We start from the raw sequence: 144,179 nt of genomic DNA, 5'->3' as shown, positions 1-144,179 counted from the left end.
CTGGTTTCCTGGAACTCATTTTGCAGACCAGGCTGGCCTCAAACTCACAGAGATCTGTCTGCTTCTGCCTCCTGGGTGTTGGGATTAAAGGTGTGCGCCACCACTGCCTGGCTGTTTGAAAGTGGGTGATAATGAATTCACTAGACTCAAGATAAAGGATAAATGGGTGTTTTATTGGGGAACAACTTACACAGGTAAGAGTAAAGAATCATCGCAGCATTTCTCTGCCCTTCTGATCTGATCCAAGATGTGTGTGAGAGAGAGAGAGACAGAAAGAGAGAGACAGAGAGAGACAGGGGGGAGTCAGAGAGAGAGCCCCACCTCATTCCAGTTCCATTTGCACGGGAAGTGAGACCCAAAGGGGTGTGGCCACTAATACAAATACACTGACAAGGGTAGATGCAGCTATTTTGGCAATTGTTTCTCCTGAGACTACTTATAACAATCATTTATAATGTTCTACCTCCGATTTATTGAATGAAACTTCTACAGGGCAGTTACTTCACATGAGTGTTGACAAACCTCCTTTCATAATTTACATGAACAGGAAATTCTGATGAAGGAACGCTTAACTATTATTTTATCCTTTGCTGGGTGATAAGATATAAGATGCAATTCTTGTCCTCAATAAGCTCAGAGGAGAGGAGATCAGATGAAAACCTGGGAGATGAGCTGTGACACAGTATTGATTTCCTGATGTAAACAAGACATGTGCTGAGTTCTTTCCATGCGAACCACATCTGGGAAACATCATAATAACCTTGTAAAACAGATCTTTTGAATTGAGTCTGGCTGCACTAAAGGAAATAAAGATAATTCATTAAGATGGGATGAATTCTGAGAGGTAAGTGATGGAAACAGTCCTGGAAGAGTTTGCTCACATCCTCAGCAGCTGCAATTGTGAAAAACGTGCATTCCCTGGACTCTCCCTCCCTGAAGGAGGGAAGAGTTCATCACAGCAAGCTTTTAGGGTGTGATTAGGTATTTCATTGAAAAGGAAGGAATGGTGACAATTCCTACAAGGAAATGACACTAAAAACTGTAGGAAGATGAGCCCAACCAAGTTTTCTGACTTCTACTTTGAGCCCCCAAATGAAATAACAGTTCTATGGGTATACTGATCCTCATTTGCAGAGGTTTCTGGGTCTCATTCTCCACAAAAGACAAGTGAGGGACCCTCCCATTGATTGTCCTTTCATATCACCCTGTTTGAACTGACTTCCAACATGGGCTACCCGTGTCTTAGCACTTACCTGCACCACAGTATCTGCATTCCATGACCTTTCCCATTGTACCAAAACCTTCTTTAAAAAACTAATGTGTGTGTGTCTGTGTATGAGTGTGTGTCCAAGAGTCCAATATCCTTCAGCTCTCTGCCTCCAGCTCCCTGTAATGTATGTCTAAAAGCACAGCCACTACTAAGTGTTTAGTAGACAAACTCAGGCCTTATCTCAGCTCAAAAACATTTAGTAATCTCACATTTCACTCAAGTTTAGGCCAAAGTCTTGGAGATGACATACAAGGTCCAAATAATCTGCTGACTCATTAGTCTCTGCCCCACAATGATCCCTTTCTAACTTCATCTTTAACTTCTCACTGCTGTCTCTGGTCCAGCCATGACCAGCCTGACTACTACTACAAAGTCAGGGCCTTTGTAGCAGCTTTTCTTGCTGCATGGATTTCCCGGGATGTGACTGTGATTCACCTTCTTCCTCCCTTTTTTTCAGGCAGCATCTCTTGAGGATGTATCAGTGGATCTTCTCAGTCTACGTCACTTAAAATTGTGGCCTGTCCCATCACAGCCTCCCCTCCTCTGTTACTTCTCTTTTACAGCAATAGTTACTGTGTGTTTGTCTCAGTTTATACATCTGCGGCCTTAGTCCTCCATAAAAACCTCACCTAGATGATGGCCGATTCTGAGACTCTCCTTTGGTGAAATCTCCCAGGTTCAATTTTGTAGAATGTCATGTTATTGCATTTGGTACTGATGCTTGCTTGCTTTGAGCTTAATCAACAATGTTTGTTACCTATTATTCTTCTGTTTTTCCTTGCTGTTGTTGCTTCATTGCTGATAAATCTATACACTCCCCGAAGCAAGAGTTGTCTTTTATATTTTTTGATTGGTTGATTTTTGAAGCAGGGTCTCACTGTGCAACCACACTGGCCTTGAACTCACAGAAACCTATCAATTTCTGCCTGGGATTAAAGGTATACATCAACACACCAGACCCAAAGCAATAGTTGTGTTGGATAATTTTTCTCAGTTCCAAAGACAAAACACGTTTTTATTTTAATAAACAGTTTAAGGGCTAAACAATAGTAGTAATCACCCAGAGAGAAGAATGGTTAACAAGGGCCAGGGCAACAAGCATGTAGACAGTACGGTATCATCACCATCCTACAAATGAGATTGGGGAGGGCACACATGATCCGAAGCCTGTCTCAGATGGATAACAAGAATGCAGACAAGTCTGATAGACTCTACAGTCCATAACCTAGCCCTCTATTACTGTCTCAAACTAATTACTTGCATTCATTAAGTGCCTACTATGAGCCATTCATTAAGTACCTAGTATGAGCCATTCATTGTCTCCTATGGGCCTATCTCAGGTACTTCCCAGGTTATTTCACACTCAGGACAATACTGGCAAGTAGTATGATGGGAAATGTCATTCTGTAAATATGTTTCTCATATGGTTAATGCATAAAGCACTGTTGGCCAATAGGAAAGGAAGATAAGAGGGACTAGGAGACAAGGAAGAAAGAGGAAGGAGTAAGGAGGAGTCAAGATGGAGAGACTGGGGAGACAAGATGCCTGCCCCACTCCCTGGTAGGTGAAACCATGTGGAAATACATAGAAATGGGTTAATACTTAAGACAGAGCTAGCCGATAAGAAACAAGTAACTGGCCAACAGCATTATATCATATACAGAGTCTCTGTGTGTTAATTGGGGCTGGCGCGGTGGTGGGACAAGACCGGCAGCGGGTGGAAAAGCCTTACTCTTTACAGTAGTATGCTAATTTTGCTTTGTACATGAGAAAACCACAGCTCTGGGGGTTCCACCACCTACTAAGAACTTACACCCAGCAATGAAACAGTGACTTCTCAACACAAGTGGACTCACTGTGTGCACACTGCCTGACAGCTCAGAGACCTGCTTAAAGGATGTTAGGCTCTGGGGTGTCTGGGCTTTTGCCACAGGTCACATAGTCCTTCAGTGAACTTGTAATCTTGAATGCTGCTTCATTGGGAGTCAACACCTCCCTTTTTGCCTCCTTTCATGGACGCTACCTATGAATATAACCAAATCTACTCCCCACACCCTCCAAATCCCACCAGTATTCCATATCACATCTCACGCCTGGCTTCATGTCCTCTTTTTATAACTTTTTAGTCACTACATCCAGTTATTGCTGCCCATACGTGTAAGGGTGTAGGATTATCCACTGGGGCCTGGGGTTTATCAGTGGCCACAGTCCAATAGAAAAGTGATCATCTTGGAAAGTGAGCACTCCCAGTCTGTTGTATTTAGCACTTTGAATGGTAACGCATGTCTGCATTAATCACTACCCACTGTGGTAAGAAGCTTCTCTGTCCAAGGATGGTCAAGCACAATCTATGGCTGTAACATAAATATTTAGAAGGCAGTATGACAAAACAACTTAGAAAAACAACAATAGTATGTCTGCTGGAACCTCTGAGTCCCCTAGCCACGGATTTGGGCAAGTTTAAAGTACAAAGCATGCATTCCTCCCTGTGGAGTAGGCCTCAAGTCAATTCAAGATCGTGGTTGGTTACTCCCATAAACAGTCTTGCCACTATAACACCAGTGGAGGTATATTGCCTGGCAGGTTAGTATTGTAACATACAGGGTCTGTAAATGGATGGGACCATTGTCATGGTTTGTCCTCCAACAGCCTACACAGGACTCCTAGCCTGTGAATGTTAACCAGTAGAGAGAGTTTCCCAGTCAGTTCAAGACTGGTTTCTCTGTGTTCTGCAACTAAAGTTTTTTAGTGTCTTCAGGAATGGGTCTTATCATCCCATTATGATAGGCAACCAAGAGCAATGGCAATAGCCTGACTTGCTTTGGGTTCCACTTGGGTATTTCTGACAATAGCTCATAGGAAGTTAACGTGTGCCAGACAGTGAAAATTTTCGTTCAAATAGACTATGTTTTCTGGGGGCAGATTTGTAAGAGTTGTTATTTGTCTAAACCCCCTTTGATTATATATGTGTGTGTGTGTATAATTATACACATATATATACATGTATATATACATGTGTATATACAGTGTATGTATGTATACCTATGTATATGTATATATATCAAAACATGTTATTTGGTAGTGTGTATGTGTGCATGTGCATGTGCGTGTACGTGCGTGCGTGTGTGCGTGCGTGCGTGCGTGTGTGTGTGTGTGTGTGTGTGTGTTAAATTAGCTTACCACTAGTAAGGTTTCATTAGCCCTCTTCATATAGTCTTAGTTTATATGCTTTGTGTCCTTGGTGGATCAGGAAACAAAATTCAAATTCTACACTTCAGAATCCACAACCCAGTCTTCAAAGGCAGAAGACTTTGGAAATAGAATAAATAGATTAATAATAAACAAGGAGGATTTATTGAGGAGAATGATGACTCCAGGGAGAATGAATAGCCTGCATCTTGCTCTCCAGAACAGGCCTGGCTGGAGCTGCCAGTCAAGCCCTTGGCTCCCCTGTCAGGGATTTCCAAGCAGCCAGTTCCTTCACCTTCTGTGCCTGCATCTGGCTGGGCTTGGCTTCCACACTTGCTTTGTTTGTCTGGATGTCTGGGTGGGTGGGTTTTCTTTTGTTTTATTTTGTTTCAAAGAAAAACTCCCATTCAGCACCTTGATCAATATCGAGCCAATATCATAATATCAGAGAGACAGAATATGCCTTACCAATGTACACAGAACCCTAAGGTTTCCAGTATGTTCTGTCTGACTCCTAAGCCCCCTGCAGCCACTCCGCCCCAGCTGGCCTCTCAACCTGCCAGCATGTGAGAGCCTAAGTCTTCCTGAGCCTTGCTATCTTCTGAATCTTGATCCCCACAGCCTAAGCAAAGCAGGGATGAAAAAAAAAAAGAAGAAGAAAGAAAAAGAAAAAAAAAACCCTCTTGAACTGGAGAAAATACTTCATGCATTTTTAGTATCTACAGTAATTCTTGTGCCTGATTTTCATATACTACATAATACTACAGAAGCAGGTAGGGCCTTTTCAAAATTACATCTGTAAACACAAGGCCAGCGGGGGGCATAGGGGAAAGAGTGAGGAAATGGGCATGTAATAAGGAGGAAAGGGAGGAGGAGGGGAGAATAAGAACCAGGAGGTTTTTAGTTGCTCTTCCTCTCCCGCTGCGGGAGGCCTGTTTACTTTTGCTGTTCACTCCTGCCATCTAGTGGTTACTACACAGTAATGCCTAAATCAGACAGGTCCAATCTTAAAAAACTTTTTCAGAACTATTTTTTTGACAATTTCAGACATACTAACATGTATTTTTATCATATTCTCCCCTCTTCCCTCTCCTGCACCCCCCAGGACCCTCCCTTCCCAGAACTTCTAACTGAGTCGTCTCCTGATTTTATTTGTGATTTTTATAGCCCATCAAGTCCAATTGGTGTTCTCCACTGTTTGTCTTTGCAGTAAATCCTGGGCCATTCTGTCTGGGCATGTTCCAGGTGTGTCATTGTCAACAGCAAGCAAAGCCGCATCTTGAAGATAAGGATGAATTTGAAGAACTCACATGTTTCTTTCATCCAGCAGCACGCTCTGGGGAAATCCTCTCTCACAAAAGTTGTATTTTGAAACTCCAGTGGGTCAAGCAATCCCTTTTTCTAAATATTGAACAATATTTAATAACTGCTCGTTGAAGGTATCCTCAAGTGAAACAACTGAACAAAGAAACAAAATTGTAGTCTCTGAATTTTAACTCCACAATCAAAAAGCAAACCCTGACTTATCCAGAGGTTATGTATAGAGAAACTTACACACACTTTACATGACCACATGCTAATTTTTTGTTTCTTCTGAAAGAACAACTTTTAAAATTGACAAAACTTTTCAAAGGAGGTTACACTTGTTTGATACATGATTGACTGGGAAATAACAGACAATAAGACACAGGTAGAGACGTTTGCAGGGTCAGAGATCTTCAGGCAGACCTTCCTATATTGCACAGACTGCCTTTGAACTTGCACTCTTACTGCCTCTAACCCCATGAGTTCCAGGATCACAGGAATGTACCACAATGCCTACAGAACTTCAAACCCTCTGTCCCCTCCCCCCCCCACATCCCCTTCCTTGCAAAGATAGGCCTCCATGATCGTCGGCAGGGTGTTATGTTCCAGGGTGCAGAGTTGCAGTGTGCTGTATTGCAGGGTGCAGTGTTTGTTGCAGGCTGTAGTGTTGCCATATGTAATGCTGCAGGGTGCCGTGTTGCATGCTTCTATGTTGCACAGTGCTGTTTCTGGGTGCAATCTTATAGAGTGCTGTGTTTCAGGGTGCGCTGTTGCAGGGTGCCCTGTTGCATGGTCCTGTATTGCAGGATGCAGTGTTTCAGGGTGCAGTGTTGCAAGGTGTACTGTTGGAGGGTCCTATGTTGCAGGGTGTAGTGTTGGAGGTTCAGTGTTGTGTTTCAAGGTGCTGTGTTGCAGGGTGTACTGTTGCAGGGTCCTATGTTTCCAGGTGATGTGCTGAAGGGTGTGGGCAGGGTCCCGTGTTTCAGGGTGCTGTGTTTCAGGGCCCTGTGTTTCAGGGTGCTGTGTTGCCAACTCCAGCTTACATTGACATCACCGAAGTAGCCATGGATCAGGAACAAGGGTGTCTGTGAGATAAGGAAGTTTACACAAGGTGTTCACCTACCTGCAATGAAAGTCCTGAACTTTAAAACCTGAGACAACGCTTCCTTATATTATAAGGGAGGAGGAAAACAAGGGATGTGAAATAAATACTATGCTTTGTTAAACCTGAAAATGGCAAAGAGAAGGACAAAACCTACATTGATACTAAATATTGGCTAGGAAGATGGACACTGACCAGCTTCATGCCCAGAATTCCCAGAGAAGGGTTCTGAATTAGGTTAGTCAGATGCTCCTAAAGGCAAAACCCACAAAGCTATGGTACTTTCCACCTTCATCCAATTAGTAACAAGAATACATCCTGATGCACTTCCTGCCTCCATACTTCCCGCCTACATATGGTCAAGCACATCTTGTACAGCTGGGGCAACCATGCTTGTTTACTGAAGTGAAAACGTGGCTTGTTATCTTACACAAGCAACATCCCCCAGCATTCCAGGAAGTTATCTGTCCTTGGGCAAGTGGCCCATCCAGTTTAACTCTAGCCCTTACACTACTAGCATGGCTGGCTTTCTGGAAAAGTTTTGCAATAGTATTAAAGAGACCTAGGCTTAGACATAAGGGCAACAAGCCCAGAGAAAAAAAAGGTGGCAAGCGGCAACAGAGAAATCTGGGTATGTTTTGAAAACTAGAAAGGGAACGGACAAGTATTGACCTCGATCTTCAAATTTCACAATGGAACGTCCTTTTAGAATGTAAGTCACTGAAACAAAGACACCTAGAATGAAAGAAACGGTTATTGATCTGTGTCTTCCCGGAGTCTTCAGGTAGGTGAGACAGGGAAAGCAAAGTATGTAACAACGTCATCTGTGTACACATTGACCTCCAAGCAGAGCTCTCCAAGGACTGCTCCCCAGTGCTGGGCTGAGCATCAGGACCCTGGTCCCTCCTGTTTTCCTTCCATGCAGTTGTGTCCAACCACTCCAACCTTTTCTATAGTGCATGTTCTTTCATATTCCTACCCGCCTATTTTGCTCTGTTTTGTTTTCTTCTGTTTGTTGCATGAAGCAGTTATACTTACCCAAGTATAAAGTGAACCCCAAATGGTTACGTTATACAAGTTCTGTAACTTTAAACTTGTGATATGGGCCAGAAAGGAAAATTCTACATGTTGACAGGAAATCCTCGCTTAGGTTTAAAGAGTCATCAGTACTTTAAGCCCAAGAGCCTTCAGTTGAATGTCCCTGATCCAACAGGAGCTGGTATATGCACATGAGCCAGGCACCCTGAAGCCAAATATCTTCTCCATAGCCCAGAGGCACAATTGCAGTACCACTGTAAGCAAATTTCTTCTCAAATGCCTTCACTCTTTTCTTTTTTATCATAAGCACCAATAATTGCTTGGACAGTAGTTAGGGTCTTCTTGCCATGTATGTATCTAATGTCATATCTCACACCCAACAATCTAGTTTTGTTCCATCCAATAAACTATTTTTATAAAGACGATTTCACAATTATTTTTTACATATTTGTTCATTCATTGTTTTCTTCTAGAATAAAAATGTGTTAACATTAAGTTATCTGAAAGCATGTTTATTGTCTAAATTAGTCAGAGCCACTGCCATCCCCACAGAAGCAGATGAGACTCTAACTGAAGGAAGCTTAATAAAGAACTATTGATGGAGTGACTATCACGTGGCCTCTGATTTGCAGGGATAATGTAATGTTCAGGGGAGATTAGCTAGGGAGGACTGTTGTCGCTCTCAGACCCGAAGGTTGAGATGAAAACACAACTAGAAACCATGGATCAGATGTCCTAAGTGAAGCAGATCCAGGTAGCAGGGACAGGGACCTGCAGTGGAGGCATCTTTCCCTTTGCCCTCCCTTCATGACAATCTGTGTGTTCACCTCCCTCTCTTCCATAACTCAGATGTCCTGCTGAGGCTGCCTGAGGCCAAACCCCAAAGGAAAGCAAGCAGCTTCTCCAGCTCAGCCTTGGGACCACAGAGTAGGAAACCGTTAAAAGTAGATCTGCAGGGCCACTGAGAATACACCCAGGGGTGTCCATACTCGGTATTGGGTGGTGGGCCCTCCCCCCACCAAAGAGTAACAAGTGAAAACAACCAACTACAACACATTCTATCATCCAAGTCTTAGCATCTCACAGCACATAGAAGGAATCCTTTACAAACTAAATTCACGTAGGCCAAATTAAGGGCCCTCTCTGAGGGCATACTGCTTACAGGGAGAGACGCATATTCAGATGTGGAGAAATGGAAAAGAAACTTGCAAGGTAGAGGGAATCAGCTAAGAATGCAAACACCAGGCTGATGAAGTTTGGGCTACACTGACCAAGATGCCTACTCTGCCCTGATAGCTGTCTACTTGGTAGGAAGGAGTCTTTGAACTATCTGTCTTAGTAAGGAAAATAAAAATGAAATAAACACAGATGCCATAAAGGAGAAAGTCAAAATCTATCTAATCTGTCTGAATAATTCAAGACCTGAGGAGATGACACCTAAGTAATTTTTTAAAAGCCTTCAAAATGTTTGTTCTTCTTCGTCCTCCCTGGATTGTGGCCCAGGAATTGGAAGGAAGATACGAAAAGATGCATTTCCAAGTAACAGCACTTCTGAAATACTAAGAAACTGGCTTTAACGTCTTAAATATCAAATCTGTCCAGATGGTAGAGAACTGAACTACCAGGGCTGGGCCATGGAACTAGAAAGTGACTTTTAACTATTGGTGTTCACTCACTGACCTTGAAATCTGTCTCCCTAACCAACACCTGACCGTAGCATGAAAACAACACCACTGTCACGTGACTTGCAGACCAGAAGGTGTCCGTTCTCCCATGCCTCCTGTCTCCTTCTTCACAGACCCACTGGAGCCTAGACACAGGCTGCCTTGGCAAGTCTCAGTAAGACAGGAAATGAAGCTGTGACTTCAGGGCTGATGAGATGGCTTAGCAGGGAAAGGTACTTGGCAGCAAGCCTGATGACATAAGTTCAATTCCTGGTCTCCATGGTAGAGAACTGATCCTGGTAAACTGTGTTCTGACCTCCACACATGTGTCTTGGCATGTATATATACACATGCCTGCATGTACACACACACACACACTAAACAAATAAGTAAATAAACATTTTAAAGATGACACTTCATTGCATATCTGGTGATTCTGGAGAGATGTGAAGAAGAAATGGCACTCATCTTTGTCCTCAGCCACAGTGTAAACATGGTCTTCAGGGTAGCCACCGTCATCCTGGACTTCCTGCAATAGCCTTCCTGGCTACATTCAAATTATCACACCAAGCATGGTTGCCCAAGACTCCCAATGACTTTCCACCAATATAAACACTTTATATGGACCATATGTAACAAAAAAGACACTTCTAGAATAGGGATTTAAAAAAAACTCTTAGAAACATGTGGAGATGTACCCTCCTCAAGATCACTTAGAGTCAGCTATGGAAAGGATTCAATGGCAGTGTCCCCTGTGGTGACATAGACACAGCTCTGCATTTCCCGACAAGTTTCACTGCAATTAATCTGAAATCACTGCTCCTTGCTCTCTTTTTAAGATGAACAGCATGGAATAAAACAACTGGAAAATGAAGCGTCCTGCTTGATTATCCACAAGCTGTGCTTCACAGCTGACAGTCATAGACAAGTTTGTTCTGAGACCAAAGGCAATTAAGTGGACAGGAAGTTAGTTCTCACGTCTTGGTAGCAGAATTAAATATTCTACCTCACAAATGAGCACATTCATATCACCTTCTGTCTTTTAAGATACGGGCCAAACCTTTTGCTACTCAACTAATGAATGAAAGTCATTACAACATCGTATGGTAAGACTCACTGGAATTAGCTGGAACCAGACCCTGCTTTGTGGGTATAGCTACACACACACACACACACACACACACACACACACACACACACACACACACACACGGTATAGGGTGACTCATCTATCAGGTAAGGGGCTGTGGAAATGGAGTTTGTATTTAAATTAGATTGGGGTGGTTTGGAAGACTATCCTTTGTTCTCAGACTTTAATTTCTTCATCTGTGAAAGGAGAATAGTTGTGCCTAGTTGAGGGGATGGCTAGGATGAGGGAAAGGGAGAATATATGTGGACCACATGGTTCAGAGCCACACCGTGGAACATGTGAGCCACAAGTCTCTCCCATCAGAAGCAAATCTCACTTTTCCTCACCTGGTCCTCTCCACCATAAAGCAAACATTCCCATAATTCCCTTGCCTAGTGTGACCTCCTCTTTTCTTCACTGTCTTTTCCCCAGATCATCACTCATGTCCTGTTTCATCCCCAGGGTTGGAAATGCCAGGATGACCTTAGCACCTGCAAGGCTCACCTTCTCCACCCAGGTATCCTTTTAAATTCTACAGGGAAGGAAAGAGAGACAGAGACAGAGACAGAGAGAGGCCCTGTGGTGAGGAAGGGGGAAGAAGTCTGTGCTCCACAAACACAGAAATCGCTGAGCCTGGTTGAGTACCAAGCTGTTTATTTCCTGGAGCATTCCTTGATTGTCCTTCAAATATGTAGCATTGCTTTGTCATTGTGGTTGAGTCCATTAGACAGGCATGCTCCTTTTAAATTTATGTTTGCCCTTCCATTCTCATTAAGTTATAAATACTTGGTAAGGCAATGTACACTACCACTCCCCATTAAAAAAGAAAAAGTCTAGGATAGTTAACATTTCTGTTATGTTCTGCCAAATGAATTTTCACATCCGCTATTATACTAATCACCACCTTTATGTTTTTTGCATGCTCTTCCCAACCCCATTCCTCTGGCACAGCTAACCTACATCTACTTCTCGAGCAACTCTTACTGCATCTTCTCTCTCCTCTTTATCTACAGCTAAGTCCCATCAGTCACTTGAAGGACTGATGCTGTGGACTGATACTCTCTTGTTCCTCCTTCTTCCTCTCTCCTTGCCTTTCCTCTCCAGCACACTAAAGTTTCACAGAGAAGAAACCTGCTGCTAATTAAAAGTGGGACTTGGAGCTCCCCAGATTCAGGTACCACTCCCCCATCATCACAGAGGGTTCACAGATGGCCCTGCTGCCGTATCTCTCACATAACACCCCTGCACCATGACCCCCAAATTGATGTGTGCACTTCCAAATTCCTGGTTTTCATTCAGGATATTGATACAGCAGTCATCCTGCTATCCTAAGGAAAACTCCAGCTCTGTCTTTATAGGCACAGAATATTTACTGCTAGTCAAAAGGGTCATCTAATGGCGCAGGAAACCTTATCCAGACATCATATAAGGCTAGATTTCCCAAGGGTAATTTCTACAGCCCAGTTCTTTATAGAAAAAGATAATATGTACCTTTAGGACCAACTACTATTCATTTCCTCTGTAAGTAACAGTGTGTGTGTGGACAGAGTGTGTGTGTGGACCCATCTGTCTGCTCTATAAGGACGAGTTCAGCCCTTGTAGCAAAAGGTTGCTCAGTATGCTAGTTGCCTTTGAAAACAAAAGGAGTCATGACCTCAGCTTCTCTCTGCTGTTGAGAAAATAAGCCACGGGTCTTATCATGTTTCTCCACTACTCTTCCCAAACCCAAACCAAATTGCCTCTCTGATGCAATGATCACATCACCTTGATAATATGTAATTATAGAAAAGATGCACTTTGTAATTAGTCTGAAAAGACATCGTTTTCCCTGTTCCCTAGCACAGGACATAATTGTCTAATGGGGATGACAGCATGTGTTGTGTAGAATTCAGGAAACAGGCAGTTAGCCCGAACCCCAGTGACCCCTGAAGCTGACCCAGTGAGGCAGTGATCTGGAGTGATGGAGCCAGGCTAAGTGGGTCACATTCCGGAGCATCCTTTTATGTCTATGTGATCATGTCGAGCTTCTCTGGTCCTCTGCTTCCTGGTTTATCAGTGGATTTATAAGTAGGAATTCTTCACATGGTTGTAGAGAGGCAGTGAGGAATAAACCTATATAGCTCACTATAGATAGGAAATGATTAGGGCTTAGCCCTTCAGTCACTGCTGTGAATGAGGACCAAGTCAAGCTTTTGGTTTTAGTTCCAAAAGCACAAGGCTGCATCTTTTTGAGATGCACCATTTCAAGTGATTTTAAGTTGGTCGTAGCACCGTAGCAATAATGCTCATGCTTTATTATCACCATCTCTAGTTTACAGATGACAAAAAATGACAAATCTGAGACTTAAGTGACTTGCCCAAGACCACCCACAGGACCAAACCCTAAACCCCACAAGTCAGACCTGTGGGAGCACCTCTCTGCCAACACACCTCAAGTCTGTGTCTCTGTGCTGATCCAGAGTGCCTCCTGGATCTCTTCCCATCCAATGCTGGCCACAGTTCTTGAAGAGACTCATGGAAAGAGGTTTCACATGGAGTTGAAAGGCTAAAGAAAGGGAGAGTTGGGTTACAGCTTCTACATGAATTTGCTGGTTTGTTGTTTTGGTGTTGTTATTGTTTTTCCCTTGGGAAAGTCCTGAATCTAGATCTCCACATTTGAAACATAAGTAAACTAGGCAATCTTTACTGGTTCTTCTGGTTTTACCAAAAGAGAGAAAGAGAGAGAGAGAACTCAGTTTCAACTTTGTATTTTCACCCTTTTAAAAGATTTAACTTCATTTAACTTCATCACCCGTTCAAGAAAATGCTTATTCTTAAGTAAAACCACAAATTCCTGAATCCACTAGACAAAATTTACCTCCTTGGCATGAATCTATCCCAAAATTATTTTTCAGTCAATGTTTTGGACTGTACAACCAAAACATCACTAAATTTGTTCAACTAATACTAGTGTTTGAAAACAAATTTAAAAAGTGTTCCACTCTCCTCCATATATCTGTGAAATCATAATTAGTTAATGTATAGTAAGACACCAATAAAAGGAAATAAATGAACCCTTGGTAAATGTCTGTCCTGAAATTCTAAACTTCACCACAAGAGGGCAGGGTTGATTCAGCTCTGGAGTTCACGGTTTTCAGAGCCCTGGGATACACAGATGGAGAACAGATGGGGGTATAAATTAGTTAAAAAGAAAAAAAAATCTTCCCAAAAATAGCATAGGCTCTTTTGCAAGAATAATAATGCTTAGTGAAGCACACCTTGATTGTATTCAGCTTTGGTAAAGCCTGAGCCCTAAATGAATTTACAAGAAATAATCCTTACAACACTCAAAAATATCTTCTGAAATTTTAATGTTACCAATTTAAAGAAATAAACAAATTGGCTGGGTAGCAATCAGCTAAACAGGACATAGTAATCAAAATGGCAAAGAATGTAGTATTTTATTTATTGTGGATTGAAAGTATGCAAAAATCCTAATTATGGATTCTGCACATCCAGAAAGAAGTGAACAAAACGAAAACAGATTTTCAGAAAGGTAGACTTTTCAGTGATTTCATTTCAGTATCATTATGAAATTTATTTGCATCATGCAACAAATGCGTGTTAAATATTGCATCTATATGACCTTCTCCAATAAAGTCAGCTGCATCTTTAACACTCTAAACCAATTGGAGCATAATCCATGCATGCAGGTGGGCACTGCTGAAAAGCACAGGGGGCAAGGGCATGCACTTGCTCTTCAATAAGCAGGCACAGAGGACTTACATGTCATAGGCACAGTGTTGGGGACTGAGACTCAAAAGACACAGAAAACACAGAGCTTGTCTATGGACAGTTCATGCTTCATGGGACCACAACCACAGGAGAATGCAATAGTGTCAGAAACTTTAATAAAAGAATTTCCAAAGGACTTGTGTTCACTAGCTTTCCATAATTGTAAAAAAAAAAAAATAGCTGACATGAATAACTTACATAGAGTTAGGTTGTTTGGGAGCAAAATTTGGGAGACTTAATTCTGCCATTTGGTTTAGTTTGGTTGCAAAGCGGAACACTGTAGCAGGAGCATGTGGCAGAGCAAATTCCAACAACAACATAGTTAGGAAGAAAAAGGCAGACTAGAGAGGACCTACAGTCCCCTTTAATGGCATGTCCCTGTGACCTAAAGACCAGTCATTGGTTCATACTCACCCTCTTTTTAGATTGTGGCCCCTTCATCACACTCTCCAGAAGCTGGTTAAGATATTTTATGTGTGTTGTAGTATGAATGTTATAGGTTCCTCCTGCTGGATTGTAGGTTTAAATATTCCCTCTCTAGTTCCCCACACTGTTTGGGGAAGTTGCAGATGCTTTAGGAGATCCAGTCTAATTGGAAAATATAAATAAAACTTGGGGAGTGGGGCTTAATGTGGTGCCCACTTCTAGTTCCCATCCTAGATCTCAGCCTCCGGAAGCTTCAAGACATGAACATGTCCGGTTGTAAGCTCCCAGCATGCTAGGCTTTCCATGGCATGATAGGCTAGAGCCGCTGAGTTTTGAGCCAGCATTAACCCTTCCTCCAATAAGTTGTTTCTGCCAGGTATTTGGTCACACAAAAGGTAACTGAACCATGTGCTCTGCTCCAGCTCTCTCAACTCATGAGACTGCATTTATTCTTCATGCTTTTCTGCCTGTGTTCCAGAAGAGCTTGGGGAGTGAGCAGGGGTGGCTACTATGTATTCACCTATATTTGGTCCACAAGCAAAGATCAGATCTATCCTGCAGCAACTGAGCCTGCCAAGGAATATTAACAAGGATAACGAGGGATGTGTCTCTGACTTAGTTTGGGGTTGGGGGCGGGGGACATAAAACTAATTATCTTCAAAGCACTGAGATTCTCACTCACTCATCAGTTCAGTAAATATGAGCTGTGATCCATTGAAGGTCAGGAAGACAATGCATGCTCTGTGGAAACAAGAGCCTAATGCTCACCACAGTCAAGGGACCATACAGTGGCAGTGAGTGTGTAAGAGTTCCAAGGAAGTCTCTGGAACATTTGAGAGTGAAGCAGATCTTGTGTTCATTTTGAAAAGAAGAATAGAAGATTTTTTTTAATGGGGCACATGGGAGACTTTGGATTCTTAACTATATCAGGTGATGCATAAGAGCATGAGCCAAGGTTGACAGCAAGTGGAAACTAAGGTCAATCAAATGCCATGATAAGATGCTTAAGTGGCCCTAATGGTGATCAAATGACAATGACACATTTCAAGTCGGGAAATAATGTAATCAAACTCTTACTTTAAAGTGATTGCTCAAATCTTATTTTGGAGAATGGACTGAAGAAATGGATAAGGTGGCATTTGATCATTACATTAACATTGTTGTGGAGACACCTACAGGCATCGGTGATGCAGGGCTAACACTTTTGTAAAATTATCAGTGCATCTCCCTAAGGTATTATGTATGAAGAGGGTGCACTAACATGTTGAAGGGAGGGGGAGCAGCCATGCAGTAATAGAAGGAGTATATAAACCTCATTTTGTTTTGTTGTTATGCCAGTTATACCAAGTTTTGACTGGAACTTGTCTTAACGAAGAGGAAACTGAGGGTAAAGAAGTTGCATCATTTACTAAAGCCTCAGAGCCAGTAAAGTGAGAGAATCTAAAATCTGAGCTAAATTACTCTGGCTTTCAAATCAAGAGACCCTGAACACCTCTGTATGTTGCCCACTTTCTCTGAACCACTTAGTATCTGGCTTTCTACTGAAAAGAGACGAGGTGAAAGCCAGAAATGTGAGTATAAATACCATCTAAAAGTCCAACTCTCTATGAGTCCATCATTTTTCCACCAGCCTGTGGACCAGAGCTAATCCACAGCACGACTGACAGCAGGAGGCAAAGGAAGTGATGTGGGCATGCAGGTCTCTGAGATTGCTTGATTTCCATTCCCATTAACTGGCAGCCTGAGCCACTTTATTTGGAATAATTAACTATGCGTCCCTAAGGAATCTGTCTGTTCCTCCTCTCTTGCCTTTTCTGATAGAAGAATGAGTCTAGGAGAAAGGACAAAAATATCTCCATGGAAATGAACTTCCTGTCTCATTTCCTACAACCAGGCCATCTTTAATTTTTTCTCCCTTACCCTCCTACCCCTTGATAATGTCATCGTTTTAATGTGATTTCTGAGGATAAGGAGCTCAGAGGAACTTGTATTAAGCAATTACCCCAGGGATCAGCAAGTACAAGCCTGTGATATTTACTTAAAATTCTCAATTTGGTGGATATGTCAAGGTCTTCATAAACAATACTGACTTTTTCCAGGTTAGCAAATTAGTACCGTGTCCAGAATAATCATGCCTACAAGGAGAATGGCATGTCCTCATAGTCCATTTTCTTCATTGGTGACAAGTGCCATTTCAAGCAATTTGTGAAATAAATTCTGAAGACTGTATGGGAATAATGGTGAGGTTGCTTAGCCATGAGGAAAGAAAGGAAGAAAGAAAGGATTGCATGATGTGGAAATTGAAAAGAAAGGCTCTGTTCTAAAGATCAGAAGAATTACAGGAATAGTTTTCTATCTTTTTCTAATTAGTGGACTCTTGATGAATTTTTGAAAAATTGTGCATCCTCTCTCTGGGGAAAGCAGTATGGAGGAAACATAACACTTACTGTTGTGGGAAATTTTCAGGCTGAAGTCCCTCACTGATTTGGAGATCAGTCATGTGGCAAGATTCAACACCATGGCAGCCTTACAGCAGAGCAATTAAGGTAGGTTTGGCCAATTTATCCCTTAGACTCCTGCCTTTGAACACGTGGTTCCCAGCTCCAAAGCCGTTTGGTGGGAAGGTCTGTAGAATCTTTCTGCCTTGAGCAGGGGCATGCAAATTTTAGAAGCATGGCTATAAGCGCAGAAATAAAAGGCTATAGCCCACTCCAGTTCTAGGCCAAGCTCTGCTGCCTGGACCATCAAGAAGAGAGAAGTCCTCATCACACGTTCCTGCTGCCAAGAACTTCCCCACACCAGGGTAGATTTGCACCATCTCAGACCAAGAGCCAAAATACACCCTCTTCCCTTAAGTTGTTGCTGTTATATACTTTATCATAGAGGCTAGAAGCATAATTACTAGATTGATTAAGGAAGAGGAATTCTCACTGACATGTGGAGTTCAAGTTTAGCTGAAGTCCTTGCAAAACACACAAACAACAGCAACAAAAATATCACAGGTGGAATAACAGAACAAAGGGACACCTTATTACAAAAGCACATGCATGAGGTCTGAGCTTTGCTAGCCTGGGTACCTAGCTCACACCCCACATCAGGCACGGGGAACAGTAATAATATGAGTGGAAACGATAAGGCATCAGGTTCCGTGGCTAATCTCATTGCCATGCAGTCCTGCTAATAAGCTATTGCATTCATCTTCAGAGCTATTTTGAGACTTGCCTGCACACAGCTGTCTTTTTTACCCCAAGGAAAACTTAATAACATCCTTTCAGTGTGAAGACAGGCTTCTTTATTTTTTTATTTTTGTATCCGATTATAATTTGAAAAGGAACAACTAAAATTATACATGTTGAAATACTATAGGAAATAAACTCCCCTTTATTGCTGGTTACAAAGTTCTATTTTTATACAACAATTTAGTGTGGAGTATTTTCTCTGGGTTTCTATGATGAGTAGCATTTTATGAAGTTAGGACAAATTGGTACTTTGTAATCCTGGTTTTAAAATTTTAAGAAAGTTGAAATATTTTAAATAATAATTTTTTCTTTTTCTGACTTTCAATGCATTAAATATCTGACAGGAATATTGGCATATTCTTAGTAAACTGAACTATGAAACATGAACACCAACTATTTCCACTGTTCCTTTATTTAGTATACAAATAGCAACTACAGATGTATACAATAGAAGATAATGAGAAGTAATTTGAACTGCACATTTGAACTTTTCCAATAAAAGTCCTTAAAGAGTTTTATGACCACATAGTACCACAAAATCAAGTGGTATGTATAATTAAGTCCAGCCTGGGCACTTGAGCATTTCTAACTCTAAACATGATATTGTGTTTTATTCTCAGTTCATGTTCATTCTACCACATAATCTAACAAATCTAGCCTGACAGTTGAATTGTCCGTGACAACATCCGCCACCAGAGACATGGCATCCACTCTCATCGCCCTGCTGATCCCACCATCATTTATCTGTATTTGATACTTTCCTTCCTCAGTAAAACCAATGCCACAGGAATGATGGCTAAGGAGCACTTCAGCTCTCTGTAATGCAACCAGCAACCATTGCAGAACCAACTTGCACCAGTGGCACAAGGTTTAAGACTAATGCCATTTACAAAAAAAAAAAAAATAAGTGTGATTATCAAAAGATAACATTTAATTTTTCATAAATTTACCTTTTTATAAATATGATTATATAATATCTGTAAATATCTGCCAAAAATTCTCTCTCTAGTGTGTATTTCCAGGGATCTGATCAATGATGCTGATGGCTGGTGTTGTAAAAATAGAAACATGTCTCTGTTGTTATGTAAGATTATATAAAAAGTGATGGGTGTGGTAGAGTTTTATATGATGGTTTTTATTTTGATGGGTTTCTCTTATCTATTGCAAGTCACGCTGAATTTTCCATTTAGTGCAGAAATACAAAAATTCCTTTCAAAGTAGTATTGTTAAACTAATAATCATCTATAAAGTTAGTGGGTGCTATTTAGTAAATAAGATGGAAGGTGCATTGATATAGCAAACTATGAAAATGATGGAAAAATGAATATTTGTTCTGTAGTTTTGCAAGGAACTAATACATGACTATGTCTGAATCTGGAAGAATATCTAAGAAGACAAAGGAAACAGAAAGTCAACCCAAACAGAGGGCCCCATCCCAGGCACCATCATTAAGATGGTTAGAACACTGAATAAGGGAAAACGAGGAACCAGGTCACAAGTGACCTTTACTAGACTAAACTCATCATCAACAAATGAAAGACTGTGATAAGCTATCAGAATGTTATAAGCCAGAAGCAAGGGACTGACTGGGGGGAGGGGGGGGACACTGAGAAAGGACAAGGAGACTATGAGACTAATTAAAAGATCAGGAGATGGTACTTCATTTAAATGTTTAAAAGTAAATTATTAAAAACAAACATAAAGCATCACAGAAGACAAGATATATATATATATATTATAGCTCATCATACTAAAACGCTCCTCTAATTCAACAGAATGGCACCTCCTAGTAGAACAGTGCAAATGAACAGACTTTCATATAAAGTTCGTGAAAGGATACCCTGATGTGCAGAATATGTCATCGTCTGGGGTTGAGGCTTGTCTTTGAACTAATGAATTTGAACACATTTTATTGACAAAAGCTGTCTGAGAGAACGGGAAAACAGAGCTGTAGGTTTGGTGGTTGACTCTGCCTAATTACAAGCTAACAACACGTCTATCAAATAAACCACTCTTTTCATATCCTCAATATAAAACAATAACTAAACTGAATCCCTGAATGAATGGGAAACAGACAAGGGATTGGATATGTGTGTGTATTATTAAATATGTGTACATATTTATTAAATATATATTTACCTAATACTGTGTGTACATATGTTATGAAATAATTGGCACAATTTTTTGAAAAAAAAAAAGTGTGTAGCATGAATAAAGGCAACCCACCAAGGAAAAGCTTTCCAATCACCAGCATGCCAATTTGAGGAAGAGGGAGGACACACACACCAGGGAGGATCTCCTGGACCACACCCACACTTAAACAAAGAACACTGTCCTTCCCTCAACCAGCTGGCCTGGGTACCCATGCCTGGTCTCTGTCGCAGCTGTGGCCAGGAGAGATCTCACTCTTCTTACAGGACACACACCACTACTGGAAACAAGTACCAGGTCAGGTGAGCCACCACATCTCTTTGTCCTTGTTAGAGAGTGTGTCCTCATTTCCAAAGGGACAGCACACATACGGAAAGGTAACTCCTAGTGGCCATCTGGGTTCTTAGCCCAGAAATCATGCTCTCCAGATTCATGCTAAGAAATTATCAGGAGGCCCCCTCTCTTTTCTCATGTATTATTGAAGAATCTATGCCCTTCTGCATACGCACAAAAATAATCATATTAGTCCAATTGGATTAGTTCAATGCATATCATTTGTAATGCCCTTGGGGGGGAAATGGGGAATACTTGCCTTTGTTTTCAGAAAATCTGATTGAAGCAGATCATACATATGTTTGCAAAGGATAAAGAACCAGATTAATTTAAATAGGGAAAGCTACAGGGAGCATTAGTCATGGGCATTATTTTGCTAACAAAGGCTACCAGGAAAAATTAAAATAAAAAAAAAATCATTGATGGGTAGCTATGATGCATTAAAATATAACCTAATTGACAGTCCTTACATAATAAATCCTAAAGTAAATTTATTTATAAAATCAAATTCCATTCTAGCATCTACTGATACTAAATCCCATAGTAAATTTGGTTATAAAATTAAGCTCTAATGTGAGAAAACTATAAAGAAGAATGAAACGAAGGGTAAAATTAGTACAATGAAATTATATAATGTAATCTGACTATCCCCTTATCCTGGTATTTCTTTTGTTTGTAAAAAAAAAAAAATTTAAAAATCAAATCCTATGTTTTGTATTTGCTATTAAGTTAACCTCTAAAAAGAAAATATTATTATCAGGGTTGTGGAAGAATGACAGCAATATTCACTTGCTGAGTCATGGGCCAAATCTAACCTTTCTTGCTACACAGGGATGATTGTTGTAATACTTTTATTGTATATTCACTTCACACTCATTTCAAAACTTCATGAAAAATAAAAAGTATTCTTTATCAAGTCCCACATCCCATTATAGGTCATTTTCCCCCAGAACACAGACAAAGGATATTTTTCACCCTTCTTAACCAGGAAATACAATATTGTTAATTCTGGAGAGCAGAAGACAATGGATTCCCATCTAGGCTGAATGACATTTTAAAAGTCACCGTTGACTGCGCCTTCCAAATAAACGTTGCTCACCACATGAAAGAAAGGGGTCGGGGAGCAATGAAGACTGAAGGAAGAAAATTGAAGTAGGGTGACAGGCTCATTAGAATGTGCAGAAAGCCTCTCCAACTCCCTCTAGATGCTGCCATGCTGCAATAATTGCTGATGAACACGGGAGGAGTGGACTCCCGTGGGGGCCTCATATTGCACCCAAGAACTTGGCGATTATATCCTGGAAATGTGACCCTACGAAAGGCCAGCTTCTTTGTGGCTTTAATAGAGTTCACAGAAAATGCTTGTCTCTAAAATGAGATTTCTCCAGGATTCACTGTGCAGCATGGAAGCCTTGACAGGATGAGCAGGGGGCCATTTCTCCTAATCAAGGGGAGAACGTGAACCCCTGGGGGTGAAAGATTGCAAGCAATCAAGATCAACAGTTACAAAAGAGTCATTGCCTTCTGCTCCATTGTCAAGTGGGCATAAAGGAAGGGGAGAAAGAAGCTGCTAGAATTTGGTAGAAATAAGGGATAATAGGTCAGATGGACCCATTTGTCTTAGTAATTATCCCATTTTGGTCTCCAAGGATTGGGGAAATATTCCCTCAATGCCTGGATAGCCTATTTGGTAGCATGTTTAACTCTTAATTAAAATCTCCATTTTCTCATCATTAGTTCAAAAATTACATGAACGCTTTCGTATGAAGACACAAACAAGGCTCTCTAAACTGTGTGGAATACAGTGTCTTACCTCTTGGTGCAGCTGAACAATAGGAAAGACAATGTGGGTGGAGCTGGCCAGGCCAAGACCAGGCTCAATGAAGGCCTTTGGAAAAATATCTCTAATACAGTTTCTAGATGGGGATATAATCTTAAGCCTCATGGTCTCTGGCTTAAATGCAGTTTGCTCATATGGCTACTACTCTAAAATAATTGAAAATCAGACTTGTAGTTTCTTTAATTTTTGGTAAACTGTATATTTGAATTGTTTATATATATGGTGTCATAATATACATATATATGTACACACATATGTACATATATATAACATTACAACGATTAGAAAATTACTTCAGTATTAATACTGGCTAAATTTATAACAGAGTCAGTAAGAGTAGAATTTGATGGGGGGTTGAAGCGAGACCATTTCTTTATTTGAATATTTTCAAAAACAATTGTACTCATCAGAACCCAGATAAATAATAGAGCATTTGCCTTCCATTTATGAGGCCCTAAGTTCAATTCCAAGTGGTGTGTGTATGTAAACAATATATACATATGTGCATTCATTTATTACCTAGGTAAGCAAACTCATCTTTAAAATATGTTTTAATTGTGGTTACTCCATGGCTAGATTTGGCTAAAGGTGTAGATTAAGGCTAAATCTCAAACAAGTTAAATAAAGAGGATTCAGACATACCCAGAGCTTCTCTAAAACTGGGCCTCACATGCAGGAAGTCTGTCTGGAATTCTGTTCATTAAAGTAATCAATGTTTACCCTGTGTCATAGTTTGAACGTGAAAGTCCATGTGCTAACAGCTCAGTCTCTGGATTAGTGGTATCTGGAAGGTGGTGGAAATCTGTAAGAAGTGAGGTTCAGGTGTTCCTCTCTCAAGGAACACATATGGGTGTGTCTTACTTTCTTTTAATGGCCTTGTTTTCTCCAAATCCTCACATTTAAGCCTATATTAAAACAAACTCACTAATATCTCCAACATCTCTTCACAGTAAAGAGAAGTCGTTGCCTAGTGGGCAAGCCTGGATCATGAGAGGCATGACCTCGAAAGTAATTATGGGGCCCCTGATCATTCCTCTTCTTTGCATTCCCAGCCACCATGAAGGGAGCTCTGGCCTGGGCTCCTGCTGTGAGTGTCACCTTACCAAGGCACAATGCTTCCAAACCATTTCATGTTATCCCTCAGATATTTTATTACAGTAATGAAAAACCGACCAACACACCTTTGTTAAGTGTTCACTAAATGTCCCTTAACTCTACTTATAATGTAGTACTCTTCTCAAGGTGTAAAACTCAGGACCCAATCTTATCATAAAGATACTTCTACAATTGGTATGATTTCTCTACTGTACCCATCAAAGCATGCCTATTTATAAGATTTAAGGGCAAAACACTATGTTTCTTAGAGCAGACTTCCACAATCTTAGCTTTGAAGACAATATGCTAAATGGTTCAGAAAGTAAGAACCAGGGCACAACTCATTTACTAACCACACTAGTTACTTCTGTTGTTCTAATAGAATACCATGACAAAAAGCAATTTGGGTGGGGGGAAGATTTCTTTGGCTATAGTTCCAGAGGCATACCGTCCATTATGGTAGGGAAGGCAGGTTAGCAGGTACATGAGGCTGGCCTGGTAAATGAGCAACTAGCTGATCATATTTTACCCACACCCAAGAGGCAGCGAAAGAACAGGAAGGGGGCTAATCTGTCAAACCTCATTGCTTTCTACTTCCTAAAGGTTCTGCAAGCTTTCCAAACAACACTGCCAACCAGAGACAATGTGTTCAAATACATGAGCCTATGGGGGACAATTTTCATTCAAATTGCAACACTGGCATAAGACTGAAGTGTAGACCCAACAAAACTCATACAACTCTTTCAGAAAAGACTATGAAGCTAAGTAAAACTACTCTCACCTCGGTGGGTATTGATTCTGTTTTGTTTTATCTGAAAATCAAACTCTAGACTTTGTGAATCATCCAATTCAGTAACTTTCTGCAGGTGCTAGTCATATGTTGGAGGTAGGATTTCCCTAGCTGCCATACCCTCACACAAGAATGTTGTGAGGGGCTGACAGGCCAGAAAATTTTGTAACTTAAAGCCTGGAATCTGGGTACTGACCCTGTCCTCTCGCCATTCAAGAAGCAAGTTCATCCCGTGCCATATGCTGCCTACAAAAGGCCAAATCACCCCAAATGTCTAAAATCCTTTTAGCTGAATCCATTATACTCATATCTGACAATTATGACATGAGTCTCACTTAGCATGCTCGATGTCCTCACTTAAAGGTAATAATTACTACAAAGAGTGAGTTGTATAAACCTGTTTCCCAGCATGTTGGTTGATATGACACCCCACTGGTTCTAATGCAACCATCAGGCAGGGCCTTTTATAGTTAACGTTGAACAAATTATCCTTTGTGAAAGGCAGGCTGAGTAGTCTGGCTGTCAATCTTCTTTTCCATACTACTACATTTCCATTTTGTAGAACATCCTGAAAATTCAAGCTGACGGAGGTAAGGGTCCGTAAAATCAGAAAGAGTGAGAAGAAATCCAAATGGAAAGCAGGGACTATCAATAGCTTAAGCCAATGGCAGGAAAGTCCCCTTTATGTCAGCCTTCCCTCAAACGGTGTGACCTCTGAAACACAAATGTGGGATTTTCTGTGCCCAGGTCAAGAATCTCAAGAGAAATAAGGTTAGGAGGGCCTCACAAATAAGGGAAGAAGTATGCCTGCCATATATGGAATGCTTTACATTGCAAGGCAGAGTCGAAGTAAAGCAGGGAGAGACTGAGACAGGTTGTATCTGGTGACCCACCATAGAAACTTCTATCCGGGCGGGAATTTCAGCTCCATGTGTTTACCTCTAATATTGAGCCCTGCAGCCTTCTGAAGTAAAACCGATGTCCCGCAGCTTTCTTCCCATTTCTTCTTAATAAAGAGCCACAACCAGTGATCTTTTAATTTCACCCCCATTTGACCCTCAGAGCAATATATTCCAACTGATTATGAACAATAAACCTGTTCCATGAAAATGTTGAATTCCATTACCTGCTTTTACAATGCTTTGAAGCATGCTATCACTTCAGGAAGAATAACATAGAGTAATAATCTTTTCACTTTATGTGAGGCTAGTATTAAACATCCCACCAGAAAGTAAATTTCTTTATTTTTTACTTATTTATTTTTATTTTTATTCACTATATGTCTGAGCTGGATTTCTGATTTACTTGCCTTCTCCTAAGCGCTGGGATCACAGGCTACATCATGCTTGGTTTATGGGGAGTTGTAATTCAACCCAGGGGCTGTTTTTTGCATTAGACACTCAACTGAGCTATATCCTTGGCTCAGCAGAATGTTTGTTATAATTATAAACACACAGTAAACCTATAAAGATGAGTTTTTATTTCTCCCCATTTATTAATTTCTATTATGGTTTTCAGGAAGGTGCTTTAAATGTATAGTATATGAAGAAGTGAATCTTGAACTAAACATTTAAAAACAATCTGTTTCAATATTAAGAAAATGACAGCATGGTACCGAAGATGAAATAATAGGTAATATCTACAGCCAGTTTCCATCTCCAGTTCAGCTAATCCGGAGTGATGCTGTAGCACAGGATTCTGTCATACACCAGTCCTGTACCACCAATGGCAGGTGCATGCGCTTTAACCTTAAAAATCTGTTCACAAAGACAGCTTGCATGGTGCCTCTACCCTACAAGGGCCTCTATCAGAATGCTGCTACAGAATACATACGCATAACACAGTGTAAACTATGAACGGAACTTCACAAGAGCATACATCCAAATAGGAAATAGGTCCTCACTGTTGCTAGTCATCATAGGAATGCATAGAACAGTGTCCTATTATTCCACAACACACCACAGTGAAACCAAGTATCTCCAATAAAGAGGAGCTGAACCTTCAGGTGCTGCTGGTGGGGATGAGATCAGTGATGGCAGTACTAGCTAACTCACGTACTTGGGCTTTGCTGAAACTCCATTCCTAGGTGTCTATGCATATAATCACCAAAAGACTGGTGAAGATGAACGTTATGAAAGTTATCCATTGTATTATTAATAACACCCTCAAATTAAAGGGAAAAAAGCCTTAATGTCCCTCTACAGTAGAAAGGATATATGAATTACAGTACACTTATATGACAAAGTACTACATAGCAAGGTCTGTGGATAAATGGCCACGCCCTTTTCACATGAATTGACTCCACATAACTTAGACAGCAGACACTGAAATAGAAGGGCTAGACTTTTAATGGTTCCATTTCATGAAACAGAGACACAAATTTCTAACGTTAGAACTCAAGGCAGCAGTTATTTTTGGAGAAAAGTTACTGGGAGCAGGCAAACAGAAGGCCTCTGACTGCTGGTAAGATTTCAACTTGGGAGCTAGCTGCATGAGTTTATTCATCTTCTAAAATCTTACAAATTTCTGAAATTAGTCATACTTCAAAAATAGCAACACATGTAGCAGCAAAACAACACCTTATGATCAGAATGCCTTTTTATAATTGAAGCTGTCTTCATGTAAGTTGCCCTGCTTCTATGATTCACTAGATTGCCCACTATAAAGTTTAGCATGTCTCATCTGTATGAAGGAGTATGCTGGGTGCTGTAAGACACAAAGAACATAATCTCTAAGCACCCACAAGCAACACAGTTGTACTAGTAACTCCAATTCATCCTGTCATGTGCACCAAACATGGCAGCTCACCACATTCTCTCACACTTACTCAAGGAAATAAGATTTTTTTTCGTGGTCTGTTTGTTTTCTTCTTAGCACATTATGCCTCATATAAGAGAAAATATAATGACATTTGTGGAGGAAAAACGTAATCAAAATTCTGTTCCTGAAACTAAACATAACAGAAGACTGTGAAGGAAGCATGACAACCCAATCCTCAGCAATTTCATTGATCACTTCAAGAATAAATAAATCGATAAATTAAATTGGCAAATGTGAAAATGGGCATACCAGTGTTAATCCAATGTGTGTTTTAAATCAATTATTTCATGCATTAACACCCAATAGGGCCATGTGCTAATTTAAATTTATTCCTAAAGCTCAAGAAATTTTAACTTTTAAAATAAATGTCAATCTGAAAAGATATGAGAGGATCTATAAATAACTGTGAAGGTTAAAGTGTTTCTCAAAAAAAGGTTATGCTTCCATGTATTAAAATATGGGTTCTCTATGTGTATTTTTATCCTTTGAACTAATGTCTAATAATACATGTGACCATTTACATCAGTGGTTCAGCTTTTTATGTGACATTTCAAAAGCATACGAATATATTTTATATGACTATTATAAACAATATATTTTATAAACCTTCATAACCTGCAGGGTTTTTACCGATTCCCAATGCAGTAATTTTTGCTTGACATTTAGGCATTTCTTTCTGCTTGTCCTGTGGGGGTGACCTTGCATTGATTTTACCAGGCAGCCTGGAAATGCAGGGCTTTGGAAGAGCACTCTTTGGGCTTGTGAGGGAAAAGCACTCTTAACTTTAAAGGTTATAAGAACAAGTGAGATGATGCTCTGGCCTCAGGAAGGTTTAGACATCAGACAATATACAGTAACGTGGCGTGTGTGTGTGTGTGTGTGTGTGTGTGTGTGTGTGTGTGTGTGTGTGTGTGTGTTTCTTGTGGCCTTCCTTGTCTGTTTAATTCTGCTTTGTTTGTTGCTTGCTAAAGAAAGAGTGAAAGAAGTCATACAGTTTGGTGGGTGGGGAAGATGTGGGGGAAGCAGCTGGGGAAGGGGGAACTATGATCAGATTATACTGTATGAAAAATACTTTGAATAAAAAAGAACTTACAAGAATATGGCTCTATGTATGTATATCATCTCAGGTATGAACTGAATGTTTTGGGTAGAGAGAACTTAGTCCTCTACATGAAACACAACAGAAGTGTTACCAGGAAACAACGCATGAGCTGATAGTGAAATCAAGCAACGGTAGACTGAATAGGAAACGTGCAGGAAGTCATCTACTCCCTTCCAAGCACAAGCCAGAGATTCGTTACTGCTTGTCCACTCCACCCTGCAGGCAGCCAGCTTACAGGATGCCGAGCCATCTCAATAGCAGCCTCCACCCAAGTGCCCGCTTCCCACAGTTTGCTGTAACATTATTGCAAGATCTCAGTGCCAGGGCTGAGGGCCACCAGAGCTCATGTTCCTTCATGTGTTACACCTATGCCTGGGTGGTAAGCTCAGGGTCACAGACAGTGGATCCAAGCCCCTGCTGCAACCTAACTTACAATGAAGTTCATCTATGGAGCCATGGCTATCAATGACCCTTTTTCAGTGGATACAATCTGGGAGGGAGACTTAGTGTCGTCCACCAGTGACTGCCAAATGTTAATGCAAAAACAAGCTATTGATTCAGCTTGCTGCCTGTGGTGGTTTGAATAGGAATGACTCCCACAGGGTCATATATTTGAATGCTTAGTCACTAGGGAAATGCCACTATTTGAAAGTATTAGAAGGATTAGGAAGTGTGGCCTTATTGTAGGTATGAATTTGTTGGAGGAAGTGTGTCACTGGAGGTGGCCTCTGAGGTTTTCAAAGCCCAAGGCAGATCCAGTGTTCTCTCTCTCTCTCTCTCTCTCTCTCTCTCTCTCTCTCTCTCTCTCTCTCTCTCTCTCTCCCTCTACCTCTCTCCCTAGAAACCAGGATGACAGAATAAAGCCATGTATACCTCTGTGCTCCCTGACATGATGATGATGGACTTAAGTCTCTGAAACTGTAAGTAAATCCCACATTAAATGTTTTCTTTCGTAAGTGTCTCTTCACAGCAACAGAACAGTGACCAAGACACTGCCCCACAAATGGTGGGAAATCCAGCTTGGCGGTAGAGGAGATAAAGAGGGGCACAGAACTGCAAAGGCAGATATCAGACAAATTCTGATTCTATACTATTCTATACTATAGTATTCTATACTATAGTATACTATTCTATACTATTACAAGGAAAATTTACTCTCTTATAGGTAATTAAAAAACTATAAGAATCCTCAAACAGAGGCTGGGAATTGGTGGCACACACCTTTAATCCAAGCACATGGGAGACAGAGGTAGGTGGATCTCTGTGAGTTCAAAGCCAGCCTGGTCTACAGAAAAAAGAAAGAAAGAAAGAAAGAAAGAAAGAAAGAAAGAAAGAACGAAATAAAGAAAAGAATCCTCAAACAGGGCAATTAGATATATTAACCCTATTAGTAACATTACATGTTGAGAGTTATTATACATTATGTATTTTGATATATGATTATTGGGGTATTGATGTGTCCCATGGCACTATATATATATGACTTAGATTTAAATTCCTGTTGTGCAATGAACTATCAGCTTTAGGGTAATTTAACCTCTTTCTAATTAAGTCAAATTTGTCCTCTTTATGTATAGTAAATGGCTGGTATTGACTTAGTGGTTAATTAAGTGAGAAACTAGATGTAGCGGGCTTACCATTTAGTATACAGATAGCAATGGCTGCTAGCATTTTTTTAATGAGAGGCTCATTATAATGTACAATATTTCAGATAATCAGTGACTTAAGAGCACTCATTTGCACTGCAGGTTTTACCTCAAGATGAATAAAAAAAATACATATGCCAAGACCCCATTTTAAGATTTTAATTCTGCATCTCTGTAACAAGTCCCAGTGTCTGTATTTAGTTCAGGTTCCGGGATAATTGAGAGGAGACACAATCACACTCAACATGTCATTAAACACTGCCTTTAGATTCACTGGGGTAAGTTTTGCTTAAAAAGCATAAAGCAGATGAGCTGGAGTTTGTTACCTCTGCCCCTCAGCTTCCACCATCATGAGAGAGTAGGAATAGTGTCCTGTTCAAATGAAATGATATGGCAAGATCTGGCTCACAGCCGGAGGCGATAATACACAAGGCAAATCCTGATGGAGGGAACCAGGCAAAGTGATCAAAAGTAAGGATGTTACATAGCCCACACTGCAATCACACAAAGGGATCAAAGGTCACAATGTTGCCAACAGTCAGAAACCAGGAAAAAGAGGAAAAACAATATGTATGTATCAGTGACTACAAGAACGTTCAGAGCAAACAGCTGATGAGTGAGAGGGATGGCAGAGATAACCTGGAGGTTTCCAGAGCTGGGAGGCAAGGCAGATGGTCAGAAGCTGAATTAGGGCAGCAGCCGCCACTCGATCTGCAAGAAAGGTGAGCAGAATACCAGGTACAGGGTACCAGTAAAAGGGAGTCCTTGATTCCAAGGCAATCATCAGTCCCTGGCTGGATGCTTCTTACAGACGTCCTGCTATAGCCGGAACCAGTCTAGGCCTATAGATGGAAACAAGAAAATCCATGAAAATGGAGGTGAAGCTAATGAGAGCAGGGATAGATAACACAAGCTCTCTGGTGGAAATATAGACACCCACCGAGACACAAAGCCACCAAGAAACCATACTACTCAACTGAAACCTACACGCAAGAAATTATGGCACATGCCGAAAGTATGTTAGCATAATATATTGTTTAGAAGAAAATGGAAACTACTTTCAATCATGGATTCATTTAATCATTTTGGTAAAATGGCAATAACTCAGTTCCTTTGATTGTCAAGACCCATGACAGAATCCCTAATGACCGTTATTATCTAATAGAGAGCAACAAGAAGACACAACCCGGTATATTGTAGGACGTCTTAAGATAGATATAGTCAATACTAAGGTTACCAGGAACACTTCTCATTGGAAGTGAAGCATTAAATAGCCCACCAGAGATAACGAGGATACAAGATGATCCACTGCGAATAAATAGCATGCACAAAGACAGAATGATGGGGTCGGAATGAATTCCTGTGGAGAAGTGTTGGTGTAAGGATTCAGGCATTATCCTGGTCTGCCCTGTCACTTGGCAGAATGCACTCAGGCAGTACTCTGGTCAGCCCACAGTTCCATGAATACTAATCTGCAGACAAGTGTAAAGGACTCCTTTAAAAGACAGACCCTGCCCACTTAGACTCTCTTTGCTCTTTTTCCTTGCTCGCTCTCTCTCTCTCTCTCTCTCTCTCTCTCTCTCTCTCTCTCTCTCTCTCTCTCTCTCTCTCTCTCTCTCTCTCTCCTCTCTCCTCTCTTTCTCTTCTCTTCCTGGTGTCTCTATGTCTCCTTACCTTCCCCCTCATCTCCCTTCTAAATAAACTTCTCAATCTCTGCCTGCCTGGTGTGTTTTTCCCTCTGCCTCAGACGCCCTCACCTGCTATGGAACCTGCTATGCTCTCTTACGTGGTCCCTTACCTTGGGACCCCCATGCGGGACAACCCCCCTTCTCCAGCTTTATCTTAGAACTGTAATAAAAGAACAACAGTTGGGCCTAAAAAGGCCAAGACTCTAGGCCTAGTGGAACTTCCTGAGCACGGCTAAAATTTGGCAACCTGCCTTTGCCCTGTAACCTCCACGTGGGAGTGACTCAGCAAGGCATGATCTAAGACTGCCCCTTGCCTAGCTAACCACTAGCTTGGTGGAATATTATTGGCCTTTTCTCCTCATGTCGCCTTACCCCATCCTAAGATCCCTAACCCCTACCTCAACCCTATATAAGTCCCTACTTGACACAACAAAACAAGATCCTGCTTTGACAGCCTCCAGTCTCAGTGTGTGTTTTTTCCCTGGTAAGTAGGAGTCAGTCGGGAGGTCGACACCCACATCCCGCTTAGCCCTGGGAGGAGACAGCTGGACTGGCACTTCCCCAGCCCTACCTGCTGGAGGATCCAGCAGAGAAGGAATTCAGTGTGACTACTATATATATTGCATGGTGAAGAAGACTGGGAAGTTCATACTACTGACAAAGAACCATAAATGGCAGGCCTCATTAAAATACAGATTATTAAGAAAAGGTGAGGGATGTGAATTCAGGTGGAAAGGTGGCAGGAAGGATTCTGGGAGGAGTAAGCAGGAGAGGGGGACCGACAGTGACCAAAACACAGTGTAAATTGTCAAGGAATAAATAAAATTCTACAATGAGAAGTAACATTTTAAAAATATATAGATGCTAAGTAGCACACATAAATTCAAACGTACACATATCATGCAAGTTAGAGTGAAGTTTTAGTTCAAAATAAGCTGGTTTGAGCACTTCAGAGCATAAGCTATTGATGACAAACTTCTGAGTCAAACCCCAGGAGCACAGGAAGTAAGTTCAATACTGGTAAGTAGAATTACATGAAAGTATAAAGCTTAGGTGCAGCAAAAGAAACTATGAACAGAATAAACAGCCTGTAGAATGAGAAGAAAATTGGTCAGTTATACTTCAGACAGGAGGTTCATATTTACACACCAAAAAGAAATGCCAAAATGAAAAATCAAACAAACAAAACTTCCAAACAATAAAGGGACCAATGAGCACTTTGAAAGGTGTTCAATAAAACTTATTTACTTATTTATTTATTGGTTTTTCGAGACAGGGTTCCTCTGTTGCTTTGGAGCCTGTCTTGGCACTCACTCTGTAGACCAGGCTGGAATCAAACTCACAGAGATCTGCCTGCCTCTGTCTCCCAAGTACTGGGATCAAAGGTGTTTGCCAGCAACGCTGGCAAATTAAGACTATTTTAAGATCCAATCTCATCCAATCAGAATGAGCATGACAACAAGTGAAGATAAGGGTATGGGAAAAGAGGGACCCTCATTCTCTGTGGGTAGGTATGTAAACTTTGAAGCCCCTGTGCAACTAATGTGGCAGTGGGTGGGTGGGGTTCTGAAATGTAAAATTATAACTACCATATGATAGAGTTCTTGCACTCCTGGGCACATACCCAAAGGGTTGTATGTCCTATCACAGAGACACTTGTATAACCATGTGCATTGCTACTCTTTCATAGTAGCAGGAGATGAAATCAGACTAGATGCCTAACAAGGAATAGATAATGAAAATGTGGTATATGCAGAATTTTATTTAGACATAAAAATGAACCGTCTATGAAAATGAGTAGAACTAGAAAATACTGTGCTAATCAATGTAACCAGGGCCCAGAAAGACAAATAGCATATTTTTTTTCTCTTATATGTGGATTCTAGCCCCTAACTGTAAAGTGTGCTTATCTAGGTAAAAACAAATATAGGAAACAGTCAGGAATCTAGAGAAGGACCCACGCGACTCAGAAAAATGATGAAGCATCAAGGAAGGAAGAGAAGACAGTGTAACAATTAGAAGGAGGAATACTGGTGGTTAAAGGACACCTCAGGAAAAGGAGAGGGGTTTGATAAAGGGGAACTGGGAATGGAGTAAGCAAAATGAGTATGTTTAGAAACCCATTACTTGCAAAGTGTTTCTGCTTAATCTTGATGGTATGACTTTTCACTTGTACTTGTTGATCTACAATAGTTGTTTTTGGTTAGTATTTCTATTCTTCTTTTAACTTCCTGTTAAACAAAATGGTAGTACATTAATGAGTTCTAATTACAGTTTTCCTGCTACTAATAAAACCCAGTCTCTTCCATTGGTTTAGACCAATGTTGAAATACAAGGAAGTATTTCTGTCATCACTGACATCACCACCTGCCCTGACTCCAATCCTCTCGCCATCACCTCGGCTACCTGCATCTTCATTGCCTCCCACCATCTCCAAGACCACCACCACTACCAATATGCTTTCAACTCCTACCATCACTTCCATCAGCTTTACTACCATCATCATAGCTACGGTAGAAGAAGAATTGGAGTCAGGACAAGGTAGTGGTGTAAGTAACAACATGGAGCTTGTCAAGAAGAATATGGTCATGGCTGTGGTGGTGATAACAACAATGGGAATGCGAGTGTTAGGGCTGGAGAGATGGCTCAGCAGTTAAGAGCACTGGCTACTCTTTCAGAGGACCAGGGTTCAATTCCCAGCAGCCACATGGCAGCTCACAGTTGTCTGTAACTCCAATTCCAGTGGGTCTGACACCCTCATATAGATATACATGAAGGCAAAAAGCCAATGAACATAAATAAAAGAAGGAAGATACTAGTTTTAAATTTAGGACATCTGAGCAGGTCTACCTACTGAGGAGAGAGATAATAAAGAGAAAAGGACAGCTCTATTGGCCCCAGATAAAAATGGATAAGAATGTTAGAATATTAATATAAAAATAAACTGCAATACTGCCTTCTGGAAATATGATCCCCATCCTAACCTACCTGCAGTTCTCTTCATGTGTTATGTAGTCCTGTGTTTACTTGCCTCTATGCTTCTGTACTTAGCAGTGCACTCTCTACCTGCAGCACCCTCTCGCCCTCTAATCAAAAGCATATAACCTCTAGCTCTTCTTCAAAACAGGACTCAGAATCTGCCTTTTTCTGGAAACCTTTTCTAGCCTCCTCTTCTTAGAGCAGAATGATGCTCTCTGAACTTCTAAGAATCACTCACTGCCCATGGTCCTTCACAGGGTTTTCCATACTTCAATTTAGTTCCTTCATCTCCAGAAAAGAATCAAAGTTGCCAGAGTGCATCATGATTTCACTTATTCACTTAACAAAACTAAAACCCCACTACTAATAACAAACAAAGAAAGTAAGAAAGGAACCTACCAAATCTGGGTTAGAATCCTGGTATGAATGCAGCCAAATGAGATTGTGAGTTCCAGACTAGCCTGGGCCCCATAACGAAACCATGGTTTAAAATCAACAAGAACAAAGAAATCCTATTTAACATTCATGTGTTTCAAAAAGACAAGGAGGAGGAGAAGGAGGAGAAAATTAAACAATCTACAAATTCCCCCATCCATGCAAAAATTCTACCTATGTGCAAGATGACTTAAATTACACTATATTCCTTTTCCATTTAATCAACTATATGATTTCCACTTGGATCCCTTTTGTTGTCATATCTGTTAGTACACATGTGGTTAGGCCCCTTTTGTTGTCCTTTGACGTTCACCTAAAACTTCCAGGACATTGTACTATTTCTACCTCACAGATGAGGACCTATAGGCTCAGAGAGGTTATGAGATTTCTTCAAATTTGCTATGTGTCACATTCCATTTAGCAAATCTATTATGAATAAAGCATAGTAGTTGTATTATACATTTTTATAATCATGGTGTATACTAAGGATTCTATAAAATGTTACTTCAACTAGTGTGTGTGTGTGTGTGTGTGTGTGTGTGTGTGTGTGTGTGTAGCTTAAGGAATTCTAATATTATTTTCAAATTTTCCTAAGTGTTTTTTAGAAGACTGTAACCCAAGACACCTTGAAAAGATCCTGCCAGTTTGAGTGTTTAGATGGATGATATTTACAGTCAACTTGAATGGACTTGGAGGGAGATTCACCCTTTGTATAACTGTTGTTGGTCATTTGTACTCTTTACTTTTGGGGGGAGGGGCATCACCCAGCTTCCAAATAAATACACAGAGCCTCTTTTTTTTCCTTATAAATCCCTGGTCTTGGCTTGTCTTGTTTCTAGCAAGCTTTTCTTAACTTAATTATCCCATTTACCTTTTGCCTCTGGGCTTTTATCTGTCTCTTTTCTAGACATCTTTCTTTACTTCTTACTCTGCAGCTTGCTACATAGTTGGATGGCTGGCCCCTGATGTGTCTTCTTCCCTTTCTTTTACTCCTCTGTCTTCTCTTTTTCTCCTTCTGTTTATCTGTTTATTCTCTCTGCCCACCAGCACTACCTATTTCTTTCTCCTGCCTCACTATTGACTGTTCATCAGCTCTTTATTAGATCAGTCAGGTGTTTTAGACAGGCAAAGCAACACAGCTTCACAGAGTTAAACAAATGCAACATAAAAACATACAACACAACTTCGCATCATTAAACAAGTGTTTCACAGTATAAACAAATGCTAACACACCTTCAACTAATATTCCACTGCATATAACAGCACCTTTTCATGGGCTGGGATACAAGGCTGAATAAAGAGAAGAGAATCTAAGAGAAATATTCGTCTCTCTGCCTCCTGTTGCAGACATAGTGTGATAGTCACCCCACATGCCAACCTATGTGCCCTCTCTGTTATGAAGGTATCCTCTCAGAATGCGAACCCAAATACATCCTCCCTTCTGTAAGTATTCCCTCCTTGGATATTTTATCACAGCAATGAGAAAAATACAGAAAGACCCATGTGACTAAAACTCCCCCCTCCCCTCTCAATACAAGAGTACTGACTGTTTTTCCTAGTGTATCACTTTAAATGACTGCCTCCAGAAAGTGCTGCAGGGAGTAGAAGTTAGAACAGTTTCAAGGGCTTAACTACCAGGTAGCATGCCAGTATGGACAGGGGAAGTGGCAGGTAGTCCCACCTCTACATGAAAAGCTACAGGTGTTCAATGGCTGCTGAGAGAAAATCAATTTTCTCCAAAGCTGACTTCCCACATGGGTTGTCCAGCTCCAAGTGGTCTTCCCTGGACACATACATATGAGCAACACTAAATTGACATAGTAGGGTATGAATATACATGTGCGCATACATACATATGTACATATGTATGTGCACACACATTATATATGTAATAATAATAAAGAGATAATGAATTTGGGATGGAGGAGCATAGCTACTGTACTCATGTGTAAAAGTCTCAAAATCAAAGATAAATGAAAACAATAAAGATTTAGCTTCATGTTAGGCTCCAGGTATTTGTTATATCCTCAGTTTCAAAAAAATCCTTTTATACCTATGCCTATGTTGTCAAGGAAGGAGGAATAAAATTGTTGGGAAGCCCTCCACCTTGATTCCGTGGTATAATCAGCACTGTACCCACTCAGATGAAAAGCATCCCTACCAACATCTCCCTTCTCTTTCCGTTCCTAGTCTGGGAGCCCTAGTCTGGATGGTCTTGTCTGCAGCTGTCCATCAGCAAACACATGTACTCCTTCCCACTTCTTTGCACTGTAGCTTTCACCCCTAGCCCTGACACCCAACACACCACACTTCATGTTTTCAATATTTCCATCACCTCTATAAAAATTGAGTGACGTTGTCTTCCAAACAGGTGGAATCTATATTGTAAGGGCAGGGCTGCTTCACTTTAAAACTACTCAACTGAGTTTCTGTTGGACTTTGTTTCTTCTAGCCCCATGGTGATCTTTACAGGACTCATGGGCAGTTCAAGGGCACAATATCTTACCGGCTGGACTGTTGACAGAGGAAACCAAATTCCTAGGACACAGTCCTGGAAGAACTTAAGCCAAACAGATTGTTAGTGTTCAGGCATTTGTACCAACTTGTCCTTGGGGGTTCTGACAGGATTTACCCTCAGCTGCAGCCACTAAGAGCACCACCTGTGCACATTCACTGTGTTTCCTTTTAAAAGGGACCTACCCACCAGCCATCCCCTCTTTCTCGTTTTCTTTCTTTTTTCTGTCTTTCTTTCTTTCTTCTTTCCTTCCTTTCTTCTCTCTCTCCCTCTCTCTCTCCCCTTCCTTCCTCTCTCCTGCTGCTCCTGTCCCTGGAGGCCAGTCTCCCCCCCTCCCCTTCTCCCCTTCTTTGATTCCTTTCCCCAATTAAGAAAATTGAACTTGCCAATTGAACTCCATCACATGGCATCTTTCTCTCTAGCTCTGCTTTTTTAAAATTACAACCCTGATGAAGGAAATACAGGACAATCAGATTTTAAGCAAAAGCCACAGGGACAACTTGTATCCATCCATTTAAAACTGATAGAAGATGAAACTCAAAGGTTGGATCCTGAGCAGAAGTGGAGAGAGTGGGACAAAGTGCACAATAGGATCTAATAATGTCAAGATTTAAAAGCAGAGAGAGAGAGAGAAAGAGAGAGAGAGAGAGGTGAGGGGAGAGAGCAGGAGATAGTAGAGAGGCAGAAAGGGATTTATAACACTATCTAGGAGCATAAAACTAGGGTCTATGATGAGACAAAACAGGAACAACCTTTCTTCCAGAATGCTTCCTGCAGGGGCACAGATGCAGAGGAAAATTAGGCAAAGAAAACAGCAGGAAACTCACCTGGAACTCTTAAGCCAGCTGTGGTGGATGCACTTTACCCCTTAGTTTATAAGAGAAGGAGCCAACAGACTAGTCCTGAAGGGTTATAGAGGATTTGGGAACTGGTGAAAGCAAACATCTTGTTGGCCTCTTCAGAATGCTGCCTTTCCAGAAGGGCATGTAGGTCAGTTTTGCATTTGCACTAACAAATTACAAACGTGGTTTCCCCTCAATATCCTTTGTCTTTTCATCCTTCCATAAAAACAACACAAATTTTATTACTATTTCACTGGCTATTAAAGAAGTTAATTTTGTTATTATTGTGGTTGTTAATGCTATTATCTCCTACAAACCAGAAAGTAAATGGCCAGGTATGTCCCCAGGTCAGAAATCTGAACAGTTAAGTAGGCAAGGTCCTTGATGAATTTGGAAAAGGCCTGAAGCTGTGTAATTGTTGTACATGGTTGGGAATGTTGACTCATTAGGTGATCCCAAGCAGCCTTTGATAGTGAGGGGAATTTTTCCAAGGACATGGTGTCCTAAAAACACCCTAGGTTCTTGCTGCAATTTCCAAGGTTTTACAGTGCCTTCTCTGGAGTCGGAGTACTTCTGCCCCAGGCCATGGCCACCCGTGGGGCTTCAGTGCAGCCTGGCAAAACAGACACTCATCTCCCGCCCTAGATGGGGCTCCCCCAACTGGCGGGAACCAGAGGCACTGCAGTGCGACACCCCGCCGGGAGCTGAATCTCAAGCCCGAGCTCGTCATCTACACAGGACCTGGTGACAGCGGCCTGACCTTCGGTTTTTGAGCCCCAGAGAAGAATCCTAGGTTATCAATCGGTCCCCTGGTCGCCAGCGTCTTTGCGCCCCCACCTACCCGTTCCGGGTCTCTGGTCTCCGGCGCTTGTCCCCACGTGTTCCGAAGCCCCAGGTGCCGCCGCGCTGGCTCCAGAAGCCCAGAGGCCGAGGGGACTGGGGCGCACCGGCTACCGCCGCACCACGTGTGCGAACCGGGCTGGCGGGGGCGGAGAGGGCCAGGTCCGGCTCCTCCAGCCCGAGTGCAAACCGGCTGTCACGCGCCGTGTCGCAGGCCGGCGGCCCAGCCCGGTCCCAGCCTCCAGGGCGCGCGGGGACACCTTCTGGACAGCACGATGGACACGGTCTGCAAAGGAAACGGTAAGATGCGCGCTTTGGTGTTAGTGCCTGCAGCACTGGATGGGGTTCAACAAGAACAGAGAGGATCGCTGCCCCCAGAGCCACCCCTCTCACTCACCCAGAGTGCTCTGGACAAACTCAAGGAGGTCATAGGAAACTGGACACAGGGGTACACTCCACAGAGGGACACCAAGGTGAAAGTGTCCCTGCTTGATTGGTTACTGAAAAAAAATCTGATGGAATACTGGACCAGCATGTTGGCCATCAGCTTTGGATGTCCCTTATCAGATGTTTTTCAGAAGCCAGGCTTGGAAATGGCGCCTTTCAAACAGGAAGATTCAGTAAAAAGGTGTCTCTAAAAATGGCCTCTGGGGAATGGATTGTTCCCTAGTCCCCAGCCTTAATGTTTGTGTTTCCTAGGTGATTTTTCATAAAGGTTATCTGAGGGAAAAAGGATGAATATGAATTTCATTGCTATGTTGTTGATAATGGTAGACCATGTCAAAATAGGTGGTGTCAACAGCTATCAATAGATAATGGAAATGGCTTGTAAAACCAACCAAATGAAGGACTCTAGAACCTTATATTGCTGTGTGGGGTGACACCAAAAATTTCAAATGAAGAAGCCACTTGGGGACTACTTCTTTGCTGCTGTTTTTATCCGGTGTGGTGGAGACAAGCTAGGGACTCCACTGTAGATTGGCAGGGTCCTACGAGTCTTACTTTGTGACCTCAGAGCATGGGCAACTCTCCTCCTGAATGTCCTTTTCTAAAAAAGAGCCAAACTTAAACCCCCTGCATTTCAGAATCTACATCTTAGATTCTATTGCAGCAATGCCTGCCCACCGTTTAATCAGGTGTAACTGGAGAACAGTGTCTTCTACCCCAAAGGGAACTCTTGGGGCAAAGGACTCAAGGAAGCTGTCTGTGTCAAATTTTCTCCATATGGCATTTGAGAGGATAGTACACTTGTCACTTTAAAAGCAACATATTACTATAATGCAAATTTTGGTTACTTTATTTGACAATGGCACTATTTACATGAAACTACATGTAAAGCCAAGCGTCCCATCTACTTTGTGTTTCATTAACTTGATGTGGACATTATAGTTAAAGTCCTTAAGGTAATATGTAAATAAAACTAAATAATCAGATATGTTAAGTGTTGCCACTCTGAAGATCGGGCCCCATCTTCATATTTTTATTTGTGTGTGTGCGCATGCATGTGTACTTTGCTGTGTGCAACTCATGGATCCTGTATGCAGTGCATAGGACAACTTTTAAGATTTGGTTCTCTCCTTCTACCTAATGGGTTTTAGGGTGAAGCGTAGGTTTGCAGTCTTGGAGGCAAGTGTAAAAGGAGTTCTTAATTGGTCTAGATAATAAAAACCCAGAGTCAGTAACAGAGATAAACACTGAGAGGTCAGACAGGAGTCAGCCACAGCACACTTTACCTCCTAAGCCTGTCAGAAGACAAGAGAGTGATTTCCTGTTTCTCCCTGCTTATATCCTATTTCTGCTCAGCTACCTCACTTCCTGTCTGTCTGTCTAGACCTCCAGACCTCTATGGTTAGCTAGTGTTGAGCTCCATTCTCTGACCCCCCAGACAGGCTTTATTTGTGCAGGAAAGATATCACCATAGGCAAGCAACTTTTACATGCTAAGATGAGACATCACAGTTCCTAAACTTCAATTTTGCTTATGAGCAACTGAGGCTGGCAGAAAAAGTCATCAAAGGCATGGCTAATTTCAAACCAGCATGGTCTAAAGCCTAGACACTGGAGGTTTATGTATAGTAAAGCAAATGGATGATTTTACAGACTAGTAGTGATTTGCTGCGCTTAGCCACACTTGAAAGGAGTGTGACTCCAAAGGTTCAACATGAAAGTAAAGTCTGAAATGATGATATAGTTGTGTATGATGGCTATAAAAATGTATACACTTGACAAAATGTCAAATCTCTAGACACATTACTCCAATGTCAATTTCCTGATTCAGATGCCATGCTATAGCTACATAAAACACAGTTGTTGGATAAAAAATGGAGGGTTCATAGGATCACTCTATGCTTAGTTTGATACTTCCTATGAATCCACACTTATTTCACAATAAAAACCCTCTTAAGATCATTTTACAAGCACATCACACTCCGTTTCCTGTCTTTATAAATCCAAGCATCCACAAAATGCTTTCTTTAATAATATATGCTATCTAAAATACTTATTTACTACATACTTAAAATACTTGTTATATGAAGTAACATTTGCATACTTTCTTACTGATATTGTTAATGACCAATTTTCTGTACATAAGATACTGTATTGTATGCAAAATGCACATTTTAGGTATAACTACTTATGGAGGATACCAGCACAGCATAACTCAACAGTATCTTAGTAAAGTATACTAATTTCAGTGAGTTTTTTTTTATCTTAATTTTGGGGATATAAGGAACAAATAATCTTTGAAATGCTTGCTATGTTAAATTAACAGCCTGATATTTTCCTTTCTTGGTACCCCCCCCCAGCATGAAAATACTGAGGTCCTTTTTCTTTTATCTTAACAAAATATTTTCTGTGCTTTGGGCACCTGAATGCATAGCCACCACCTTGGAAAAGTGATAGAAATGGCCTATTTTCTAATGAAAGGAAGAGTGTTCATAAATGATTTCTCTCTTTAAGAAAATAGGGAATAGAAATCAAATTTGGATTTTTAAGGTCTAGCTGTTTAAGGAGTTTCTACGTTGAAGGTTGACCACCAATGGAAGAAGCCCCATAGTATTCTAATGCAATCCTAAAAGAGTCTGGTATTGCGGTAAATAAGGATCAGGATAAACAAATAGGCCGAATAGATGTTTAATCAGGGAGAAATAACTTACAACCTAGACAGATGAACACCAGGAAATTCAACCCCATCCTCTCCTGTCTGAGTCACGCCAGAAAAAGAGAGCGCCTTCCTGGCCCCCTCCGACCTCCTCTCTCAGGTCACCTCCGCCCATCGCTCCACCCCCCAATGGGCGTGGTCAGTGCTACAGAAGGACTACCTCACTACAGTCTGGAAGCTAAGTCATTCATAGTCCTGTAGCCTAAGTTCTTAGCAATGCTAGACAAGTCTCTATAGGCTTTCTGCTTAGAGAATAGGGGACTCCAAAAATGTCAGTTTTTGTCCTTTATCATTCCCACCATTGCTGAATATGAGCTGCTGCATTTCCTTAGACTTGATCTATGGAATGAATGAAATCCACAAAATATCAATTTTATATGCATACGTTTTTTCTACTGAGTAAAAAAATGCACACAGACTTTTAAAGAGTTAGCTGAGAATCACTGAAAGTCATCTGTGACCCTCCCCAGCCATGTGCTTTTCACAGTGGGAGACAATACAAGGCTTGAGGCATACTCTAGGGAGTGATGAGGGAGAGAAACCTAAACAATTGCCTCCTCGTTCATCTTTATCTGGTCTTGTAAAGTGCCTCCTTGTGAGTAGTTGGGTCCTGTGCTATATCCTAGCACAGAGAGGACTAGATCCTAACCATATGCAGCATTAGAGAGAGTCAAGTATCTTTATTTTGAAATTAACCCAAACTCCCATAATCAGAGTATATCTCCTGGCACCCAATCAGAAGGTCTCAGAAAAACTTTCCAGATATGTCCCTGAAGTACATATGCTTTCCCACATGTCTCAAACTGACAGGCAGCCTATGGGCCAGATTCGATTCACAAATGTATTTACTACATTTTAGAAATCACGAAGACATTTGCCTATAAAAAGTTGAAATTAAATTTTTTAAAAATCAAAGAGAATTTGCTTCTAGAAATCAAAATTTCTAGCTTCAGCAGGATTGGCAAGTTCTAACCAGGGCACAGGCTTTCCTACCAAGGGTGGTACACTAACCACTCAGCTCACTTGGATTGACTGTCTTAAACAAAAGCATCTGAGCTTCATGGTGATATCTTTCTTGCACAAATAAAGCCTGTCTGGGGGTCAGAGAATGATGGAGCTTGCCATCAGCTAACAATAGAGGTTTGGAGGTCTGTACAGACAGACAGGAAGTGAGGGAGCTGGGTAGAAACAGGATATCAGCAATGAGAAATAGGAAATTACTCTCTTCTCTGCTGAGACACTAAGGAGGTAAAGCGTGCTGTGGCTTGCTCTTTCTCTCTGATCTCTCAGCGTTTCCCTCTGTATCTGACTCCAGCTTTTGATTGTCTAGAACAATTAACAGCTGCATTTGTAGAGCGCTGTCACTTATACCAGATCTACTAGGCTCAAACTATCTGTAGATAAATAAATACATGTAAAGTGAGCTAGGTATGAACCAAGATACTGCTTTGAACTGAAGCTGATTTCTAAGCACCAACGTTTTCTTTACCAATTACTTAGAAAACATTTCTTGGGAGCTGGAGAGATGGCTCACAGGACAAAAACACTGATTGCTCTTCTAGAGGTCCTGAGTTCAATTTCCAGCAACCACAGGGTGGCTTACAACCATCTATGATGTGATCTGGTGCCCCCTCTTGGCTTGCATGGATACATGCAGGCAGAAAGCCATATACATAATAAATAAATCTTTTTAAAAAAAGAAGAAACAAACAAACAAACAACCCAACTACTATGCTCTTTTTCAGTTAAGTTTTTTGTTTGTTTGTTTGGTTGGTTGGTTTTTTTTTTTTTTTTTTTTTTTTTTTTTTTTTGGTTTTTGTGAGATAGGGTTTCTCTGTGTAGCACTAGCTGTCCTGAAACTTGCTCTGGAGACCAGGCTAGCCTCAAACTCATAGAGATCCTTCTGCCTCTGCCTCCTGAGTGCTGGGACTAAAGTGTGTACCACCATTGCCCAGTATGTGTATAATTGTTTTTTATTTGTTTGCTTGCTTTTTTGTGTCAGTTAAATTTTTAAATACTTAAAATACTTAAATGTGACATATAAATAGTTGAATATTTAAATAAAACTAAAATGAATTTAATTTAAGTAAATAAAGTTTTAAAATATTTAAATATTATTAGAAATAAATAATTCTCAACAATTTTAGTGGCTCTTCTCTAGTTTTGAAATGGCAAAATTAGATGTTTCCTTTGGACATTTGACTTTGGGGGGGATCATTGTTCTCCTGGGTTCTTTTTGGATGTTCATGGTGGTGTTATGATTCTGCTCTGTTGACAGAAGATGAAGCTCACAAGCCTGACCATGATGAACGAAGTGCTTTTATTCTAATATCCATCCTATGTCGGCTTCCCACTTACCAGCTTTCTTCTCCAGTTTTCAGTTTAGAAATTATTTTGGTTTCCTTCGAATATAATTAAAATAAAGTTGTTTTTTTTTGTTGTTGTTGTTGTTTCTTAATAGTTTTTTGCAAGTCATAGCTAAATGTCTTTTTAATGTCTGGCACTCTGAAATGAAGTCCTACTGTATTACATGTGTCTGGAATCAAAACTTTGGATTTCCCAATTATCCATGTTAGTTGTATTAGCAGTGATAATGTTTAGTATCACAATATTTCAGTTGAATATTTAACTAGCTAAACCTTACTATTGATTGTGATAAATGGTAGTAGAATGAGAGGATTTGGTCCTTTAAGTTGAACTGCAAGTGGAATAGAGAAGGAAAAGACAGTAAGGAGCTATCTAGTTCTCCACGAAATCAATGTATAAAATAGGAATTTAATCTCAAAAGAGAACATTCTTTCTCATTCCCCACAGAAAATGATGAACTTTTGATGACCCAGCCAAAGACAGTTTCCTGAGTTAAAACCATAAAAATCACTTGAAGTAACTGTGCATTTCTTTCACTGGGGCAGAGTGACATTTTGTCGTATGCACAGAGAGTGGGGTGCAGGGTAACATTAACAAACCTCCCTACTTTCTTGATTTAACTTATGCCCAGGGAAACTCAATTTGTAATTTCATCTATTTTACACCATTAATACACATTAAACTTACCTTAAAAGGTACAGAATAATAGTCTGAGTGAGTAGGTGCTATTAAACCTAATGACACCTTTGATACATTTATTAAAATGATGCATGCCTGTGAAAGGCATGCCGTTATGTTTCCACAAGGTAGAAGGGGAGAGAAGTATAAACTTCATACTATCTAGATGAACATTCTTCCATATGTATTTGTTTTATGGTATATTAAAAAGAATGGTGTATACTATAAGGTTACTTCTTTTTTGTAATTATAATACAATTACATCATTTCTTCCTTTCCTCCCTCCAAACCCTCCTGTATGCCTTTTCTTGTTCTCTTTCATATTCATGGCCTTTTTTCCATAATTGCTGTTATACATATATATATGTGTGTGTGAGTGTGTGTGTGTGTGTATACATGTGTATTCCTGAATACATAAATACAAATTGCTCAGTATGTACAATCTTACTTGTATGTATGTTTTAGGGCTGGTTATTTATTACTGGATAGTCAATCAGTGTGTTTCCCCTAGAGAAGGCTTTCTCCCTGTTTCGCCATTCATAACTTCCTATAGTTCTTCCTGTAAGGCTGAAAATTCACATGTTTATTGCTGTTTTCCTCATTTAGCTCATGTTTAGGCATTAACATTGATGAGACTTTATAAGTATAGCTTTTATCATTGCTAGGAGATGCAATCTCACAGCAAACTCCCTGATCTTCTGTCTCTTACAATCTTCCCACCCTCTGTTCTGCAAGGATCCTTGAAATTCTCTCATTTGCATCAACAGTGCATCCTCCAAAAGCCAAAGACCATATAATAAAAACCTCTGTACTATAAATCATAAGCCTTCTTTTCCAATGTTGGACAGGATTGCTCAAGAGACTTCCAAAACGTTAAAGTTTTTCCCTGGGGTGGGAGAAGTTCCTGTTGCTGAAGACACCATGCACTTCAGATACAGGAGTGAAACTGACCTATAATCCCCTAACCTTTCATGATACCAGAAGGCATCAGGAAAGCTTCCAAAATAGGGAAGCAACCAACTGTTCTCCCCAGATAAAATGCTTATGAAGCACAGCCACCACCATCATGGCATGATAAAGCCAAGGGTGCAGTAGTGACACGCATACTCTGGAAATAACCATCAGCTCCCTAATTGGCTTTAGAACTCACTCATGTCTGGTACTGGGAAACTGAGTGAACTACCAAGGCTAATGAAGTCATGGATCTTGGAGAAGTTCCCCCAACGGCCACTCTACCAAGCCCCCATAGTCCTTAAATTCATTCTAAATGTGTGCTTCTACCTACAGATAAGTGTAGTCCTCACCCCTCATCAAGAAAACTTTTCTTTGAAAAGGCTGGAGAACATTACAGAAAACCATAACCAATTAAATTGTAGAGTTGTGGAATCCAGTCTTAACTGGTATGTCTACACAACAGCTCTCACACCTTAGGTTATTTGTATTCTCATTATCGACAATACTTTTATCATGCTATATATTCTGATCAAGGTTTCCCCTTCCCTCCCTCCAAGATAATCCCAACCTCCTCACCCATCCAACTCTTTTGTGTTGTATGGTGTTTGTTCGTTCTTGTGTCTCTGTGTATGTGTTTGTAGTGCTTTTTTTTTTTTTTTTTTTTTTTTTTTTTTTTTCTGTCCTGTTTGTTTTCTAAGTTTATTTCTTAACCCCAATCTCAGGGAATGCTGCTAGAAGCTCTTGCCTTGTCTTGGGTGTTCTGTCCATGGTGCTGAATTGGTCTCTTTCTCTGGGATTTCCCCCCTCTCCCCCACCACTACACTATATGAAGAAGAGAAGACTGGTGTTTCTCTTGGATAAAAACTTTAAAACTGAAATATAAGGCTGGGTGTTGGTGGTGCATGCCTTTAAATCCAGCAGAGACAGGCTGAATTCTGAGTTCAAGGCCAGCCTGATATAAAACGTCTGTTCCAGGACAGCTAGGACTACACAGACAAACCTTATCTCAAAACACAAAACAAACAAAAATCCATGAATGTAAATTTAGAAACTCATGTATTACACAACTCAGTAATTTTTATAAAAAAAATATGAAAGCACTATTAAGGTATTTGAGGAATCAGGGAGGGAAATAGCAAGTGTTTTTAACCTAAAGTTCTACTATCACATTTTTATCTTTTAACCCTTACAATTCCTTTATTGCATGGCAATAATAATAATAGTCACTGGCTTATGTTCATTTACCTGAAACTTCTCAGCTTATAGTTTGAGAGGATAATACTTTGAACATTCTCCATGTAATTTCAAGCAAGGCAGCATCATACACTTCCTAATAAAGAGCCATAATTTGCATTCCTTTTCATGTATCTATAGAACACTTATGAGGAGTTTTCAGATTAATTCACTGAGACACATAGTGCTGAGGATTACTGAGGATTTTAACATATGGTGCTTGCTACCAAGAAGCCAAAAAAGTTAGCAATTGTTGCACATATATTGAAAATAGTGCCATCTGTGAGGGACTGAGTTGGTTTGGTATTTTCACTGATGTAGTATCTCCACTAAGTTTCTAACACAGTTAAGTGTTTAGTTCCTGTTAGTTGTATGAACTAGAATCTGAACAGTACAGTAAGTACAAAAGGAACAAGAGTTGGTGGCACTGATCACACAGCTCTAGAAAGGACATGTATTCACTAATTACCAAATTAGAGAATCAATATACTTTATTGTGTTTTCCCCCAATGTATTCAAATGTTAAGAGCAAAGCTGGGTGTGCTTTTAATTAGTGTGTATACAATACTACATACTTGGTGAGTTTCCTCATAGTAGCTCCTTTAATATTCATAAGCTATTGCCATTCTTTTATTCAACTGTGGGATGTTAGTGCATGAGAATTAAAAGTTTTTGAAATGACTAAGTTTGAGTCTTTAAACAGTTATCCCAAATCTCAGCCAACTTTAGCTTTAAATGACTTTTTAATCTTCATGTCACTATCTAAATTAAAACTTTTCAAAAACTCTACCCATTTTGGTCAGTTTATGACACGTTTCCTATACATAAATACATTTCCTTCCCTAGGTATCTGGGGTTACAGGGGAAATAGAGAAAGAAAGTGACATCATGGAAAATGAGTGATACTCAGTGCTCTCAGTTATCCATGTTTCCTGACACTCTACTGGAAGGAAAATTCCCCAGCAATGTATCCTCTCCTATAGTAAAGTAGCTACAGCATGGTGTCTAGTTATAGATTGGGGAAAATGTCCTGCAAAGGGAAATATTTCCTACTTTTCTAACCAGACCTATATCAAACATTTGAACATGTTGCCCAATTCTGACTGACACATTAAACTGCTTACAGAAGCATCATTAATAAACCCACCAGATATTTTTACATTTTCCTGATGTGATGGATATTTTTGTCTTTCTGTTGTAGTTTTGAGACCAAAATTTGCTAATCGAGCCTATCTGTTGAGCTTGCATTGTTAATCATCACTGGCATGTAGCCAGAAATGTCACCAGTCATCTCAAAAGTAACAATATTCCCATAAAAAAAGTACTGGGGGAAAGGAATCTGTAGAGAAGCTATAGTAGGCATGTAAACGTGTTAGCAATCATAAATTACCACTCTGGCATCCAGTTAAAGGAATCACAATTGAAAATTTAACTAAAATCCTACTGATAAAGTACTATATACACTAGGGATACCTCATTTCCCTCATTGCAAAAGGCAAAAGACAATATAGTTTCCTTTGGTGAAATGATTACAGAGCCATATATTAGATGAAGTGTTATTTATGTGCTTAATTGTTCCATATGTGAATAAATATCCACAGACTTGTACAGTGCATATACAATGATAGCTCCATCACTTGCTCTAAAAGATTTCTCCTAGTCTTCAAACATATTTTGTTGTCCAATTATCACATAGGAAAATGAACATTAGTGTATGAACACTGAGAAAGGGAAATTAAGAAAAGCACTTTAAACCCTTCCTAAAAACTTGAGATCAGATATTAATAAATTGCTTTATATTTATTGAATATAGTAATAATACCATTAAACATTATTTAAATTAAACCTTTTCCATACTTCAAAATGTATCGTGTTAACACATAAATAATTGTATGGCTAGCTGTTTTGTTTTTCTTTTCATGATAACTTTTTTTCACAGCATTTTTCATCCCATTATGTTTCATTGTCCTTAGAAACTGGTTTCCTGCCTGCTTTTACATGTCAGTGACAAATTTTGCACACTAGGAAGAAGAAAATGGTGGAAAATTTCTAAGATCTGTCCTTGGTTGTGGTGATATTTTCCTCATACTTTAACAAATAAAGCTTTGCCTGAAGATGAGAACACAGAGTAAGCTATACTAGTTAGCCACTGAGGCCACACCATTGTGGTGGTACACACCTTTAATCCCAGGAGACAGAGGCAGATCTCTGTGAGTTCAAGGCCACCCAGGTCCACATGTGATTGAATCAGTCTAAAAGAGAAACAGAGATTACACCTTTGATCCCAGCCCCCTGGAACCATATACAGTCTTAATGCATGTTTAAAGTAAACAGAAATGCAATGCAATGTTTGTAAAGCATGTCTCTTATAAAGGAGAACAATAACAATGTGATGACAAATTTCTAGCTGCCTGGATTTCATTCATCATGTGGCTTGTTTTGCTAGAATGGAAGGGAACACTCATCTCCTAGGCCTCATGTGCTCCATCACAGAAGCTTTGTCAGAGAGCATCACTGTTCTCTGAGCAAGCAGAATGCAAATGCCAAATTATCAATAGCATCCTACTTAGAACAAAGGGTACCAGAAGGCACTGTCAATCAGTATGGATTTCTCTGGTTTTCAATTAGAGGGTAGACATAGCCAACTGACTCTTGAATGAGTCTCCATCCCTTGCTCCAAAACTAAACCTAAGGTGGTCTAGAACTTCAATATGCAGACGAGACTGGTCTTGAACTCCCAAAGATTCACTTGTCCCTGCCTCCCAAGTACCGAAATTAAAGGCATTCACCACCATCCCTGGAAGATGAAGTAGTAATTTCTTGATAACTTCTTAATGGGTAAGTTTGCTTGTGATAATTGAGTGAGGAATATTTGTTTTGATCGTGGTTATTTTCTTATCAAAGCTTTGTCTAAGTTTAAAGAAAATAAGTTAACTGGGCATTGCTTTGTAAAATGTTGCTGGTTTTTTAAAGTTTAGTTTTGAAGTTAGAAGGAGTCTGGAGAAAATTTCAACTTTCAAATGAGTCTTTAAACAGTGAAGAACTTATTATACTCCCCGACTGTCTCCAAAAGAATTACAAACTGTGGAACTTAAAATGTATTCCATTTTTCATTAGGATGGAGAGCAGTGTGGCTGTCATCAAACCACACTAAACTACATTCTGTCATCTTCACTGTGATGATCTGTAAACTGATTGACAGGAAAGCATTGCAAACTGTAGTTATTCCCATACCCAGCAGATTGAAAGTATCTGGGGGCTAAATTTCAGTTCCTGTCTATTCTGAGTTTATTCCAGGTTATATGGTTTTATATTGGCTTTATATTGTAAGCTCTATCTTAGAACATCACCAAGGACTAATTCTTAATCAGAAATCACATCATAAATGAAATTTACTGTGATAAGTTAGCTGTTTAGAAGTTGTACAACTTAAGTATTTCTACAACATTTGAGAGTTTATACAAGCTTTCCTTGTTTGGAATTAGCACAGTTTGGAATTAATTTCTGTACCTAACTGGGATGCTGAACTGTTTTTTTCTTTTCTTTTCTTTTTTTTTTTTTTTCATTTAATTATCTAGTGTTCACATTTTGAAAATAGTTAACATGAATTTAGTAGTCCACTTTAGAACTTGTCGGAGACTCTTGTAGACATAACTGGACTTAAATGTTTATAGGTTCCAGTGCTATTTGGCATTAGGGAGACACAGAGTTAAACTTCCATAAGAAGGAAAGGCTGTTGACCAAATGACCTCAGGCAACTATGTAGTGAGGGTTATGTTTTCCCAGACACTCAGAAACCATTCCGAAGTGATAACAATCACTGTAACTCAGCGATGGCATCTCTGATAACACAGAGGCACTGAACTTTTCTCGGTGTTCCATTCCTCAAGTCCCTCTGGTCCCTCATAACTTATGCTATTTGCGTTCCATGAACACACAGTTGCAGAACCATGCTCCTAGTGTGGGAAATAACTATGAGCTGCATGTGAGAGTCAGTTAGAATCACATTGTAGGCCTCAAGTAATTCTAGTCTTTAGCCAAGGTGCAGAGCAATTAAAGTTCCTTTAGAGCTGCTTTTTATTTTTCTGGGCCTATGTCAGGTACAGAATATATAGGTACATCTTTATGACAAACCAGTAAATAACATTCCAAGACTCTTCTACAATCAAGCTATACAATTAGCTTCAAAATGTGACACAGATGTCATTTGTCTTGTGTTAGTGTCTTTGTTGTCTTTGGAGTCAGGTCTTGAAAATTATTAGTTTTTCCTTTTTTTTTTTTTTTTTTTTTTTTTTTTTGAATACCAGGCTGGTCTTAAACTGATAGGGATCTGACTCCCTCTGTCTCCTGGGAGCTGGAATTAAAGGCATGCATCACAATGCCACCCTTTTTTTTTTTTTTTTTTTTTTTTTTTTTTCTTTTTTAAAGGTTTGAGGGGGAGAGTCTTAAATTTTCTTTTTCTAGACATGAATGCATCTGTATCTAAATATAAAAAGCATTTGAATTATTAAGCAATGTTTGTTCTTCTTCTGAGATCTACCTCAGTCCACAGTTGGGAAGTCAACTAAGACAGTTTCCTCACAGAAAAATAAATGTGTGGCACTCTCGCAACCTATGGACATCCACTCTCTGATGTGTGGGTCCAGGGATAGAACTCAAGTCATTAGGCTTGGCAGCTAGAGCCATTACCCACTGAGCCATCTTCCCAGGCCTATTTGTTGTTTTTTAAATACAGATTAATTCAAAGTTTCATTGGAACATAATGTGTATTTCTTTGTAATTGTTTTCAAATAATTAATAGAATTGACGTTACTAAAATCATACAGAAAATATAAAGGCTTTTTTTCCTATAGCATACACTATAAAGCTTAAATATTTTTTATTCCAAAGCTATCCTAATTTAAATGTCAGGTTCACATGTTCCTAATTTCATAAGAAATCCATTCCCTCTAACTCACTATGGCCACTGTTCAATTTAATAATAATAAAAAAGCCAATGTCACTTCTAATCACCACGCAACTTTTAAACATCAGTGAGGCTATGATTCTCAACACAGAAAATTCTGCTGCCTGTTGTTCACTTTCAGTTGAATTTCTGCTAATCTGTTTGTATATCAGAAATAGCAAAGAAAAACAGAGGTCCTTAATGTTGCATTGTGGAATTTGAGTTACCCAGATAGTCTTAAAGCAGGGGCCCCTGATCCCAAGTTGCCAAGGCAGAGTTTATTAAATGCACAACAAACAAAAGTATTTGCGTTTGTTAAAGCCTTTCCAAGGATGACAGTTTACCTTCTGAGCACTTACTAATATTGACAGCAAGAGTTTTTCCAAGATGACAAATATGAGTCAAAGATACATGTAGAAGTGAGATGCAGGGAGAGGATGCTTAAAAATTCACTTTATCAATTTTATTACTAATTTCTTATTCATTATCAAAATTGGACAGATCAGGGCAAAATAATTTAGTGAAAAAATAAGGAAGTTTTTAATTCTCACTCTTAAATTGCATGATGCATCTTTACATCCATGTTAATTTGTTTTTATTTTTGTTGTTGTTACAAATGTTCTCAAAAAGAGCTACAGCAGTAATCATTTCCAATTTCTGTAGAGGAGGAATGTATACTCCTCGATAATCATTTTCAATGTGTAGAAGAAGACTGTATACTCCTCAGTTTTTATAAGTGAATATTTATAAAGCACTTCAAGTACGTCATAGCTCCAAATCAGCTACACATTCTTACAGAATTTATAAATCCTACTTAACTCAAAACCCTAAGTGCTATGGACCCTCCCCAAATTGACCAGGTGTCAGTTTTATTTCATATTTTTACATTTCCAAAAACCTAGAGTAAGACCAATTTGAAACTTCTCAAGTGCTATCCTCACTCAGATTATTTTAGGGAAAAGTGTTACAAGCCTAATTCATAGAATGGAAAGATTAAACTCCAGTGGGTCTTGGAGCTCTGGGGAGCACTGTGATTAGAATTCAGCAAGAAAGACCTTCTGCTATCTTCAGTGAACACCCTTCCACAGCCACTGAAAAACCACCCTTTGAGGTGATGCTGCCTACACTGCTCAGGGCATACATCTGAAAGAATGCCCATATGTATGTATTTCTTCTGCTTCCAATGTCATGCATGCATAATGAATATGACTACTGAGCTTATGAAATATGCGTTCAGATAGACTGCACTTCCTTTTTAGACTGCACTGCCCCAGTAATGAGGAAACAACTGCTGATAAAATAACCATCTCAGATTTAATATGGCTTTCCCTGAAGTATAGTTATCTCCATGCAAATTTAGTCCAGTCTGCCAAAAAGAACTACTCTGAAGAAAGAAAACCACTATCATGCATTGAAGTGAGATTTTCATACCTTCTTGGTATGCTGTAAAGTGGGAAGTGCAAATAACTTCAACTAGAAAATAGTCTGAGAGATATTGTTTTAATCTTTCATAAAAAATATGCAGATTTTAGCCTTAGTACCCAAAGAGGAGAAATTCTATCTAGGGTTCCCTCTTCCTCCCTCCTCTTTTCCTTTCCACTTTCCTTCCCTCTCTCTCTCTCTCCCTCCCTCCCTCCCTTCTTCCTTCCCTCTCTTTCTCTCTCTCTCTCTCTCCCTGTCCTTTCAAATTACACATTACACATGGGAAGAATGGAGAAAGAGAGCAACAGAAGGGAAGGAATAAAGACAGTTTGGTAAAATATTCTGGGAGAGCTGAAACAAATGTCCTTTACTTCAAACCTATACTTAAACACATTATACTTAAATAATGATGAAAGGTATGCTATAGAAGTGAAACATCCTTTATACGTCCTTCAGTAGTGTTCACAAGATCAAAACGTAATTTTATAGTAGCCTCGTCTGATATTAAATATCATGCAAAAGTGTCATCATAAGAGGTATGCTAGCATGCACAAAATTCTAAACTATTTAAGTTAATATTTTTCATGATGTAGTTTCCTGGGTTTTAACTCTAAATAGTTAGTCAAGTCTAATTTTCATAACTTTTCTTTAGCCTGTGTGACATGCAGTTTTGATGTTGTCATTGGTGTGTTTGTGTATACACATGTCAGTGATACCTTGTAACAGAATGAAGGAGAAAGCTAGTCTCTACATTATAAAACAGGTATATTTGTGTTCTGATCACAGTTGGAGTACTATTACTAGTCTTTCCTTTTTCTTACTTATGCTTTGGTCTGTACCTTTAAATTGAAACCATAGCGGTGATAAGTGTCCATTAGTTACTAAGGGTTAAGTACCTTATTGCATATGCATAAGTGGATCTCACTGTTTAAATGCACAGCGAGTAATTAATATCCATAAATATCAATGCACTCAGTTCGCCTATAAATGCATTGCTAGGATTAAAGGCAGTCAACACTACTTGCATAAACACAATTCTAGTAAACTAACAGAGATATGTTTAAGCTAACAAGTATATGTCCAAATAGAAACTCTGAAGTCAACTAATGTATTCTTCCATGTTTTAAATAATACCAGCAGGCTGCCTAGAATTTTCCTTGAAAAAATAGACAAAAGCTATAGAGAAGAGAGGACTATTCAAAAGTGACTTCTTTTACTGAGATGTGTAGACCTGAATTTCTCAACTTACACTCCCGACATTAAAACACACAGTGTTTGTGTGAAAGCTGACATGATATAATATCGAAAACACAATGCCCTGTTGAAATCCAATACGTAGACACACTTAACAGGACACTGTATATAAGTAGTTATCCATGCCAGAGCCAATAAATATTTTCAGTTCTATAGATCAGTAGCTTTGTAGAACTCAGTACATTAAGAAAACAAGCCTGAATTCCCACTGTCTAGGGACATTTTTGTTCTTTTGCCAGTGTCTCTTTTTGTAGGCAAGTAAGTATCTGACCTGTGGATACATGTTAGTCCATTTGTACTTAATACTTAGTATAAACTAAATGCAAATATTTACTATCTTTCATAAGATGCCATTAACAAAGTTAATAGAAATTTCAAATTATAAGTTCCTGAATTTTTCACTATTGATCTTCTCTTGGACTATACATTTGGAAATAAAATATTTATCATTCAGCATTGCCTTGCTTCAGTCTGGCTCTCATTCATCTTGTAGTCTTCAAAAACATTCATTTTTGGCAAAATTGGCCTGAAAGAGAGGGATAGTAGTTTGCCATTTTTAAGTCATGAAAATTAGGGTTTTTTTTTCTTTCACTTTTCTTGTTGTGGAATTATAAGGTGACATGCTCCTCAAAACCATGCCTTGTTTTCTGTTCTTCTAGTGTGTTTTCATACAGACAAACTCGGTCAAATTACATGGTATGCTGGCTTATGTTTTAGAGAAAGCATGGAAGGACATTGAAAGTAATGATTGTATAAAATTCTTTAAATTGCCCATTCAGTTCACCACAGTCAGTTTTCTTATGAAAGTGGAGAAGATTGTTTTCCTTTAAGTAACATTGGTAGCTTCTACTAGAGCCCTGATATTTAAATTGGGGCTCCAAAGGCTGGAAACACATGCAGTGAGATAGGAGAAACAATGATGTAACAAATCCACAGTTTGTTACCAGCATAAACTGGAAAGCATCTCCAATATTTGGAGTCTGGGGCTTTCTAGTGTGTTTCCATCTTTGCCCTCTCTTCACACCTCACAACTTGAACAACTGTTTGTCTCTTCTTCCTCCTCTTTTCTTTCCTCCTCATCCTCCTCCTTCTCTTTCCTTCTTTCTCTCTTTCACTTTGCAAAATTCTGCTGCTTTGCCAAAAAGCCCATTAGCCTCCTTGAATTCAAAGGCCTGTGGAATCAGGCCAGTTCTCACTCAGAGTCTCCTGGGAATCAGGAAAACTTCCAGGATGAACTTGAACTTAAACTTTGGAATTAAAGATGTATAAGTTGAACTTTAGTTTTGCTGGAGTCACCATTTTTCTACAAGCAATTTCAACACTTGGAGCTTTCTTTCCCTCATCACATATAGGTTGCAACACTCACCACTAGAAATCATTAATGTTACATGGGTGGACACTAGTTTAGCATAGCATAGTTTTCATCAATAAATGACAGCTTCAATAATGGAATAATGACTCTTTATGGCTTTTGTCAAAGCAAGCAACCAGGGTTGAGGAAGGTTGTATACATTGTACACCCTTGAAATATATCTAAGACACTTTAAATGGCAAGATACATCTTCTCAGCCTCTGTGAGATGAAATAATTGATTTTATATTGAAGTTGGTACCTACATATGCATACCAATTCCACATAAAAGTCTGTCCAGCCTAGCCTCTGCTATATTGCGATTTTCTTTGTCCTTGACTGTATTTATCAACTTATTCTGTCATTCAAAAAAAAAAACTGATAGAATGAATGGATACACTCTTACTTTTCTTTATTAATACTATTATTTCTTAACTATCTCAGTTTTTCACATGGCAGGAAATAGATTGCTAAAGTGCTTTGTTTGGGCTTATTTTGAGGGAACAAAGAAAGATATACAAATTTTATTTCTAGATATTCATTGACCATATTTTAAGGAGGTAGAGATGCTTGTGGTCTTAAAGACATGGGTTATCAAAGTTTCTTATAGTGCTTCCAAGTTGGTGGGAGTGACACAATCATCTTTATTTAGTAAGCACTGGTCACTGTAAATCAGTTTCAGTAACACCCTTGAAACAAGTCTCTATATCTTCTCTGTCTGTGTATGTGAAAATTGACTTGATGGGAAAGTTGAAATTCTCATATACAAACCAATCCCAGATAAAATGAGGTGTTTATCAGGGCAAGTAATGAGGTTGACAAGGACAGAAGAGAAGGAACACCCTGTGTGTCCATTGCATTTCCCAAAGGCTTAAGCTCTTTTTTAATAATAAGAAGAAAAACTAAACTTATTTTTATTTTATATACATTGGTGTTTTGCCAAGGGTGTTGGGTCCCCTGGAACTGGAGTTCCAGACAGTTGTGAGCTGCCATATGGGTGCTGGGAATTGAACCCTGGGCCTCTGGAAGAGCAGTCAGTGCTCTTAACCACTGAGCCACCTCTCCAGCCCCAGGTTCTAAAGTCTTAGAAGTATGCTCTGTATATGAAATTACTGAATTAGTTAGCTTGACCCTGATATCAAAGTTAGTGCTATATTTTAAATGTCTAATTTTTAGGCTTTAAATAAAGTTTTGGCCCTCAACTGACAACAGCCTTGTTCCCCAGGTGACATTTGCTGATTTGGAGGCACTTTTGACTTGCCAGGACTTGAGGTATCAGAAGATAGTGGAGAATGAGTAGAATCTGGAGATAGAGAGATGCTCTTAAACACCCTCACAATGGGTATTAGCCAGCTCAGTGGGCTTTATGGAGCTGAGACTGAGAACCCAGGAATGAAGTCTTTCAAAGACTTTTGAAGACTTTCAAAGAATGTGCCAAGTTGCCTGATGGATTTCCCACTCCCAAACTCTGTTCAGTTGTTGGTCCCTGTTCTGTCCCTGTTGTTGACACAGTGCTCTCCATTCAGGAGCATGGCTGTATTCATCTTTTACCTTAAAGCAGTTGCTCAAGGCTCCTACTCACAGAGTGTGCCACAGTTACTCTGTTTCTAGTGGGAATTTAATATGCTTTGGAAACTTAGCAAGAAACATGCAAGCTCTCAGTAAAGAGAATTTGTGGAAAAGTTGAACAGCAGGCATTTTCTCTCCCCAGCTTCAAATGCCTTTAGTGGATCCAAAATTGGAAGTGTGAATAAAACTACTTTGTATTTTAAGTAGATATATTTGGGGAGCATTGGTACGGTGCCTTCGGCACATGGAATCTTCACTGCCGTGTGATCACTCACTTAGAAGCATGATGGAGTGTGAAGAAACTGCACCAGCAGGAGGAATCAGTTAAAATTGTTAAAAAAGTGACAAATAAGTTTCCCAGAACATGTGCATGGTTACAAGTCAGCTAAAAGAGGTTGAAGACTCTATTGTAAAGCCACTGACTTTTTGTGCCTACTCAGATAAATCAACAGGGGACTTCCCATTCATTGGTTGCATTAATTAGATGATTGGGGAGGGGGAGAATTGAGCTTGTCACCTTTAAACTAATGTGTCTCTTAAAAGTCCAATCAGAATAAGAAAGGTAAATTCCTCCAAACACACAAAGGAAAGAAACAGACTTACCCTAACTTGTTACCTCTTACCATAATGCTGATTTACCATTTATTAAAGCTACAAATGCAACATTTGTTTCAAAATGTCTAAAGAAGGTCTACCATAGTTCACTTGGTAGAATGCTTGCCTAGTATGTACTAAGCTCTGGATTTAATCATCCATCCTACACATACCAGGGGTAGTTGTGCCAACTGAAGTCTAGAAGTTAGAGGCAGAAGAATCAGAAATTCAAGATCATTCTCAATTGCCTATCAAGTTCACAGCCAGCCTGGACTACTTGACATATTATCTGAAAACGTGCAACTAACATAATGGTCTCCCCAACCTACCCAAAATGCCTCCTTACTTTCTAATGTGCAAACAAAATGTCAGTTTGGGTTTTGTTTTAAACTTAGAATCAATGTGGAAAAATAACTATACATTGAAGTGTGTCTCCGAATTAGGTATATAATGCAGTCATTTTACCAGTGCTTATTTAGGTAATTGACTATTTGGTTTAAAATATTAGAATTTCTATAAAGCCCATTTCTGCCATTCCTGCAGCATTTGTATAGCCACATGACAAATGTAGTTGGAACTGAGAAATAATTTTAAGGAATTGCCCATACTTCAATTCTAATTAAGAATTGTTAATATGTACTTTGGACCTTCTAGTACTGACAAGTCACCAGATTGCTCTTGATTAACAATCCAAAAGAGTGGTACTGTTTGGAAATGAACAATATCTAAGTGAAAAACAGAAATTGAAGAGGACAACTGAATGGCTCCTGGAATGGAGAGGGTTAACATGGCAAGCAGAACTGGAGAGCTCCTGTGAATCTGGTGGTTGGGTAATGATGGGCAAATTTGTCTTTGTTCTCTAGATGGGAAAAAAGAAATGCAAATTGGACCAGTGTGAATACAAAACCGCTTTTGCCAATAGCATCTTGGGCTCATCACTGAAAAACAACAAAGCAAATAAAAACAGGCAGTGAAATGCAACAAAAGCTATAAGCTTTGGCAAATCCATACCTTGGTCACATGGAGAACTTGAAGTGGGTGATGTCCAGCAGAAGTTCCATGGACACTAATGCAAACAAGAGGCAGCAGATTGTCAGGTTGTTTGTTATTTCCTGCATGACTAACAAGAAATTTCCCTGACTACTATTTTTCTATTGTTCAACTAGGCACCTATCACAGACTTAAGGAAAACTACCTTTGGGAAGTAGATATGACCTCATTCATATCATTGAGAGAACGATGTGAATATAATGGTCAGATCTAATGATCACTATTGAGTGAGTTCATTTCTTTCCACTCATTGGATACACAAAAGTGCTTTGGTGACCTTGAAGACACGAAGATGTTTTATGTCCCTGAGGGTGCTTAATGAAATGTTAAACTATTACGTTGAAAAGAGACCAGGTGGGTGAATGCAAACAGTTACGTTGCAAATCGAACCTAAAGCTTTATACATGCCAGGTAAGCTACCACTGAGCCATGCAACTCCAGAACCTTAGTTCTTAAGACAGCATCTGGACTGGAGAGATAGCTCAGAGATTAAGAGTACTCTTGCTGAGGTCCTGAGTTCAATTCTCAGCAATCACAAGGTAGCTCACAACCATCTATAATGAGATCTGGTGACCTCTTCTGATTATCATGCAGGCAGAACAGTGTATACATGATAATAAATGAATCTTTTTTTTTTTTTAAGACAGCATCCGATATGTGCAGCCACATAAGTCTATAGTTCCAGGGACTTCAGAGAGTGAGACAGAAAGACCAAAACTTCAAACTCAGGCAACATAATGCAATCCCCTGCCCCCCCCAAAAAAAAAAAAACATAAAATACAGTCTAAGATTGGAGGGAATACAAGTAAGTAGTACACTGGTTAATGTGTGATGGCATTGATTCTTGATGATTTATTTTATTTTATATGCATTGGTGTTTTGTCTGCATGTGTATCAGTATGAGGCTGTGTGAGCTGCCATGTGGATGCTGGGAATCCACATCCTCTGCTGCTATTGCTCCAGCCCCAGCATTGATTCTAATCTCCAAATAAAGAGAAGTTTCAGATCCATTTGAGCAGGAAAAGTCCATCTTAATGTCAGGCATTTGTCTTAGCTATTTAAAGATTTGCTACCTGTGGCATATGTTTCTATTTTTCTGAGATGGGCCCTCACATAACCTAGGCAGGCCTGGAAATCTATGCAGCTATTGGTCCCCCGACCTCATTTTCCAAGAGCTTGGATTGCAGGCATTTACTACTACCTCTTTGTAGGCCTTTGGTCTTTCTTTTTTTCTTCCTTTCCTTTCTTCTTTCCTTCCTTCCTTCCTTTGTCCCCCCTCCCTCTCTCTCTCTTTCTCTCTTTGTTTTTTTTTTTCCTTTTTTGCTGTGCCCAGGAATCCAATGAAGGGCCTTGCACATAATTAGGCAAGCACTTATCTACATCCTCGGTACTGTGAAGAAATTTAAAACACTGGTTCTGTTGACAGTTTTTGCCAGACTAATTTCACTTACTTACAGTAAATAGTCTCACTTTGCCCTTGTGAGTCAAAAATCTTAGCCTTTGTATATAGAAATGGGCTTGACAATCCCAAAGTAACAGATGGGATAATAAACAGGGTAAGCATAGGCGTTTCTCCTGCATTTCCTGGCTCAGTGCTTTCATTTAAAAGATGAAATAAGCCATTTCCTCCCCAAGTTTTTTTGGTCAAGATGCTTGCCACAGCAATATAAAGCAAACTAACACCAAGCTTGGAACTGAACATAGGCTAGGCTGGTGACAAGCCTGACCTTGTTGTTTTGGGGAAGGATGGTAGTAGAAGTGTTTGGAACTTAGGGCTGAAAGAAGAATGATGCTTGAGGATGCTAACCAAGCTACCATTTGCCCCACCCATTCCACTCATCATTGAAATGTTAGACCTACTCTCCAAACAGTGCTGTGATGGGCTATGTCACAGCATTTCTTGAAATGTGCTATGGTACCTTAAAAAGCATCGAGGAAGGGACTTTGCATGGGGCACTCAGTGAATGAAGAAGGAACATGAACACAGCATCTTTCAGCAGTATCAGACTAAACGGAGGGTAAAATTGTGATACAAAAAAGAAAAAAAAATAGGAAAAGGCTCCCCATTATACTAATACTATTAAAAATTCTGTGCATCACATTTGGCAATCCACAAAGAAGATGCATCCTAGTGTTTAAAGTTATGGAGCATACAGTTTTATCAACAAATAAACAAGCCATAGAAAGATGCAAAGAACTGGAAATGTTTATTAATCTCTTTGAAGGGCTGCTGCAATTCAGTCATATGGATGCTTCCCAGCTGGCAAGAAAACAGCATTGCTCAAAGGTTTCAGATTGAAAAGCTTCACACATGGAGCTCTCTAGGCAAGAAGTTTGGCGGCGGTGCTGAAAAACCACAAAGACAAATTCCCAAATATTTATCATATGATTTGTATTCTGCAGCCATTCCAGTCTCAGCGATGACAGTGGAAAGGCTGAAGTCAGAGTGCAGGAATAGAATGCTTGAGCAAGGACTTACGTACTGAGCACACCGCAGAAGGCCACAGCAACAGACCTGCTGGCAGCCTTTTACTAGAAAGCTCATTAAGACAGACAATTTACCTTTGGGCAAAAACACATCCAGAAAACCTTGGTTTCAAACGATTGCCATAATCTTACTGATTGAAAAGAAAATGGTGTTTTCTGTTGAAACCTCCTGTGTGAACTGCCCCCCCCTTCATATTTCTTTAATTACAGAGAACTTAGTGGTCTGCAGTAGAGAATAATGCTAGCGCTACTAGCGAGGGAAGTATGGAAGGGGTGGACATCCCAACTCTAGGGAACCATACGCCCACCTCGTTTAATATTTATAGAAACAGCAATGCCCGGTGGAAAAGGGATTCAAAAGATTCAGCTAAGGACTTTTTTTTAAAAAGGCACGTAATTTTCATGTGGTCACAATTTTTAATTTGAAAAGATATAACATTTAAGATTAATAAATATTACTTCTGTCCTTTTCTGTGAATTCATTCTTGGTTTATTCTAAAATAGAGCTTATAGCTAGAAGTATGTCTCTATACTAATATTAAATGACTCGTGTGATCATCCTGTGTTTAAAATTATTACAATTTAATATTTAATTAAAAATTATCACAAAACCAAGCCACCTACAACATTCACTGTTCCTTCTATTTTCCATGAATCAGAAAGGAGTCCCAACATTGTTTGAGCCCCATGCAAAGAAAATCAAATAAAATTAAGAAATTACATTTATTTACACTATCATGCCAAATTTATTAGTTTTCTCCCAACACTTATTGGAGTTGTTTGTAAACAAGGAAAAACTCAATTTATATTTTTAGCATAAATAAAAGTCACTTATTTACAAAGTCTTGAATTCAAGGTATAAGGTTTGTATTTATTAAAAGTGTAACTGCTAGCCAATTTCTAGATGGTTTAGAACTACTTTATTATTATTGTTGTTGTTGTTATTATTATTAAAGATGAATAGCCTTCTTGTTTTAAGACGCTACTTTTAAGTATACAATTTTGTATTATTAAAGGCATAAAAATAAACAACAAAACAAAAGCCTAAATGACTACTAATCCTGTAAATATTTCTCATTTCCTTCATTTCATTATCTCTTCCTATATAGTAATTTTCAAACTTAGAGGTTTGTGGATAAGACTATTGACATGAGGGCAGGCAGAAATAAAACTAGTAATTTAGGTACAAAACGTACAGGTATTTATGATGGGCACCACAAGCACACTGACTTTAGCAAATTCACATCCTATACTTAGGATGCCAAGCACTGGGAAAGTGGCTGCTCTCAAAGAATATTTAAAATAGACACGTGTAAAATTTCCTAATGCTCCTTTCCATAGAAACTACTTTTTTTTTCCAAGCTTCAAAGTCGGACTATTTAAATTGTATGCGTGTATGTATGTTTGAAAAAATGCTGCATTAGCCAGTATAACAAAATATAGCAATGAAACTATGTGAATATTTAAAATATTAAATGCTAGAGTTTTTTTTAATAAACCCTTGTCTAGAATTGTTTTCTATTTTAATACCAGAAATCTAATAAGTGACAGGAGAAAAGAGGAGGAAAAACCATAACAAGGAATCAGGGGAATAGTTTTTCAAAGCATATTCTTTGAATTCTCACTCAAGAGAATTGAACCCATTAAAAATGAAGCTAAGATTAATATTTTATAAAACATAAGATAAAATATATGTATTTTTCTGAGACAGGAGCTTTTCAAGTTATACCAAGTTGGAAATCATTATTTTCACTGCTTACTTAAAAATTCCTTTGAATTTCTATTCAAGTCATGTGACAAGCCCCAAAGCAAATCCAGCTTCTGATTATCATATCTTGCATGTGGCTTTAGTTTTCCATTGTAGTATACAACCATGCTAAAATGTAGACAACCTTTCTAAATCAGGAAATCATTCTCTCCTCTATTACTCTCATGACAAGGATAAACTCCCTAACTGGAGCCAGTGTGATTGTCTAACAAGTGTATCTGAAGGGCAAAGGAGACTACACAGGGATGCAGGTGGAGACCAGAGACTGTAAAGAGAGCTCTGTGGAGAGGGACCCTTTGTAAACACCCAAGGTGTGATGCCAGGGCTAAATCAGAAGGGCACATGCATATATTTTTATCTCCAAAACATGGGAAAGAATTGGAAAGATTCAGTTGGGCCTGATGGAGTCACAGGTTGGGGTTGGTCAGATGCTCACCTTAAACATTTCAGGCTACCATTTAAGAATATACTCTTGTGGACAAGACTAGGGGCCCAGGTGAAGAGTTGGGGAAGAAAGAGGTGTAGAGAAATGGAGACATAAGGAAGTAAGAAAGGAAAATTCTTTGTAGAAGTATAGAAGACAAAAGATTGTACACAGTCACCAAGGTCCCTAGGTTTGCTTGGTGAAACCATTTATTACCTTAGATAATATAGAAGAGTCACCTCCAGAGAAAGTGTCATAAATTCCATTAGACACAGAGTGCATTTGTGGGCCTTTGGAGACATATAAGCTGAGCTATCCAAGTGGATAATGGGAAATAGTATGCAGAAATATGGATTTATAGAATTTATAGATAATCTCCCTATAAATAGTTATTGAAGCAATTGAAAAGAGAAACATTACCCAGGAAGGAAGGGTAGGATAAACAAATGGAAGGCCAACTCACGGTTTAAAGGATGGGCTAAAAGTATGCTACAAAGTAGGAGATAATCAGAAGGGAAAGTTCATATTTGAAATATGGACAAGTGTTTATTCCAATGGCTGATCAGAAGTCAAGAATGAAACTAGTCATTAAAGTAACCACAGACAGGTCATCTGTGACTTAGGGCAAGTGCTGCCGGCCAAAAATGGTTGGCACTGGAGTGGAGTGTCATGCGGCAGAAAGGGTCTCAGATAATGTGTCCAGCTAAGCCTTCATCAGACATTTGCTGACGTGGAAAAGGAGTAAACTAGTAGTACTGGAACTCAGTAAGCTAGAGCACTTTATTAGTGAGGCATCTTCCATCGAGAAATAGTTTTGTATGTTTAAACCCTGGTATGAAATGTCCAGTGGAAATGTATGCCGAAGTCATTTTTAAAGAAAATGCCAGCTATTAGCAGTCATCACCCAACTACTTGATTAGAATACACTGGGAATTCTCTTCCTCTCTTTATGTGCATTAGTTCCACAGATGCTCATGGAAGCTTACATCTAATCATTCTACTTTAAAGACAAGGAAATAAAATCCTGGAGAGTTAGAAGAGCTGACTGATTTGATAATTCCCTTTACAGGGCATGGAAAAAGATGTTCAGGTATAGAAATTTCCCTTAATATAAGGGAACAAAAGCTAGCAAGGTGGGAAATGAGAGGGATGGGGTAGAGGCAGAATTCTCTTGTACCATCCATTTTGTCTGTTAGTCAAGGGCTAAGGGTATCTGCACAGCATCAGAGAGTAGTAGGCTGATGGGGAAGGTTTAAGTAGACCAGGAAATAACACTGAGTACCGAACTTAAATTGGTTGTCACATTGTCACCAAGTCCCTCCAGTAGCCAGACAGTGAGAGCAAACAGTACTATTCATTAGTGGGGCCAAGGGGTCCCTTCTGTGCAGCTTCAGGTTATGGTAGAGGTGTCCACATTAAATCTATTTGAGAAGATTCTGGGAGGTGGGTGTTGACAACACGTGAGAGACAGAGAAGACTTTGAAACCCACCAAAGAGATGAGGAGATTGGGATCTGGCAGATCCATTGAGCTTGTTCTTATTTTCACCTTCAAAAGTAGGGTATAATTACATCTAATCAAGCAAGCAAGTAGTGATTGAATTGCATCCAAAATTTGAAAGTAAAATATGGAGGTTAGTGGCAGTGTTGATGGTTACTTTCTTTACTCCCTACTTAGCCTTTCTATGAAACTAGAACACCTTTTAAAACTTCAACTTAAAAATATCAGACCTATTAATTTTATACAAATAGACACATGAGTCTAGGCAAAATAGAAACTATCTGAATATCATTTGCCATTATTGTTTCAGAAGAATTTAGCTCATTAATGAGCTAAGATAGAATCATATAGTCTATTCTCTCCAGAGTTATTATTAATTGGGAAGGGGGTGAGTAAGAAAAATAAGCCCTCATTTGAATCCCTAACCTATAAAAGTTTTCTGTGGGTGTTAGAAAATGTAAATATTTGAAGAAAAACTTATGAAGTAGACCATATAAGCATTTTACAAATGAAGATACAAAGATTTAGGAGTGCTGACTTATCTGCTATATCTCATCAGAGAGCAGAAAAACAGTTATGTAATGAGAAAAGGAACCCCTTCATTCTTCCACACCCACTACATGGTGATTCTCTCACTGACATATAATTACGTAGCCTTACATTTTGAGAGTTTCAGAAAAATTTCAAATAATGCCAAGAAAGTTTGAATGTGCTCTGAAGAGTTCATTGCAAACTTAAATGTCAAAGGAAAAGTTCACTAATGGACCAATAGGTGGCAATATAACATGGTACTCTTAAAAAATTTAAATACTATTAACAAAAACTGAGAAGCTACATATTGTACTTGGTGCTCTTTGTAGTCAATCAAGATTCTGAGACAAATCCCTTTCTTCCAAAAGGTTACAGGCAGAAGTAACGATGCAAGGGAAACCCAAAGATGATGTCTGCATTAGCCCATTTGAGTAGCAAGTGTTTTACAAAGTAGGAAGAAACAAGAAAGCCAAAGGAGAAGGACTAGAAAGAGGTAGTCCTTCCAGGGGGGAGAGGAGATGGGAGAAGGGAGAAGGACAGAAGGTAGAGAGAGAGACAAGATGAGGAGAAAGAACAAACTAACGAAGGGGACCTTCAAGAAGCCAGAATCATAATAGAACCTGTTTATTCTTCAAAGTCATCTCAAAATTATGTCTGGTTATCTCAGATCCAGCCTAACTTAAATTCTGCCAAGCCCCTTTGATATCTATCTGATACAGCGCCAGCATCCCAAGAAAGGTAGGTATGTCATGGTTGTGCCCACACTCATGTTTGACCCTAAAGAACAGGAGACACTGGCTCAGAGTAGGAACATCAATACCCACGGATGGATGATTGTTGTGTGACCCTTCATCATCTCTTCTATTTAACCCTTTTTAGTCAGCCTTTGGTAGGACAGCTTTATTAACCTCTTCTAATGTGAAATTCTATTTAATTCTTGATGTGTGACAATCAATGTAGGGAAAAGGTTTTCCCCTTTGATAAACATGAAGATCTTTAAGATGAGGTCAAGCAAATAGGAGGCATTCTGATCTAAGGGAGAGATGCTATCTAGGAAGCTGTAACCATTTACCGGGCTTATATCCTCGACTTGTCTAATCCTTCTAACAGCACTACGAGCTAATTACTATTATTAAGTCTACTTCATAGGTGTGATGATGAAGCTGAGAGAACTTAATTTGTTCAGAGGCATTAACTGGTACAACCTGAGTCTTTTCAACTAACCTGTACTTACACCATGCTGAATGGGGGCGTGGGGGGGGGCAGTTCACAGTCAGAACATGGCAAACAATCTACTCGTCCAGGACTATGAGATTCAGCCCTTTTTATCTTTCATTTACTACTCATCACAAACCTTTATGCAGACTAGGAAACTCACTTCACTCTCCTGCTGTCTCTTAAATGAGCCATTGCACTGAGGCCAACCAGTAGCCAGACTTCTTGATAGAAAAATAGACACAGGTGTTTTTCTCCCAGCCCCTAATTCAAGGTCATCTCTCCAGTCTTAGTTTTACTAATTCTCTCCTAGGCCGCTCATCTGAAAATCTCATCTACTACAATTACCACCAGGAATGTTTTAGGAAGCCTCCAGGCTTCCCAGCAGTATCCCCAACTGTTTGTCTGCAGGGGTAAGCAGCCCTGAGAACTGCATCTCAGATCACTGCCCAATCAGAGGACAAGAGGAAGGGGGCATCTGCTTGGGAAAACTGGGAGTATTCTAACTCATGGTAGTCATCAAAACAGCCAGGTAAAATGGCATCAACAGACCCCCCCCCCAAGGCCAGGGGTTACTTAGAATTTTATTCTCATTTTGATGCTGTTTTGATGTAAGTAAACCTGGAAAGAAAAAAAAAAAAGAAAAGAAAAGAAAAGAAAGGCTATCAGGAAAACCATGGGAGTATAGATATAAGGCAGATGAAATAACTAACAGTTTTAGTATTTTATTTGTCAGTTTCCTTGGATGATGTAATCTCAGTACCTGTAACACTGATAGGAAAGTTATCTTCTCTCAAAGGCAAATTTTCTTTGATTAAACAGCATTCTAGAAGTGGCTGAAGGAGACACATGGAGAGATGGGTCAACATAGTCCAGATTCCCAATTTCAAGGTTTATTTTCTTACAATTTTTCTGCCATAGCTTGGAGAGGAGAGGGGTTATAACCAGCCATGCTGTCTGTTTACTCACTGGGTCAGATGATGCCAGGAATGAAGGAAAACGGTTGCTAACAATGGCACAGCTGGTTTCTGGAATAAAGCAGCTAACACCGTTGCCCTCGGCTCTGACACCACAGAGGTGTATTTGGCTGTCTGTCGTCTTCTGAACCCCAATTCCCCACCTCCTCCCAGGTCCCTCAGGCCTGCAAACTGCTCCCTAACTCCGGGGGCTCCTGAAACAGCTGTCATAGCAGTCGGCCGCTAGGGGCGCTCTGTTTGCTTTTGCAATAAAGCTCTATCTTGAGTAGAAATTTCAAAATCAGCCCCCCTCCTACCCCCCTCATCCCCCGTCTCCTGGCAGAGAAAAAAAAAGCAAAATTGCAAAATTATTTTTTAAAGGGTATTTACTAGAAAGTTGATGGTGGGAAAAGTACAGTCATATATATATATATATATATATATGTATGTATGTATATATATATATTATTATTATTATTATTATTATTATTATTATTATGGAAAACAAATCCTTAACAGAACTCAATTGTAGCTGCAGATCTCCTTCTCCTGAGGCGACGTTATAAATGCCTTTTCTGAGCCTAGACTGATACAGGTGCTGAACCATCCTCAGAGCCCCTAGAAGTATATTGGCATCTGTCGGGGGACTCGATACTCCCCTCCTCATACCTCCAGACACTTAGGACCCAAAGGTACTTCTCTTCTCCCTCAGGCCTTCCGGTGCCTCTCTCACAGATGGTTCCCTCTGCCCTTTGAGGGCCACAGACTGTCTAGTCATCCCAGGCAGTTCATTAGGGAAATATTCAGCCTCGGCCTCTCCCTCTGGATGCTCAATTTTATACACAACCGTTCTAGGTATCTGATTTTTCAACCATTTTAATCCACTTTCCCAATCAGTGAACACCTGCCTGACCCACCCTGTCTTCCCACTTTGTTTAATACTGTTACTGTTCCTATGTCTTGGCTAGTTTCTTACCCTGCTCTCACAAATGGACAAAAAGCCACAGACGGCAGATGGTATAGTTTAAGACACTAACTTACTTCTAATTCCCCATTAGACAGAAAAGTACATTCCCCATGCCTCAGAGTCCCCAGGCCCAAACCTCTGTCAGCCCTCTTCACCTGGACTTCCATTTAATTTCTGTTCCTCACTTAAAAGCGTCTCCAACTGAAAACTCATTTGCAGAGCCTACATAATTGGCACAAGCCAAACCCAATGAATGTTCATGCCACAGTGCCTCAGGTTACCCACTCCCCTCTCTGCCCAAGAACTCTCTCGACCCCCTCCTCAGGGAGTGATCTTGCATAATCCTAGCCATTACAGTATACAGTATCTAAATACCTTAACCATAGCTTAACAATAACACACATACAATAAGAGGAGGGTGGATCACTCACACAAGCTCTTAACAGGAAAACAGGCAGCTCTCTCCCTGGTAAGAAAAATATGGGTCTCCACCCCACCACAAAAAAAAAAAAAAGAAAAAAAAGAAAAAAATCCCAGGATGCCCCAGAATGCAGTTTCTTTTCTTCATGACGTGTTGTAAAACACGTCAGCTGTTCCTTGTTGCTGTGCAGATCACCCAACATCGGGTCACTGAGAGACAGCAGCGCTTGCTCGCACAGCTGATAGGATTAGGAGCTGGTGCTTTGTCAGCCCTGATTGAGTCTAACACAGCCCCAGTATACACGCAGGTAAGATGTGTGGGAAAGGGAATGGATAGGATTGTGTGAGGTATCTATATTGCATGGAACAAATGGTTCTTTTTGGCAGTGGGTATGTATTGTCTTTTCTATGAAGTTTGCAGTCTGGGAGAGGTGGGGTGTCTGCCAATAAAAACCTGTCCTTTAACACTCAGATGACTTCAGCAGTTAGCCCAAGATTTTTGTGAGACTCCTATAGGATTATATTATGTGAGAGGACTGAATATGTAAAGTGTTCGGCATATTAAAAAGATAGATCATTTAATCACCAATTTCACATAAAGAATTCCTAGATCTGGGAAGTAAGTATAGAGACTGCTTTTCTACCAATCCATAACATCTGATCTCCTATATCTCTTGCCAAGTCTGGGCAGGTATATTATTTCAAACCTCTATGGGTCTAAGCCTTTAGAAAATATCAAGCAATTGATGTTTTCTAAATACCCAAGACAAGACAATAAGTACTTAAGTATAAAATGAAAACAGTGCATAATAATAGGCAGATGAAAGATGAATGCCTTAAACAATACTAGATTACATCTCTCTGATGCTGTAGTTCCAATGTTAAATTTCCCCTAATGTCATGAGAAGCACTTGAATGAAATTAAAGGCCATGCAGAGATGATTATCTGTGAAACTTGCCTTTTAGCACAGCAGAAAAACAGGCTTGGTTCTCAAAAGTACAGAGCTAAGAGGCAGCTGAAGAGTAAACCATCAGCCTTTCCCTCGGTAAGGTTGCTATGGTGACAGCAAGGCTACTGCACAGCCTCTCAGTGCCAGCACTTCTGCAGTAAATGCTTTCACTGAGCACATGTTGGATTTTTTTAGGCACACATCCCATCATTAAACGCAGACACATTGGAGGCAGCTTTATCTGAGTCATCTGCTAAACACAAGTTGCATCTATGGTCTTCATCCTGTACCAGTGGGCCCTATATGGGGTTGTGGAATCTATTCATTTCGGCATCCATTCACTTGGCAGTTATACACTGATGCTACTGTATGGGAGGAATTGTGCCAGGCACTGCCTGATGAAGACAAGTGAGTGGGGAGTCCTGAAATAGGATCATAACAGCTCTCCTAGGGTAAGCACAGGTGGCCTGGAGGGATCGGGGAGGTTTCCTGGAAGAAACTGTCTAAAATTGAACTTACTCTCTTTCAGAATGGAGGAGGCTGGGTGGATAGAGTGCAAGAAATGTAAACAGGGGGACCAGGAGTGTGCAAAACTCTGCAGGGAAAAGACCATGAACCCTCCAGAGATCTGAAGGACTACAATTGGAACAGCAACCATTTGCATGTGGAGAGAGCAGCAGGCTGAGGGGATGTGCTGTGGGAGGGTAGGGAGCCTCTGTAGAGAAGGAGAGGCAAATATAACAGCTAGAGCTTGAAAAAGAAGCCCTGGTACCATCAGGGGGAATGAGGGAGGAAGTCTGAATACTACCTGCTGGAAAAGAGAGAGTCATTAATGAGTTTAATGGAGTACGATTTGACTTAGCTTTGCATAAAAGAGGTCAGTGGTCAAAGACTTTCTTGGCAGAGAGCTTACTTAGCAAGCACAAGGTCCTCTGTTTAGTCTCCAGCAGTACCCAAATAAATAAACAATAAAACAACACCAAAACAAACAGAAAAAAAAAATATTCCAACCAAGTAAAATCAAGGAAGGCCGTGAGCAATGTTATTTCCATAAAAGCTCTGAGAATACAAAAAAAAAAAAAAAAAAAAAAAAACTAATTGGTTAGAAAAGAATATGGATGTGAGACAGGAAGCAGAGCAACTTCAGCTGGCCCTCTATGGAAAGAACTCAGAGCAATTTAGACCCCAAATGAAGGAAGGTAATGAGTGTGAATGGTCGACAAGTGTGGTCCTATTCAAGTCCTGTTACTAGGATAGGCAGAAGTGGAGTTTCCATCACTATGAATAGTGATTCTGGTCACAGGAGAAGAAGAGGAAAGCAAAGGAGGGGTTTGGAGTATGTTAGACTGCCTCTGAGATTCCAATTTGAACAACTGTATGGACAGTTTCTGCTATTAGGCCCCTACAACCAATTACCAATTTTCAGTAGGTAGCGCAGAAGCAACTCTTGAAATCCATAGTTCATCCCGATTTCACCATTTACAAGCCCTGGCATATAATTCTAGAAATAATAAATTGTATGAATCATCTTGGGCTGTACCTTGGTGAGGCCCATGGTTAAGACACTTATGGGAAGAGAAAGGAATGAATTAATCAGCTCTTCTCCCTCCCCCCCCCCCGCCAGAGAATCCTAAGATTATGTCTCTGTTAAGTAGATGGAAAGGAGATAAGGATTTGTGGAATGCAATCTCTTGGGGTCTTAAGAAACCAAGAAATTGATTCCTCTAATCCTCAACTTCAGGGTCCCCGTGACCTCAGTGCATTCCTGGGTTTCAGAGTTGCTACTCACAGGAATGTGAACGAGATGGTGGAAGTTGTCCTGTCACCAACAGTCATAACCCTTGCACACCGGACCTTAGGGTGTGGCGACTGTTCACCATGCACATTATTACCTGGAATATTCTCTACATTGAGTAAAGGGCGTGTAGGTCATTTTTCCAGTTGAAGTCTGCCACCAGGCAAGATAGCAAGGCTATCAACTCTTCTGCCCTTGGAGACTTTTTATGATTTTTTAAACATATTTGGCTGCACCACAAATGCTTCTTTCTTTCGTTTTTTTTTTTTCCTCTTTTCTTTTCTTTTTTTTTTTTTTTCTGTCTGTAACATAAAATATGCAGGCAGATATTGGATCACCTAGACCTGATCTAGCCATCCTCTAAGAGTCTGCTTTGTCAGTTGGATACAGCTGTTTTGTTTGCCTTCTCTACCCCTCCCAGCTGCCTTCTAGTAGGTATTAATATCCCTTGTGTTGACAGGGACGCACTTGGAGAAGGGTCTGCACTTGGAGGGTCTGGTGTGCTGGCTTCACTTTGGGTCCCAAGTACAGGTGTCCAGTCTCCTCTACAGCCTGTATCGGGGCCTTCATGGTGTAGCCAGGGAGCAGTCTGCTCCGTTAAGAAGCCTGTGTGTGGGAAGCCTTCTGCTTCTTGGTGTCAGTTGTGTTTCCCTGCCACCTTAAGCCCTTCTGATGCAAATCCCACCAAGGGGAACCACAGCCTTGGAAGAAATTGCTGCAACGCAGATGCTCAGATGCTGTGTCAGTCCCGCAGCATTGGCTTGCCTGGGTTTCAGGACTAGGGAACCCGCCCCATCTCCCTTAGGCGATGCCCTGGTAAAGAATCACGTGTTGACTTAAAACCTAGAGGTCACTGAGGGACAGCGAGTGTAGAGGGTCACTCTTCCCTCTTTCTCCATCTTAGTCATCTGATGTCGCATCTTTTCTCACCTTCCCCATCCAATTTATACCCCCTGCCAATCCCGGACCAGGAGCAAAAGAAAATGAGAGGGGGCACATCTGGGCTGGCAATGCTGAGAATAAGCCCCAGCCTGACTGCAGTGGGTCGGGCTAGGCTTGGGAGGGAGGGGCACTGAGTGCTGGACGTGGCGGGCAACCGGGTGGGTGCGGTGAGCGGAGATGTCAGGCAGCTGTTTTCGGCTGCAGGTGAAGGCGGGGACCGGGAGACGCCTCCCGAGCGGCCACGAGCGGCGGCACCACGTGTCCGGCGGGGCGGGGCGGGGCGGCGGGCGCGCCCTCGGTGCCGAGCGCGACCGCTGGCGGAGACGCGGCGGACCCGCTGCTGCCACCGCAAGCAGCCCCGGGCTCAGCACAGTCTCCTACTTCTCTCGGTGCTCACAGGTGCCTCCTCCTGGAAGGCGGCGGCGGCGGCGGCGTGCGGAGCCGGCAAGCAGCGGCGAGATGGGGCCCCTCCGAGAGAGCAAGGTAAGGGGACCCTGTGTGCGGGCATGGTGACAGGTCCCGAGGGTGCTTTAGCAAAAGACAAGATGGGTACAGCCTACCTAGTGGAGAGCCAGGTGAGACATGGACCCTGATGTTCAGAGTCCGGGGACTGCAGGAAAGCTGAGGTTGGGTCATCCGCTGGTGAGGGGTTATAGCAGATGGGGAGGTGACACTACAGGAAGAGATTTGGGGGATTACTATGAGGATTTAAAAGATTGACTTTAGAGGGTTAGTCCTGGCTCCTGGTGCTGTGAGTTGAGCTGGTATCATGTGTTTGCCTCTGGGTGTGTGTGTTGTGTGTGTGTGTGTGTGTGTGTGTGTGTGTGTGTGTGTGTGTGTGTTATGCAAAAGGAATTTGGTCATTCGTGACTGAGAAATAAGGACTGCAGTGTGACAGTGACCTAGCTCAAGAGTGTGCCAAGCAGAGTGGCTGGCTGGCGTGGGATACCTCCTGGGTGACTGAGGGGCTGGACGATCCGGAGTCTGGGTGTGGCTTGTAGCCCCAGGATAGCATGGATGCCTGAGCCAGGTTCCGGGCTGCAGGGGGTTTTCCCTGGGGAGCCTCTCAGAGGAGTTCGATTTGGCCTTGACCCTTCCTGGTAAGCTTGGGAAGCAAGCAGGAGGTCATGTTGGGAAATGGCATTTCCTACTTAAGCCAAAGCCCTCTTTCAGTTATAAAGAGGTTGGAAGGGACTGTGGATTTTGTGGGGGAAAATGTAGCTCTTCCTGGGGAATCCAGTTTAACAAGGGGGAGCGAGTAGTGGCGACCCCTAAAGCACTGGTCTGAAGGTCTGTCTTCTGGATGATGCACAGCCTTCGCCTCTTTCAGCCTCAGTTTCCCTATCTGTTCCGATGAACTTGAATAAATGTCTGTGCTGAAGATTGGGGTGTAAAGAACCATTAAATGAGCTAATGGTGGAGACAGAACATCATTTTTATTACTTGTATTTTTTGGGTGTGGGGAGGTAATGTGGGTGCCACAGCAAGTATGGAAGTCAGAAAAAAAAAATTTTGCATGAATCTTCTTCTCCCACCAGGTGGGTCCCAGCAATCAAACTGATGTGGGCTGGCCTGGCCAAGTGCCTTTACCTAATGAGCCATCTTGGTTATGAAGAAATGGGACTTTTAAAGGGAAAACATGAAAACATTGGCAAAATATACTTTTTACTCTTTTTTTTTTTTTCCAAAGCATGGCAAGGTTTTAGTTTTTTTCTTGTCCTTTTGGGAAAACAAAAGCTAGATGTGAAGTAAAAGGCGGAGCCATTTTCCTGGGTATTGAATGTGTTTGCTTTTCTGTTGGCAGCATCCTTGTGTGCCGAGATATTAATGAATAATTAAGACCTTGTCCGGAAGAGGGGGGATTTGAAAGATAAGTGTATACGATCCATTATCTAGTTTGTGAGAAGACAGAAAAGCAGAAGTGAAGTTGTCAGCTAATCCAGGAGTAACACAAGAAATTAAGAGAAAAAAACAAACAAAAACAAAAAAGCAGGGGTGTACTGTGAGTGATAAATAGTCCTCGAAAACCCCAGGCTCAAACGTGATAGAAAAAGGACAGGATGAGAAGGTGAGACAGGAATGGCTTTGGAGGTGTGGGGTGGCGATTATGCTGAGAGAGAGAGAGAGAGAGAGAGAGAGAGAGAGAGAGAGAGAGAGAGAGAGAGAGAGAGAGAGGCAGACTCTCACTTGTTTTATTTATAGATCAAAAGAGGAGACTTGGGGAGCTCAGCAACTGGGGTACAACTGGGAGGGTCCGGGGCTCAGAAATAGACCTCTCAGAAACAGTCTTGCAGGAGCAGAGAGAAAATGATTGTTTTCTTTTGGCTCTCCAATCTGGAGAAGGAGCAGAGGGTGCAGCATCACGAGAAGGAGGTTTCCAGGAGCCGGATTCCCCGCTTGATTCTGCGGCCCCATCTGCCTCAGCAGCAGCAGCAGAGCAAGGTTTCCCCAGCCTCTGAGTCTCCCTTTTCGGAGGAGGAAAGCCGAGAGTTCAACCCCAGCAGCTCTGGGCGCTCAGCGAGGACAGTCAGCAGTAACAGCTTCTGCTCAGGTAGGGTAATAATGTGGGCCACTGTGGCAGGAAGATGTGGCCTGCAGGTGGGCTGTCCCCAGAGCTAGAACTAGGATTCTGCACCCACCATGACATGCGCACTGACTCTCTCTGGCTGTAACAAGTTACCAATACAGCAATTTCTTCTGGTTCAGTGCAGGCAGGCAATTTCTTATAATTTGGGATGTAAAATTCAACTTCTTTCTATAACTTTAAAGTGTGTTCTTTTATGAAATCTAAAAATTATGTTACTTTGGGTTTCATACTAACAATCTCTATAGCTCTATGTATTCTTGATTATGAAATACCCCAAATAAAATAACTTCTAACAAATGAAGTCAAGGCCAAGGAGGCCTGTGCTGCAGGCTTGGCCATGACAGTAGTGGATAAGAGCATAGGCTTATTACCAGCCAGAACTGATTCCCAGAGTGGGCCAGAATACCAGACCTACCACTTAGATGCTGTGTGATCTTGATTAAGTTGCTTAAGCTTGGTAAACCTTACTTGTTACAGCAATAAAATGGGACAATAAATACTGGTTGAGGATTCCTTACCAGAAATGTTTGCTGTTTGAGTTCTCGCAGTTTTGCAGTATGTGCAGAGAGAAAGAGAGAGAGATTAGAGATAGGAGCAAAATCTGAACACAAAACTCATCACTGTTTCATTACACACACACACACACACACACACACATATATGTGTGTGTGTGTGTGTGTGTGTGTGTGTGTGTCCCAGATATTTGTTGAATGTGCCTATCTTTTATATGTAATCTATTACATGAACTTTTCTATTCATGGCTGATGGCCCTATTTCAGTACTCAAAATTTTATGGCATTTGGAATTCAGGTTATTTGTATTATGGATGGAATTGCTGCTAGGTTCAGGAAGACTGCTCACCTAAGTGTATCCCTAGTACAGAGGCTGGCTTACAAAGAGCTTTACTTTCTGATGGTTCTTCAGCACATAGTGAAGAGGGGTTTTTGTTTGTTTGGTTGGTTGGTTGGATTTTGTTGTTGTTGTTTAAGCCATAACACCCTTTGTGGACACAGATCTCTTCACATCTCCTCACATGATGCTGGCTCCTGTGGTACTGAAGCATTTATCTTAAAAAGACATGGGTCATTTCTAAACAAATATTAGGAATTTGGGTAAAATATAAAGCACTGACTGTCTGATGGTGGTAAAGGGTGTTTTGCAAAAGCACAAAGATTTCAAAGTTACTCAAAGAACTTATGTAAAAAGGGTGAGGGGATCTGTATGCTATGACCAATGCTCTAACTTATCAGGCTGCAGCATTCCACTATATTTAAAACAGAAATTGAACTTTCCAAGTGTCTTGATGAATGCTACTTTGGCCTTATGGCATTCATTCACAAAATGACCCCATTTTGTACCTAAGTTATATTTTAGGAATGTAGCCATCTACTGTGTAAAGGTTGTTTCTCTGTGACACTCAAGTCCTCTCCATTCTAAAACAAAGATATCACAGTGTTACATTCTGAAATGTATTTCCTTCATTTGAATGAACAAATCTAGTTCAAAGAAGACTCATTCATGGCTATGTAATGCCCTCCTGAGATGAAGATGACCATAAAGCTCAGTGGGTCCATGGTTGTTAGCTTTAACACCATTGTAGAATTCAGAGCTCACTCCCATGAGCTTGGGTGAGTGTGTATAAACTGGACTCCAAGCTTATTCCTGCTAATAGCCTTTTCACATACTAGCACCCCCTGTGACTGACTTCAAGGTGAGTGTTTGTCCGAAGACAAGTAGTCAAAACAACAGAAAAGTGAACAAATGTATTTTATGAAACATAAAGGCGAATCAATGAAGCTGTTCATTTTGGTTATGAGTCTGTCTCTCCTAGACCCATTTCCGGAAACACCCCTTCTTCCCTGAAGACCTGCCTCTCATGAAGACCATAATGGTAGACATGAAAATTGAAAGGAGATATTGATCTTTCTGCCATTAACTAGCTGAGAATTGAGTGGCAGGCACACATAATTATGGGTGCCCACAATCCAGGCTTTCCATCTTTAGCCTTATGCCTTATCTCCAGATAGGGTTCCTTCTACTCCAAGTCCTTCCCTCTTTCTTCCAGCTTCCTGTTCTGGCAAATCCCCAAGGTTTGTGTCTGATGCCTTCCCCTGCCTTATGTACCTTTCCTGCAGGGCACTGATGAGCTATACAAAGGCTTTTGAATGTTGCACTGACTGAGATGGACAGCAGTAAGGTCTTTGGGGGCACGATAATGATGCTTTCGGAGGTCAGTAGGCAGGTAGAAAATAAATGGCTTTGGTTCTATGGGGAACACTAAAGCTACAGGCAGCGAGGTAGGGAATGGAAAACATGTCCAGCCAACAGGGGCAATGGTTGATTTTTAACCCAGACACTGGGATACTGAGGCCAAAATTCTGCCTAGTACAGAATTCTGCATGCTGCCTAGTCACAGCAGTTACATCAGACAACAAAGAACAAATGTTGGCACAAGTTTTAAAATGCTCTTATCTGACAGACCGAAGCAGGAACACTTAACAGTGGTTAGCCACCAGCTCCCAGCCATACATGAACCTCTCAACATTAGTGTTTGTTCTAATGAGTTCTTCCATTCATTGCTGGGAAGGGACCATGGGGAGTTAAACAAATTCTAAAACTTGGGACTGAGGAAGGTGTTACTCAAAGGTCCTTTCTAGTATTTAATTTGAAAATTACATTTTCTTTGTCCCAAATGTGGTATCAAAAGCATTAATTGCAAAGAGCACTATCTGATCTAAAATATGCGATTTTTGAAATAACATACCTTTAGAGGATAATAGGTTTATATACAGCAAACATTATTCAATATAAAAGACTGTCATTTTGATAGGCTGGCTATTATTTATATAAAAATGTCATAGTAGATGCTCCTTACCCTTGACAAAGCAGTGGGAACTGTTACCATTTCCTCTTTGCCCGTACCATGTTTCTTTACTAATTTTGTTCATCAGTGAAATTAAAAGTCCGACACCATTTCCAAAGTGACCTGATTCCCTTTACCTAGGGTCTCCTTTCCCTTCTCAATTCCACTACCCCCCCCCTTCCTTCCTCCCAGGGGAGAGTGGCAAAGGAGCGTTTAATGACTGGATAAGAATATGCTAATTTGTAGATTGTCTCTCTCATTTCGGAGGGAAGGGGTTGTGTGTGACCTTTGGCCAATCATTTGGGGTGTGTCCCCAAAGAGCTTTTTCTCTGAGTGGCTGCTTGTGGGCGGAGTTTTTGAAGATGAGCACGGGCTTTGCATTTCACCAGTGCATGAGTGTTTTCATATGTGGTCATCATTCTAGCACTAACGTAGACGCTTTGGAACAGTCCATATCCTATCCTAGGCATTGACTGCAGCTGGAGATAACTAAGGCCAGGTCTTATGTTGTATACTGCAAATGGAATACTGTGGATTCTTAGCCTTATGCAAACAATACATAAGAAGTACAGTTAATATTGTTAGTGGGAATAAAACACTAGCTTCCATGTACCTGTATTCTAGTCAAGCCAGTGTTTTGTTTCATTTGGAGCACAGTTTTGGCATATAGCATCACCATTCCTCTACCCAGGTGGTCTTCCTTGTGTCTAACATGCCCATAAGAAGTGGTAGAGACCTCACTGGCTATTTGTGTATTATCTAGGCTGATTTTATTTACTTAATTCTTCAAATGTTTTATTTTTGAGGTTATAATGTAATGGCATCATTTACCCCTTCCCTTTCCTCCCTACAACCCCTCCACGACCACCCTATACCCCTCCTTGCTCTTTCAAATTCATGGCCTCGTCTGCTTTTGATTTTTGTTTTTGGTGGAGGATTGTGGTTTTTACTTGATTGGGGCTTTTTGTTGTCATTGTTCTGGTTATGAATGACTTGTTTGTCATTTTATCATGACCCTGGCTGCCACCGGGAAAGCTGGTTGACTTAGGTGAGTGTGAGGCATGGCCATCAGTCACCTGCTGTAGTTAGCACCCTGCTGTGCTTCACCCCTTGCTCAGTTGAGGCAATAATTACCCCCATAGAACTGCAGGCAGATGGGCTGCTGGGTTTTAAGCTAGTTCTCCATGGGGTGCCTTGTAAACATGGCAGGTGGAACAGATTATGCATAGAGAACACTGGTTGTTTTGTGGGAGACCAATAATTTCTTCATGTTTCAGATGTGCGTGTGGCAGCGAGATACATGGACACATTTATGAGTCCTGCTAAGCAAAACATATGCCAAAGAGTCAGATTCAAACTTTCTTTGCCATCTAAGAAAGTATTTGAGTTTTGATGGTGGCTTGGGTGAGATCTTGGACTGGCGCTGACCTCAAGGTAATCGTTGTTGCTGTTTGTGGCAGAACAATTAAGGCAAATTATAACCTGCTTAACATCGCTGAGCCGTGGCACAGCCTTCAGAAATTTGCCAGGCCGTGCCAAGCAGAAATAGTTGTGCTTAGCGTTTGTCTGGCTTGAGGGAAGTCAGCATCTGGGTAGAATGATTCTTTGAACATGATGACTAGAATTGAGATATACTGCTTCAAGTGACATCAGCTGCAATACCAAATGACACCATCATTGAATGACTGCCAACCTGCTGGCAGCTGAAAAACAAAGGCCCTAAGAACTGGATGTCATGGGAATGAGTCCGGGGGCCTAGACACTATGGCATAATACATAAGTACATAGCTTCCTTCTTTGGCCTCATACCTAGTGGAATAGGTTATGAGTGTTTGGCTTATAGGAAGTATTTCTTGTTATTATAAACAGAGAAGGATAAGAACAAACTTTTTTCCATTCAGTGGTTTAAAAACCCTTAGAAATGGGGAGCTATGAGTCACATTGAACAAATGGAGCCACATCTAAGGGTAGAAGACTGTGCCCAGCCTAAAGGACCCGAACATCCTAAAGCTCTCATCACAACAGTTTCAGATTATCTTGTCTGCTTTGAAATCCTCAGTAAGACCTTTCTTCTTTAAGATTCACACTTTTGGGCTCCTTTCTACGACTGTCATCCTGAATTTCAAGAGCTGGAGAATCTACATTTCACAGACTTTCTCGATTATTCTCATGCATGCTGAAGTCTCACGCTCCCAGGCTTTTGGTCTGTGACATGTCAGAGTATGTAGGCAGCAGGGAGCAGGTAATGCCCAAAATCTCATTATAAAATACACAGATATGTAGCCACTGGCTATGTGGCAAAAGAAATGCTTCAATATCCCCCCCCCAAATTGCAGTTTCTGACTTTGTATGGACAAGCACCTTGCCCACTTAGTCTTAGTGATGATAATGCTTATATAATAGGTTTAGCTTGTGCCCAAATTGTAGAAAAGAAAGGTGGGAGAAAGGGTTTTCTTCCTTTGTTTTCGGATGTAATCCAGTCTCTGGATTTACTGCCTGTGCCTCCCCTTTTCGTTCTCTCATCTTCTTTCTCTGAGATGAGAATGACTTGCAGCAGATGTCAAGTGAGTATATGGGGCACACCTAGAGTGAAGCCCGGGCACTCAATGGCTGCAACGGAAGAAGTAAAGGAGAAGAAACTGATGGCTGAGTGTATTAGGAAAGCCATCACTTTACAGGATCCTGACAATGCACACTTACCCAGTTGGCATTTATAGATGCTTGCTGAAGAGTTGTGCTAAGACTACAGAAATGAATGGAGCACAGGAATTAGATAGACCGTTTTATTTTCTTAATTCAGATGCCTAAACAATAGGCTTGGATGTGATCCCATACTGTTCCTTTTACGTGCTCATTTAATGTTCCTGTCCCTTTTGCCCTTATCCATATACACTGCAACCCTGTAAGTTGAGCTTGTTCCATTACTACTGTTAACACTGACTTCTCATCCTTTCCTAAGCACAAATTTTCAAAGAATCAACATTTGTTAGCATGGCATGCTGAATAAACATAAACTTTGACATCAGCAGACTTCACTAAAAGCATGAAATGAGATAGGAGCAGCTTTGACAAGATTGGGAAGGGCTAGTATTCATGCAGAGCACTTGATATGTGAGATTAAGTGTCTATATAGGAATCAGATCAATGACGTAGACTATGAAAAACACTGGAAGGGATTTAATTTTTTTATTAATTTATTTGTTACTTTCCAATCCCAGTTCCCCCTCCCTCCTCTCCTCTCACTCACCCTACCCTACCTCCCATCTGCTCCATGGAGAGTGCAAGGCCTCCCCTAGGAAGTCTACTAAGTCTGTCCCATCATCTTGTTGAAGTAGGACCAAGGCACCTCTCCATCCCCTGTGTCTAGGCTGGGCAAGGTATCTCGCCATATAGAATGGGCTCCGCTAAGTCAGTTTGTGCATTAGTGTTAGATCTGGAACCCACTGCCAGTAACCTCAAATGTTGTCCCTGCCACACAGTTGTCACCTATATTAAGGGACTCAGTTCCATCTTATGCAGGTTCCCCATTTGTTAGAACTGAGTCAGTGATCTTTCACTAGCTCAGGTCAGCTGATTCTGTGGGTTTCCCCATCATGGTCTTGACTCCTTTGTTCATATTTTTGCTCCTCCCTCATTTCAATTGTACTCCAGGAGCTTGGCCCAATGGTTAGTTGTGGATCTTTGTATCTGCTTCCATCTTCCTGAAAGAGGGTTCTAGGTTGTCTGGTGTTGTAGATCTTAGGTTGGTTGTCCTTTGCTTAATGTCTAATCTCCACTTATGGGTGAATACATATTTGTCTTTCTGGGTCTGGATTACCTCACTCAGGATGTTTTTTTCTAGTTTGGTCCATTTGCCCGCAAATTATAGGATGTCATTTTTTCTTACTGCTGAGTAGTACTCCATATTGTAAATGTACCATATTTTCTTTATCCATTCTTCAATTGATGAGCATTTAGGCTGTTTCCAAGATCTGGCTATTATAAATAATGTTGCTAAGAACATAATTGAGCAAAGGGGTATTGCAAGGTCTTGAGGTAGATTGATCCCTAATTTTCTGAGAAGTTGCCACACTGATTTCCACAGTGGCTATATAAGTTTGCACTCCCACCAGCAATAAAGGAGTGTTACTGGAGGGGACTTTAAAACTAGATGGTATGTGTGATACTTCCACAGGCATTCAGAATCATAACAATACAGCTTTGTAATTAACTCTGTGGGCCAGATAACGTGTCAATAGCCAACTGTGGCTCCCGGGCTGCTATTTTGCAGTTCTCAGATATCTTCCAAAACCAATGAAGGGTTTTTAGTATGGAGGAATTATGGCCAGTTTTCTAATTTAGAAAACGCTCTCTGTTTCTGGGATGGACAGTGGATATGGGGGCATGAGATGATGGTGAAGAGCTTGCATGGCTCTGCAGCCACCACAGCAGTATGAGCAATTATGAATGAAATGATAGGTGTGAATTTTGGAACCACAGCAAGTAGGTCTTGGATACCAGCTGCATGTGGAAGGGAAAGGAGAGATCCTATCCTGATTTCTACTAAGCAATTACTACTAGCAGGATTTGGATAAAGGAAGAAATCAGTTATTCATCTTAGCCTTTATTGCATTTAAGGGGGGGGGAGCAAGCCTTTAACACAGACAGAGAAGGAAACCAAGACACCACCCCACCCCCAACTCTGGACATTCAGAGAGAAGAGCCCAGAGCAGTGGTGTCTGTGAGTACACAGGAAGGAGAGTTTCTGGAGGAAGGGACCAGCAGGTTTGGGTGCCATGGCTAGATTAGAAAAAAGGTGGACCCTGGCTAGAGAAATGGATGGCTCACTGGTCAAGAGCAAGTACTGCACTTACAGAGAACCCAAGTTCAGTTTCTAAAACCGACAACCAACACGTGGCTCAAAATCGTCTGTAACTCTAGCTCTAGGGGAGCCAACACCATCTTGGACACCCTCATTATATAAGTTATCTGCAAATAATGAAAAATAAAACTTAAAAAGCTGCATTAAGTGGTTACCCAGGAGTGGATGTTGATGTTGTCATAGTTACCCAGGAGTAGATATCAATGATCACAGACAAAAGATTGTAGAAAATTGTTGGGAAACCCAACCCAAACTACAGGAGGCTGGAGCCTGTGTCCTGAGATAAGGGTGGCAAATAAAGTTCAGACAGTTTCTCCAGAGTTTAACTGGGGTGGAAGCAAATAAAACAAATAAATACTGGATCATTATCAGGCAACAAGTACTTGATAAAGGTTTTAGACAATAAAGGAAAAGGGAGAGCTGCTAAAAATAATGGCATACATAAGGCTGGATATGGGTATAAGTATATTGCCAGATAGCTATTCCTAACCAAAATCTGAAGTGCTCCAAAATCTGAACCTTGCAATTGTTTGCACACAGATTGCAACATCCAGAGAAAATTTAAAACATGAAATACTTCTGGACCCAGGCTGTTTGGAAAAGATATATAGAGACTGGAGTAAGAGGGCACAGAGGGCAATTCAGAGCCTAGGGATCTGTTGTATTACATGACTCCCTATAACCCTGCATGCATGAGTATGTAACATGGGATGGATTATCACCTATTTTACAAGGCCTACTGATAAGGGGACCCAGCTCTAGTCATTCTAGGCTTAAAAACTCAGTGTCTGTGTTCATGCTTTTGTCCGCTTAAGGTCACATTCCTGTGTCGGGGAGCCCAGTGTCTCCAAATAGGAAAAGAATTAAGCTCCACAGAGAAGTTACACTCACAGTGCTGTGGGTGGCTGGTAGGCAGGGACATTCAGAAAACACTACCTTCAAGAGCTAGTATGGAAAGGTTTGATGCTATGTGAGTTTGAGTAGCATGCCAGAACGGGAAATCAATGTATGTGCAAGTCCAAAGTCTTTTAAGTGCTTGGTATATGGACGGAACTGTGAGTAACCCTGCCCTCCCTGCTCAGATGCACAACCCTGAGCAAACACAGCAGCTCGGAGTACAAGCCAGAAGGTGCTTGTCGCGGTATTTCCCAGGCTGACTCCATGTCAGCCACCACTCCCCTTCACACTCAGGTGGGTTTATTCTCAGAAAATATTATCTCCCAGCTGGCCAATTGGAGACACAGGGAAGTTCAAGTAGATAAAACTCCTAGGTACACTTCTATCTATGGTGACAAGTTTTATCTATGGTGGAGCCCATATTGTGCTCACTCCATTCTGACAGCAGAACCCTCCTCCTTCCCTGGGTGTTTCCCTGGGTTCTTCCTCTTCAAAAACTCACTTTGTCTTCCCCCTGTCTTCTAGTGGTTGCTTTTGGTGGGCATGGACAGACATGGGCGGGGGGGGGGGAGACATGAAACAGTAGCCCAACTCTTAGAATTCTAGGGGCCCCTTGGAGCTTAAGCTTTCCTTCTGTGTCCTCCATGGCATGTGGGGTGGGAATTCTATGTTTAGTGAAAAGGCGTTTTATAATTTAATTGAAAGCTGACAAAAATGTTCCTTATGAAGTGTGGAAAGGCATCTATCAGAGTAGGTATGGTTTCATCTCTAAAATTGCCTTTGCTTTGTTTCTTGACAGGCTGTGCTCATTCATTGCATAAATATGTATAGAGCTCATGCTACAGGACAGGCACTGTTCTAAAGGCTAAACTGGAGCAATGGCAATAGTAGCAGGGCCTCTGGCAGGTGCATTCTGGCCAGTAGCCACACCTGCCCTTGGCTTGTCAACAGGAAGAAATACCTTTCATTCATGTCACTGTATGATGACACAATGCTCTATGAAGGAACATCTTTTATCAAAACTATTCTTCTGTAGATGCATATTTCATCTCTGAAGCTAACTTTCAAAATCCTGAGTTTACTTTATGATGGTCATAGCGACTAGACTACTTGGGAGCATGTGTCTTCTTTCCTTTTTCCCTTTCCTCCATTTTTTTTTAAGGTAAGCTGGTTTATGTAGCTCATTTGTTTGACCTGAGCAAGGCCCAACTTCTAGTCTCCATCCCTAGTATATAAGGTGTAGGGTCCATCAATATAAGCATATATTAGGGCTGGAAAGATGGCTCATTGGTTAAGAGCACTTGCTGTCCTTGTGGAGAGCCCTGTGTTGGATCCCACATCAAATGGCTCATAACCATCTGTAGCTCCACACCTCTGGCCTCGGCAGACACCTGTACTCATATGCATACACCTACCTGCAGGCACATACATATACACATCATTAAAAAGTAAAATCTTTAACACAAAATTATTACCTCAAACAATTCTTTGATTCCAAAAGCAAGTCTCAAATATTGTCAATGATAATCTATACAATGGGCATTCCAGTTTTTCCTCTTTTATTTTATGCCTTGTTTTATTTTGTCCACCACTGTCTTTAGATTTTCAGTATAAGAACTAGCAGGAAGGGGAAGTGTATCCCTACAGCACAGTTTACTTTGACCCAGGCAGCCCCAGAATGGTTTGGAGCTTCCTTAATACTGAGTTCAGAAGACTTTGAGAACTGGCTTCCCGATTTAATTAACTCTCTTTCGCTTCCCTCCCATTCGTGCAAGCTTTCCTTCTTCCCACACACTTCCATCTATTTTTATTTGAAGGAAACAGAAAATCTGAGCCTTGAAAATATTATGAGCTAGAAACGGTAAATAAATTCACCTTGCTAAAGAGAAGGAAGTTCAGAAGGATTGGTTACTGCCTAAAGCACCAGTTCTCAACCTGTGGGTCATGACCTCTTTGGGGTCACCTAAGACCATCTGCATATCAAATATTTACATTCCAACTCATAATGGTAGCAAAATTACAGTTATAAAGTAGCAACAAAAACAGTTTTATGGTTGGGGTCAGGACATCATGAGGAACTGTATTAAAGGATTGCAGCATAGGAAGGCTGAGAACCACTGGTCTATAGCTTTCAGGACAGCTGGATTCAGCATTCCCCTTCCAAGCTCACCTACCTCTCCAACTTCCTAGTTTTAGCCCCTTCCCTCCCCCCCCCCAGAACATCTAGGTAAGGGTGTACCTTGTAGTATATTACATGTTTTGCTATAATATTCCCCTTCAAGATTCCTTTTCCAGGGACAAGTTAAGCAACATGAGTCTTGGGGGGAAACCAAGTCACAGGTCCTGGTTTTGTACAATGCTCCCGGTCCTCTGTCTGAGAAAATGAACAGACTATTCTCCCGTGTAGTCCCTTATCCTGCCCAGTACTTCACCCAGGGACTTTTAAGGGAGAACCCAGGGCTCCGAACTAGCTCAGAAATCCTGGGAATGTTCGCATGTGAGATGATTATTTTTGTCTCCAAGAAACAAGAGGAGTGTCCACTAAATAATGACCCCAATCTCCACTCGTTCCGGGAGACACAGGTCACAAGGCTGAGGCTGAGGTCTTCATCTGAGTTACTTAGACAAGCCATGCCCATCAGCATCACAGAGTCACCCAGCATTAAGAAAAACAAAGCCCTCCTTGCTCTTTCCCTCTGCAGCTACCACCCCATCCCTCTGCTCTTCCTCCCTGCTACATGTCACCAGAACTCTTGTCTCAACAATTTGCCCTCAACGAGCATGTAAATGGCCATGCTGGCAAGCCTTTTATCCCCTCATCTGCCACACTTCAGGAATCTTCCTCCTTAGCTTTTGAGGCCCTCCCTTCCCAGGGGACCTCCAGCCTGTCGGGTCATTCCTTAGCCACCCTGTTCTCTCTTCCTGATTTACCCCAAGGGTTTTATCTAGTTTGTGTCTTTATATTCTTGTCCTGTGTGATAATATTCAGCTCATCCTTGAGCTTTGAGGTTCAGTCACCCAAGTGTCTCTGTTCCACATAGTAATGCTGTCTTTAATCCATCCCTCAATTTTACCACAGCAGAATCAGAATATTTTATTTCACTGTGGACATACTCATAAACACATTTCTTTTTTTCATCCAGGAATGAGCTGCTGTATTCCTTCTTCAAGGAAAAACACATAGACTATAATTTTGTTTCTTTCCCGTTTTTCATTGTCATAAATGTTTTCCATTATTTTTTCAAATATATTTTAGCTACATCTACTTTTCTTAATTTTACTACTATCATCCCAATCAGGGCACTCTTGCTTCTCATTTCTACTGCAGTAGTGGCCTATAGGTGGGTTTATTTGCCTCTGACCTTTTGTTCCTAAAGCAGGCACAAAGCACAGTGTGGAAGGAGAGACTTGAGCCTTTCCTATCTGGATTCAGACCGTGGCTTTACCCACTCATTAATTAAAAGTTTGGAACCGCGCCAGTCTTGTATGTTCCCAGGAAGCTGTGCTGACAATAGTGACTACCCGAGAGGGACATTGGACCACATTAGTAAAGGTCTGTATTAAGTGCTTAAAACAGTACTTAGCCCTTAGCATCTAGATGTAGCACCACTAACTGAGCCCGCTCTTCATCAGCACAAATCACATTTGTGTCATTTCATGTTTAATGCGCTGAGAAACTTGAGATGAGCTTAGCAATTCCTGAGCCTTACACAGGCATGAGCTTCAGCCTTCCTCCAACCTCAGTAGTATCCATTGTCCCCCATCAGCCACCTGTCACTTTCCTTAAGGTGCCATAGCCTTTATTACCTCAGAAGGCTTTTTAACACTCTTATTTCTTTTGCTGGAATTAATTTACCTAACTATATTCTCTCTCTCTCTCTCTCTCTTACTCTGACTTTGTCTCCCTGTGTCTCTCTGTCTCTGACCCTCCCACTCTCATATCTCAACTTAAATTATATCTTTAGGAGCTTCCCATGACAAGCTATCTAATGAGGGTCCCCTACCTTTTAGTGTCTATAATGCCACCCAGTGTGCTTCATTAACAGAACATTACACTCCTAAGTACCCTCTTTACATAGTCTTCTACTTGTTCTTCGTCTGCTGTCTCTTCTCACTGATGCAACGCTAACTCCCCAGGGGAAAGCTCTGAGTGTTGCTCATCATGCATCTATAGAGAATACCTGACAGCCAGTAGGAAATCAATGATTGTGATCAGAGAGGGCGGACTGATGAGGTTGTTAAATCTCAACACCGCACACATGATGACAATTATACTTGGTATGTTTATGAAGCAAACTTAGTGTAGAGTCATACACATTTGTGAGTTCTTACTATGAAAAGATGCTAATGTTAAGTGAATAAGTAAAAGTTCAAAATTCTCTACTGCATCATGGAGTGAAAATGGATGCTTTCTGGGCAAAGTCTCCATGTGTGGAGGGAGGCAAGAACACTGCCATCACAGAAATATGGAAGCATTTCTTGCCTCAAATTTTTGTGGTCTGCTTATTATGGGATGACTGCTTTCTGACAGATTGCTTTGTCTGTTTTTAATTTGAGCATTCTGAGAACTGCCGCAAGTAAAAACATGAAAAGGAAAAAGTGTATGGTGATTTTTAACAGAGACATGTTTTTTCATTCAATGCTGGGTCAGCTACTGGGTCTCTGTGAGCAGGAAATTCCTCTTTTCTCAGAGCCCCAGAATCTCCATCTCTAAGACATTATTAGAATTACAGGATAACCATGAGTGTGCTACTTTCTTGCCTCACCTCTGTCCCTTCAGGGCATGGTGTGGCTAGAGTTAGACATTGTTGATATTAATCATGAATGCCAGCGTTGGTATTTTATAAACATTCATCAAAATGTCTTCAAAAATACGGTATTTGGAGCAGTTGTATTAGCAGCATCTGGCACATGATAGGTACTCAATAAGCATGCTGAATGAATGTAAATTAATATTTTTTTTGTGAGACTGAAGCAGCATTCATATAATTCCAAGTAACGTTCCCTTACAATGACAGTACCCCCCACCTCCACCCCACGGACCTTAGATAACTAAATATTGAGTGGCAAAAGTATAACTGAAAGTCTCAGGACATTACCATACAAAAGTAGCTTTTTCTTCTAACTGATGTCAAATTTAAATGTGTCTTCTGGAATTGTCTACTTTAACATTTTGGAAAGCAAATAAGCTCTGAAATCCTATTGCAACTGGGAACCAGGAGGTTTAGAGAGATATTTCTTAGACTTTGGCAGAGTGTCTTATTTCTAATCCCTGAGAATTTGTGGGTTTGCTTTGCTTTGCTTTGCTTTGGTTTCTCCAGATAAGGTGTCCCTGTGTATCTCTGACTGTCCTGGAATTCACTGTAGATCAGGCTGGCTTCAGACTTAGAGATCCACCTGACTCTACCTCTCCATAGCTGGAATTCAAAGCCTGTGATACCACACCCAGCTCTGAGAGCTGGTGTTTACTATTGTAAGTTATCTAACAATTCTAAGTAATTGGTGCAAGGGCATTTAAGTAGGGCTTGGCCATCATAGTTGTTACTGAATATGTTTGGTGATACTAGTTGTTTGGCACATTAGTTAAATATCAAGAAATTTGTAACACAAATCCATCCGTACATGTAAACATTTTGGTGATATTAAGATTTAAAATATATAAATTAATTTCTTTCAGAATATTTATTTCTTTCAAATGTCTATGTAAAAATATTAGAGTGACTGATTTCCTAAAAATATAATAAAGTAATAGGTAATATCTAAAATTGACACTGAACTTGGTATTGAATTCTAGAAAGATTTAATAAAAATGAAAAATGAAACTACAGATATCTAGAAAATATTATGGTTCTTTATTTAGTCAATCTTAAGAATAATAAAGATAGTCTAAACATGTATAAAAATTATTGAAAGACAATACAAATGGGCCCTGCTCAGAGACTCCTGGGGACTGGGGACTGCACATGGGGTAACACAACCCAGTGGTCCAGCCCATCCAGAGTCTGCCAGTGCCCTAGTCCCAGCTCCACCTACTGGAAAAGGAGAGCCATCAGAGTATTGGACCTGCTTACGTACACTAGAATAGAACCTTGGTCTTGTACCCACCAGGCAAGGAAGAGACCCTACTGGTACGCACTGGAAGAAGGGATGGGTAGACTACAGTATAAGAATACAGTCAACAACAGAAAGATGATCAATCTGATACCACCCCAGCAAGACCTGAACATCCTAATACAGATGAAGCAGAAGACAATGACCCTAAAAAAACTTCATGGCAAAATCCTTTAAAGAAATGGAAGAAAAGGTAAACCAAAAATTGCAAGAAACAATTCAAACAGTTTCACAGTTTGAAAGCTGAAATAGAGACAATAAAAAAAGACAGTCTGAGGGAATGCTGGAAATAGAAAAGAAGGGCAAATGATCAGGAACTTCATATGCAAACATAACCAACAGGATACAAGAGATAGAAGAAAGAATCTCAAGCATTGACCAAAGAAAATCTTAAGTCCAACATATCCCTAACACAAAATATCCAAGAAATATGGGACACTAAGAATAATAAGTACAGAAGGTGAAGAAACCAGCAACTCAAAGTTGCAGAAAATATATTTAACAAAATTATAGAAGAAAACTTTCCCAACCTAAAGAAAGACATGCCAATGAAAGTACAAGAAGCTTACAGAACACCAGAGTGGACCACAAAAAGTCCCCTCACCACATTATAATCAAAACACTAAACATATAGAATAAAGAAAGAATATTAAGAGCAGCAAAGGAAAAAGGCCAAGTAACGTATAAAGGCAAACCTACCAGAATTGCACCTGACTTCTCCATGGAAACTCTGAAGGCCAGAAGGTCCTGGATAGATATTATGCCAACACTAAGAGACCACAGATGCCAGCCCAGACTACTACTCCCAGCAAAGCTTTCAATCACTATGGATGGTGAAATCAAGATATTTCATGAAATAACCACATTTAAACAATACATATCAATTAATTCAGCCCTAGAAAAGGTTCTGGAAGGAAAACTCCAACCCAAGTAAGTTAATTACACTCACAAAAAACAGGGAAATACAAATCAAAACAACTTTGAGATACCATCTTACTCCTGTCAGAATGGCTAAAAAAAAAAAAAAAAAGTTGGAGAAGATGTGGAGAATTTGGAGAAAGGGGAACACTCCTCCACTGCTGGTCTGCTGGTGGGAGTGCAAACTCATACAGCCACTTTGAAAATCAGTATGGTGGTTCATCAGGAAGATGGGAATCAGTCTACCACAAGATCTAGCAATTCCACTGTTAGGCATATACCCAAATAATGCACATTCATGCAACAAAGTCATCTGTTCTACTTTGTTCATGGCAGCATTATTTGTAATAGCCAGAACCTGGAAGCAACCTAGATGCCCCTGAACTGAAGAATGGATGGAGAAAATGTGGTACAATTACACTACTCAGCAGGAAAAAAAAAAACAGTGGAATCATGAAAATAGCATGCAAATGGATGGAATTAGAAGAAACCATCCTGAATGAGGTAACCGTCACAAAAAGAGGAACATGGTATGTACTCACTCATATATGGATTTTACACACAGAGCAAAGGATCACCAGCCTACAATCCACACTGCCATAAAAGTTTGGAAACAAGGAGGACCCTAAGAGAGACATACATGGTCCCCTTGAGACGGGGAAAGGGACAAGATCTCCTGAGCAAATTAGGAGCATGGGAGGAGGGGAGAGGGAGTTAAGAGAAAGAGTAGGGGAGAAGAGGAGTGATGAGGAGGGCATGAGAGAGCAGGAAGTTTGAGTCAGGGGAAGAGGAGAATAAGAAAAGAGATACCATAATAGAGAGCCATTATAGGTTTAAAGAGAAATTTGGCACTAAGGAAATGTCCAGAGATCTACAAGGATGAGCCCTACTAACAATGTAAGCCAATAATAGAGAGGCTACATTAAATGCCCTTCCCTGATAACGAGATTGATGACTACTTTATTTGCCATCCTAGAGCTTCATCCAGTAACTGATGGAAGCAGAAGCAGACACCCACAGCTAAACACTGAGTTGAATTCCTGGAATGCAGTTATAGAGAGGGAGGAGTGATGAGAAAAGGGGTCAAGACCAGGCTGGAGAAACCCACAGAATCAACTGACCTGAATAAGGGGGAGCTCATGGACCCCAGACTGATACCTGGGAAACCAATATAGTACCTACCTAGACTCCCTGAATGTGGGTGTTAGTTAGGAGACTGGGCGGTCTATGGGGCCTCTGGTAGTGGATCAGTATTTAGCCCTCATGCACCAGTGGACTTTGGGAGCTCATTCCACATAGAGGAATTCTCTGAGCCTAGACACATTGGAGGAAGGCCTAGGCCCTGCTCCAAATGATATGGCAGACTTTGAAGATCCCCCATGGATGGCCTCACCCACCCTGTGGAGCAGAAAGGGGATGGGACAGGGGTTGGAGGAGGACAGGGCAGGAGGGGAGTATGAGGCAACTTTGATTGACAAGTAAAAACAAGCTTGTTCCAAATTTAAATAAAAAATATCATTATAAAAATAGGAAAATACAAATGGATATATGCAGAGACTTGACAATTAGGATATATTTGAATATTCAAAACATTATGAAGGTAAATGTTAAAATAGGATATTAAAGGCAAGTTTATATAAGTAAACTCTCAGAAAGCCTTAATATTCAAATGAAAAAGGCATGAACAAATCATAGGATACAGAAGAAGGGTATCAAGTAAATATATGAAAGGCATAAAGTTTTACTAACAACATTCAAATTATGACATTAAAACATTTGTAATTATTACCTTGAAAAATTATAAGCAAATGAATATTTCTTACTGTCAGGAATTAAGTAAGATACTAAATAGATAAATATAAAGTAGTAGCTGAAAGTTCATGGAAATGTTAATTCTATTAGACATACATTCTAAATGCTAGTAAGTTTTGGCTAAAATTATATCTGTAAGAAGTAGTAAAAGCTATTTTTACAATAGTGGGAAAATGGAAGCTTAACATACGCTATAAAATGGAAGTAGTCTATAAAAATTCACATTCTTATCTATTTTGAACAGACCTTAATTTAAAACAGTGCTTATTAAATAGCTAGGTATAGTCTTACATGTCTTTAATCCCAGCACTAAGCATGAGGCAGATGGATCTCTGTGAGTTCAAGGCTAGACTTGTCTACATGAAGAGTATCTGGCTAGCCAGGACTCAATAGTGAGAACTTGTCTCCCCCAAAATAAAAACAAACAAGAAATTAAATATTTCAAAACTTTAAAAGCATACTTAAATTCAGACTAGTACAATATTTTATGCTTGTCAATTTAATCCAGATTAAAAAGTGGTTCCTAATTAGTTGCATCTGTTCCCTGTTAACATTTTTTAAGGCAAGTCTCTAGACATCATGCTATTATGTCTGTTTATATTCCTCAGCACCATTTATAAAAGCATGCAGACATATTCTGATATAATCACAGAATTGTTGAAATCACTAACAGAATTAACATCATAGTACAGAACACTGAAACATCCCTAATTGTTTCAAACATATCTGTTTACTTCTTTGAATATTTCCAACTTTGCTGGGCAGGAAGCCCACATTGCAACCAAGCCAATGTTTGCTGGTAAGCTACCCCACACAATGTAGAGAAGCAGGTGGTCTATATTTCAATAACACTTTATTTTTTACAAGCACTCAGAACTAGATGTGGCCTGCAGGCTCGCGTTTGTCAATCACTGGTTTAACAGGAAGATGGACATTAGCTTTAAAATGTTGAAGAGATTTAGAACAATTATTTTTAATGTGTGTCAAGAATGCTTCATGGGGGTCCTTTTCTATGCTTTGTTTGTAGAGTGGGGACCGTGCACTTGGCAGATAAGTGCCCTATCATTGAGTTATATCTATATCCCCAGCCTCCTCCTTGTCACATGCCTTCATATGGTGCATGATTGACAGCACATTATCAGTGGTTCTAAGTGGGTACATTTGGGGAATGTCTTCCTGCTGTAAATTCCTAGTTTTTTGTCTATGACTTCATTCACTCAGTTCATAGCCCAATTTGATTATTTCATTACAAGTTGCATAAAAGTAATTTTCTATTATCCTGCCTACTTTCATTAGTCCAAAAACTTCTGTAAAAGGGGAAAAGATCTTTCAAAACCATTAAGAGATTTTAGGTTCACTGAATGAAATACAGAATAGCAAAATCACTTTTTGAAGTCAACGTATCTGATGATTGTTTCCTTTTAATGGACAATTTTTCTTTAAGTCAGTGTCTCATGTAGTTCAAACTGAGCTCAAACTTGTGATGTAGGAAAGTATGACCTTAAACTTGTGATCCTCCTGCCTGTACTTCCTGAGTGCCATGATTGCAGACTTGCACCACCAGGTCCAGTTGATGCGGTGCTTTGGATCAAACTCTGGGTGGAGTGTGCATCCTAGATAACCACTGAGCTACATCGCAGCCCCTACTGGACAGTTCCTACAACTTTCCATTTCCAGTGAGAGGACCTTTCTCTGCTTGCTTTAATTGTGTGTGTAAAAATATATTCATAGATTTTCATATGACAATTATTGATCACTTATACTTATTCCTCTCTTTGGTGCTCAAGTCACCCCTCCCCCACCCCCAGCTGAAGGAGTATTTCATAGCTTTTTTTTTGATACTCTATCAAGCTCCAGGTGAAAATGTTCCATGGCATAGCAATGCACTTGTCCATTAATATTTACGAGAGTTTTGATAAAGAGAAAGCAAGTAAAGCATATTTGTTGGTATAGTTCTTAACTGAATGAGTCAAACTGGCCAAATAGTTCATCCTAATCTGGGTGTCAATTACAAGAAAATATTTTGTTTACTATTTATGGTAAAATGCAATTAAAAATGTTAATTACCAACACACGATTTTTTAGAATTCCTTTAATTGTGTAAATTCCCACAGCACATTTAAAATAAGATTAAAATTATTTTATAAAATACATAGACATAAACTGTTTTTTAATAACTGTAGGTAGTCATACAATTTTAACTATACTGCATGTTCTTAGAAAGGGAAATGGGTTTCCCCTACACAATTAGGATTTTAACATTAAGGCTTCCAGCTTCCCCTGCCTCTCTTTACAGACCTTTTCTCCCAGTCAACAATGTGGAAACTACTCTATAGGTGTATTTCTATATTTATTACCATACTTTATATAGGCAGTGACTTCCAAGGGTTTCTGAGGCTCTCCATAGTTTTTCCGTTGTTCTTCATTCCATATGGATGGATTCTAAATAAATGAACATTCACAAATCCCACCCCGTGTCTGCCCAAAATGCTCCTACCTTAGCCTCTTTATTCTTTCTTTCTTTGTTTTTTTGCTTTTTTGGCACAAGGTCTCTCTACATTGCCCTGGCTATCCTGAAACTCACTATGTAGCCCTGGTTGGCCTTGAACTCAGAAAGCCACCTGCCTCTGCCTCTGCCTCCAGAGTGTTGGGAGTAAAGGTGTTCACTACCATCCCTGGCCCCTGTCTTAGCATCTTAGGTGCTCTGATTTTAGGCACATGACAGCAAGCTTGGTGGACCCTTTTCTTAAGTAAATAGAAATTTTCAGTTATCCTGCTTCATTGCAGGTGGCTATCACTTAGGTACAGACTTAAGCAGGATTGCTTTTGCCTAACTTCCATCAGTGGCCATCGTGGACCCATCCAGTTAGGAGTTCAAATCCTTTCTCAATGAAGGAAATGGCCCCATACTTTTAAATTAATTTTATTGTGTAAAGTGACCCTGGTTCTTTAAAATACAGGAGCTCTGCTTGTTAGCTTTTATTGACAACCTGACACAGCCTAGACTTATGGGAGATGAGTGAACCTCATCTGAAGAGTCACCTGGTCAAACTGGTCTGGGAACATTTTCTTGACTGCTAACTGATGTAGGAGGGTCCAGCCCACTGTGCCATCCCTAAGCAGGTCATCCTGGGTTGCATAAGCAAGCCAGCTGAGCATGAGCCAGTAAGTCAGTAAGCAATCTTCCATATTTTCTGCTTGACTTCTTGCCCTGACTGCCCTCAATGACCCAGTGACCTGGAAGTGTAAGCTGAAATAAACCCTTCCCTCTCTTGAACTTTTTTGGCTAATAGTTTTTTTTTTTTTTTTTAATTAAGCACTCTAGACCAGGCATGCTTACCTAGAGTCAAAGGAAATGTAAACATTCAGTCACATCAGAGTCGTGTGTGTGTGTGTGTGTGTGTGTGTGTGTGTGTGTGTGTGTGTGTATTTTGAATCCCTCCTCCTCCCACAGACCAATGATTGACTACAGTCTCCTCCTGAAGCCATGACCTATCACAGGCATCCTCCCAGCAATCTGAATCTGTCAGGATGTTTTCCATTTCCTGCCCAGAAATAGTTCCCTCATTTCTATTATTTAGAAGTATTTGCAATTAATTTCTTCATGCTAATAAATGTTATAATTATAAACGCCATAGTTTTCAGTCTGTAGATTAAACAGGCATGTTTAGCAGTCAGTAGCAGTGGGAAACAAGGTTCACTCTCCTTAATAAAGTACAGTGGATTCAATAGCTACATTGCTTTTTAAAAAAGATTTATTTATTTTATTATATGTGTAAGAATGTTTTGTGTGTGTGCGTGTGTATCTGGTACCCAAATGGATCAGAAGAGAGGAACAGATTCCATGGAATTAGAGGTATATAGACAATTGTGAACTGTCACATGGGTACTGGGAATACAACCTTGGTCCTACAAGAGCAGCAAATGTTCTTAACCACTGACCCCCTCTCTATTCTCCAATAATCATGCCTTTTTCATGTGTGCTTGACCTTAGTGTCAGTACACAACTGTAGAATTGAATCCAAATATCCAGAGGACGGCAGCTTGGCTTTGACATTTCTTAGTGTCATTGTACACAATAACTGAGGATATTTGCATGGGTTTTGAAAATGAGTATCCTCTTAGCCCAAACTGGTTAGAGCAGAGAAATAGCCCAGGAGGCCCTGTTGAAAGGATATTACTTCTTCAGCACTACACAGAGGAAATCCCTCAGTACCACAAGTGACCAGATGAGTCTTTGGCACATGAAGTTCTAAGTCAGTGCTGGGCCCTTCCTTGAATGACACAGTGTGCCCTGTGTACCATAGCAAACATAACAGGCCTACTCCTTCACAGCTACACTCTTTTGTTAGTGTTGGTTCCAGTACAGAGCAGGCAGATAGCATAGGCCACTGTAAGCACTTAATGAATTTTTCATTCTTTTTTTTTTTTTCCTGTGCATTTACTTAGACTTCTCATGCAAATGAAGTGATGTCCACAAATTCCCTGTGGCTTCTTTGTAGTTGCGCCAGGATGCAGACTGGGTACAATAAGTGTGAGCCCTTCCAGTGCCAGAATTTGATACATATTTGTTAAGAAAGGTCCATCTTCACCTATTACTATTGTTTTCCCAACCATGGTAGATAGAGATTAAAATGCTTTAAGAGGTGCCCAAAGTTCAAGATTGATTTGCATATTCATTCCCATCTCCTGGAGATACAGGCTGTAAATACTGATGACAGGTGGAGCATGGGCTCCAGCTGAAAAATTGCTACTGCCTGTCCCACAATGCCACCAGCTTCGTACCCTAAATTTTATCTAGACCATAGCACTTGATCCCGGCTGCTTGTGATGTCCCGGGGCTGAAAAAGATGCTTTGTGAAAACTTAATTTTTTAACATGAAAAGGATGTAATAGAACCAATCAAAACATGTCTAATTCCTATTTATATAAGCCATAGTTTCTAAAGCTTTTCTTGACACTGCTTTTCCCAGTATAAATCCCTTAATTTCAAGAAAGAAAGAAAGAAAGAAAAAAAAGACATTTTAAAGCATAAACTTTTATTTACTTGGACCCAGTTCTTTCAAAAGAAACAATGGATGGGTCTGATTCACAAGAAACTTGTTGTAAAGGCAGTAGGTAATTTATTTTGAGTGCTCTACTAACATTTGTTTTGAGTTTATCTGCTTTGGAATAGGAATCAAGGCAAAGTTTCTCGGGGCAATGTGGAGATGTATGAACTGCTGGAGTCCGGTTCAGTAAGCAAATGTGTACCCTGAAAGAGTTGTGATTTTTTTTTTTTTTCTTCGCTCTGAAGCAATGGCATGCAAATGGAAGGAACAGGGATATGGCATGTGATATAGTGGCTGAACAGTGGTAGCCCGGGGAGGGGCACACCTTTGCCCCTGGTGATTCAGAAGGATATAACATGTCTGTAGGCACAGTTGCACTAACATTCACTTCTAGAAGCGGAGCATGATGGTCCCATGAACAGCAATGTGTCCAAAAGCTTAAAACATAAAAAGGCAAGAAAAATGTATTGTCTTGAAGTTCCAAGTTCATTTTGTTCCAAGAACCGGGAGATTTCACAATGAAAAATGAAGTAGAAGCCAGAAATAAAGCAATGGCAATTTCTTTTTAGACAAAGCCTTGGCATAATTCATACAATCCATTTATCCTATTCAGCCCTAGCTTCTATCCTGATGTTATTCCAGCTGTTGAGTCCCAAGATAGCCTATGATAAATGGCAAATAACTCTGGCTACTCTAATATTTATAAAAATACAGTAGTTCTAAGATTGTTAGCTGTATGTATCATTCTTTTTTTTTTTACAATCTTTTGTTTAATTAGTAAAGTAATTCTTATGTCAAAATCATTTTATTTAGTAAAAATTGTTGAGTAATAAAAATTTACTATATTGCTGACTATGCATACTTTAGCAATAATTTGGTTCTAATTTCCATGCAATTTTCATTCAAGCTTAAAAGGATAAATCAGCCATCCTAAATACTTTAATAATTATGACAAACATTTATAAGAAACAACAATGTGAGTTTCCTGTTTGCTTAATAGACATCTGTACTGATAACCTCACAACATGTATATTATCCAAAAATAATGACCCTGGTTATGTTTAGCTGTAATTTAAATTTTGCATTTACTTTTCCAGTTTACTGCATATAGGAATAGATCCGATTGGCCCAGTTTTGGTTAGATATATGTGTCTAAAATAGGATCATGTCTTCCTGTTTCTTTGAATTTCTAAAATCAAAGGCTCTCTAAAAATTCTACTAACCAGATGATGGATGGGCCATATGATCAAAAACTTAGGTAATATCAGTAATATTTAAATAATTTTATTTTATTAACAAAAACAGCTCCCAAAAGTGCATGCTAATTATCGTGTGTGTGTGTGTGTGTGTGTGTGTGTGTGTGTGTGTGTGTGTGTGTGAGTGTGAATTTTATATTACTCACCCCATCCAAACAGCTGTGGATGGCAAAGCATGATGGCCCACACCTTTGGTCCTGGTGGTTTGAAGACAGAGGGAGATGGATTTCTGAATTCCAGGCCAGCTGGGGCCACATAGTGAGACTCTGTCTAAACAACAAAACAAAACAAAACAAACAAACAAAAAAAACACAAAACACAAAACTAAAATCTGTAGACAGATATGAACCCAAATTATCACATAGAAAATATTCAAGTAGACATATGCTTCGATTTTTTTTTAATGTATGTTACAGAAATCTTTATGATAAAAAGGCTTATGAGCTATGTCTTTACATTGTTCCCTTAAAATACTACTTTCTTTGCCAATGTGAGTAGCTAAAATATGGAAAACTCAAAAGAGGCATGCAAATAGGAGGGTTACACCCGGTTTACGTGGGTTTTACGAGCAATTCATTCATGAGCGTGTGTGTGCCTGGCACACTGCATGGCTGGCTTCTCTGTGTTGTGACTCAATGCTCAACGATTTGTATTTCACAGATGACACAGGATGTCCCAGCAGTCAATCGGTATCCCCAGTGAAGACTCCCTCGGACACAGGGCACAGTCCTATTGGCTTTTGCCCTGGGAGCGATGAAGACTTCACTAGGAAGAAATGCAGGATTGGAGCGGTTGCTGAGGGAAGTGTCCAGTCAGCTCGGTATAAAAAGGAGCCAAAGGGAGGTGTCATAAAGCCAGGTAAGCACCCTTACTATTCCATTTTAAAATTATTTCTTTTATTTTTGAGATTATAAATAATTATATCACCCCCCCTTTTCATTCCCACCCCCCAAGCTCTCACATTATTCCCCTTTTCTCTTTTACAAATTCATGGCCTCTTTTTTTTCCCTATTAATTGTTGTTACATACACATATGTATCTATATACATGTATACAGATACATACATGCTGCATAAATACAACCTGCTTGGTCTCTATAATATGTATGTATGTTTTGGAGGATGGGCATTTTGTATTGGATAACAAATTGGTAGGCTTTTTCTTAAGGGACATATAGTGCTCTAAGAGAGATTTCCATTGGAAACCTGCCTATCAAGACAGAAATGACTCTCAGATACTCAGCACCCAGACACATTTTTAAAAGAGGTAGCATGTAGAGTATTTAGTGCAATAGTTGAGAGTAATTAAGTATAGTGGTATGTCCATCCATCATAGACAGGTTTTTTGTTTGCTTTTAAGAAAACAAGTTGGAAATGTATAAGCTGGATGTTTTTAACAGACATTTGAACTCTATAATCAATTCTAACCTGCATTATGAATAAATTATAAAATAACAATGATAATGTGCAAAGGGAGATATTTATCTTGATGCCAATCACTGTAGCTAGGCATAATTACTAAGTTAGCTAACATATTTTCCTGTAGAGATTTTAAGTCTAACATGTTTACATGTGATGCATCTATCCTTACAATAGTTCTAGAATATTAGATGCTGTTAAATGACATATAAATAGTTATTGCAAAGATGGACAAGCCACATATTTAAAAGAAAAGGTAAATTCTCAGAACCTGCAATATATGAATAAATGTATTTTGTATCTCAGAAATAAAACAAATATAATGTTAGAAAGAAATACTGTGATGACATAAGATTTAACACCCATGCTTATGCTACACATACACACACAGTCACAGACATACACACAGACAAACACACATACAAAGGCACACATACATAGACACACACACACACACACACGCATGTACCCATGCATGCACGTCTCTACTTTAGCCTAATCAAGAGAATCACTCACAGTCATGCCTAACATCTTAGGTATTTCTAGATATCATTAAGAACTGAGATATTACCATTATAGAGACAGGCTTGAATATCTTAAGTCTATTTAAATTATATAATTTAGTTGCTTTCACTCTACTTAACAGCTATACAAATAGCACACTATCATTATCCAAAAATGTCTTATTACCACAAAAGGAAATCTTAAGTTTTTGGCAGCTACTCTGAGTCCTTCTCTGGGCAGTGCCTGGCATCCACTTTCTATGGACTTGTATCTCCTCATAATGAAATCATACACGTGACCTTTCATGTATGAATTTTTCATTTAGAAAAATGTCTTCAAGGCTCATCAATGTATCAGCCTGTATTTGTGTTTTATTCTTTTTAATGGCTGAATACAATTCCATTTTGTGGAAATTCCCATTTTAAAGTAACATTTTTTTACACAGCAGTTTTAGATGTACAAAAAATAAATGAGTGAACAGTATGGAGAGCTTCCATGGGCTTCCTCACTGACACTGTCTTCAGCTTCCCCTCAGGTTAACACTGCCCTGGCATTGTAGGCTACTGCACCTCGTTAGCTTGTACTTCCATAAGCTGAAGGACATTTGGGCTCTGTCTACATTTGAACTATTATGAATAATGGTGCCATGAATTTTTGTATGCATATTTCTGTATGAACAGGTCTTCAGTTCTTTCAGACATATAGTTAAGAATAAAAATGCTAGGTCATGTGGTAACTCTATGCTAACTTTTTAATGAACTACCAGATTTGTTTCCAGCATGGATGAACTATTTGACACTCCTGCCAGCAATGCATGAGGGTTCTAGCAATACTGATTCTAGATTATCTGTATTTAAAAACAATAGTCTTTTGTTTCTCCTTTTTGTTCTTTCATGTGTCACTGGAACAGAATACCTGAGATGGAGTATTTATTACTTATGGTTTTGGAGGCTTCATCTTGCTTGAGCCTCCAGGCTAGATTATATTATGTTAGAGGATAACACATGAACAACTTGGGTAGTACATCATCCCAGATCTCTCTCATCTCTTCCTTGTAGTCAGTATAGGGTTGTTTCTGTATCTACAGTCCAGTCAAAAAATGATCATGTGTACCAAGTATCCAGGACTGTTTCAGCATCTTCACGGGTCTGGTTTCTTAAGATGCGGGAATCCTAATTTACTGACCATTGCCCAAAGGTGACTCTACAAACAAAACTTCTGTCAACTACTTTTGATTTCATTGTTCATAAGCATAAATACCACCTAAGCAGTCTTTTCTTTGTCTCTGCACTTGTGTTAAAGGAATCCTTAAATGTTCTGAGTCAACAAAAATTTCTAATGTTGTCCTTGAAAAAGTCCCAGGTACTTTTGAATGGAGCTCAATTGTGTACAGTTAATTCCTTCTTTGAGAAAAATATGCTGGGTGGCCCACAGAGACTCTGAACTTTTGGCCAAGCAAACCTCTCATGAACAGAAAGAGAGGAAATGCAGGAAGCAAGGCCCTTGGATGACTCGTCCAACTTATAAAATGCAGAGACAGTGGTTAAAGCACCGGAAGGTCTTGCTGTCAGGTTAAAACCATCTGCTCCTCCGCAGGCCCACTGGACCCTTCGCCAAAGCTGACCTGAGCCCTAGATGTATGATCTACTTTTTTATTTTTTTTAAAGGCAATTCATTAAAACCAATGCCAGCTTATTAAAATAGCAAACAATTAGTGTCTATTACCTGGGGTCCTCAGGGACTCCTTAAGATTAAGTAACCAAAACCTATCTAATTTTACATCCCTTGCTCTAGATTTGGGAACCCTATGTCCCTACTGCAGAAAGTAGTCATTGAAATGTTAGTGACATCAAGAAGAAATAATGGCTCCTGGGCCTTGTGATGTAGACTGAGCATGTGGGGATCAAGGAAGGACTTGGAAGGGGAATATAGCAAGCAAGCAAGTCTGCTCTTTTCCAAAAGAGTCCTGAGGTACCCCCAGCAGGAAAACCCTTCCTGCCAAGTAGAAGCTCCTTCTGGAAACTTCTGGGAGGCCATCTGTCACATTGGCTTCTGTTGCTTACTAACTATGCAGATTTAATTAAAAGTCATATCGAAGACTAAAGCATTCCTATAGTGCTGTTGGATGCTGCTGTTCTCTCTAGCTTTTCTTTTATTCCCATTTTGCCAGCACATTGGAGGATGCATCTGTGTTTGTCATGAGCTGAGTATCCAGTGGCCACTTCAGTGGGAAATGGACTATGTTCTTTGTATAATGAGTTCAGTGTGAGGGGAGCATGAAGGTGGTGAGCAAGTGTGGCCCCATTTTGAGGGAGTTTGTAATTCAAGGCAGAGCATGTGATGATAAATCTGGGTGATAACACAGATCAAAAGAAAGGAATGGAAGCCTTCCTCCCTGGTGGCTTTCTGAAGAATTGGGTGATTGCAGTCTTATACTCATGCGCATGCGAGACACACACACACACACACACACATGCATACACACATGCAGACACTCACACTTGCAGACACATATACACAGACACACACACACACATCCAGACACATGCACACAGACACATACACACACATCCAGACACATGCACACAGACACATACACACACGCAGACACACATGCAAACACATACACACAGACACACATATGTACATATGCAGACACACACACATCACACATACATACACACAGACAACAGATACACATGCACACACATATACACAAAGACCACAGACACATGCATACACAGACACAAAACACACACACACACCTCCTGTATGCAGTATGTGCTGTCAGGATGTAAAACTACTTTACCCAGAAGTAAAAGTCCTAACTGGTTTGCTGCAAGTTTCTTAAAACATTCCAGAGCTGCTTGTAGTTGCCAGTTCATTACTTAGAGAATATCTTAACCTAGGAAAGAGAAGGCTCCACTGTCATTATTTTTCAAATTGAGGTATTAAAACCTTTGTCCACAGAGTGGCTCAAAGTGGGGTAGCCATTACACAACTTAAACAAATAGGAATCGTGAGAGGAAAACCCACTGGGGGCATGAGTGGTTAGGATCACAATAATGGGACAGAAAGCGACACAGAAGCTGAAATGCTGAAATCTGCATTTGAAAGATGTCACTCTATCTCCTTAGCCTGTCACCAGATATCACCAGCTTTTGAAATTAGAGACTTGGCTGGCTGAACTATATTAACCTCAAAACAATGGCCTGGGATTGGTTACTTCTAGAAAAAAAAAACTGTCCTTCATCTAAGAAGCATTTGCTAGAAAACCCAGAAGGTACCAACTAGGTTAGTGATTTGGCAGTCCCAGTTCCCATAATAGAGCCCTATGCACAGTTCAGCCCTGATGTGTTCACTGCTGTTTCTACTGCAGGGTTCTGTGAGCTGAAATAACAGCTTGGCTGCTTACCTGCATCTACTCTTGTAAACCTCAGCTGCCAGAGTACTGGCCTCAGGCTCGGGAATTGGCACACTGGGTGCAGGTCTTCCCGTTGCCACTTTGGAATTGGAATCTTTTTTACTATGTAGCCCAGGTGGGCCTTGAACTGACAATAATCCTTTTGCTTTGACCTCCCAAGTGCTGAGATTCCAAGCATTAGCCATCACATGTGGTTTATAACTGCTGTCCTTTTTTAAAAAAATACATTTTCCCCATGCAGTTTAATATGATTACAGTTCCCCTTCCCCAACTCTCCCCAGACCCTCTCCATCTCCCCTCCCATCCAAATCTACACCCTTTCTTCCTGCCTCTCATTAGAAAGCAATCGGGCATCTAGAAAATGTTAACAACATAAAATAAGATAAAAGATAAAATAGAAACAAACTGGAATAGGACACAATGGACAAGAAAAACAGCCAAAGGAAATGCAAAAGAGAGACACATAGATGCAGACACACACACATTTGCACACACAGAAATCCCATAAAAACACAAAACCAACTGGGGGACATATATATATATATATATGTATGTATGTATGTATATATATATATATATATATCACCTGTAAGGCAAAAACAAACAGTAAAACCCCCCACCCTGACAAAGCATTCTGAGACAAATAACCTCCAAAAATCCAAAAATGCCATTAACTTCATTTTTTATTTGCCATCCACTTCTGGACATGGGGGCCTGCCCTTAAGAGTAGCTTATATACCCAGTGAAGCTCTGTTGTAAAAAACTAACTTTTCCTTTGTGAGAAGTTATCAGTTGGAGATAGCTTCAGGGTTTGGGCATATGTTTAGTTCCCCTCTCAGTGCTAGGACTACATCTGGCTTAGACCTGTGTAGGCCCTATGCATGTGGTCTGACTCTCTGGGTTTATATGTGCTTTGGTCCTGTTGTGTTTAAAAGTGTTTGCTTCCTTGATATCTTCCATCCCTTCTGACTCTGAGGGGAGGGATTCAATGAACACATCCCATTTTGGACTAATTATTACAAGGTCTCTCATTCTCTCTACATTGCCCTATTGTAGGTCTCTATATTGGTTCCCAAAGTGCAGGCAGGAGCTTTTCTGATGATGGCTGAGTAAGAAAATGATCTATGAGTATAGCAGAACATTGTTAGGAATGATTTTATTGCTGTGATCCTTTATCAGAATAGGTGGATTTGTCCCCTCACTCCACCCGGGGTTCCTGGCCTATCTAGTCTCAGGGTCTTGGCAAGCCCAGCAGTGTGTAGGATGACTTCCATCTCATGTAGTGAGCTGTATATTCAAGCAAATATTGGTTGGCCACTCCCACAAGCCTTGGGCCACTATGGCACCAGTGTGCCTTGCAGACAGATCACCATAGTATATTGAAAGGTTTATAGCTGGGTTGCTGTTTACCTTTGTCCTTTGGTAGTCTTCAGAATACTTTCTAGTACCATGAACACTAGTCAGTATGAGGGAAGCCTCTTGGTAGACACAAGCTCGACTTTCTGTGGGCTTTGAGATGCAGTTCATTTTCTCACATCTTATCAGCCATAGACAAAAGAGTCCAGCAGCAAAGTGCAGCTTCAAATGTAGACTGCAGTCTGTTTTGGACATGACATAGGTAGATGGAGATATTTGAAAGGATTTATTAGATTTACTGTGGGGCTTGGACAGCATTCTGAAATATGGCTGATTATCAGTAAAGCCAATAGTAAGGAAACCTGAGACTTTTACTCAATACTTACTGTCCTTGGTGAAATTCCAGGCTCGTAACTCATTCAGTTCTAACATCAGTACAAAAACAAAACAACACATAGATAAAAAACAGATGTCATTATCCTATATTTTGCAATTAGGGTCACTAAAATACAATGATGTTTTGTAACTCATCCCATGAATAGATTTTACATGGGGCACCTATGCTCTTTACTTTTAAATGTTCCAGAAGTTCTAAGGTGTGATGCCAAAAATGTAATTTCAAATAGAGTAGACCAATGTGACAATTAAGAAAGATATACTGGTATAAGATTTTTAAAAATTGACTATATTTATATTTTTATAATTTATTTTTATTTTATGTGAATTCATGTTTTGCCTGCATGTATGTCTGTATGAGGATGCTGGATCTGCTGGAACCTGACTTACAGACATCTGTGAGCTGCCATATGGATGGCAGGAATTGAAACCGGGTCCCCTGGAAGAGCAGCCAGTGCCCTTAACTTAACCACTGAGCCATCTCTCCAGCCCCCTTTTTCTATTTTTAAACCCTTAAAAATGCTTATTATTTTATATTACCTGATATAGTCAAGGTAGACAGTGCTGACTGTGACTGATGACAGTATAGCATCAGTTACATTCAGAAGGGTGAGCATAAGCTGTTTTGAGGCAGACCAGTAAAATGAATCCTAAAGACAGGATATGGACATCAAAGAGATGTTATTTTCACTTAATCATGAGTGAGGTCATTCTTTGCAAAATTTGTTGCTGGGAATGAACACACATACACACACACACACACACATATATACATTATGTATAATATATATATATATTATATGGAGAAGCAGGATTATGAATATATATATAAAGAGAGAGAATATGAATATGAGAACAGTTGGTGATAGAGTTCAGAGTCTTTAGATGTCCTGGTTAGTTTATATTACCAACTTAACATGACCTAATGTCACCTGGGAAGAGGGAACCTCAACTAAAGAATTGCCTGGATGGGCAATTGGCCTGTGCCACTGCTGTGAGAGATTGTCTAGATTCATGACTGGTATGGGAGAGAGGACACCACCCACTGGGGCCAATACCCTCCATAGGCAGGTGTGCCCAGGATAGGCAGGAACGCTAGCTCAGCATGAGCCAGAGAGCAAGCCAGTAAGCAATACCCCTCTATGGTTTCTGCTCCAGGTCCCTGCTCTGACTTCCCTGATGAGGGACTGCTACCTAGACGTCTAAGCTCAGCAAACCTTCCCTCCCACTAAGTTGCTTTGGCTCAAGTGTTTTATCACAGCACAAGAATGAAGCTGGCAAATTAGACAGGAGCTCTACTTAATTTCTTAGCTTCTTAAATGAAGATCATTACTTTGTCCAAGAGAGCATTTGAAGCTACTGTAAAATGAGACTCTGAATTTCTCATGCTGAGAGAAAATGTATACAGAATGCAGGAAATATTGCCTTGTGTTGGACGATTCCGTAGCACATCCCAGCAGGACCAAAACAGCAGCATCAAGCAGTAACATAATGAGCAAATGCACTTAAGTGTTTATCTCTGTGGCTGGTTTACATATTTACTCTGGTGTCTTTCTCCCATCTGTGCCTTTGATGACGTACTCAATCAAAATAATGGTGCCAAATGGACCTTAATGGGCTTCCCCTAAGAATTAGTAAATCATAATCTTCTCCTCAAAGGCAACTGCTGCCCAAATCCTAGTCTCCTAGGATTTATTGCATGGTTGGTGTTCTCCCCCAATGAGTTGGGGCTCTGCCAGATGCTCACCATTTACTCTAATGTGTTGAGGAAGCCACACAGGTCTCTCAGATTTGGTGGAAGACTACTCCCACCATTGAGTGTATTCATTGATCCTCAGACATAACCCAGGAAAGTTTTTTTTTTAATATGCAAAGTTGCAAACAAAGAGCTATAATTCATGCAAATGTATACTTTAGGTTGGGCTTTTTATTTCCTCCAAGTGGGAGAAACACTTATTAAAGACTGCCAACAAGGGAGTGGGCATACTTGAAGAGATCCTGTACTTACCTGCTTGGTAAAAATACATGGTTGTAATTGATTGGAGTCAGTCCCACATCCTGAGGGAAAAGAGAGGAGGGTCATATATCAGCCATATTTCTCCAAAGGAATGCCCTGATAGAATGAAGTAATTTATCTTTACAGATACACGTTAAGAGGGGACTCAGGGGTGACTTACAGGCTGTGATTTTAGTAGTCTGACAATGTCTTGTCTCCTGACAGAAAGACCAAATATCCAGTAGTTCAGGTCACAAGACTAGATGTCTCAGCAGTTCCAGTCTGGTTCTGGAGCCCCAGGAAAGTCCTAGAGAGATCTTTCATCTGTGTTGGAATCCTGAAGCAGCAGCTTCCTGCACCAGGGAAGAAATGGCTTGGGACAGATGAACTTGCCAGTGAGAGTGAGGCAAAGTAGGCAAGAAGCAAAGGCTTCCTTCCTTCTTCCATGTCCTTCCATGTCAGCTGCCACCAGGAGGTGGCCCACACTTAGGATGGATCTGACCAGAACTTTTATCCTGGTATGGGATAGGTGTTCCACCTCAAATAACCCAACCAAGAAACATCTCTCACTGGTGTGTTCAGATACTTGTGTTTTAGTGTATTATAAATGTAGTCAACTTACTAACCAAGACTAGCCACCACAGGTCACATTACCTAAAATCCAGAGAGGAGTTTGGAGGCTCCGTGTGAAAGACTTTTGGACTTGGATATGGGTACCAATGACGCAAGCGTATTGTTTTCTCCACAAGTGTGTTTGTGGTATATAGTATTTGGTTGTGCTTGTGCAGTGGTTTACACAAGTATGTGTGTTCAACAACATAGTTTGTTTCCTTGGGTGATTAAAATAATAAAATTCTTCCACCTTATGACCTGTATCTGGGAGACAGTAAAGGGAATCAGAAAATAAGCTACATGGCCCCCACCAGGGGTTAGCATCTGAAACATGGCTACAATGTACTTGACAGAATATTTGTAGCATAGTGTAAAAGTGATCACCCTGTACCAAGGTTTAAAGGGAGGGGACCCTCAGTTCCCCATGGAATTAAGAGGTTTCTGCTAAACCTAGGTTTGCCTCCAGACAATACATTCATTAGCTTATGCATGAATCCAGTACATATATGTGAAGATTTCCAATGTATCGAAATGGTTCTCATTTGTGAGTAGTGAAGGGAGAAAATGAGTGTGCTTTCCGTTTTCACTTTAAATGTGTGGATGTGGCTGATACATAAGCACATGTGAGATAAGTTTTGGGATTGAGAATAAAACAAGGTAGGGGTAGTCACCAGGAAAGGCAGGTAGATGCCGTGAGATGAAGAACCAAGCCTGTTGCTTCCAACTTAGGAATTGCATAGGAAGTTGACAGAGTGGAGAGTGAGGAGGGAGAAGACTGTAGCAGATGAGGTCTGTGTTGTCAGAGTGATGGGAGGCTACTTCAGAGCTTCAGGGGAGGAGATGCAGCTAGATTTACGTGTTTTGAAACCCCTCATATAACGCATGGAGTGTCAATTGTCCAGGAGTGAAACTGAACAGGATGTAAAATTCAGATGACTTAGCCTAAGATTTGGATGGAGTAAACAGCATCTATGACTCCCATTTTCTTAGTAGCATTATTTTATTTGTCACCTCTAGTGAGTTTCAGATATATAAGGTCAAAAATAGCAAGTACTCTTGAATTTATTGTTTTAATTGAAAGTATTGATAGTGTCTTATTGATTTATAATAAGATTTTATATATATCATATTATATATAAATATATAATGTTTTAGACAGGGTCTCACTGTTGACAGAGGTTTCTGTCATACCCAGTCCTGCAGTTGTTTAGTCCCAAGTAAACACACAGAGGTGTATGTTAATTATGAACTCTTTGACCTATTGCTCAGTCTTATTTTTAACTATCTCTTACAACTTAAATTAACCCACAATTCTTATCTATGTTTAGCCACGTGGCTTGGTACCTTTTCTCAGTAAGGCATTTTCATCTTGCTTCCTCTGCCTCAGGCTCAAGACTGTCTTTGTGTTTCCTCTTCCCAGAATTCTCCTAGTCTGGTAGCCCCGCCTATATTTCCTGCCTGGCTACTGACCAATCAGCATTTTATTAAACCAATACAAATGACAAATCTTTACAGTGAACAAGAGCATTACATCACCTCACACTACGTATCCTTGGCTGATCTGGAACTTGTTACGTAGACTAGCTAGTTTTGATCTCAAAGAGGTCTGCCTGCTTCTGCCTCACAGGTGTTAGGACTACAAGTGTGCCCGGTCATACCCAACTATTTGTCTTTTATTTAAAACTTTTATTCAGTTTCTCTCACCTCTTGAGCCACTCTTTAATTCATTTAAGTTTTTAAGATCAAATCATCTTCACGTTAACCTAATTTCTTTAAAGTAAATCAATTTTGAGTCAATGTCTTGCACACTCTCATTGACTGTTTTTATAAGCCTAATTTATTGTGAGGGTATAGGGTTTTATGAACTCTAAATATGATAACTAAACCTAGACTGGTTTGGTTGGTTTGTTTGTTTGTTTTGTTTTTCTCTTCCAGAATAACATGTAGTTATTTGGGTGACCCAGGATGATCGGCACTTAGGCAGCTACAACAGTTCTCTTCTCCTTGAGTTTGCCTGTCATGTTCCAGGCAGAAGGGAGGGACAAGAGAGCTTCACAGCACTTGGTTACCTTAAAGTCAGAATAAAGAAGGGGCATGTGTCATTTCCAATTCTATCCCAGGACAATTAGTCACACGGACACCTGTTACCATAGAAGAAGGGACCGCAGAGATGGAAATGATCAAAAAGCTGTGGTCCCTTCATACCAGGACAGCTGGCTTTTCTGTTATCCTGTAGGTATCTGAGTGTCTTTTATTATCAAGATCTGAGATCACATAGCGGGAGGTGTAGGGTTGCATGATCTCTACAGCCAATCACTGACTGTATTGCTAGCCAATTGATTCCTTAAAATGTGGAGGATATCACTCCTTAACAATAATTAGAAAATGAGTGGGTTTTTTTCCCCCTAAACATGAGCAGAACAAGGAAAACAAAAATAGGCATGCGAAACTGGATGATCTCAACCCTGCACAGAGTTGCAGGCAACTAAGGAATGCTGAGGAGAGAGGCATCCCCAGGGAAGAGCATACACACTGGTTATTCAAACTAAATGCTTATCTCCAAAAACATATATATGAGTAGACTAAACAGCTTGCATTTAGGAATTCACACACACACATACCACCACCATCAACAACAACAACAACAATTAATGAAAAAAAGAGGCCATGGATTTGAAAAAGCAAAGAGGGGTTTATGGAAGGGTTTGGACAAGGGAAGGAAGGAAGGGAAAGAATGAAGAAAGGAAAGAAGGAAGAAAGAAGGTGATTATATTATAACCTCAATAATTGAAAAAAAAGAAAATAAGTTTTCAGTATTAGATATTTAAGATTCTCAGTTGAAGAAATCCCATCTCGAAGCAGCCAGAGTCTGAAATGGACTTGGGCCATTTCAGACTGACATGTGGTTTGCAAATGGCACTTTCTGTTCAAAGAAGGTAATTATGAGATCCCTACAATAAGAGGCTTGGGGAAGGCTCGGCAGAAAGAGATCCTTCTTCTGTGAGAGGTAATTGCTGGAGGAGGCACTCAACTTATATTTAGACATTGAAGCAGGGTGATGTAGGTCACCCTTGAGCAGGTGGGGGAGGGCTAGCAGAGGGAGACTATCATGTCAAGATACATTTTCTATTTTCTCAGTTGTATGAATAGTTAATACTTAGCTTTTTCTCAGTGATGTGGGGTCATAAATGATGGGACACATATAGCAGGGCATACACAGTGCTTAAGCCCCATGGGGCACTGGCAAGAAAATAGACAGCTTCCATCTTTGCAATCCTTGGTGTTAGCATTGGACAGAAGGCTGCAGTATAGTGGGCAGCCTTTGTCTGACAAATAGTATTTGTTCAGTAGATGACCGGTTTCATTGTAATCCAAAAATGGGAGAAGTTTACAAATGACACAATTGCCAGGCATTTGAGTACCACCCCCTCCTCCCGTTGGGCTTTTCTTGTCTGTATTGTCTTGTTGGTATGAATCCTTCTGATTTGAGGGAGCACTTTGATGGAAGTGCCTCCTTCAAGAAAGCTCTTGTTTGGAAAGACTGTTCCTACAGTTGTCGTGGAGAGCCCCGGATTCCATTTTCTCCTTCTCAGAACAACACACCTCCCCAGCTCTTCTCTGCCCGCCAGCATGGTGAAGTGACCTGCATACTTAAATAGCTCTAATTCAAGAAGTACCCGAGCCTTTCCCTCAAAATGTCACATGCTTGCCATTGAATTGAGAGCTCTGTGGGTATTTGGTGTCATTTCTTGCTTACTCATTGGGACATTAGAATCAAAATGTGTGAAACGGCTCTGTGCTTTGTTTCAGTATTACCAATGGATTAGCTATGACCGTTGTGCAAGCATTTGCCTCCCGTTTGACAATTTGGGGTTTCTGTAAATGCTTTGTGTCCATTCACGAGGGCGATGCTTTCATTTGAAACGCTGCAGTCACTAGGGAATAGGCCCCATGCTCTTCCCTGATAGGCCAGCTCTCCCTTTGCCTCCTGTTGCTATGGTGCCCAGCAGAGTAACTTCCTTGCCCTGCACATGTAGGAGGCTCTGTCTCCATGGATACCCCACTCCGAGACTGTACTCTACGGAGAGAGATGAGCTGCACACACTGTATTTCTGCAAAAGACATAGCCAGCCTGTGGTGGGAGGCTGTTTGCAGGGTTTGCCATGAAAGTCTATGGAGCTTACGTTCTTAGTAAGTAGTGTTAGTCACAGTAAGTAATTGATTATATTGGCTCACAGTGCTCTCTCTCTCTCTCTCTCTCTCTCTCTCTCTCTCTCTCTCTCTCTCTCTCGCTCTCTCTCTCTCTCTGTCTCTTTGTGTGTGTGTGTGTGTGTGTGTGTGTGTGTGTAAAGTTGTAATAGGCTAAAATATATGTAGTAAAAACAAATGACAACTCTGCCAGTTAGGCCATTTGGCTATTATGAATGCAGGGTCATTGACTAAAGTTGTTATTTTTTCTTTAATGCCTACATGTGTTGTTTCAAATACCTCAGTCTTTTACGAGTCTCTGTGTGTGGACTAATGCCAATAATAAGTTTAAAAGGACTCTGGACGGTTATCTTTTGATATGTTCTCTTCACTCTGAGCATTGAATGTGCATTTATAAATAGTGAGTATGGCATAAGCAGTGTCTGTGCTGAGGGACTAGACAAGCATGGCCACAATTAACGCTAATTGGCACCTCACACGGTTTGCAGTGGGCCTCTGTGCAGGCCGGGATGCGATGCCTTTATTGTCAAGAGAGAGTCTGCTTCTGTGATTAGTGAAAGATATGCCCATGTCTGCTATTTAACTGTGGAAAATATTCAGGGCATGTCTGTCTGACCTACTTTAATTTACTCTCTTCCATGGCATCCAGTAGAAATTCGGGATCTCTTCATGTCCATGGGTTGGGGTATGGAAGAGTTTTATTTGTGTGGTCTGAGTGAATGGAACACTTCCTCTTTGCTGTACATTCCAGGAGCATAAGGGTTGGATCCCTGCTGTTGTAAAACACATGAATGATCTTCAAGTGCCTTTTGTCTGTTGGGCAAATGATTAATGCCTGTGGTGTTAAAATTAATTAGTAGAAACATAAAGATGGCTATACATATGGTTATTCTGACTCTAGCTAACTAGTCTTAAAAATTGTAAAATTAAGAATTTTATATTATCTTCAATAGACTTCAAGTGACTCCAAATGAAAAGCAAAACTAGACCATGAAATGTTAGATACTGATATTTAGTCAAAAAAAAAAAATCAAATAAAAAAGAATGAGCACAGGACATCGTGCTAGACTGTAAAGTTCTTTTGTTTTGCATAATTAATGACCATTCAAGCAAAAGACATGTGATGTTTGTATCTTTGTATCTTTTTCAACAGTTAGTCATGCAATGGTGGTTGTCCCAAATGGCAGAAGGTCCCACCCTTTGAGAGCACTACTGCACTGATGACTGTTAACGTTCCCAACTTGTCACATGGGTCAAGCTTTAGGTCACAGATTTCATGTTTTATAAAAACAGTTTCCATCAGTTGAGGACGCAATGAGCAAGTCTTTTTTTATGATAAACTCTGCAGAAATCACATTCTTGGTAACTTGGAAGCCCCATCTACGGCACTGTGCCCACAGTTTTCATTTCATTCATAGAGGAAGAGCCACATCTTTTTTTTTTTTTTCCACTTTAATGAATTCATTTCTTGCTTATCTTTGGAAGTGAGGTGTGTGTGTGTGTGTGTGTGTGTGTGTGTGTGTGTGTGTGTGTGTGTTAGTCAATTTGACCTCAAAATGTCTATGTCTTTTGTCTAAAATGTGCAGAGGAAAATAGTGCCAATCAGCCAAGGTTCTTTTGAAAATTTGAGGACATGTGGCACAGAGCAACTATTAGGTGGCATTATAGTGTGACTACTTTAAGCATAGCATCATCATTGTGACACCACACACTGGTCAAGGGAGGTTTTCAACAACAGCTTGAACTGTCCTTTGATTTTTTTTTTCCAGCCTAGTAAATCATATGTTAAGGACTAAGAACCTATATATACACTTGGTGTTTCCAAGGTAGTTGTGAGTTTCTATGTGCAAGAGAGTTTAACTCTCTCAAAGTGAAATATTTAGACCTTTTGTTCATGTCAAATATGTTGTTTTCTGTTTTGTTAAATAGTTACACATGCATAACAGAATGCTTTCCGATTAATTTTGTTGCTGCTAACACTTGACTATTTAGGCTATTACATGTGCAGGCATGGTGAATGAAGCTAGGCCATAGCACAATGGTAGATCACATTTATGACGTGACTTGAACACGTAACAATTAAAATGTAGGCTTGAGGTTTTTTCATCTCACTTCCTGGAAAGACTTCTGTTCAGGGTTTAGTGGATACACTATTTTGAAGAAGGAATAACGGCATAAAATTGAAAGATCAGGGAATGACAGGAGAGAGAGAAAGATGGGGAATGACTGATTAATCTGTATAAAAATGCTGGGAGTTTTCCTTTTGCACTGATCCTGTGTGACAGTCAAGCATAAACAAACAAACAAACAAACAAACCAAGGAGAAAAGAGATTGGCTGCCATGTGCACAGAGCCCGCTGGCGCTTGTCTTAAAGCACGAAGAGCTGACCTAGATTACACTTTGCAACTTTATTTTTAATTTAATGTCAGTTTTCCTTTCTACTTTTCTTCCTGGCATATTCTCTTCCTCCCATCTGTTTGCCCTGGAAATAATGTAGCATGTGTAAAAAGGACGAAACCACCCTCTCGGTTGAACAGAAGATGGGGTGGGAGCTCTAGAGGTTAGGAACGGAGAAGCAGTGCGGGTCCACACACGCCACCTACATCTTGCCGAGTGTCATTTAACACGCACACCACGCAGATGATCTAGTAAGAGTAAAGCCTCTTTTCTAATGTCCCAAGACAACAAATCTTTAATACCATCCCTACTAACAAAGCAACTTTCAGTTTCATTCCACTGATCTGTAAGTGAAAAGATGCCCCCTTTTCCTATTGTTGTTGGGCAGGCCTGCCCATGCTGTGGGCAGGTTGTCACGGTTTGTGTTAGGTCTTTGGGCTGCTTCATCAGTTGACCCCTGGGAGCATCGGGCAGTCTTCATTAACTCTTCTGTATGCTGAGTTCTCTTTGCCACAGTGGGAGCTTGTGACTGTTCTGGTAGAGGGCTGTTCCCTTAGCTGATGGATGCAGTAGGGACATTGTTTATGGAAACTGGAGATTCCTGTGTCTGGTTGCTTATGCTCACCTCAGCTACTAAGATAAGCAGCTCCACAGGCCTCTCCGAGGAAGATCTGATTTCCACCTAAGACTAGGGGCAGCCCTGACTGTTCTCGAGTGACGGAGGCTGTGCTTGAACTTGATACTGGGTTACAGCATGAGATCCAATGCTTTTCCCCCTGAGTAGTAGGAGACATGAGGAATCCCAGCCACAGGCTGAGAAGAGAGTTTGTAGAGAAAGGTGGTATAGGATCAGCAGATCGCACCACTGTCTCTATGCTGCCAAATCCAAAACGGCAGAATGTAAAGGAGTTTTGCCTGTGTGCCTTGAGGTTTGTCACGGGTTCTGCTATTTTGCATTCCCACCATCAGCCTCAGCCACCATTCAACAGAACTGAGCCTAGCTCCATTCACACACTAGTATTGCCCACTAAAATATGCTATTACTATGGCCTCTGTGTAATCAGTATTTTTAGATTGTTCTTTATTGAGATGTGACTGTCTCTAGAACGAGAACATCTTTTCCTTTTCTCCCTTACCCTGCCCTTTGCTCTCCCACCCTTTCTCTGTCTCACTCTGTCAATCATTCTATTCTTTCTCTTAATCACTTCAATTATATTTTTGTTTTATGTTAGATTTTGCTGCTACCTCCCACCTTCGGTATTGCACATGATGTGTGTATAGAAAAGAGCATTTCTAGCATGTGTGTGCGCTATACAGCAAGATAACAATGACCTGATTCCATCTGAAGAACTGCCATTAAAAAGCCTGCCTATTCTTCCCAAATTCTACTCTCTGCCTCACAACAGACATGACCACTATACTGAGATGTGCTTTTTTCTTTCCTTACATGTAAAGATACTATCTTGGGCACATACCCTTGAATATATAAGAGAACTCAAAGGTACAGTTTTAAAACCCTAGAGCCTTTTTTCCCCTCTACCTTTGTGTTTTCCTTCATTACACAGTTCCTTATACTTGGTAGGTCTTCAAGGGATGCTTTTGAATAGACATGATGGAGCCTAGGAGGTATTTTTGTGCTAGATTGCAAGGTAGTATTAACTGACTCTATGGAGCTTGGTCCTTTGGATCCTTGTTGTATTTTATTGGGGTGCTCATAAATGTAACACATGCACACGTACACACACACACACACACACACACACACACACACACACACACACACACACACAACTCTCACCAAATCTGATTGCCTACTTACCTTCTTTTTGCTGTCATGCCAACATTCTCCAGTGGCTTTAATATGCTCACAAGGCTCTGTTACTTTTCTGTTCCTGTTTATTTTTTCATAAACCCTTAAGAGAGGTGGACGGAAGGAGTGGAGAGAGCAGAGCACATTGGTACACTTGCATTTAGATGTTAACTTGTACTTGGGTGGGGGCGGGCAGAGTAGCTGAGCAGGCTAAGACTTGGCCTGAGAACGTGTCCTCTGTGCCAGCTGCCACTGAAAGTGAGATCCTAGGGACAGTTCCATTAAAGCAGTCTGTAGACAGGCAGAGATAATCTTTGGGCAGAGAATCATCTGTGAGTACACTCCATCCTCTTTAGAGGCTACAAACCTCATTAGGATAAGCAGAGAGCCCTTTCAGAGGGAAGCGAGGGGCAAAGGGAAGGACACAGAGCTTGAGAGTCTTAGGACCTTAAGGGTAAAGATGGTTTTCAGTTGATAGACTGTGACAGGGCAGCTGCAGAACTAGAGTCTGTCCCTGGAGATGGACTACCTCCCCTTCCTTGCCTAACACTGCAGCTCCAGAAGGAAAGTAGAAGTGCAGCATAGCATCCCGGGTGCTTGTCCCCTGAGAACCAACTCCTCTTGGCTCCCCTGAGGAGGAAAGTGGAAAGTAAATAGTGCATGCAGAGGTGCTGGCCAAGGAGGCTGTGAGCACACAGTGCCTAGCATTATTTTCCATCACTCATTGTACCAGGCATCCCCCGTCCCCCACCCAGAGACAGCAATCTTTAGCACAATGACAGCATCATATTTTGAACACGTCTCACAGGGTGGGAGAAAGGAGTCACTCTACCTGCTTTCTTGTGAACTTTTTCCATATTCTAGAGCTGTGGTTCTCAAGCTTCCTAATGCTGTGACTCTTTAATACAGTTGCTCATGCCATGGTGACCCCCAACCCTAAAATTATTGCATTATTCTATCATAACTGAAATTTTGCCGCAGTTATGAATTGTAACACAAATATCTGATATGCAGGATGTCTGATATTTGACCCCTGTGACATGGTCATTCAACCCTAAAAAGGGTCATCTTGAAGCCCTCTGATGGGGGCCAAGCCCTTCTCTGGAAATATATCTATATGACTTCACTATCCCAGCTCTCCTCGTTTTACTATAAGTTCCTTAAACAGATGTCATAGCCACCCTGAAAACCTGCATTTCTCCAACTGTGTTTGTTCCCATACTCTGTACAATGTCAGGATTTGCCCAGCTTGTTTGTTTTGGTTTTTTGTTTGTTTGTTTGTTTATGTAATGGAGTATGTTTTCAATGAAGACTGCGTGGGGGTAAATCCAGCATTGATCTTGGAACATTTCAAACCATTGGGATTGGATCATTCAGCTTTTAAAGCAGTTGCTCAGGCTGAATGCCAGTTAGTGTTTCCATTTACTGACTGAAATAATTTCCATTTTGTTGGGTTTCCCACCCTTTGAGTAGGTTTATTCATATCTCTTTTTGATTGTTTTTGGGGGAATTTTTTTTTATTTTTTGTTTGCTTTATGTAGCCTTCACCAAACCCAAGTGTGAAGTATAAGACAAAAATATTTGGGATGCTTAGCTTTTCCTGTGAAATCCTTTTGTTCACCTGGAACTTTACATGGTTTTGGCACTCTGAAGTTAATTTTGTGAAAGCTATGCATGCAGAGTTGCCACAGTCATCCCTTCCGCTTCACAAGCTTCCTGTCTTCTGACTGTACCAGTTGACCTGATTTCTGTCCAGCCAGCTGCCTCCCCTCCACAGCACGCTGTCACATGTCTGCACAAGGCATCACTTGGTTCCTATCACCTCCCCATTCACAGATTGCCTTCCGTATGGCCTGTGTCCCTCTTGCTGAGGCATAGCTTTATCCGTTTTCTTGACTTACTATAATGCATACCCTGATTTTGACTGCATTTTTCCCCCATGTCTGGTTTTGATATCCCATTCAGACAAGGGGTGGAATGGCCTTCCTACCTGCTCTGCTTCCTTTCTTCCATGTTTTAGTTTGCACAGTTCCTGTGACTTGAACTCAGTCTTCTTTTATTGCCCTCTGCTTCACGCTCCAAAACCATCTCAAGTAGAGTCTGTCCCTATTGCATAACTCATCATTCTCTTGCCCTCACTGTCACTAAGAGTTTCTTCCTCTGCTTTGTGTGTGTGTGTGTGTGTGTGTGTGTGTGTGCGCACGTGTGTGTGTGCTATACTCATCACACAGCCTAGCTGCTTGAGCATGAGCTCCACCCCCTCCCAGAGATTCTGCATGCTGAAACTGTGTTCTCTATGTTGCTGCCCCTGATGGAGCCTTAGCCTGTACAAGACACAGCACATCCTTAGAATAAGCTAAGTTAAATGCCGTCACCTTGGAATCCAGCTGTTAGGTCTTTGTGAATTGTGATGGTCAGGTCCTAAACTGGGAGGAGGGCAGACTCAGAGTCGGACAAGTCAGTTGACTCTGTGAACTAGGGAGACTCATTATCACCCCTCACAACTTCAGTTCCCTCATCCTTACCCTTCCTAGGATGACAAGGATGAAAGGAAAGGGCAGAGGCGGGGTTCTTGAGCAGGGATGCTCTGAGGACACAGAGCTTGCAGGAGCACTGTTATCGAGCACTGTCGTTTCTTGTCTGTTATCCCTTCGAGGCACATGCAATCTGTCCTCTGCTGTCAGCACGGTGCCTTCCATATTTCTCTTCATGTCGTCAATTAAGCACATTAGATGATAGAGCAGGGTGACATACTGCTAGAGATTTCCCTGGGGGTGGATGGGCAATCCATTAGTCAGACCCCTGTGGGTAGTGAAGCTTGCTATCACCCAGTGCACAAGGCAGCTCTGTTTGTCAGAGTATCTTAAACGTCTGTATCAAATGGCCACTGAATTCCAGACATCTGCTTTGCACAGCATTTATAACCCTATTAGAAAAGAGGGGTGTTTTTCACGGAACCACTGCTGGCTCGGGTGTGTCTGTGTGACTTTTGTGTCTGTGTGTATCTGTCTGTGTGTGTGTGTGTGTGTTATGTGTTCATATGGGACTTTTTCCACAATTTATAGTCATCAACACCAATGTCAATAGGGTGTGATTTTTACAATCAGTCTCTTCCTTTATAAACTGCACATCCCCCATTTCTAACCTGCCGCTAGGTCATCTCATAATCCTGGGACTATTGATGAGAGCGGTCCTGTCACTAAGTGTTGTCAGTGTTTCTTCCTCACCCCTCAGCCTCCTTTCCAGACACCATTTGTGCCTCTGGGGATGCAGTGATGAATGACACAGAGGCCTTCCCAGCCATAGGCTGCTACCCTGAGCTGAAAACCTGAGTTTTAAGAGAGTTGGGCAAGGTGGATGAAGGTAAAAGTGAAGGGAATATTGATTTGTTATAAATAACATCAGTTTAGCCAACCTAAAGGGGACATAGGGATTTTTAACTTTGTCATGACCCATTCTGGGTAGTATTACTGAATTCCAGTAATGAAGAAATCTTAATACTGTGAAATTTTTCAGGATAACTGTGCTTCTTATGGGCAAAACGCAGCATTGGTCTCTGGGATGTGATGATGCATAAGCTTGGTGACAGATGTGTTAAAACACACCCACAGTTGCCATGCAATACGATGACCGTTCATGAGGTGAGACCATAAATGGGGGGCACCCACTCTCTTATTAAAAGAGGTAAAGGTCAAAGGTAAACCAAGACCTGAAGAACAGGTAGTGGTTAGACAAGTCTGGAGGGAAAGGAAATACTTCTGGCAGAAGGAACAGCATGTACTAAAACTTGTGGCACATAGGTCATGCTAAGGACAGTGACCTTGGTCTCCACACAGGTGGCATGGAAGAGTTTAAGGAGGGAATTATCTATGGACATTTATGCCCTGGAGCAGTGTAGAAGACACAGTATCTGGAGCCATATCCAACAGTTGAGTGTAGTCTGGAAATGGCAAGTTTAAAAAAAAAAAAAGAATGGTTTCAAGTAGAACACACAGGATAGGAAGAAACAAGCAAGTCAACATCCAGGGTTGGCACACTGAAAGCAAGACCCTGTTATTGTAACAGCTCACCGTAAGTGGTCACCGAGGCCACTCGTAAAAGAACAAAGTTCAGTTATGGCATGCTGACATTTTCATAGGGAAGCACCCATCAGCAGAACGGGAGGACAAGGACATCCGTTGCAGACATTTCACTCACCACACTATTAAAAACCCTTATCTAATTGGTGCTCTGGGCACTGATGATTCTTTTAAAAAATGTGTTTATAATATGCTTTCCTGTCTGGGCATGCAGGCTCATTCCTGTTAGGCAAGAATTCCCGGAGAGGCCATTTAGCAATAGACACACTAAGTGTGGATCCACAGCCCAATAATGATGCTAAAGAATCCTTACTGTGCACTTAGGTAAAGATCATGAAGGTTAGTCCCTGCAGAAATCTCAAGCAAAACAAACTCTTTTGTTCCTTTATTGGCATAGGGAAACTGAGGCACAGTGAGGTTAAGCAACTGCCTGAGGTCACGCTGTCATTAAATAGAGGAACAGAAAGGTGACCCCCAAACCTGCTGGCTAGAACCCACTGGAGCAGAGTACAGTACATGTTGTCGACAGTGGTAGGAAGCATAGTCAGTAAGAGCCAATACTCTGCCAAGTAAAATTAATTAAAATTTCACATTTTGGATGTCAAGTGTGTAGAAAAACAATTCCCAAAATATAGACTATAGTGTATAACTATATTTGAAATAGCAGTCAGACCTCCTGTCTCATTCTGTCTGAGGCAGCCTCCGAGAAAACTGCCTTGGCACAGAGTGTCTTAGAGCATTGGTTCTGGAGTCTGTGGACCTGGAAGACTCATCCACACTGAGCCCGGCCCCACCTGTAACTTCTGTAAGCTACTGAACTTCACAAAGACCATTCTCAGTGAGTCGCAGACAGGTTTGTAGGTGATATCAAGTCATCCTCCAAGAATCACACCATAATTAGAAGGATGATGATCACCATGACTTTTAGAACAGAAGCTGGTCTAAAATTGGCCTCGTCATCGCCTGACCTGATCTGCAAGCAGTTATTTAACTCATGAAGGCATGCTGGCACAGCTTCAGCTTTATAATTCATGGGTGCTTACATGACAATCAAAGGACAATCTTCACTTTGGCCTTAATGTCTCTAAAGCAGGTCAATTGGTTTCTAATAGAGAGTTTTACATGGTGGCTTTCTCATCTCAAAAAAATAAAACTAAAACCAAAGATGTCAGGCCCTCATTTAAAACTCAGACATTTCCCTTACTTTCCACTCAAACTTAGTGCTTAGCCTGGGAAAAGATCAAGTTCTGAGCTGCTGTGGTGATTGGCACACACTTGTTTCTCTTCTTCACCTCCCCCAAACAAAGGTTGTCTCCTTCAGATAGACTGTGTGCAAAATCTAGAGCTTGGTTACCTTCTCACATGCATGGACTTGTGTCTTTGTCAAGGCAAGGGACAGAGTCATGGAAACACAGACAAGGCTACGAGGGCCTGAGGAACCTCTGGGTGTTTTAGAAGCAAACAGAGTAAGAGCTTCCATAGAAGGCAGCATGACCATAGCCATGTGGTACCCAGAAAGTGGGATGGAGTGGAGCAGAGCTTCTAGGTTTTGTTTCTGTTTTCTGAATGTTTGGGTCTCTGTAAGGAGATGGAAATGAGTTTAAGGACAGGTGCTCTGTAGGACATTTCTTTCTGCCTATGGATTTATCCTAGATATGGATTTGTTCTTGACTTTTGAGAGGAAGAGTTGTGTTCCCGGAAATGCAAATATCAGATTGAAAATTCTAGGGCCTGGGGGTGTGACTCAGTTGGTAGAGTGTTTATTTTGGCATGAACAAAGTGCTGGTTCGTTCCCCAGCATCACATACAAGAGGGCATGTTGGGACACACCCATCATCCTGGTAGTTAGAAGGCAGGAGGAGGTTCAGAAGTTCAAGGTTATCCTCAGTTACATACTGAGTTTGAGGTCAGCCTAAGCTACATAAGACTGTCTTGAGGAACAAAACAAACAAACAAACAAACAAACAAAAGAATATAAAATAGCTAATAAATCTGCTTCATTTTTCTCATCAACAGGAGAATGAAGTAAAGTGTCATATACATTGTATAGTAAATATTAAGTTGGAATCAAATTTAGTGCATTTGGTGAATTTTGAACATTGTCCCCAAAGATTGTACATATGATGATAATCTGATCATTAATTACAAAAATAGAAACAAGTAAACGCTGAACATGGGTAAGATTGGGAAGACTGATATTGACATCAAGTTTTCTGTGGCAATTGATGGCAGTGGTTTCTTCACTTGCTAGAATAAGCATAAAGAAATAGAGCATAAGCACATTAAGGACTCAGAGAACATATCAGAGTTAGTCTTGCATGGACCAATGGTTTCAAGATCCAAAGACTAGGTTTAAACAAGTTCTGTGCCTCTGAGGTTCCTTTAAAAAAAAAAAAAAAAGCAAGTGAAGAAAGTAGCTTTCAGGATACCGAGAGAATGATAAAATGCCACTCTTCCATAGAGAAATGACATTTGGTTCCTATACCGCAGTGTGATCTAACCCTTTGCATCTCTATTTCCCACCTTCCCTGCCAGTTACTCACTTTATACAATTGGAAGACTGTTAGAGATGTCAGTAGAACTCTTTAGATGGAATTGAGGTGATGGTGTTATGGGGAAATCAGGCACATCTTTCCTTTGGTATCCATCTCACTGAGAATGGTGTTCACATGTTTCAACAGAGAAGAGCCTAGGAAGGACCTCTATGTCAAGTAAGAGCAACTCCTAACTCTCTACCAGTCACAGACTTTGTGTGGATTTTAAACTCAACTGTCTCCAAGTCCTCATTGTGGGCTGTTAGTGTTCTGTCTCCTTCTTCTCGTGCCACTGTTTTCTCACTTGGCTCCTTCTCCTCATGTCTACTCCTGTGCTCTGGGTGCTGAGTCCCCAATAGTCATGTATAGTTTCTAAAGCTGGCTAGTTATGTGTTCCTCCTGCCCAGTATCCCAATACTTTAGCTAGAAAGAATTGGTGTTGCTTTCTTTGTGAAAACTATGTCCCTGCTAAGATATGTATGTCATATCTAAGGATTTATATTGTAGTAGTTCATACTCTAAGGCTAACAGAAGGGGTCCTTACTGTCCTCTGCCAGACTGTCTACCTTTTGTTTCTTTGTGTGTCTGTTCTGAATTCTCCCTTCCCATGTGTATACCATGACAGCTTCCTTGCTTCCTGAGTTCCTGCTCCACGTCCTACCCCTGGTTAGTTTTGTACAGGTTGGGATCCAGATGTGATTCAGGAAGGATGACTATAAGAAGAAAAATTCAGATCCTAGCAATGCTATGACATAGACACTATGTTTGTTTACCTATACAATTTGCATAGCCCCTAGAAGTATGTGACACATCCTATGGCAATCTTCCCTTCAGCGATGAATGCAAGGCACAGAGGTTATGAACTTTTCTCAAAGCCACATGTGGCTACTCATCAAAAGCAAAACAAACAAATCATCTTCACAACACTTGAACATACATTGTGGTTTAATAGGGATAAGGAAAAACAAATAGGCTGAATAGATGTTTATTCGGGGAGAAATAACTTACAACAGAGACAGATGAACACCAGCAGGTTCCTGGTCCCAAGGATGCCACCAGATGCTCTTCTGTCCTGTGCTGCAAGTAAGAGAATATTCTGGGGCCCCTTCCCTAGACCTAGTTCCCTCAGGTAACATCCACCCCTGTCCTCACCCCCAAAGGGCGTGGTCAGTGCCACAGGTGTGGACAAAGTGAATATCTCACTACAGACATACGTGTGAGTAAAAAAGAGCTAACTCATGAACTAGGATGAAAGCACACCAAGATGTGGGAATGGTTGCCTGGCTGATTCCAGAGTTAAAATGGCGTGAAGATGGAAGGCAATGCTCCTAGGGAATGTCAAGGGTATGTATGATCCAGTGTGAAACTCTATTTGATGGACTGTGGAGTGTAATGCTCTCATTGCTACCGCCAAGGGTAAAGAGTGTCCACCAGCAGACTGAGATGTGCCCTGGAGGTTGTTGACCAATACAGACAAAGATGAGGGGAGACATTGAAGGCTGCTAGATTTCAGAGTTGATCTGTAAATGTGCTTAGGCATAGTAATGAGAAGCTATTTCAGAGGCCTGGTGGATGCCTTGGCAGGGAGTTGTAAATTAGGCCATCTTGCTTCCAGCAAGTGGGAGTTTTTCTTCCATTGAGATCTAGCAATACAAGCTGACTGTACCCCTGTCCTCACAAGACGAGAGTAGATGGAGAGGTAGTGCCAAGAAATATCCTTGTCCTCTGTCTTGTATTCTGGGCTGAAAGTCACAGCCTTGCTCCTGCATTTTTTCCAGCATCTTACCTGCAGGCTTCTCCCCAGTCCTTCATCACCTTCCTCACTTCCCTGCCCCCTACATAGCATCCTCCTTCCACTCATCATTGCTGCCTTGAATGCTGCTCTTCCCTGATTTAGATTCTCCTGCCAGACATGCAAAGCCATCTCATTTTGAGGAACACTAGATGAATACTTCTTAAATAGAAGCAGCATCCTTTCCAGCTAGCTTTCTTAAAGGGGCAGAGACTCCATTCAGCCCAACAAACCGATGGATTGAAAACAAGTAGCACGAGGGTTAGAAAAATACCTCAAGGAAGTGGTGCCGTTTTTTACCAAGTCCTCAATTAGAATGAAGTTCATGACCACGTTGGATGTAACTCTTCGAAGCCCCGTTTAGTAAAAGGCAGTATGGGTGGAACCCACCTGCCATCAAGCTTGCTGCCAAGGCTGGATCTACATGAGATGTAAGAGAGACCTATTTGGGGGTCCTTTGTTCCCCTTCAGTATCTCTGCCATGGATGCATAGGCTCCATCAAAAGAAACAGGCTAAGGATTATAGACTAATCCAAATCTAGTATAAGTCAAAAATACAAGCATACAATAGTTAGTAAGCTGTTTCCCTCTGCTGAATGGTGCTTGACACCTGCAGTCACATATTGGGTGTCCTTTCTTTTAAAACAGATTTGTGGGGGCCTTAAACCATGGGTCAACTGCAAAGGACATCTAAGTTTGCATCTCAAGTTTTTTATATGAATTTGCCTAGAAGTGGCTAAGTTTTGAAAAGCCAGGGCCCTATATATTGTTCCCATGTTGTCTTAGGGTTTCTATTGCTGTGAAGAGACTCTATGACCATAGCAACTCCTATAAAGGAAAACATTTCATTGAGCTGGTTTACAGATTCAGAGCTCCCATCCATCATCACCATGCTAGACATTAAATCATGCAGGTGGGTGAGGGAGCTGGGAGTGCTACATCCTGTGGGCAACAGGAAGTGGTCTGTCTCACTGGGCATGGCTTGAGCACAGAAGAGACCTCAATGCCTGTCTCCACAGTGACACACTTCCTTCAGCAAGATCACACCTACCTTCAGAATTAGATTATCTCTAGGAGTGGCCCAGGAAAAAGCTCTGTCATTAAGCTCCAAGGTGAGTGTCATGTACGCTAAGATATAGTAATCATTAAGTTATTAGCAATATGAGTATTAATGAGTATATCAAGCATATTCTACATACAAACTCATTTCCACTTTAACAATGACCATACAGGTTGGAACCATTAAGATATTACCTAGAGCAGAGCCTGACATATGGGCAGGACAAATGTTCAACAAATATTTACTAGGTAAATAATGCGTTAAGCTTTGAGTGTGTGTGTTTTGTATGTATGTGTACCTAATGTTTAAGAGAGTTTTTTAAAATTTTAACCAAGACCAAATAGCTAGTTAAGGGCAGTTAAGGGTTAGAAAATACTGGCTTTCCCTTCCATTGTCGAGCTTTCTTTTTGCCTTGTTTATAGCTCTCTCATTCACTCCTGTTCAACAGGTGCATTGCCTGTATATCTGCCAAGAACAGGTAGCTAACCTGGAAACATAAGGGCGACAGACAGCAGACCTCATAGTGCTCTTACAGTCTACTTTTGGATACGTCCTTGCTTACATTCTTACCTTGGAAGCCACCTGGCCAGGTTGCTGCATACTGTAGTGAACTTGCTAGCACTTTCCCTGGACTTTTCTGGAAGCAAGACTCAGACCCAAGGGCAACTCTACAGCTTCTTGGAGTAGCCTGTTGGGAGTCAGTTTTAGAATCATTCGTCTTTGGAATCTGTTTTGTACCCACACCCCACAGTTTTGTTTTAGGAGCTCTTCATTGAACAATTCTAGGGAAAACTGCCTTTTTAGTCAAGTGATTATTAAAAATATATTGAGTGCAGTATGATATTTATTGTGGATCTTTCTCAGGAGCAGGCAAGATGCTGTCTCTTGATCCTTGTGCTGTAGTTATGGTTGTACTGAAATAATAATGAGAATGCATTGAGTGCTTGCTGTATACCTGGTTCTGTTGCCATGTCTTTTCAAGTTTCACACGGATTCCCTCAGTTGTTTAGTAATGCCATTAATATGTCCATCACCATTTTAGAGGTGAAGACACTGAGGTGAGATAGACTCTCGCTCAAGATTCCACAGACAGAGGTTATCAGTTAGAGGAGCCTGGGTTCAAAGGTCTCCAAAGCCCTCAAATATGCTATGCTCAGTCATGATTACTTGTAAAATACTTAAGCCACCAGCCTTAATATTTTTGTGGTACGACTAATATGCATATGGCCAACTAAACCAGAAGACTCGGGATGATTAGTAAAGTGAAAATGTGTTTGTAGCTGCCCTTTTCCAAGTTCGTTATGCTTGCCCAGGAGGCCATGGTTGGCAGATCGTTGTCATCCCTTAAGAAAATGTTCTAGAGTATAGCAAATTGCAGGTGATTTTAAGTTCTGCTTACACAAAAGCAGGTGCCCCACACCTACCATCCTGTGTTTACATGACACGCTTGAAGGTCTTCCCATTCCCACATGGCCACGTTACTCCTCCTATGGCTGCAGTGTTCTCAATGGCTGCTCCATTTCCCCATTCAGCCTCTCGCTATTAATAGACCCCCAAGGCTGCCTCTCAGGGGCGCCGGTGAGACACAAGCCTTAAGAGCCCAACTTGCTTTTTTGTGCATATTGTATCTACACATACTCTCACCCGCTTTGTTTGTTTTCACACCCTCGTAAGGGAACACATAGTATTGGACATTTTTCCAGTCTGATAAATGCAAAATGTCTCCCCCCTTTTAAGTAGCTTTTCATGTATATTGTTTTTATTTTTCCTTTCATGTCTTCTTATGTTCTTTGCTCATTTCTTTTATTATTGGTTTATTTCCCTAATTTATATATGTTTTCAATGACATAAAGCCTCTCATCCCATGCTACATATTTCTTCTCAGATTGTCATTTATTTTTTGACATTTATATTTTCCCACTAGAAGTTTTATTTTGATGTATACATTATATCTAAGCACTTTAAATTTGGACCTTTGCTTCTCAGTGCTATCATTTATATTTTTCAGTATCTGGGAGTTCTACCAACCGAGTGTCAATCATAATGGAAGTAAAACATTTCTGAACTTACAATACTATTACATGGAAATTCTACCACAGCTTTTAAAGAACATTTCCCTTTCAAAATACAAGAAAGCCTTTGCCTTTAGTGGATTTGATCACAAGTCCCTTTTCTGAAAAGCATTTGCAGCAGTCTTAGATGACTGAAGAGTCAGAAAGCTCTGCTTGGCTGTGGAACATTTCTCAGTTGCTGTCACTGAATCCCGGCAGCCTTCCCAGCTAAAAGTCAGCTCCACCAAATGGGGTTTTAGATCCTTCAGTAGAGTCTGAAGTAACTGCGCACTGCTCCAGCTGTTGCTTTAAGGGTGTGCTTAGCTTCAGTGGAAGTGACTCCTGAGTCCTTGCCAGAGGCAGTTAAAGACAATAACTGTGCATTTGTGGTTGTGGGGAATAGGAATGGGAGTGTTAATTGGTCTCAATTGGAACTAGAGATATAGACTGTTAATCTGAGTTAATTTGATAATTGCAATGACAAAGGACAGCAGAAGACTTGCAGGGACTTCCTTTGGTAGTTTAGAAGGACTTGTCAATGTTATGCTAGATAGTGAGACTTCTCTGTGCTCAAATGCATGGGGATTCTATATTTTTCCAAAAGCAAGCAAAAAAGGTAGCATTCTAAATTCCTAAATACAAGTGTTGCCTAAAGGATAAGTTTAGTTTTGAGGGTGGGCTGAAACTTTCCTTTTCTTCTCTCATCCCCGTGGCCTTGGTATTTATTCACCGAGTGCATTCTACTCTAATATTACAACGAAGAAGGGCAACACCAAGCTTGTGCACTTGGTGCCTTTATCCACTGAGCCATCTCACCAGCCCCCAAATTATAAATATTCAAAGAAATCACTAACTAATTGAGAAGTAGCCTGTGTATAGTTTCACCACTGTATCATTCAAGTAGTTTGGAGTACAGCTGCAACTATTAGCCATTCTGAGAGTGGCTCCTAATCTTTTACAGGTGTGCAGGAGATGAGATAGAATGTACCAGAACAAAGAGACCTTAGGCTCAGCAAATATGTGAGAGTCGCTGTACTGTGTTCCGGTAGCAATAAAATGTTAAACCAAGTTAACCCATTTAGCTTGAAGACATAAGTTCTAGATATCAAAGGCATCCTAGATTTTTTTAGTAAAACCCTGGATATTTAGTAATAGTTTCTGTTCTAGAATTTCTGTTTTTATGCAGGCAGTTACTGCATCTCAAGACTTTTTGCATATTTTTAAGAAATGAAAACCAGGTATTTCCAAGTAATAATTTCATATTTGAAAATAATACTTTAGGCCTGGAGGATATAACAAGAAGATATATTTTTGAAAATTGCCCATCTTGGTCACTTAGCAACCAACCCAATGATCTGCTCACAGACAAAGCTGGGGAAGTAGGCTGCCAGGAATAGAGTGTTGCCAGATTGTACTACCAACTACCAGTCTTTGAGATTGTTGAGTTCTAAGTTTATCCAGGGTTTTATGCAGAAGCAACTGATTAAGTTCACAGAGCTTTGGAAGAGCAAGCCATCATTAGAGGGTTTCTACCATGCATAAGGAATTGCTAGTCTGGCCCCCAGCATATTGTCACTCTAATGTGCTAAGAACTAGGAATGAGAGTTACTGTTCAGCCAACAGGCCATCTTGACTCTTTTCCAAAAAAAAAAAAAAAAAAAAAAAAAAAAGCTGGGCATCCTGAATGGTCCTGGAAGATTAAGGAGCGATTTTATTTTTCCTCTGCCTGTCTTGCTTATGATCCACTATTCCCACTGGCAGAACCAATAAAACCTGTCTACACAGCAGCTGCACTTATACCAGGCTATTCCTGGTGACTTATAGTTGATCCCAGAAAGCCTGCTGATCCTCTTGCTCCATCCTCTGCCTTCCCAGGGGAGCAATACAGCATCACAGATGTGTTTTGATGACTTGATCCTACCCTGGATCAACCTCCCACATGCCCAGGGCCAATCAGCTTCCATTTCTTCCAAAATACAACAGTGAAGTTAATGTCCATCTTTGTGTATCAGTTTTCCAAATGGAGTAACAGAAAGTACTATGCACAGAGCTGGGGACTTAATAGGCACTGGATAAACAGTCACTGTGGTGATAATAATGGTTCAGTCTGTGAGAAATACAAGGATTTAAATTATTTTTTTCTCCTATTTCAGAAACAGGAACTGCCTCTGGATTCTAGGCCAAAACACCACACTAATTATGTTGTAGCGATTCAGTGAGAAGATCAAGTAAAATACACCTAGATTCAGTTTCCAAAGCCATGTGCCATTTCGTATCTTTTGAAACACCCCACTTTATTGTTTCCATTGCTCTATGTTGCCACCCAAGAATTCCATTATTAACGACTCTCTGCTTACTAAAATGAGTTTACATGATTCCAACATGCAGCATGTTATTAGTCTCTCTCTCTCTCTCTCTCTCTCTCTCTCTCTCTCTCTCTCTCACACACACACACACAGCTCTCACATGGTCTCACGATTCCCTTTGTAAACTAGCAACCCCACCTCAAACTCAAATCCCCAATTTTTGTCTCCCTCACAGATCCCATTACTGCCACTCTGTTTATAAATGTTAGTTTTCTGTTTTGGTTAAGAGTCTGTCCCTAAATAGATGCACCTACACTGACACTGTTGTCATAGAAATTCGCAACTGTCATCAGACCTTGTTGGTACAAGCCACCCCTGCAGCCAGCACTTGTGACTGCTTCTGGCTGACTCCAGACAGAGGTGCCAAGTTCAACATCAGGAGCTGATGGCAAACACTCCAAGATAAACTTCTGGGGAAAACTACTTTTGCCCTGAACTGTAGTCTTTCCTTTTGCTTACACTTGGGGTGGTGTGTGCTGTTCCTGGGAGCAGCCCTCCAGGGAATGGTGGGATGCCTTGCCCTGCTTGGGCCACTGTTTATAGTCTGCAGGAGATTGGCTGTTTGCAAAACCATCTGCGTGGCCTTCTGTTCTACCCTGTTTATGAAACGGTGTCTTGTGCTTTCTCTTGTCTGCCCCGAGGAAAGCACAAAGCTTTTGGAAGCTCAGGAATGTTGGCACTTGGAGGGTTAGAGCATGCGGCTCTGGGAGCTGGGACCTAGGAGGCGGGGCCCTGGCTCTGGTCCTTGGCCCTGGCTCCCATCCTTGGCTGGCTCTCCTTTCCTTCCTTTCCTTCATGCTTCTCTCTCTCTCTCTCTCTCCCCCCCCCCCATTGTTTTTCAGGCAGCGAAGCAGATTTTAGCTCCTCCAGCAGCACAGGTAGCATGTCGGCTCCTGAGGTCCACATGTCCACTGCAGGGAACAAGCGCACCTCGTTCTCACGCAAGTAGGCACTGATTCCTACTCTGTAATTACAGAACTTGATGTAGAGGACTTCAGGTCCACAGGTTTCTATGGAACCACCTGGCCTCTGAGATTGTCATTAGTCCTCAGGTTGATTGTTAGGTATTCTACAATGATTCAAAACTGGTCGTTTCCTTGTTTCACCAACTGTCCTCATGTGACTGAGCCTGCTCTCCCTGCCCCCAGCTATCTTTCAGTCAGACCATGGCTCTCTGCCCCCTGCCTCCATCCTTTGCTCTTTCCTGTCCTCACCTGTGTATGTGGAAATTAAGCTTTGCACCCTGCCTGCCCCTCACCACCCCCTATCATTTTGTACCTACCTGCAAAGGCTCTAACTTCCCTTCTATGAAGGAGACATTTGCTTGGGAAGAGAAGCGAAGAAGGAAGTGTGAAGCTGATGGGTGTGGGTAGCCACCCCTGCTAGTGGCAGCAGAGCAAAGCAGCTGGATGCTTGCCCTCTGGAACCAGGCTGTCTTGGCCTTACACTAGAACCCCCATCTAAAAGTCCAATAGGGGGCTTCATTTCTCTATACTTCATTGTCATCTGCAAAATAGAGTTGTCATGATACTCACCTTGGAGGATTTCTTGTTAGGGCAGTGCTTGACATGAGGTAAGTGTAATAAAATTTTCACCATTAATGTTAGTTGAATTCAGGGCAGAGGAATATGGGAAAAATACATGCCGATGTACACATTTCATGGGAGGGGTTCTATGCCCAGAATTTTCTACCCTATTCCTCAATAGGTATTCATTGAGCATCTGCTGTAAGGCAGTAAACAGAAGTCAGTGAAAGCCGTAATTATTTTTGTGATAATCAAAAAATAATACATGGGTGTATTAGATAATATTTAAAATGTCACGAGGAAAATTTAGAAAGAGCGCAATAGGGCATGCGATGCATTTTTGAAGGGCTAGTTCCAGGACCCCTCAGTGATAGAGTGAGCTCCATCAGGAACTGAGAAGGAGGGATGCAGTGATACCACCACCACCACCTGGACAATGTCTTCTGGCTTTATTATGTCACATTACTGTCCTGGGCCATTGCATTCGGAAATCATTTTAAGCACTAATAGATTATGTTTTTTGAGATCCTTTCTGCTTCCATAAGCTTACAGTTCTGGGACCCTGTGCAAATATTTCCTATTTCTCTTGGGTGAACAGAAGGGTGGAGTGGTGTTTATAAAGGGCACTGAGAGGCCTCCAGTGCACAGCTTCATGCTGAAAGTCAAGTCTCAGACAAACCTATAAGTAAATAAGCACTGTGGCTCTGGCAACCCCTTCGATCCTTTGGTTATAAAATGCCTCTGTGATCACAGGGGAGGGATGTAAACATTCTCAGTATAGATGAGACAGGTGGTCCCCTGAGAAGTAGGCAAGCACATCCCCATGGTGAACTGTAGCAATGAAAATGAGCCCAAAAGAAAGCAATTTTAATGAGCATTTCAAAGGAACTGGAGCTTGTAGTTGCATTTTAAGATGCCAATAACACGGAGATCTCAGAGAAAACATTCTAGTCTGAAACTCGTTTTTTTTTTTTTTGAAAAGTGATCAAAAATTGATGTCATAGATATAAAACAATCTGTGCAGATGAGATATACCAGAATTCAGTTTTTTAGTTAAGTTGAATAAGGGCCCAGCATAAAAGTCTTGTCACTAAATGCAGTCACATACTTAAGACTTGGGGACTAGGGCCCCAACATATGAACTTGGGACATTGACAGTAACAGAGTGGAGACCAAAGCAATGACAGCAGGGAATGAGGACATTGACAATGATGGTGATGAAGAAAACACAGTGGGTTGTTGGTGGTGATGCTACCTGAAATGAAGGGCCTATGGCTTGGAAAGAGAGATCTCTTGGGCACCTATGAGGTTTCTATATGTTCTTTGACATTACTCTGTCCAGGAACTCAGAACAGGTTCAGGGTGAGCAAATTTTCTCATTTCTATGTAGTACAATGCTCTTGTCTGCCAGACTAATATAAATGAAAGGAGAAAAGGTAAAGTTTCCTTTTTGAAAATTAGCTAAGGCATTATGACATTTATGTCCTGAAACACATATGTGTTAGTATTCAGGCATCTGTACTGGCCTGTCCTTGGGGTTCTGACATGATATACTCTCAGCTGCAGCCACCAAGAGCACCACCTGTGCCCATTCACCATGTTCCCTTTTAAAAGGGCCCTGCCCACCTCCCACTCCCTCTGCTTCTCTGCCTTTCTGTGTCTTCTCCCTCCCTCTCTCTTCCTTCTACAACTCCTGCCCCCAGAGGCAAGTCTCCCCTTCCCCCATCCCATTCACTTTCCCCCAATAAAACCTCCCTCCACCCAAGCTCTGTCACAAGTTGACTTCCTCTCACTCCCTGCCTTTTTTAAAATTACAACAATATGAAGACTTGATTATATGTTTTGTAAGACTTAAGTAATGTTTTATAGCTTGATGAGTCTTGGCTTTCTTCCATGTAAGTAGGTAAGTTTTCTTGAAATTACCTAATTTGATGTTTGTCATAGATCATGTAACTCAGCACTTTGTAGCAAGGTGAATGGGTAAATAAATGCCCAAGAGAATTGTCCAAACAATAACCACATCCAAATGAGACCCTGACAGAATTGTTTATAGGACCAAAGCAATGTGTTCCATTTCTATAAAGTGGGAAGCATCACTGCTAAGTTTTAAATTTTCTAGGTTTGAATTCCAGATCAGCTGTACATATATACATACAGTGATGCATGGGAGCATGGGAAACAGTGATTGCATCAATCTGTCAGGATGAGAGCCAAGTGTTCACAAAAAGTCTGGAGCAGCATCAGTGTCACAGAAGGCCCTTAAGGTGGCAGTTCTCAACCTATGGCTCACAACACCTTTGGGAGTTGCATATCAGATATTTACAATTCATGTCATCAGCAAGATTAGCAATATATGGTTAGGGGTCACCACAGCATGAGGAACTGTTTTAAAGGGTCCCAGCATTGGAAAGGTTGAGGACCACTGCCCTAAGGAGTGGTTAACAGAGAAGTTAAGGGTAATTCTTTATATTCTGTCCTCACTTGCAATGGTTAACCCTCCATATTTTCTTGTAGTCACATTGGGAAATACAATAGCCAGTACCAGGCTTAGAAGTGAAGCATAGAGAAGAAAATGCAAGCCAGAGTACATGTTCCTTTCAGCTACTCATGAAGTTCTTCCCGCCCTTGGGCTGCTGAAGTGGGCTTGTCACCGAGCCATCAGCCCATCTGTTCCCTATAAAAATGTCTCCTTCGTTGTGAAGCAGTGAGTGGATTTGGATGATTTCAAGAGGAAAGAACTTGTAAGTTTAGCATTCAGTGGGTTCATTCATGTGCAAGGTACTTGGTTGACAGCAAGTTGAGACTACATTTGAATTTAAATAAGTGATGGCAGGCATTGAGCCCACATTCACACCAGCACCCACTCTTACACACATTTCTCACTGGAATGCATCAGGGGACAAGAGCAGACTTAAAAGCTACAGATAGAGGAGGTCTTCACAAAGCAATGTTGCTATATGAAAAAAAAAGTTCTTCCTCTTAATTTTCCTGTAATACCAAGCAATACTCCTGACAAAACATGTTATCTTGTTTTAAGTAATTTGAACATTCCCTGGATGCTTTCCAAATTCTACTGGATATCAAATCTCTGGAACTAGATGAACAGGAAAAATCTAAACATGCTGATCCTGTAATACTAGCTTAGAGCTGAGGTTCAGGGAGCTTCTGGAATAAACTTATATATCCTTTTAACTTTGCATGACAGGTCTCATGCAATGCAGATTGTCCTCAAACTTGTTATATTGTCAAACAGCACCTTAAGCTCCTGCCTTTTATACCTCTGTGTCCCAAGTCCTGGTGTTACAAGGGTGTACCACACTAGGCTAGATTTTCAAACCAACTCTACAAGGAAGGCTGGGTGTTGTGTGTGTGATGAGTATGTTGTGTGTGTGTGTGCATAGAGTGGCTTTTCTAAATATTTAGAAAATGGCAGTGCCAGGACTCAACACCCAGTTAATTCTTTCAGCAATCATGCTAAACAGCAAAAATGGTAAGTTCAAAAATGTAAAGACAAACATAAGCACAGACCCTTCAGGAGGCTAGATCATTTGGTATATTGGTGTCTGTAGGAATGGTAGGATAGGCTGGAAGAAGTGATGCATTGGACTGAGACTCACTTTAGGAGTCTAGCCCTTACTCTGGAGACAGGGAATGAAGGTATTGAAATTCTTGCAGGAGGGCAATGCTGTTCCAACTCCTCAGTAGAAAGGCATTAGACTCCTACAGGAGGGTGTAACACCAAATAGAATCTTTAAAATAACAGCAGAAGGAGGCACTTATGATAAAAGGAGAGAAAAATAAAGTTGGCATGAGGATCACTAAGTGACTACACTGTCCCAAGTCAACTCTAGGAATCAGATTTCTTAGCAGTAAGCGGCCTTAGGAAGGAGCATGTGAAGAGCTTAGCATCTCCAGCCAGGACTCTAATTAGCATCTGTAATGATCTTCTTTCAGCCGAGGTCCCCATGGTCGGAGCAATGGAGCATCATCCCACAAGGCTGGCAGCAGCCCACCGTCCCCAAGGGAAAAGGACCTTGTGTCTATTCTGTGCAGGAACCCACTGAGTCCCAGTAACATCCACCCCAGCTACGCCCCTTCTTCGCCAAGTAGCAGCAACTCCGGTTCCTACAAAGGAAGTGACTGTAGTCCAGTCATGAGGTGAGTCCCACTGTCTCTTATTTTGTCCAGTTTGGAACTTTCCTTAAGATGGGAAAAACTGTGTAACTCTTGATTCCCTGTTTTAACCTGTAATAAGACACTTCTTTCTCACAGTAGCTAATCCTTTAAAGGTCGACGCAGAAAGAACACAAGCCACCAGCTGAAACACCACCAGGCAATACAATTAGTTAGTGGATAGGGAGGGGACATGGCACAGTGGCAGGGAGTTGTTCCCATTTCATAGGCACAGGGTGGATTTGTGCTTGTGTTCATTCCTTCATTAAATGCTTATTGAGTAGCAGGTTCTGTCTTCAACACCGGAAATAGAGGGGTGAACAGAAGGGGGCTCAGTGCCCAGAGGAGGAGTCATCTAATATTAAAACCAACTTAGATTATTTTGCAACCATCTGTTGCTGTGTGAATATGTAAGAGGTGGGGCAGGGGTACAATTCAGGACAGAGCAATCACTAACAAAATAAAGCTTGACATCTAAATGAGTGGGGGCATTGATAGTAGGTGGAAAGGGGTGGGACCGGATAGGGTGGCTAGAGGAGGACTTGGAGGGTTGGGAACTGAATGTGGCCATATTGAGTAGAGTGTAGGGGACACGGGGCAAGCAGCATGGGAGTTTGACTTGAGTCCAGAGCTGGAGGAGAGCCTGGCAGCCCTCCACAGCCCTATTCCTCCCTGGCATCCCTGTACTCATTAGTCAGCTCTCTTACAGCCTGGATGCCCAGGCTTAGTAGCCAGGCCTGAGAAGGGCCAAGATTCCAGCTGGGCTGTGTTTGCAGAACACGGAGTGCTTCTCCACAAAACACACTGGGAAGAGTGAGGTGGCCTTGTTCCCTCTGAACAAGGAACTTTCCATCCCCACCAGATCAGTACGCTTACACTGCTGCTGACCTCAGAGCAATCTGAATTCAAGGAATTATAAGCAAGATCTTCAGGCAGGGGCAGGTTGTGAGGAAAGTTAGGTCACTTTGTCTCTGCCTTCTCCCCTGGTCCCTCTCCCTACCCCACACTGTTCAGTAAGTTTACAGCTGTTAATCTGGACAGATAGCCGAGGCCCACAGGCAAGCATGCACTATTTCATATGAAATCATTCCTAAGCCTTAGAATGCCCCTGCACTACCCCATCCTTCCACGGACACACACACCCCAGGCTTCTGTGTGATAAACAGTCCTAGGATTGGCCGGTGTGTCCCAGTCCTAGGATTGGCCGGTGTGTCCCGGTCTGTCTTCTGACACAGTTATCTGTTCTGAGACTTAGGGTGCCAGCATACTGCTGCCATTCTACTCCAGCTGTCAGCAGCAGCGTGTCCAGAGTGCCATAGATCAGGGGACATTAGACACAAGCACAAGTGAGGCATTTGCTCATTCAGTCCTGGGGATTGAGTCTGGAGTGGTACCTACATGATCAAGTTCATGGTCGAGCTTACTTATGTGCTGGAGACTCCTCTGTTTTAAAATTAATTTTTATTTAAATTAAAAACAATGTTATTTAATATACGAATCCCAGATCCTGTTCCCTCCCGTCCTCCCATCCACTCCCCGGAGGGTGAGGCCTCACATGTGGGATCATCAAAGTCTGTCACATCACCTGAGGGAGGGCCTAGGCCCTCTTCCATGAATCTAGGCTGAGAGAGTATCACTCCATAGGGAATGGGCTCCCAAAGCCCATTCATGCACTAGGGATAAATACTCCTCTTTATTGAACCTTCACACAAAAAGTAGTCTAGAGAATTTGCATTGGCATATATTACTGGTATGAAATAACGTTTTCATCTAGACTTTTTTACACATGCATATAATGCACTCAGATCATGTTTATTCTTCATTTCCTGCATCTTCCCAGTAGTTAGGATCCTTGGGGAATAATCCCATTACATTATGTCTTAATTATTTCCCAATTTGAGGGGGCTGTGCACAGACATCCAGTGTATCACCATCCTTTCCATAGAAAAGAAAATAGGGCAAAGAGTAACACCTTATTCCTCGGATTATTTCAGGAGGTCTGGAAGGTATATGTCTTGTGGAGAAAATCACGGTGTCAAACCCCCAAATCCGGAGCAGTATTTGACTCCTCTGCAGCAGAAGGAGGTCACAGTGAGGCACCTGAGGACCAAGCTGAAGGAGTCTGAGCGCCGACTTCATGAGAGGTAAATGTGGGTTTTCTACAGCCTGAGGGTTCCAGAAAGAGATCTAGGAAGCAAGGCTACACAGAAGGATGAAAAAGAAAACAGGTCTACTTTTCAGTCTTCAGCTACATTCATTTCCTAACTGTGGCCTGGTCATTGCAGTTCATAGTAGCTGGTCGGTTAGAGGGGACCCTGTCTCCTGGGTACTCAGCTTTGCTATGAAGAATTGGGTGTGTACATGATTATTTTTAAATGGCAGGAACACTTGCAGGAACAATCTTCTACTTCCAGTAGAACAGGTCACAGCGGCCCCATCACGCCCCGATAATCTCTGGAGAGTGGAGAGCTGTGTGTACTGTGACTCCTGCCAGCTATTTCCATGCTGAAGGAAGTGCTTCGTTATTCTTGGACTGGTGTTAAGGCTTAAGGAGGTTGGGGGGGGGGGCAAAAACAAATTCAGCCTGTGTCTAGATCTGTCACACAGAAAAAAAACTTTTGACATGTTGGGAGCAAGTCAGATTTTCTGCTTCATGATTTTCCCTTGGAACTTCTTAAGACATGGTGACTACCAGACATACTGGCTCTAACTGGGGTGGTTGGTGCTTAGGGAAAGTGGCATTTGCATTCTCTGGGAACTGACCTGCTCTATCCTCCTCCTCTGCTGCCACAGGATAGAGAGAGGTAGAGAGAGGACACAGAGTGCAGGCAGGGAGTTTTCAATCTTCCTATTTAATGTGATTCTTTACCTGATGGAAAGAGACTTGGTACCCAAGCTCATTTCTGGGTAGGCTTCTGTGATTTACAAAAAGTCCTGGGAAATTTGGAACCTTTGTTAGAGAATGCATCAAAAATCAGGAAAACTTGATAAAATAGCTCTCAGATACAAGATGATATGGACTGCCTGATCTTTTGTATTCATGAGTAACGTGAGGATACATACATTTTTGCACTGACTTTGAAGAAATTACATGTAAAAAGGTTTGAAAATAGGTTTGGTGAATGATAAGACATCTCAGAGTCACCTCAGTGTGTAACAGGTTCACAATGCTCTTTTCTGAGGTGACACAGACTAAGCAACTTTTATTGTAAGGCTCTTCCTGAACATACAGCATTTTATGGTTTAAAAAGTGTCATTGGAATATAAGGCTCTTCCTGATCATCCCAGTCTCTTTACTCAGTAAAGGTGACATGGTCTTTGGGTCTATGGCTGTGCATATACATTACAAAAGAGTGAACTACAGTGCTAGAGGTAGGCTAAGAAACATCAAATACTAAGAAACATCAAATACTAAGTTTTGAGTAGAGCATGATGCTAGCAAAGTACTTGGTATGTACAATCCCTGCTCCACAGTGGGTATTCAAATAGGAAACAATGGCAGCTATTTTGATTCTGGTTACTATTATTAGCTCAGCTGTTTAATAATAAAGGGGAGGTTCCATGGCTAATACTTGGCCAAAACAAACACACAAAAAAATCTGAAAGTGCTTTAACTTCTGTGTTTCATGTGGAAGAGAATGGGCCTTGGGCTGGTGTCAACTGTTATTTCAGAGCTGGCTTGGCTTGTAAGTTTGCCTGCTTTTCCTCTAGGGAATCTGAAATCGTGGAGCTCAAGTCTCAGCTGACTCGGATGAGGGAGGACTGGATTGAAGAAGAGTGCCACAGAGTGGAGGCACAGCTGGCACTCAAGGAGGCCAGGAAGGAGATCAAACAGCTCAAACAGGTCATTGAGACCATGAGGAACAGCTTGGCTGATAAAGACAAAGGCATTCAGAAGTACTTTGTGGACATAAACATCCAAAACAAGAAGCTGGAGTCTCTGCTCCAAAGCATAGAGATGGCACACAACAGTGCCCTGAGAGATGAACTGTGTCTAGACTTCTCTTACGATTCCCCAGAGAAAAGCTTACCTCTGAGCAGCACGTTTAGCAAGATGGCAGATGGGTTATCCCTGGAAGAACAGGTGACAGAGGAAGGTGCTGACAGTGAGCTTCTCTTGGGAGACAGCATGGCCGAGGGCACAGATATGTTAGACGAGATGGTGACGGCCACCACTACCGAATCCGGTGACCTGGAGTTTGTTCATTCGACCCCAGGGCCACAAGTCCTTGAGGCTCTCCCCTTGGCGAGCCAGGAAGAGCGCAGTGTGGTGGTGGAGCAGGCCGTGCAGACCGACGTGGTGCAGTTCAGCCCGGCCATCTCCGAGCTCATTCAGAGCGTGCTAAAGCTTCAGGACTCCTATCCCACCAGATCAGCTTCCCCAGATGAATCTGGAGCTGACTCAATGGGCAGCTTCCCAGAATCCATCTCTGCCTTAATGGTTGATTTAACTCCAGCAAGTCCCAACTCAGCCATCCTTCTGTCTCCTGTGGAGATCCCATTTTGCAAGGCAGCTACAGAAGCCGGTACAAATCGCCTCATGAGAGAGCTCGATTTCGCAGCCTATACAGAAGAAAGGTTGGACAGCATCCTCTCGCTGTCTCAGGGAGGTGCTGTGAGGCAGTATTGGAGCAGCAGTTTCTTGGTGGATCTCCTGGCTGTGGCTGCCCCTGTGGTACCCACAGTTCTGTGGGCATTCAGTACTCAGAGAGGGGGTACAGATCCTGTCTATAACATCGGAGCCTTGCTCCGGGGCTGCTGTGTGGTGGCTCTCCACTCACTGCGCCGCACAGCCTTCCACATCAACACTTAATTAGTTATTACTGTTGCCAATGTGTCTGTCCGTGTGGTGGTGGTATGCCAGGTAGAGCAGCAGCAGGTGGGTCCGTGAAGTCTGTAATCTGTCGTTTCGCTCCTCGCTGTTTGATTTGCACTATAGTCAGTTGAAGCCTGTTCGGGGTTTAAAAACCAGAGGTTATCTTCCAAGGCATGGAAACCTGGTTCTGGTAAATGTCCCACCAGCGTGGTATAGGAAGCATGCTTACACCCTTGCCGTGTCGTCTGAGGTGCCCGTTCTTACGCCGCTTGCACTTTCCAAGGCTGCCTCTCCAAGGCTGCCATGTTCTCTCCTTGCTTTGCTTTGTGCCGTCTCCAAATGTGTGACTGTTCCAGCATTCCAATGGTCTTGTGCATAGCAGGGGTCTGTGACCAAAAATCAAAGTGTGTTTGTGTGACTGGTTCAAAGAACACTTGAATAGCTAGCTCTCTACCATCTTTATTGGGGTTGATTTTTTTTTTTTTAAAGACTAAATGTAGCTCCAAAGTCTTAAAAGGCTCGTTTGCTCTTAAAACTGTCAGTTGATGGAATTCTGTAAATTTACCATGTAACAATGTACTAACTTATTTTTCGCTTGTTATATATATAGTGTTTTATTGGAAATTGTTTGTACCCACACAGTTCGGCATGAAAATAAAAATTAGTGTTTCCATTTAAATGTTTATGCTTCCTATAGTTGTGAATTTACTGCTACACAAGACCAAGTAAGTAGATCATCATCAATAATATTCTATAAAGTGTAATTAAGCAAAGAAAGGAAGAATAATTATTAAAGAAAGGTGAAGGGCTGGAGAGATGGCCCAGTGGTTAAGAGGACTTAGCCATTCCTGTGGAGAACCTGAATTCTGTTCCCAGCACCCATGTGGCTCAAAATAGCTTCTTACCAACACTGGTATACACACAAAATGCTGTTCTGTCCCCTCTCTCTCATGCACACACTTAAGATTAAAAAGAAAGGTAAGTATGTCCTACCTTAAAAAGATTATTTCTAAAACAAGAGTAGCTCTGCTTATCTTAAATAAGCGTGCACTTGCACACAATCAGTAGCATGTGGTAACTCTTTCTGGAAAAGGTGGGTGGTTTTTTAAGCTTGCTACAGACTAGAGACTAGAGCTATAACTAGAGCTAACCTCACTCTTCCCAGGAGAGGGAGATTACAGGAGTACTATGTGTGCACCCCCATCCTCGCCCTTCAGTGATAGCATGGGGATAGGTGGAGGAAAAGATCTGCAGCAACTCAGTAATTTTTTTTGTTTTTCGAGACAGGGTTTCTTTGTGTAGCTTTGGAGCCTATCCTGGCTGGCCTTGGAACTCACAGAGATCCACCTGCCTCTGCCTCCTGAGTGCTGGGATTAAAGGCATGCACTACCACCACCAGGACTGACTCAGTGATAAATATATACATATATACATACATATATTTTTTTTCTTATTTTACATATCGATCCCAGTTCCCTCTCCCTCCCATCCCATCCTCCCCCCACTCCACAGGGAGGGTGATGCCTTCCTGGAGGGATCCTCAACATCAGTATGGCAGT

General features: G+C 40.9%; 1 protein-coding gene across 1 annotated transcript; it reads left to right on the top strand.

Annotated features, from left to right (window-relative positions):
• Positions 1-76,036: 76,036 nt before the first annotated feature.
• On the top strand, positions 76,037-143,299 carry Sybu (syntabulin). Its single transcript, XM_051202481.1, has 6 exons — positions 76,037-76,295; positions 100,761-100,958; positions 132,948-133,050; positions 137,586-137,789; positions 139,799-139,948; positions 141,516-143,299. Exons 1-6 carry the CDS (start codon positions 76,052-76,054, stop codon positions 142,615-142,617), a joined length of 2,001 nt encoding a protein of 666 aa, XP_051058438.1. The 5' UTR covers positions 76,037-76,051; the 3' UTR covers positions 142,618-143,299.
• Positions 143,300-144,179: the final 880 nt, after the last annotated feature.

This window comes from Phodopus roborovskii, unplaced genomic scaffold, assembly GCF_943737965.1.
Source record: "Phodopus roborovskii unplaced genomic scaffold, PHOROB, whole genome shotgun sequence".
Lineage (NCBI taxonomy): Eukaryota > Metazoa > Chordata > Mammalia > Rodentia > Cricetidae > Phodopus > Phodopus roborovskii.
Note: the sequence above shows the minus strand (reverse complement) of the source record. Positions and strands in the feature narration are given on the sequence as shown.

Excerpts from the sequence above, each read along its gene's own strand:
- Sybu (XM_051202481.1), top strand. The coding sequence starts at position 76,052 with ATGATTGTTTTCTTTTGGCTCTCCAATCTGGAGAAGGAGCAGAGGGTG. Across the intron at positions 76,296-100,760 it reads CAGTAACAGCTTCTGCTCAG|ATGACACAGGATGTCCCAGC; the intron begins GTAGGGTAATAA and ends TGTATTTCACAG. Across the intron at positions 137,790-139,798 it reads GACTGTAGTCCAGTCATGAG|GAGGTCTGGAAGGTATATGT; the intron begins GTGAGTCCCACT and ends GGATTATTTCAG.